The sequence below is a fragment of the Phoenix dactylifera genome, chromosome 5 (assembly GCF_051530095.1).
Source record: "Phoenix dactylifera cultivar Ajwa chromosome 5, Ajwa_hap1_PhDact_Kaust_v1.1, whole genome shotgun sequence".
Classification (NCBI taxonomy): domain Eukaryota; kingdom Viridiplantae; phylum Streptophyta; class Magnoliopsida; order Arecales; family Arecaceae; genus Phoenix; species Phoenix dactylifera.
Genome location: NC_143194.1, coordinates 3407749 through 3537846, shown reverse-complemented (window position 1 = coordinate 3537846; position 130098 = coordinate 3407749). Strand labels below are relative to the sequence as shown.

General features: G+C 38.3%; 7 protein-coding genes across 27 annotated transcripts; 4 read left to right on the top strand and 3 right to left on the bottom strand.

Moving 5' to 3' along the window:
- Positions 1-11687: 11687 nt before the first annotated feature.
- LOC103704965 (AP2-like ethylene-responsive transcription factor ANT) lies at positions 11688-16451 on the bottom strand. Its single transcript, XM_039129497.2, has 9 exons — positions 15926-16451; positions 14169-14835; positions 13903-13985; positions 13750-13758; positions 13550-13638; positions 13353-13426; positions 12909-12959; positions 12695-12771; positions 11688-12303 (listed from the first exon to the last, which is right to left on the bottom strand). The coding sequence occupies exons 1-9, from the start codon at positions 16140-16142 to the stop codon at positions 11831-11833; spliced, it is 1740 nt and encodes a 579-aa protein (XP_038985425.2). The 5' UTR covers positions 16143-16451; the 3' UTR covers positions 11688-11830.
- A 10712-nt stretch (positions 16452-27163) lies between these two features.
- Positions 27164-27959, top strand: LOC108511209 (uncharacterized). The gene has a single exon (XM_039129496.3). It carries the CDS (start codon positions 27303-27305, stop codon positions 27813-27815), a length of 513 nt encoding a protein of 170 aa, XP_038985424.2. The 5' UTR covers positions 27164-27302; the 3' UTR covers positions 27816-27959.
- A 12604-nt stretch (positions 27960-40563) lies between these two features.
- On the bottom strand, positions 40564-42249 carry LOC103704966 (growth-regulating factor 1-like). 2 transcript variants are annotated; one of them, XM_039129495.2, is made up of 4 exons: positions 41913-42249; positions 41406-41805; positions 40808-41250; positions 40564-40701 (listed from the first exon to the last, which is right to left on the bottom strand). In XM_039129495.2, exons 1-4 carry the CDS (start codon positions 42109-42111, stop codon positions 40694-40696), a joined length of 1050 nt encoding a protein of 349 aa, XP_038985423.2. In that variant the 5' UTR covers positions 42112-42249; the 3' UTR covers positions 40564-40693. The 2 variants fall into 2 exon arrangements, with proteins under 2 accessions (XP_038985423.2, XP_088577518.1); XM_088721392.1 differs by having other exon boundaries at positions 40654-41250.
- Positions 42250-47747: 5498 nt separating this feature from the next.
- On the bottom strand, positions 47748-82605 carry LOC103704902 (uncharacterized). Of its 13 annotated transcripts, none has more exons than XM_088721388.1 (20): positions 82447-82553; positions 80101-80401; positions 79228-79416; positions 78850-78933; positions 75443-75502; positions 75251-75295; positions 74248-74447; positions 68535-69002; positions 66331-66457; positions 66037-66234; positions 65805-65894; positions 64621-64683; positions 58628-58702; positions 58448-58498; positions 56505-56582; positions 54044-54178; positions 52961-53068; positions 50188-50253; positions 49442-49539; positions 47989-48376 (listed from the first exon to the last, which is right to left on the bottom strand). In XM_088721388.1, exons 2-19 carry the CDS (start codon positions 80398-80400, stop codon positions 49471-49473), a joined length of 2406 nt encoding a protein of 801 aa, XP_088577514.1. In that variant the 5' UTR covers position 80401; positions 82447-82553; the 3' UTR covers positions 47989-48376; positions 49442-49470. The 13 variants fall into 13 exon arrangements, 9 of the variants coding, with proteins under 9 accessions (XP_088577515.1, XP_088577514.1, XP_088577512.1 ...); XM_088721386.1 differs by lacking the exon at positions 47989-48376 and adding an exon at positions 48774-48821 and having other exon boundaries at positions 80101-80432; positions 82447-82571; XR_003385233.3 differs by lacking the exon at positions 47989-48376 and adding an exon at positions 48937-49310 and having other exon boundaries at positions 49409-49539; positions 80101-80432; positions 82447-82571.
- An 8785-nt stretch (positions 82606-91390) lies between these two features.
- LOC103704903 (signal peptidase complex subunit 2-like) lies at positions 91391-106565 on the top strand. Of its 8 annotated transcripts, none has more exons than XM_008788404.5 (6): positions 91393-91584; positions 91700-91851; positions 91961-92042; positions 99232-99374; positions 100113-100251; positions 106361-106565. In XM_008788404.5, exons 1-5 carry the CDS (start codon positions 91492-91494, stop codon positions 100216-100218), a joined length of 576 nt encoding a protein of 191 aa, XP_008786626.1. In that variant the 5' UTR covers positions 91393-91491; the 3' UTR covers positions 100219-100251; positions 106361-106565. The 8 variants fall into 8 exon arrangements, with proteins under 8 accessions (XP_038985420.1, XP_038985421.1, XP_008786626.1 ...); XM_088721385.2 differs by lacking the exon at positions 106361-106565 and adding an exon at positions 105614-105783; XM_008788403.5 differs by lacking the exon at positions 106361-106565 and adding an exon at positions 105437-105573.
- A 1371-nt stretch (positions 106566-107936) lies between these two features.
- Positions 107937-109520, top strand: LOC103704905 (germin-like protein 8-14). Its single transcript, XM_008788410.5, has one exon. The coding sequence runs from the start codon at positions 108724-108726 to the stop codon at positions 109339-109341; it is 618 nt and encodes a 205-aa protein (XP_008786632.3). The 5' UTR covers positions 107937-108723; the 3' UTR covers positions 109342-109520.
- Positions 109521-117435: 7915 nt separating this feature from the next.
- On the top strand, positions 117436-118638 carry LOC103704906 (germin-like protein 8-14). Its single transcript, XM_008788411.6, has one exon. It carries the CDS (start codon positions 117825-117827, stop codon positions 118440-118442), a length of 618 nt encoding a protein of 205 aa, XP_008786633.1. The 5' UTR covers positions 117436-117824; the 3' UTR covers positions 118443-118638.
- Positions 118639-130098: the final 11460 nt, after the last annotated feature.

The following is a 130098-nucleotide window of genomic DNA, read 5'->3' as shown; positions in this document are numbered from 1 at the left end:
GACAACTCCATGCCGGGGCCGGTTGGGTGAATTGTTGAAAAAAAGCTCGATTCCTTTTTTTGTGAAGAATTTCCTAACTTGCGTGATGCGATTGGTTGACGCGGACGCAAACTGCAAACTTGCAGCTCAACGGAGAGGGAGGGCTTTTTCGAACCAAAGAAAAGCAAGAGGGAGTTTTTTTTATTCTTTTGGCTTGTTGGCAGCTACTACATTTAGGTATTTAGATGGGGAGTTATGATGTAACCTTAGTGGAACTATGAATTATGATGAATATGTGAGTAATTTAGTTTAGGTTAAGAAAAGATGTTTGATGAAAATTTTGTATTTCTAGCGACAGCGATGGCAAAGGTAGCTAATTCAACGAAACCCTTCTTAAGGAGCAAGCCTACTAAACCTAGAATTAGATATGCATATCTTTGAGTAATCCATATCTTTGAGAGTGTAGTTCCCTTTTGAATACTAGACCATTGATTCTACCAAAACATAAAAGTATTACACCATAGGAATAAGGACCTACCAATGAAAAGTGTCTTTCCCATTCCTGACGTAGTGGAATCATATTATCATAGTCATAAGCATGCTTCCTTAAGATCTAACACCAAGAGAAGACTATGGATAATAGAGTGCCTTGGTATAGTACAGCGCATCTAAGAGCGGCTGGAGGGTTGGAGAGCTGTTTCATTATCCATGATGGGTAGGCTAACTCCTGTGATATCGATCCTTAGCTCCATATCAGTCTATCTCATATTCAACATAGTTGTCCCGAAAATAGTGTTGTTGAGGATTTATCAAATGCTTTGAAGCTTCTTGTAGGGCTCATATAGCGGTGAATATGGGGTGCACCTGCTGGCCTAGGATACCGTTTGCCAACCGATTCAGGGAGAGAGAGGCTGTGTGTCCACTCTCTACTTGCAAGGAGAGACACCAATCGCTAGATATGCTACAAGACTAGTCCTCGAGTCTCAGTGCCTTTGGAGTCAGATGATGGTAGCCTGATACGGCTCAAAAATCGCAAGTGGGGTAGTTCAAACCAGTCGAATATGCTCCTTCATATGGAGGAAGATTTGCAGGCATGTTTCCACTGCTTTAGCTAACATCAAATGGCTAATTAGAGATGGGCGCAGCATGGATGTTGTGGAGGACCCTTGGGTGGATACTCTTCCAATGGGGCTTTGGCCAACCATAGTCAATATTGAGGCCGTGGGTGGTTTGCGAGTTAGTGATCTCCTCCGTCTTGACAAGGGAGGATGGGATTCCAACCAGATTGGCCATCTATTTGCATAGTACCATGCAGAGAGAGTGTACTTACCAGTGGTTCCTGGGCGTGCTAGCCTAGATGTAAGGGTTTGGAGCACGTTCTATAGCCTCATAGTCAGAGTGAGGGACATGTATAACTTTCTTCAGAGTAAGCAGAGTTAGAGGCAGGACTAGGCCTGAATTTGGAGGTTTGGTCTTCATCCGAGGATTGCCTTATTTCTTTGAAAGGTGATTTGGGGTTAGTTACCAACAAGGGCTGTCATGAGTAGGCATGGAATGAGCATCCCACCGATCTGCCCTAGGTGCGAGATGAAGGAGACTATAGATCATGTTTTGTTCTAGTGTGATCGAGCTATGCCAGTGTGGAGGCTTATTGATATCCCATCGGATGTCCTGTGCAAGTCCGGCTCCTTCACCCAGGTGCTTAGGAGGTGGACCGATACACCTCAAACCCGGTATATGGCCATCAGAGCAACTTATATTGCTTCTCATATTTGGCTTGCCAGAAACGCCTAGATTTTTAGGGAGAGCAATTCTACACCAAGGTTCGTCATAGAGAGGGCCGAGTGCAAGCTACGGAGATCACCAATACAGGTCTATCGACAGGCCGTTGATAGCTTGGAGAACCTTGGACTCTACTTTTGCTCTTGTAGTGTCTCGAACGGTGTACATCACTTGGGAGCCCCCGCCCTCTATATTCCTCAAGGTCAACTTTGATATATGTTTCTTAGATTATGGTACGAGGGGTAGTGTGGATTTCGTAATCAGAGGCTTGAACACTAGAGTGGTGGCAGTCGGAAGGTGCCCAATCTTCAATATCTCAATCCTTAGGGTGGTGCTGAGGGTAACTTAGGTTGGTTTGTATCATGCTCGACGCGTGCTGTTGGCCAACGCAATCCTACTTAAAGGAGACTCACAATGATCGGTTGGATCCAGGGGCACACTGGTGATATTGGTGGCTTGCTCCGGAACATCTGAGGCATGGCAAGTGGTGACATTATCTTCTGGGCCAAAAGAGGCTAATGAAGCTGCGAATTGGGTGGTTTCTTTTATGGCTAATCACTCTAGGAGGTTCTCTGGACTAGTGAGAGGAAGCTACTTAGAGCGCTTCGTGATTTATTATATTTTAACTTTTTTGGATGTATTCATATAAGACTTGTATAAGTCGTCCAGTGTAACCAAAAAAAAAAAAAATCTAACACACTAATTTCTGTTATGGATATGAACTTTCATGCAATTCTGAGAAATTAAACTGCAAAAGTTATATTTTGGTGCCAAACATGAATAATGTTGAGGTTAGACAACTTGGATTTTAATTTTTGCATCATGTGCATATTGCTTCAAAGGTGAAAAATCTCAAAAGAGCAAAATTGAATTTTTTTTTTCCAAAGTCAATTCAATGTGAATGAGATAGGCTTCCTATATATTGTTAGTATCTATATAACATAATAATTATAAACCTCACTTCACTTTACAAGGGAGAGAATGAAACCAATTATAATATAAATGAACTTCCTTCAATTCATATGAATTTCAATAGAGAAGTGAAGGGCCTGCAATGCTCAAAAAGAGTTTTCTAGCATATTGTAAAATATAACATAGGCCATCCTGCGAAAGTCTAAAATTATTCAAAATTTAGGGTTTTGTCACCATATTCACTTTGATTTTTAAATTATATATAAATACACACATGTACGTATGTACATATGTATGTACGTACGTACGTACGTATGTATGTATGTATATGTATATCATTAATGTTAGGTTTTGAGTCTAATAATGGTTCCTTAGATTACCAATCCCACTAGGCAAAATTCAAGTCTCATATATGCACAGCACATGGAAAAAGGTGAGAGAACCAAGTAGACTCCCATGCAAGATACTAGTTGGTGGCTTACTTCCTATGGAAAGTTGAACTTATGTGGACATGGACCACTTGGATCAATTGGAAGGACGTTTTCATAAAGAAGTAATTGCAACCTATCATTTCACCTAATGCATTAAACCCACAACCGGGCTCCCCAGGAATTTGGTCACGAAAAGTCCATGAACTGTTGGCTTACAGAGTCTTCCACGCAAAAACTTTCCAGGTGAGTTGTTCAAAAGAATGGTTTGTTGGTCGTGGGAGCTAGCTAGGAAGAAGAAACGTATAGCCATAGGTTAGAGAGCATCATTTTCTTTAGGAAATCACAAGCTTGAAGGGAAACAAATCTAAGTTGCGGACCAAGGTCTCCCGTCGCCACCGTCCAAATCTCTAAAGAACCTAACTTGCTAGAGAACAACTTAAAACCCCATTTTTCCAGTACCAAAAATCAAACATTGATGGTGGCCTCTTTTGTTGCCAACCACTCCGAGAGCCACCACTGGATGGAAGACGCAAAGTTATCCTATGCATTCCTTAATGTACTGCTTTTTGATTTTCTTAGTTATATTCGTATCCATTATGTATGATACTCTTGTTTTTAGCCAAAAAAAAAAAATCGAACACTATTCTTCACCATTCGCTACCTTTTAGTTGCTTGGGGCATGCAGTGGAAGAACCCCCTTTAGGTCCCTTTATCATTTTTCTTATTTTAAAATATATTTTTTAATTACAATGATAAGAGTATTATGCTGGATTTACATGACCAAAGGCAGCGTTGGAATGGGCAACTTACATCAGAAAAATCCACAATGTCACAAGATATCAACCCTGTTGACCATTTCTAGTCAACTTTTTTTTCTTTCTTTCTTTTTTTTTCCAAAGAAATCAGTTGTTAGTCAATTGAAGGCATTCACATTGTTGTTCAAGATCATTTATATTCCATTGATGTTGATACAGTTGGAGGAATTAGTTCAACTCTATAGTTCTGAAAGGGTCGCTAGGATTCTCTATAAAGACTTTGAAAGATTTGGTGTGGGATTTTTAGTCAATTTGCATGTCATATTTAAGATGGAAAGGGCTACCCAAATGCGTGCTTGTAGAAGTAAAATGTCTACATGTGGCTACAACCAGGCACGGATCTTCCATAGTGCATGTTTGCACTGCAGTGGTGTGCAGCATTTGATGGCTGTCATCAGAAGATAAACGGTAATCAAACAAGATGATCTTACGTCTCATACACGGTGCATCGGTCGTCTATTAACGGTGCCTTTCTTGGGGGTGGAATGTGTGGCCCATACTCTATGTAGGTGGACCTCCACCTATCAATACATGTGGTCCTAGAAGTCTTTGGAAGCAATTGGGAGGCTAACGGTATTTCCTTGGTCTTCACATCATTGTGTCATCTATTTATTACAAGATCTCCTCATGATCTTATGAATTTGTTAGTATTCCTTGCGTCATCTTCCAATTACTAAAGTTCCTTGGTTTAGAGCTTTCAGTCAATTGAAGGATCACATAGAAGATTTACATGATGTTAATAAGGAAAATCCTGTCTCCCCCAAAACCTTTCCCAAAGTTATTCCGCAAAAGGTTTTTCTGGTTGTAGAATCCTACAGTCAATTAAGGATCATATCGGCAACCAATGTGAGGTTAGTCATGATCTCATTGATCTTGACATCATTGTATTATTAGCATATCTTGACATGATCAAATGTGTGAAAAAAATCCTCCTTAGATCTGCCAAGATAATGCAACATATTAGTCACATTTTGTTGGTATGCTAGAACTTGGTCAGCACTAGAGTTGCATGGAGTGAAGGCTCCAACCTAGTGACTGACTCATTAACTTCTTGGTTCTTGCTTGGAAGTTTCACCCAGAGGTTCCCATATCTCTTAATTGTCAATGCGTATCTCCATGACGAATTGCAATCCCTGACCTTCCTATTAATAACACAATGCTTGTTAAAGATGAGATTCTAAATGACGTCTGTTTGGTGTTCGAGTGGCTTAATTGTAATGGAGTGTTTGTAGCCCCATAACCCAATCTTTTGCCCGATCTATTTCTTGCCCAATTCAACTAAAAAACTAGATAATCTTGCTTATGACTTCCAATTTAATATTAATAATACATCATTATATATAAATGTAAAGCCATCAAACATTCGAAACTGATAGCAGTGCATTACCCGTGTTAGGTATTGCCACAGATCGACCCATGTATTTGTTCTTATAATTGCATAAACTTGCTTAGATTAATGTAAGATAGTCAGAATTGCACGGCGTTTACGCATATACTGGATTCGGGAAGAACATAAAATCTCGCATTAGAAGTTTTTCTTCGACACATGTTCTCTGATTTTTCTTGACCAAATCAATCTTAAATAATAAATCAAATCCTGACTTTAGACTCAGGCCGGCCGGTCAAAACTATAACTAGATTAGGACCAAATCTATTAATTAGATCCTCCTTCTTTCACTTCACTTGAAGGAAGTAAGGCATGGGTTACTTTGGCGCCGTAGCGCCTGGTTCGGGCATTAGGTCGGGGTTTTTTTTAATTTTTTTTATTTAAAAAAAGTTGGATCATCTTGCGTCCTTGAACTGATTATCATCTTTCTTTTGTTAATACTCTGGCTTAAAATATATAACCCATTTATAATGTGTCAGTTTATGCTGAGTTCAATACTGTAAACATCCACCTACGACAAAACTCAATCCCACGCCTACTCGCTGACATGTGGGAACGTATGGTATGGGGCCATGTGTTAGTAAATGGCCGTGGGTTTGGGCGTTTCGGAAAGTGAGTGCTATAAGTATTCTTGTAAATTTGAAGGGGACAAAGACATTGATCAATATCGCATAGTTTTGTCTAATTAAATTTTTGAATGCGCCAAAGAGTATAATGTATTGTATTTGCTTCAATTAAAATTCATACGATAACATCCTAACATCTATGTGGAATATTGGAAAGTTAATAATTGATTCATTAATATAGTGAGTGATTGATAAAGAATAAGTTAGTATTATATTAATATTAAATTAGTTGGACATGTTAGGCATAGATTAGTAGCGTTGTAACTGCATAGAGGTAAGAATTCTTGTACTCGGTCACTAATTATATATATATATATATATATATATATATATATATATATATATATGTTTATTGGTTTGTACAGTTGGATTTGCATCGTGAGATTTTCATCAGTAAGTTTGGCATGTAATGACATGTTTTATATGACTTTAGTACATATATATTTGTATGGTTATTATATGTATCAGATATTGAAAATATAAATATGCGAACAAAGATACCTTAATTTTGAGAGGAATTCATTGTAAAAGCTGATTTGACAAAAGTAACATATTAAATCAAATGGATAAGATATGGTTTAGACTAACCTTGTCATAGGATAGCCTCTACGAGCTTATGCATAGAATAACCTCTATGGGCTCACGCGTGGGACAACACCTACGGGCTTGATGCATGGAAATAGCCTCCACGAACTTACGCGTGAGACAATACACATGGGCTTGACGCATGGAGATAGCCTCCACAAGCTTATTCATAGGACAACATCCACAGACTGACGCGTAGAATTTTAGCAGTCTTGGACTGGGTCATGATCTTGGTTAGTCCAACGTCGGAAGTTAATTAATAAGAAATATGGAAATCAAGTTAATGAGAAACGAATGAAATGATATAAAAAATTGGATTTTTTTCATGAATACCCTTCTAAATATTGGATTTTGCGTGAATACCCTTCCAAAATTGATATTTGCATGTATATCCTTGTAAAACTCTATTATTGTATAAATGCCCTTAACATAACAGTTGTTCTAACAATGTTACAAAAATTATATTTATTTAATTAAAAATAAAATAAAAATTTGAAATTACACTACTGTCCTCCAGCTATCGGGATCGCGCGGACGTTCGCTCGCGAGCATTCACGAGATTGCGATCGCGATCCCGCGGGCGTTCGCCCGTGCACATGAAGTTAAAAAGCAATATTGCATCTCTTGATTCTCTTTACCTCTCCTTTAATTTGCCTGTCTATGACTTAATTATGCCATTTATGTTGGATTTGCACCCCCTACTATCTCTCTCTGTTCGTGCATATCGTACAAGAGTTATTAGTAATTGGCTGGTAATTATTGTGTGCAAAGCTTTACTTTTTGTTTCTTTCTCTCCCTCTCTTTTCGATCGTGGAGGAAGCTTTTTTGAACATTAATCTTACACCTCATGGTAATTAATATTGATCCGCCTATTTGGAACAGTAATGCCCCATTAACATAGGAGTCCTTTATTTGTAGTGTTAGATTCGAACTGAGTTTCTCTACATCAGAGTGCAAATAACGAGGATGGTAACATGGTTCAACATATGAGCCAAAATTGGCGTTTCAGCATTGCGAGGATTTATTTCGAAATCAAAGACAGAATACGCAGCAACTAAGTGCATTTCCCTCAGTGTTAAGAGCTCGGGCGACTAAAGAAGTGGAGGAAGGGATTATTTAATATAAAAAAGATTATTTTCATATTCCTTGAAAATGCAGCCTACCACATTAAGCTCGACATAAAATTTTGCTAATTTATATAAAAATAAAAACAAAAAAATGATGATGGTGCCAAATAGGTTTTAAATAATTATTCCTATTTCAAAGTGTTTTATGCAGAGGATGCCCATGATGAAGTTTCTTCCAAGGCCTAGAGAGAAGATATTAACTAATAAATACATAATTATGAAACCTATTACATTAATTAATGTATCTAAATTCTTTCCACCTACTAGAATTCTTTTTTGCATATATACCTTTCTAAATATAGAAAATTGCATGAATATCTTTGTAAAGTTGCTATTTGCATGTATACCCTTATAAATATTTTTATTTGCACGTCTACTCATTAAGGATATTTAGTCATTCTAATTTGAAACTGTTATTTTTTTAACGGCATTAGATGGCGTGGGTATATATGCAATAACAAGAATAAAAAAGGGTAGAATAGCAAAACAAGTGTTTTAAGAGGGTTTATATGCAAATATCAATTTGAGAAGGGTATTCATGCAAAATTTGATATTTAGGAGGGTATTCATGCAAAAAATCCTAATAAATTATTGTTGAACAACAGATTGCATTTGAGATATATATTTATACGCGCGCGTGTGTGTGTATATGCTTCTTTGAAAATATGATAACGAGAACTTATGTGTATGTTATTTGTATAAGATTTTCGAGTATTGATACGATATTCATATTATATTGCCAATTGATTATTCGTTATGAATTGAGATCATTATTGTTCACGAATATTGAGGTTGCAATAATTTTTTTTAGACCTAGCATATTTTCTATAGCTCTGCCCTAAGAAGTGTGTAGCGATGTCGCGTTCTGAATCCGGATGCAACATAACAAATTATATAATGTTACTAATTTTTAAAATATTAATTTATTAAATTCATTGTATAGAGGAATGAAGTGATTCTTGCTTATCATTCTTTTCATCTCTATCCTTGCGTGTCCTCGTAATCAGCCTAAAAGCTCCTTCCATGGATTCCATGCAACAAGGAGACTCAAACAAAGGAACAAGATCTTGTATCCCGACATGCCTAATTCCTTGTCGCTTGTTGTAAGTCTGTCAAGTGCCATCCATGAGTAAACCTTATTCTATCCGCATAGCCGATGCATATCCTCCATCTTGTTTGTACTATTCTTTTAACTAGGAAACAAAACTGGCCGAGTAGTTCCAACACCTGGGTCTTTATCATATTGTTTGTTTGGATTTTCCTTCCCTAATAAAACTTAAACACTAGCTAAGAAACTATACCCCTCCACAATGTCTTGGAAAGGGCCAAACAACACTAGATTCGGTGCCTAAATTAATGGAAAGCAATCTAGTTTTCTATAGCCAAAGCCTTGGCCTTGTAGGGCGGTCTTCCAAGGTGTTGCAGGATCCCTTGCTGGATTTCCAATAATGCATTGGCTTCTTTCTAGAAAGTAAGAAGGTTTAGAAGAATGAATGCAGAAGCCCCTTGTTTTGCAGGAATCCGGGTGCTCGGGTGCACCAAAACCAATTTCCTTCAAAGGTGGCCCTACTACTAACATCATCACCATGCTCATTTCCTTTATATATTTTCCCTTTTTTGAACCTCTACAGATTGGTACACAGAGGAAAACTAGTCTAAGATGCCGTCTTACTGTTGGGTTCTTCATTTTTGCATGCATGGTGTTCGGCAGGCTTTGGTTGCTATATATCATTGGTTCTGGGCCATTAGAGATGCATTTAGTTCTGGTTTTGGATTGATGAGAACCTCTTCTGGAAATCTATTCCATCACTATCAACTCTTCTTGGATTAGGTGACAACTTGATACTATATAGTGGGGTATTAAACTTGGAGGACTGGCCGAAGAAGACCTGATGGAAAAATATTGTAATTAAATATACGTTCTTAGCTTGGTAAGGATGGGGCTGCATTAGAGGTGATAATTTATGATTCGATCCATCAACCCGACTCATGAATGACCTGCTTTTAGCAGGTTTGGATTTGACATAAACGAATTTGGGTCATAAATGGGTAAACCTGTCTAAACCTGTTTATTAAATGGATTGGGTTTAGATTTAAACCATTGACCTGTTTAACCTATTTTAACTCTGTTTAATAATTGGGTTGGGTTATGACCTGACCCATTTAACCTATTTAAAATCTATTTAACCTGTTTAAAACTTGCCTAACCTGTTTCTAACATGTTTAACCTGATCTGCTTAACATTTTTAAATCCATTTAATCCGTTAAAAATCCATCTAACTTGTTTAACCTGTTTAATAAATGGATTATGTGGGTCGGATCGGGTTACTTATTTAATAAACAAGTCGAATTCAGATTTGAAATTTTGACTTGTTTAATAAACAGGTCAGGTTTGGGTTGATAAAATTTTGATCCAACCTGTGTCTGACCCGACCCGATTGCCACCCATAGCTTCATGGAACCAACAAATGTGGAAGGTCAAGCTTGCAAGTCTAGGTAAGGAGGAGGTCACCATCACAATCCAGTGGCACAAGTGGGTGAGGTTTGATCCATATTCTATGTGGAGAACTAGGTGCCTAATATGGTCTCCAAATGAAAACCAAACTCCAACCAGATCAGAAGTAGAACCCACCATATTAAATATGAATAAACCTGATAGACCCAGCTAAAAGTTAAAAGTTCAACACAGCCTCTTATATTAAGACAAAAATGGGAAAATGGAGCTATTACATCAGAATACTTGCTCTCTTGCTGGTGGGGAAGCAACTTATGAGACAGTGGTCAAGCTTAGTATCAACTTGGAATCAATTTAAACTTCCCAATCCGGCTAGAGAATGAAACCAACTACCTAAAGCCAAATCCAACCCTAGTAAAACTTCTCAATCTGATCACAATGTGGGCCAGGTTGAGATGGGTTGCTGACTTGGATCTTATCTTAGTTGGGTTTTGATGGTATGTTTATAAATGGGATTAGATTTGGTTTGTCTCACAAGTTTATTACAGATTTACTTTGCTCATTCATTTGAGAGATGGGTTGTCATCTTCCCCTTAGCTAATCTCTTCTTGGGCATATAGCTCAACAGTGTCTTCATTTAAGGAAATCTTCCTGATGAATATCAAAATATAGATTTTTATCATCTTGCACGTCATGATAATATTTTTTTGATTCTCTCATTTTGTACAAAACTCACATAAATCATATCTCAAGAAGTTTTAGATAAAATTTTGCTAATTCAAGCAAATATTACCCTTTTCTGATACATTTTTGAGCCCCAAAATGTCTTCCCTAAAGAAGTACTTTCACCCTACTAGAGCTTGTGATACTTCGGATCCCACGTTGTATTTATCGTCCCTTAGCCACATCCCACTTGGCTAAAAAATAAGTGCTCCTTTTAATGGTCATCTAAGCAACCTTTTTCACTTTAAAAAATAAAAAAAATATATCATATAAAGCTTGACTACACTAATAACGGTCGTTGTTTCTATGTAATGCCACATTACAAATTTTTCCTACTGGTAAGAGAATGGCAAATTACGATTCTAGTGAAATCCTCACATACATACATACATACATACATACATAGCTGTTTATCGTAAGCCTCTTTGGTTTGTGTGAGAGAAGCAAGAAAGAAAGGAGAGAGTCTGAGTCTAATTTGTTTTTTCTTCCATGTGGGACTTTGATCACAGAAGGCATGAAAATGAGCAAAGAAGGCTTGAAGTTGTATATATAGGCATATTTGTAAAAATCTTCTATATTTTTTATTGTCCTTTTTTGTTTTTGGATAAGGCTCTCTTTTCCATTGAGCTATCCAAAATATATTTTTCTTTTATGCTCTTTGAACATGATTTGTTATTTTGTAGTTATCTTTTATTAAATCCATTGGACCTGTTGTTGGAAGAGTTTTACCCCTTGCTCTGAGCCCACATACTAGCTTATGAGCTGAACCATGGAAATGTCACTGGTTCTCAGCACAAGGCCAAAGAAAATTCTTTCGATGTGGAAATTAAGTTCTACTTGAAATGAACATATTGAATCAGAAAGGTAAGAAATGAATCTTAGCACCTTAAATCCATGAACCGGAACTTGTCACTACAAAACTTTTGAGCAAAGAACTTGTCACTACAAAATCCCACTCAGCCAAGATAACATGATCATGCAAACAAAATGATCGATCCCTCTGAGAACTCATTTGTTCCACAGTGCAAACATGGGAAGCTGGTAAGCCACTTGAAACCCTGTCGGCCGAGCTTCAGCTGTCATCCAGTCCATATTCCCCCTAACTCCTCCATGCCCATTACCATTCTGATCACTGTTCTCATGTTTCAGTGCATTTAAAGGGACAGCATGCCCCCTCCCTGGCCTGCCGCTTCTTGTGGAGTCTGCATTGCTCATGGAAGAAGAAACAACAGAGTTCACGACGCTTCGAGCTGAATTGGGGGGCTCCAATGGCTCATCATGCCTCCCGGTGAGGATAGTGTGCTCTCCAAGAGAAAGGGAGTTCTTGGGGGATCGTTTCGCAAGATCACCAGCGATGAGGCTTGAGCTCGAGCAAATGCGTTTAACATCATACTTTGTGATATCAAAGTTGGTCACTGCATTCAGTCCTCTGAACTTGATGGCTGCAATGTCGTAGGCCTCTGCAGCTTCCTCCTGAGTGCCTGCACTTACAAACTATAATTACATGGTGGTTCGAAGGCCTTCGAGCAATTTGATTTTTCTTTTCTTGAGCAAACAAGTAATGACTCACCAAGTAGAGTTAATACTGTTCCATTGCCATGAAATAAGAAAGACGCAAGAAAATAAAAAATGGCACGAAGCGTTGAAAACTACTAATGGATTACAACATTGACATGGACTCTCAGATTAAATTAAATAGGACTATTAAAATATCGCAAGAATAGTGCCATGAACTTTTCTTTGTTTTTTGGGAGGTATTTAGCAGAGTAGAAGATAGAGTAATACAACCATCTTGGTATACAGAAAACTTGCAAAAATAAAACAAATAAAATGGGACTATTGGTATTGCTTGTTTGTAGAGGAGCAACTCACTGAAAGTTCCAAGGTACAAGTCCTTGTTGCCTGCAACCCTCCCAATTCTAGCTTGCCACCTCCCATGTTGGTGATGCCTATAGATACATAGACAGAAGGAGAAAGATATGAGACAGATTGAGAGTTTGTAATGGAAATTTCATGATGGAAGCTTGAATGTGGAAAGTAGTAAACAAACTGAGTTTTGATATTAATGAACTTGTTTGAAGAGAACCTTGTGACCCCTCTGTACATAGATGCACCTCGAGAAAAACCACTGCTGTTCCTGAAGTCATCCAAGAGAAAAACTTAAATTGTATAAAAATGGCAGAGGATTGTTCATATTTCTTCCATATCAGTTAAGAGACACACATATGCAGTGATGATGAAGGAATCAAAATTCACAAAGCAAAGATGTTCTTGTTCAACAACAAAAGTAAAATGATATTGAGATTAAATACCCTAGCTTCACAAGTAAGATGTGTTTGGAAGTAAAATAAAAAGGGAATTCCATCAATGCATGAATCAATCTCTTTAAACAGTGTCAGAAAGAAGCATAAAAAGGCAATTTTATCTATTTAAAAAGAAGGGTGCATTTGTATATCACCTACAAAATAAGCCACAAAAAAAGTTGAAGATTTTCGGTCATACATAAAACAAATGATAGAGGTATATAAACCTTCTTAAATAGGCTACAAACTCCTGCCTTGTCATGTTCTTCATCTCTTCTATCTCTTTCTCATAACTGCTAAGCTGAGAACAGTCATGAACAGAACAGTTAACTGGTTAAGATGGAATATACAAGCAACAATTTGTGTCCTCCACTGGATTACAAAATAAAAGAAACTGAAACAGAGGAAAAAAGCAACAACTTACTGAAAAATTTAATTGAGTGGTTGGACCCCAGTATTTGAGTGCAGCTAAATCATATGCCCTTGCTGCCTTCTCTTCCTTATCATAACCCCCTAAAGCAGACAGGGGAAAGCAAAATGTACATTACTACACTCTAAGGTTAGTGATAAGAAATGACAATGTGGTTGAAAAAAAAAATCATCAAGAGTAACCTTCGATCTTACCTAAGTAAACTGTTCGTGTGCGGTCCTCCATCAAAAGAACAAGGAGAAAAAAAGGAAACAAAAGACTCTAATGTTAGTATCTAATACCACATTCCTAAAACCACTAATCTTCAAGATTTTTTTCGTTCAACACAGATGTCTTTTATTGTCTACCTTGTCTACCCTTTCTAGTTTGACCTTCTTTCCTGCAACTGTTGTCCCACAGATGGGCTTCATATCTTCCTGTCCATCTATGCCTATAGAAGCCAAATAATAACATTAGTTATGATAAATAGTAACAAATATATATATAAATATATATATATATATATATATATATATATATATATATATATATATATATATATATATATATATATATATATATATATATATATATATATATATATATCATACAAAATGCAGTCCAACAGGCCCACCTGGTGACTCCTCTATACTGAGAGGTCCTTTGGCCAAAAGTTTCACTGGATTTACGTGGAATTGGCTCTTGGTTCATCGGCTTCGCCACCAGATAGTTTCGAGCACTGTCAGAAAAATGTGATGAGGCAGCTGGAATAATTTCATTAGCTCCAAAAGGCACACTTGGACTCATTGAAAGAGTTAGAGATTGGGAGTTGCATTCAAAGGCCTCAGCCAATTGCTTCTCCATTGGTGTAGACAAATTCTGCCTCAGCCGAGACTTGAATCCTGATATGGATGCTGCACCATCTAATCCCACACTGTATGTTGAGTTAGTAACGGGGTTGTGGTTGGGCATGAGAAATTGGGGCTTGAGGTTGTAAGTTTGATCAAATGATTGCTTAGACTGGTGGAAGGACTGAAAAAGTTTATACGAGTTTTGTATCTCTTCTTCTTTCTCCTTGTTTCCATTGCTAAATGATGGAGGCATGTTAATATTGATGCTAGGACTAGTTGGGTTATGGTAGTAGAAGTCATGGAAGGAGGAGATGGATTGATGGCTCTGGCTCTCTTTATTGATGTTCTCAGAGTACCCACCCAAAAGGTCTTCTAGCTTTGGCCCTTCTCTTTCCTCATCAGCACTCTTGTTGGTGAATGTGGCGGCCATGGAAGCCTCATAATTCCAATCTACAAACACAGTATCTTTTTGAGTTATTCAATTTTCTAATTTGGCATAAATTGATCCAATATGGAGAGAAAATAAAAATGGGATACCCCCACATGAATAGATAGATTTGGTGATAATTAAAGGCACTGGCAGAAGAGCGCAATCTAAGAATAGTGCAGAGAGAACAAATACTCTGCATCCATCATGTACTTAATAGATTAATTGGACCTTGCAATTTTTAAACCAACAAAAAGAAAAAAAGGAAAGAAGTCTACATGATCATTATGACAAGAGATAATGACATAATATTTATACAAATAACAGCACTAGGGAAAATAAGCAATAACAATGCATGGAAGAGATGAAAGACATGGAAGACACAAATCAGCAAAACAGAGAGAAGAGCTTTTAACAGTTGCATAGGTCCATCCCTTCTCATATATTACATGAATTTCTCTCTCTTGGATATTTAAGTTTGATGGATTTTGCTTGGAGTGAGAACATAATTCAGCATGGCCAATGATCTCACCATTTAAAAAAAAAAAAAAACAGTGGCCAATGAGAAAATGGGGCGAAATATAATTTTCAGAATAACTTGACCAAAACAGAGGGAGAGAGAGATCTCCAAGAGCAAAAGAATAGCTAGAAGTAGTACAAGTTCACATAAATGAAAGATGGAAGCACGCCTTCGAAGAACAACCATGAGAAATGGTGCTACGAACTTAAAAATAGATCAAAAGAAAGCAAAATGATAAAAGCCTCAGGGGCTAAAACCTACAGAAGGGATGCCAAGAGCCCAAGGAGCCAAACGATTCGACTAGGACTCATTACTCAATATATTACAGTAGGTTTTCAAACCTCCGATTGATTGCATGATATCAACGGGAGAGAAGAAAATCCAATTAAAACTTCCAGAAGTGGATCCAAAACTTGATGACCAAAGCTGGAAAAGTGAAAGAAAGATGCCAACTTAGAAGTAGAAGAGACTAGAAGACAGCTAACATAAGCACGCCATAACAAATAACAAGAGGATGGCATTCTGATCTTTTTTAAAAGAAAACAGCAGAAAGCGTAGTAGGAATTCAAGAGGATTAGGACTGAGAGTTGTACCTGGTGCACCATGAGGAGGCTTAGAGAGTGGCTCCAAGAGGCAGAGAGAACCATCAGAGCATATAGGCAAAAGAGGCAAAGGAGTACCAAGGCCCACATTCCCGCCACCCTCTCCACCACCTGCAAAGCCTTCCTCTTGGTGGTGGTGGTGGTGGTGGTGGTGGTTTTGGTGGTTGTGGGGGTGGTGATGAGGGGAGAGAGGGAGATAAATGTCCATGGTAACGGAAGAGAGCTTCGGAAGATGGCTAAAGCCCAGAAGCCTAAGTTAAAGGATCATGGACAGCTCTCTCTCTCTCTCTCTCTTCTTCCTCCTCCCTAGTTTACATATTCTTTTTGGTGCTCAAACTCCAAAAATGGACTTGCATGAGATGAGCATTGAAACCAGACTGGAGAAACTTATTTTTGGCTTTGGGTGTCGCTCTCTCCTCCTGTCTCTCTGGTGTCTACCCCTGTACGAGGGCTGTAACTCTTGCCTCCTTGGAGATCGTTCCCTGGGTCCACCCTATACGCGTCCTGCAGAGCAATTCCTTTTTACCCGCGATAAACTTGAGAAGCCATGGCAGCTTCACGACTCCAAAAGATTTCACTTCTTTATTATTATATATAAATATATATAATTCTAAAATTTATTTTATTTATATTAGTTTTAAGATCTTAGTTGTAAAGGAGAAAAAAAAAATACTGAGTAGTTTTTCTCTCTCTTCTCCTCTTGCCTATACTACTTAACACTATTCACATCCAGAATTTCTTCTATAGAAAATTTATGTATTCCTAAAAGAGAAACATCAAAAAAAATAACTCTCTTTCATTCTTTTCTTGCACCAAAAATACTTAAATAGTAATTTTATGTGTTTTTTCTATTATGATCGAACACTTGACCTTAAACATATTCCAAAAGTGGAAAAATACATAGTTCGGCCTCTTTCGAAGCAACTTATGAAACTTCAAAATTCTATTTATTATTCTTTATTTTATCAATCTATAAATAAAATTTAATTTTTTATATGTTTATTTTTTGTTTTAAGCAAATTATTCAGCCTCAAATTTTAGGATGCAAGAGCATGAGCATCACTGCATTCCTTATATATTCATGTATTGATATTCCTTCTAATCATCCGAGTTTGTTCAAATCCTTACCTAGATTTAAAATGTTATGTGCCAGCAGAAGGAAAAACACAATGCAGGTACATTCTCTTACAAATATTTAATTTCAGATCCTAAGACTTTTAATTGCAGAAGAGTCATTTGCCTCTCCTATTGGAAAAAAGTTGGTGACCATTATGAGGTGAAAACAAAGTTTCCAGGCGCTTCTGATTTTGAGATTCTAAGATTTCATAATAAGTTCTGGTTGAACACTGAGCAAACACTAGTGTGCGTGTTTTGAAGCAAAAGACTATGAAGTATAAGATTTTCTTACAAATCCAAACTCTCAATATATCTAATCTCTAGAACATTCAATTATTCTCTTTCCATAAAATTACAAGATAGATATCACATAATAAGTTAATTTAGATTCAAACCAGTATTCCTAAATAATTAGATTAGGTTATATATATCCGATGTCCTAAATCGATTTGAACTCAATAAATTCAAAGACATACTCAACATAAACAATTTTAAGGACACAATGCATTGGATCTCTACTATTGTTAGTCCTGCTAGTCACAATATCAGGCCATAGTAGGTAATCTATCTCGAGATAAGAATTACAAGTACCAAGTTCAAATCCTTGCATTCTAGAAGGTGTTAACCGGTTGAGAATTGGATGTTGGATGTCAATAACATAGGAATCCAATCTCATCCTCAGCCTCTAACATCCGGACTTTTCTTTTTTGGATGATTTAAATTAATCAAGTATAAATACATATATAGAAATCAAAAGATGAAATATAAAAAAAGCTGTTCAGAAAAATCTATCTAAAAAATCTATAATATAGATCTCATACATAAGATGCCATTCAATCAGATATACCGTAAATATGTGAAATCTTAGGAATGCATTGTTTTTGCCAATAATTTTATAAAAATAGATAAAGTTTCGAGATCTGAATTATCCATAGAATAACTCTAGTAGAGTCTCTCTCACGGCTTCCATGGTGCAACAAAGTGCATAAACGGGCGTTCCATGGTTCGGTTGCCTAATAACTTGTTCCGAGAATGAACCATACTACTACGGTAGGCTTTTGGACAAAAGCCAAAGGATTACGTTGGACAGTGGCCAAGAAAAGAGAGGAGCTCAAAGGCAGCAACTGACATACGTCACGTCGTCACCAGAGAGATAGAAGTGAGAGAGATATAAACGCCAAGGGGGCGGAAGGCAGCGATTTCCCTCGAAGGCCGTGCCTTTAACCCCCTGCCGGGGCCTAAGCCAACTGCAAATAAAAGACAGAGGCGCTGCAGACGTGAACCGGATGAGATGCAGGGCTGGGTTGGCTGCGTTCCCGAGGCGATTCCTTCGTGTCAAACGGACAAAGCCCGTGGGAATTCTCAGCTCGCGGAATCGGAAAGAGATGGGCGTGGGGCGGTGAGAACCGGATTTTTCTTCTTTTTTTTTTTTGGTTGGTAGAAAGGGCCGCTCGTGTTTCTCTGATGTAAATGCAGCAGTGGAAGCAAGAGTCAAAAAAATAACAGAGCAATGGAGGAGCAGCCTCTCTGATGAAGAATACCGAATACGTTTTGTTTTGGAGATTTTTTTTTTTACTAAAATATTTTTGTTTAAAAAAACTAATATTTAGATATATAATGGCTAAGAAAATAAATTTTATATATTTAAAAATGGCTTATATTTGATTAAGCATATATTTTTATAAAAAAATTATATAAAATACTTTTTATTTTTTAATAAAGAAAAAATATATTCTATTTTATCTACAAGTTTAAGAATATTTGTAAAAAAAATTTCTCTATTTTTTTTTATTTGCCGTACTTTTTCCCATGCTTCCTTCCAGAGAAGAGCTTCTCGCAGCGCTATTCCCGCTCTTGGTCCATCTGCACACTTGTTTAGAATTGATAGCCGTTGGAACAATTTCGAGAGTCGAGACTGCTTTGTGAAAAGTAAAAAATTAATAGTTATTTAGTAAAAATAATAGTTATTTAGAAAAAGGATTCGTTTTTTCGAGTATCAAGTCCAGCTGGGCATTGCTTTGAGCAAAATACTCATAAGCCATAATAAGGTGACACTCAACATTTATTCGCACCAAATAGTTTTTTAGCCTCAACAACCTGGAGCGTAAATAAAGATGGACCACAATTTCATATTGTCCAAGATCTCAGATTGGATCTAATTCAGCTACAGTGTATACAAAAATCTCAGTCATAGTATCTCAACCAATGTAATACATTGTATGAACTGATATTTTTAAATCATTTTTTTTACTTCTAATGCTTGGTGTGAGGAGCTGGTGTACTAAAAAAAGTTAAAAAAAAAATTAATTAGTACATCTCAATATTAAGATATGTTTTGAAACCTAAACATAGTACCAAGAAAATGCTTCAGGGCCAAAGGACGATAGAGAATTAGGCCATATTTGATATTGCTATTGGTAAGAGGGCTTTTCGAAAGTAGCTATGGCAAATATAACTTTTACAAAAAGTAATTTATTGTTTGATAACTACATTTCTAAAGTATTGTAAAACGTTAATATATACTTAGTAACCATATTGAGAAAGTATTTTTGATATGATAATAATAAAAGATATTGTATAATATTGTAAAAATACAATGTAATATTACATACTATTACGTAATATAATATATAATATGATATAATATTATAATGTAACAAAATATCATTATAATATAGTGTGATATAATATAATATAGTAATATATTGTTACAATATAATAATATGTTATTACATTTTAAAATATTATACATTGTATAATATTACTGCAATGTAATATAATATTATATTTATAGTATAATAATATGATATGATATTATATAATCAATATAACTATGAGATTTGTTCACAAATATTTTGAAATTTTATTGAAGTCAAAATAGGTTCCAACCACAAGCTATAAAGTACTTTTGAAAGCCCTTTCTTCCCACTCCCTCGCTCATGTTCCGGCCGCCGCCTTCTTCCTCTCTCTCCCTTTCTTCTTCTCTCTCTTTCTACTATGCCATGGGAGCATACTATACTATCCCACGAACTAGCCGGCACAGATGCTAGTTCCAGTACTGCTTTCCTTGCTTGTTACCCTAGTTACAACGTTGCTTTTGCAACCATACCTAGTTAAAGGCAAATTGATACATGCATTCAGGACCCATGTTCTTATTTCCCGGGGTTTCTAGTGCAACCAAGTTCCACACCATCCTTAAGCAACTGATGCGAGGAAGACCATCATCCAAAGCATACTAATGGCAATACCACCCGCCATTGGTACCTAGCTAATGCATCAACATTCAATTGATGCTTGGAGTTCATTTTCAATGCTCTTTCTGACGCCATTTGCTCACCGTGGGCATCTTTTTGATGTCATTGTTACGCTATCAGAAGCTAGTAGATCCATCCATGATCCTTGTATGTGCCTCTGGAGTGGCTGAAACATTTCATAAGCTCAGCATTAATAGCAAACCAACCTCACCAACCATGGATTCAGCCGGCGGCCATGCTAATTCCAGAATTCACCAACTTGAAACTCAGTTGAGCGAGGTCTTGGAAGCTTTGAGATAACTAAATTGCAGCCTAGCAGCGAACACAACCTATTACGCAATATACAACAGAAATCTCCCCATTCAGGCTAACATAACAAATGGTTCAGGTTGACCCGTGACCCGCCTACACCCAACCCGACCCATTTTAGAGGACCGTAGGGCCGAGTCGGATTCTAAAATTATACCCATTCTATTTTCTGGATCGAGTCTGAATTACTAGATTTAAATCCGACTCGACTCATTTGAAATTTGGATAATTTTGGATTTTCAATCCTACGACCTGACCCGATCCGATCCGATCCGAATCTATAAAATTATTTATTTGGGCCCGTGGAAATGCAAATAAGTTCTAAAGCCATAAATGGCTTGACCCGATTCGGATCCAATCCGGACCCAATATAGACTTGAATGATCCGTTGGGTCCAAAATTATAATAGTGGATTCGATCTGACCTAACTCGGTTTTCTATTGGATTGAATCTGTGTCTAAAATTAGAATCCAAATAAGAAATCAAGTTGGATCGGAGCCGATCCAACCCATTTGAACCTCTAATTCAAGCTTATGGCCAAGAGTACAGCACTGGCAACCCTCCAGGCATCCATGGCTGAATTGCCGCTATCCTACGTGAAATCTATAACCTAGTGAAGACAAATATGGCAGGCAACAAGACAAAATTGTCCTTCTCACTGTAGATGACTTCTTTGGAAAGGTGGACCCAGCGACTTTCCAGGATCGAGCTGCCTCAACTGCCAACTATTTCGTTTATCATCATTTTTCTAATTGGAAACAGGTCTAATTTTGAGAATTTTCGATGAATTGGAAAGTTAGTCAGTTTCATACCAAAATACCTTCTAAGCCATTTTTAATGAACTTTTGAAGATGTTATTCTTATGGCTCATCCTGCTACTGTAAAAATTTGTGCTCCATGGACACTCATGAGTCAAATGTCATCACATGGTCATGCTTCGCCATCAATTTAGCTTCCCTAAAAGTCGTGCATGATACGTTGGTACTAGTCCTTTGCTCTTGTCATGTCCTAGGGCATGTTCTTTGAAAGGTAAAAATTACCTAGAAACCTGTATTTTTCTGTATAAATATTTTTCAGACAACATGTAGATGAAAAATAATTTATTCATTTTTTTATGCATTAAAAAATAGTTCTAAAACCTGTTACTAATGTTCTTTTGCATTACTACTTTTATGGGTAAGTTGCTTAGATCCATCCATATTTTCCACAATACACTTTATTATATAAACATTATTATATATAATAATATTATTATATTATATATTTCATATAAATAATATATATTTTATTTTATAATGTATAATATAATAATATTATTATTATAGGGCTAGGAATAAAATAAAAAGTTATTGTTTAGATTGATAGAAAAATGGCTTATCCACCTCCTAAGTGGATAAAATTTTTCTCTCATTTCATAAGTAAGTGTTACCTAGAAGAAAATAAATTCTCTACCTAAAGAAAGATAAAAATATGAGTATATTGGTCAACAAAAAAATTAACCAATATCTTGAAAATATTTACCTATCAAAGAATAGGCCTTAAACAAGGACTTTTCTATCTTGCAGTAAAAGATTTATCATTGAAATTAAAATAAAAAATAGCAATCATAACAAACTTTACCTGAACTTTTTTTTTTTTTTGATAATAGATTGTAATCTGGGATCCTATTTTGGGCTTGCCACTAAATCGGCCTCGTCTCACCAAAAACTCAATCTAAACTTAACTTCTTTCTTTGCAGGCCTGAGTCTTGCGTTACTCTAGTTTGGTTGGACCCTTTTTTTTTTTTTTTTTTGCTGAAACGGATGTACCATACATTATGTATACAAATATATACAAAAAATAAAAAAATAAAAAGTTTCGGAATGCACGGGGTTGCTTGGACTTTTTCACCTGTAATTTTTTGCTTTTGTTTCCTTTCGTTGTTTTAGTTGTGATTTTTTTCAGATTTCGTCCTCCATTTTGACATCATCTCCTTGAGAGCTGTCCTATTACTTTGGGATCGTGATCTGAATGCAATCTCATTCTGAACTTCCTCCAATCGAAAGGCCGAGGAGGAGACCACCTTGGAGTGAGTCAACTTTAATTTCTCATGCCAATTTAAGTGCCCGTGGGCTCCATCCAATTAATCACGAAGGGCTCGTTTGGTTCGCGGGAAGCATTTTCCCTTCTAGGAATATAATTTTTGGAAAACAAATTTTCAGAAAGAGAATGCCTAGAAAAGTACTTTTGGCATGTTTGATTGACCATAGAAAAGTGACAAATTTCCAAAGTGCTTATGTTTGGTTGGCCATCCACTTTCCTTAGAAAGTTATGTATAATTCCTATTATACCCTTAATAAAAATTAGGTCTTTAATGCCTCTTTAATGCTTATTTAATGCTGAAGAGTCTTTTTGGAAAAAAGTAAAAATAGAGTGATTCCCGTCTAATGGAAAAGTAACTTTTCCATGTTTTTCGTGGGAAAGACTTTCCTATGAAATGTGGAAATCATATTCCTATGGGAATAGAACTTTTCCGTCTCTCTCCTTTGAAAACTCCAACCAAACAAGAGGCATCTCATTACTTTCCCATTGACCACACTTTTTCCCCTTCTTTTCCCGCAAACCAAACGGGCCCGAACAGTCATGATTGGAAGACAAGTCCTCTCAAATCCGAAGTCACAAAGGAAGAGAATCCCGATCCAATATTAATTAATTTTAATCTATATGGTAGGTTGTGGTATGAAACACTAATCTCTTGGGGCCATATGGTTATAGAAATTAATTTACAAAAAAAATGATTGTAGGTGTTAAGGATAATGGGTCTACCTTGGTTAAAGAGGTTAGATGTTAGGATTGTTTCATTTTATTGTCTATTGAGCTTTGAGCCTAGTTCCCCTATGTTGAGATTTAAGATTTTATAATTCTTTCTTTAGGTAATCAAAAGAATATTTGTTACAGTTAGGTACATATACTGCCATCCGGTCTGCAGCACTATTATCTTGTAATTCTTTTTCAAATGAAAATATTATTCATTTGCTTTTAAAATAACGAACCTAATCATGTACATAGCACATTGTTTTTTGGGCACAATGTTAGAAGGGAGCAGATGGATAGCTTCAAAGAACATAGGCGTGTTTTATTTTGTTTATATAGTCTATTACATCATATTGTAGGTTGGCCGCACCGAGTCAATCAATTTATGATATGCAAACAGTATATGAAAACCTATGTGGGTGCTCATGGTCTTCTAATTATCTTTCGAACAAATAGCGCTCGTTAATGAGTGGTAATCTATTTTTTTTCCAAAAAAATGTGATTGTATTTTGTCCTTGGGGAAATCTACTTGCTTTTTAGAGGTTAACACATCATTAAACAACATTGACCAACTCCGCTCCAAACATGTGTTTGTTTTTCGAAAAGAAGATGGAGAAAGTAAGCTACCTCCACCATGTTTTATTTATTACTGTTTTGAAGAGATACTTACAGAGATAATGTTCTCGTATTGGTTTGTTCGGTTGATGTGTATATTGTCAGATAGTAAAGGAACATCATTTGGGGTCACATATATATTACGGAAGGCGAAAAGTGTGGTTGACTAGGTCGCCTCCTTTGCAACACATCACACCGCGCTTCTTTATGGGATGGCGGCACCCCCATTCCACAGGGTTTAGCCCGTATTTTGCATTTTGATTCTTCGGAGCATACTCGCATATATGGTGAGACGTCGATTTACCAAAAAAAAAAAAAAAGGGGACATGATAACTGCAGTGAATGCTCTGATGGCCACATGACAAACGAAGTCTAAAACACTTAACTTTGTTTACTCAATATGCTCTAATACTAACTTTTAGCCTTGCTCAAGCTAGCCAATCCTGTGCATGTCTTCATTTATCGTTCATTCCAGTTCAGCTGTTGCAACATTGAGATGTTTGATAGGCTCATGGCCATGTCTGTTTTTAGTGTCAAATAAGGAATTGTCCAAGTGGATAGGCAACTTGGGACTTTCTTTCTCTGATAACAACTACATAGTTAATTAAGAACTTAATTATTTGAACTGCAATGTATTACAAGAAGGAAGATAGGGGTTACAGCGCCCTTCTTGAATCGCACATCCCTCACACCGTCTATCGGATTTTGGAAGGTAAACTGATATTCTTATTTTGTCAAGAGCATGTTAATGCTATATGAATACACAAGAAGTACCTGAATATTAGTTGACATTCTATAATTTTTTTATGAGGATCCGTGCGGGTATATGTTTAGTTGCTATACTTATACAAAATTAAGAAATCTAAATAATATCTTCCAGCTAGCTTTTTAGGTAAGATCTGTATTATTACAAAATAATATCAGAGCGGATCCGACCCATAACCTATGTGGACTAGAAGATACTGCAGCAAGGATCTATTGAGGCTAACCACGAGCCGATTGTAGTGCTTGTTATTAGATTTGAATCCTTAGCCTGAAGAGGACGTCAGGGCATAAACGGGAGAAGTCTGTGAAGACCGTACGAGCTTATCTTTAGTCTCTATACTTATACAAGATCAAGTAGACTAACCATTTTGGGTGAGATTCTGGATTGTTACATTTATAGTTGATGTAGCACTTGTATATGGTCAAAAAAAAAAGTGGCAAATAAAAATTATGTTAAAAAGAAATGTAGATTTAGAAGCGCACACTTCATGGGGGATTTATATTTGATGTGCACCAGTGCATGTCTCTTATCGTGTAAATCTTGTCTTATAAATCATAAAAAAAAAAAAGAAGATTCGCATTTGTCATTTATCATGCACAAATTAAATTGTAAAACATATTATGCAAGCACACTTTTTCATTAAACTTTCCGTGATTAAAAATGCTGCCAGAGGCTAGAATTAATGAGAACCTGCTCTATGTCTGCTGAGGATCTTTCAGCTAGGAGTCCACTGAATGAGAAGTTTTGTCAAGTAATTGTTGTCGAAGGATGAAGAAGCTCAAGGAGAAAAGTTGCAGGCTCCACAAAATCTACTGCAACAGAGTTCGGTAACGATGTCGAGGCCAAGACCAAAAAAAAAGAGTTGAAGGCAGCACAAAAGAAATCTACAAAGAGGAAAGACATGAGCGAGAAGCATGAGGAGAAGGTTAATGCCCAGTGCTTCATGGGGGAAGTTCAGAGAGTGCAAGGATTACTTGGCAATCTCAGCATGTATGGAAGTATATAAATCAAATGAATCAAATTTGGATTTTTTTTTTTTGGACTGGACTAGATATTGAGCATTAACCTTGACAAAAAAAATGGAATGATTAAAAATTAATGATAAATCCTATAGATTGGAGATCCATACTATTGACTCTGATCTATGCTGCAAAGATACGTAGAAACTGACATATATTTACAATATAACAAAAGGATGGAGGGAATGGCATCGTAGGAACTGGTCGGATTCAAATAGATGGATACTAGTTTTGTAAACTTCTCTCATTCATTCACCATGATTTTATTACACAACAAAATAGTATCTTCTTTCATCATGTTAGGATGATAAACATCTTATGATGATTTAAATATTTAAAATTTATGAATTTTTGATCTACATATTTTAAAATATTAGAATGTCATGCTGCGTGTATGAAAGGCTGCATGCTAAGGGCCCAAATAAAGTTAACCCTGTGAGCAGGCGAAAGGCAGCGGATTTTCAAGAATAAAATGTTATTTTTGGAATGGGAGAAAAAAAAATGAACTTGAACTTTTGGGGTTTCCATGCATCCTCCAAAGTTATTACAACATGTATTGAACAAAAAAAATGTATGAGAGAGAGGTGTGCAAGTTGAAGGCTTTGTTGGGCTATTGAGAGAGCAAGATTAAAATTTTGGAGAGGGTTGCATGCATAAGGTTACCTATTAATTAATGTGAAGTGATTTGTGTTTGAAATTGTAACATAATTAGGACTTTGAATTTGTTTTTTTTGATTAATTTTAATAGCCTATATTATCTCTAAATAGAAATTATTATTATTTTTTATATAAAATAAAAATACAGATTATAACAAATAAAGTGGATTCTCAATTTAAATATCCTATCATTTAATTTAGTATTCTAACACAATAAAGAAGACATCATCCACCCATAAATATAACTTAGGGATTTCAAAATATATACCTTTTTTTTTAATTTTAGATGATTTTCAGAATATAAATTTGTTTGATTTTAGACATTTTTAAACATATGGATCATTATCCTTAATATGAATTTTTTACTTAAGTGGCTCATCTCTTCTTTTTCTTTGTTTTGATTATAAATAGAACAAATACAAGACTAGAAAGAATTTATTTTAATGTCATTTGAAATTGAGTTGACGCAGTCCTACGGATTTGCCACGCCAATTCTAACAACCAACCAAACATGCAAAGGTGGCTGCGGTTTGACATCATACAGCTAAACGCCAGCCTCTGCGCCTCTGTTCCCAAAACTGGAATCCTTTTTTTTCCCACGCGGTTGTCTCTCTCTGTTCCATCTCAGATCTCTCTCATTCCCAGAAGACGAACCATAAAAAGGAGATCATCGAGAAAGAAAGACTTCGGAGGAGTAAAAAAAAAAAAAAAACTTGAACAAAACAACCGCCAATTCCGATCTCCTTTCCCCCTCCGTCTCTCCCTTTCTTTATGCCGTTCCGTGCTCGCCGGAACGTGGCGGCGCCGCCGGTCGACGGCAGGAAACCCTAACCCTACACATGGAACTCCGATCCTTTACCCTAACCCTCCTCCTCGCCATCTTCTTCCGCCCGATCCTCTCCGCCGGCCCTTCTCCTTCCCCCTCGCCGCCGCCCCCCGACTACCCTCCGCCTCCCCCTCCCACCCTCTCTCCTCCGCCGCCTCCCCCTCCCACCCTCTCTCCTCCGCCGCCTCCCCCTCCACCGGCCAACCCGCCGCCTCCCCCTCCCCCCGCCACCCCGCCGCCTTTTCTCGCTCCCCGCTTCACGCCACCGAATCGGATGGAGCCCCCTCGCTTCGGCTTTGGGCCGCCCCCGCCGCTGTGGAACACCAGTCCGAGGCCTCCCGGGTCCTCCTCCTCCTGCCCCTCCGGTCACCGTGACTGCCACCAGCAACGTCAGAGCGTGAACCGGGAGTCGCCCACCAGGCCGGGACTCAATTTCGGGGAGAAGCTCGGACTGATCTTTATCGGGGTCTTCGTGGCCCTGCAGGTGGTGTTCGGGGCCTTCCTGGTTTACATAGGACGCAATTGAAGAAGGTGGAGCGCCGAGAACAGTGCGAGATGGCCTCTTCCTCTGGAACCCCTACTTGATTCTTGGAATTGGGATTTGAGTCTTCCCCCAAGATGATGTTTCTTTTTCCTTTGGCGCGCCGCCGCGGTGGGAATTGGAAGCTGTTGTTGGTTTTTTTATCTTCGGTGGGGAGTGGGAGAATTGGATTCCATGATGGATGCCCAGCTAAATCTGGATAATTCTGACTCGAATTTGGCCAAATGGGAGCTGGGCGTTTGATGATCAGGTCCGTTTCTATTATACTCGGTAAAAATGGATTGATGTCTTTTTACCTCTTGTGTATCTCCTGTTTTTCTGTGATATTGCAATGTAGGCTGTAAACTACCATCTATTCTATACTATAATGAAAAAATTAATTTTTTTATGCTTTTGTTGTTTATCTCTTATTTTATTTCCTTGTATCCAGAATTATATGACAATATTGTTTGTAGCAATCCTTGAGCTGATGAAACTGTTTACTATTTATCATTCGTGTCACATTCCTAATAATTTGTTTATGAGTGGATTCGATCCCCTTGTATGAAAACTGGATCTTTTATATCAGTTAAATTGTAGTAATGAAAATACTATAGAAATATGTTGTGGATATCCCACTTTGTTGTTGAATATTGCCGATGTTAAGAGTTGTTGTGAGATTTTATGGAAATATAGATTGCAAGCTGGTTTTGGATGTCGGCAATAAATTATGAAACTGAGGTATAGTATTGTGACAGGGTGGTTTTGTTCTGATCCTACCATCAAATGATATTAAAATAAGACAATGATGTTTACATATCACATTCTTGGAATTTTATATCCCAAATTGAGATCTTTAATTTATGCCTTTTTATGTGAAATTCATACTGGAGCCACTAATAGTATTATAAACAGGAGAATATAAGTTGAATAATCACTCACTCTAGTGCTCTAATCTCTGCCACTATATTTGAAAGCCCTTGAGTCCTTTAGCCACCCACCCATGAGTCTCGTAAAGTACATGTCTTCATTTTTAAAAAATATGCACCCTCCTTAATTAACTAACCATATTCAATGGACAGATAAAAAGGAAAAATATGAAGCAAAAACAGGAGAATATTTACTAATATAACTAAATGGAGAAAAGAAAAACAATAAACTAGATGGTATTAAAGACACTAGTTTTCTCTTAAAAGAAAACATTGCCACTCAATCACTCATCCTGTCACCTGACATGACTTACATGGTATTTGCAAGCCTTAATGCTACTCACTGTGGATAGTCTTATAAATTATTTAGCAGCAGCCCAGCTACTAGATTTGCTTTTAGATCAGGATACTTTGAGTATATCTGTATGCAAAAGTTAGATCCAGTACTATTGGGTCTCAAAAGAGGAGAATAGGAATTGAACTGAAATATCCTTCCTTTTTTCTTCATCTCTACGTTACACAAATAGCAATGACCTGTAAATTGATCTTTTGGGCGTTATGTCAAACTGAAATCAGAGGAAACATAAAATAAATCCAAAACAGCTGTAGATTGCTGTATGCAGTCATGAGGGATTTATTTAAAGATCAATTCGAATCTTAGTGGATTTTAGGGGAGTATCTAGTTGACAAGTTGAAATCTTGTTTTTTTTTTTTTTCCTTCTTTTCTTTAAATCTAATTTTTGTACATATATGTTATCTTCTTTCTTCTTTTTTCCTTTTCTTGATGAGACCTAGGCAAGATACAAGAGATACTATATTGTCTTGCTATGTCTATATCTCATCTTTTTTATTTTTACAAGTCTATCCTAACTAGTAGTTTGCTCCTCTGTCCCGTATAGAGGAGAGCCTAGCTAGCATACAAATCTTAAGTCGGAATAAAAAAATATATCTCCAAAGGTTTATCTACGAGTTATTTCTCTTTTCCACCTTTCTTCTCTCTCTCTCTCTCTTCTAATATCTGTCTATCTATCTTCTTCTTCTATGCTCCTTTGTCATTATTTCCAGCAGCATCTGAGAAATCTGGCTACATAGAGATTTAGTCCCCCAACAGCGGTACAGAAACCCCATAAACTTCTCTCTTAACTCTCTGCACAAGCTCGAGTTAATTTAACCCTGAAACTTCTTTTTTCTTTAATTTCTTTTCTGCCTTTTCCTGTGATCTGATTTGCTGCAAGCTGCACTCACAGATGCTTTTTGTGCTATGTTGTGCAGCATAAGGAAAATATAAATAAGCAACACTTGCATTTGCTATTTTCTTCATTCCTCCCTTTAACCTTGTACTTGGTGAAAGCTTGATCACATTAGAGTTTTCAGTAATTGGGGATATGATATGTGATTATTCATTTATCTATCTATTTGAAAGCAAGAAATCTGAATTTTGAAATATTCCCATCTAGATCTCATATATTATTTTTTCCCCAAAATACTATTAATCTTCTGTCTTATTGACACATTTCCTTTTCTTCTGTTGAAATTTTTCTCGTACTATAAACAATAATAAATATTGTATCTCTCTCCTTCATTTGTCATATTGGTTTCCACTTCCTCAAATATTCCTTAAAAGTCTCCCCTCTACCATATTTACAATCAATTAATGCAATGAAATGCCCACTAAATATAATGCATCTCTAAGCAAAAAATTTACCATTAACGCACTTGTTATATATTAATGTGCTTAATTCTTCTTAACTTTATCAAACTTCTTTTTGAGTGAATTTTGCATGCAAGGATTAACAATAATTATGACCAATTATTTTAATTGCACAAAGTGTGAAGTAGAATAGATGACATTATCTTATTTAACTAATTTATGCAATTCTTTCATTTTCTCCATGACATGCATTGCACGTGCCTATATGTTTGTATTGTTTAAGTATGATACTCTTTCAACATCTTTTGGCATTTGTCTTTTACGTTGTTGTATTTTTTATACTTGTGGTGGAAATGCCACCATTTGAGTTTGGGACCTCTCCCTAGTGCAAACACTAAGGAGAGGGTACTGACCTGCTAAGCCAAGTCTAGTTGGCATCTTTTTGTTGTGGCTAATCTTCTATTTTGTTTTTGATGTCACCAGATTGGGTTTATTATGTCCTTTTGTATTGATGCCTTTGGTCCCAATAAGAAATCTCTTTCACTTGGTAGGAATTCCTACTTTCATCCTCTTGTGCATTTTCTAGGACCAATGTTCTAGGAAACAAGTCGAGTGGTTGTGTCTCGTATCTAAAATGGGAACAGGTTCAGGCATAGGAATAGGTAAGCATATCGTGAAGCGTCTTAGGCAGTAATTGCTAGTGTGAGATTATAAAAGATTTTGAAGCAGGCACAGTACCCAGGATAAAATTTTCAGGCTTCTAAAGGTTTGTATATCCCTATATGCGTATTATCACATTATTTATCTCCTTGACTCTTTCTCATATAACTTACGGCCTATGCCCTAAGTGTTCTCTTTGTTGGACATGAATTTGCTCATGCTTCAATACCTATATTTTGACCATAAAATTTGACTGGAAAACTTTGCTAAGTAGCTTGCTTACGTATTTTTTCTTGTATTGTACCTTTTGGTTTTTCTATGAGTTTTTGCATGTGTAGTTTTCAATTTACTCACTGTTGTGCATCTTTTTTTCAGTATTTTGTTTTCCTTCCACCTTAAGTTGGCAGAAATTTATTTCTTTTTTGGCCATTGGCATATTTCTTGTCCATGATGCTGAAAATAAAGACAGCTTGTGTATTATACAATTGCACGACAACATTATATTTGGCCTTCACCTCCCGCCCGGCCCGGAAATAGATGACCCACCCGCACACCGGTAGCAGTAAAAACATTGTATTTCCTCTTGTACTTGTATTTCTTAAAACAATATTGTTACTTTTGGCAAAACAAAGACCTAATAAAGCCATATTTCTTAAAATTTAGAAGCTAAGCCTTTGCTTTTACATGCACTCAGATGGTAGGTTGATGAATATTTTAGCCTTGATTCATGCAATTTAATAGATCCATTTAACTTTTTAATGTTGTACCTCCACTTAGAACTGACCACATCCATGGTGCTATATACTGCATGGCTTCGTGTCTTAGATTTAAGTGGCACATTGGATCTCCTTAAAATGGCAGGCCTCCAATCTGGATCTTTTGATGCTTCAATGTACAAAATGGATCTCGGTGTTTAGTAGCAGTCTGTCTTTGAAAATGGGTTAGCAAGGGGCCTCGTATGAGCGCTATTAGAGTGCCTTGATGAGAAAACTTCCAGTTATAGTGTCTGTCGGCAGAGTCATTAGCATATATGATGTGATACGTGTTCTGTACTCGTGTCAGTGATTGATGTGGGCAGAACAAACTGCTGGCAGTCAGGGGCATGGAGAAGTGATAGGGTTAATGGGCATTGTAGATGAGTATGTAATATCTCATATAGGCTAAGACAACCAGATTTTGTGAGAGGGTACGTCGTCTCGGTATTGGGCTCCGTACCTTTGCTACCTTGTCACCATGTCAGTATATTCGGTATGGGGGCTAGTTTGGCATACCGACACTTGGTACGCCCCTCATACCGTGTAGCAGAACCGAACCAGTGTGGTACGATATGCTCTGTACTGTCCGGTTCGATACGGTACATAGTGTGGGTGGAAGTGCAATTTGGACTTTGGAATCAATAGTCTATATTCATTAAATACCACAAGTTTACAAGTATTCGTACATTTATCGAGGGTTAGAAATTTTACAGAACTCGTGCAAATGAATTTCGCCAAGGAAGATACTTTTGGTAGAGCAGGGTCCTGTCCGTGCAGCATAGGGATGTAATGAAGGAATGTTAATGCAACCAAGAACTTGTAACTTAGAGATGTCTTTTTGGTTGGTCAGCCACTGTCATGTCAACAGCTATATCAAACATGTATTGATAATAAGATTGAAGAAGAGCTAGTATTATATTAATATTATAATTATTTTGAAAATTTCATTATTGTGGCAATGCCATTTTGGGCAAAATTATGCGGAAAATAAAATCTTATGCAATTTGTTTCTTTTTTTTAAGACCCAAAAAACCCTAATTTCAGTATCCACCAGGGTGTCACATTGAAAGTTTGAAACTGTAATTTCCATTAACATTTATGACTAATTTCACAAACATTATTAAAATCTGGGATAAAAACTGTATGGCATTGTTCCATATAAGTTGGGTGGAGTCATCAGCAAACTCAGTATGATATTGAGAGCTTCAAAGAAACCACCCTGCGGGGTGGGGGGTGGTGGGGGCAAATAGAATAACATTTAAAACCCTTCAGTGACTACAGTGCTTAAGACGCTTATTGTTAACACCAAAATGCATTTCTTTCTTGATATTGAAATTCCAAGATGCCTATGCTAAGCACTATCAATATGAATTTTGGAGTCCTATATATGGATAAAGGTTTCCTTCAGTTAGTGTTTGAAGCAGAAGTTGAGACAATTGTGGTGAAAACTACATGACAAGACAAATAAGCTATTTTAATTTACTAATAATGCTTGAAATATTAGATAAATTGGTTTTAAAGGCATGGATTCATAAAACAATTTTTTAAGTCAAAGGATTAATAGGGATGTAAAGAAGCTTTCTTAACATGGCTAAAGGAAAATGAACAGTCATTAGACACTAGTTGTTCATAACCCATGTATCCAAGAGATTAGGCAGATGAATTGCTCGAGCAGTCTAAATATAGCTAATCCTCATTGCCTGAATGGACAAAGAGACCTTTTGCTAGTTGATTTGATTTAATTGGCATGGTTTATCATAGCTATATATTGAGCATATTCGTGCATATTTGGATTTTCAAATGATATGTGCCAAAGTTTATATTATGGTTAACATACAGGTGGTTGTGCATATGATGCGGCCAACTATTTATTGCTGGTCTTCTCTAGTGCTACAGTCTTTCTTTTTTTTTTGGGGGGGGGTGGGGGGGGGGGGTTGCGTTGCGACTTTATATGCGCTTATCCTGGTCTGCTTAGTTACAGTCAGACCTGCATCCAAGCCTTTGCGTTTTATCAAATGCTATAAAATATGATGCCAGGGGACTTCATTATGGTTAACATAGCCCATGATCTAGTCATTCCTCATTGGAAACGTTCTCAAGATAATATTGATAAGAAAGGATGAGCTATTCCTGCATATTCTTAAGTTAATAGAAGAAAACTACTTGCTAGCCGAAATAGTTCAGGTTCGTGAGTATTCAACTATAACCAGTTTAAACATGATGTGATATTCAATTGCTGATCTTTTTTATTTCATTTTTATCTTCAAATTTATGTATCCAACATGATAAGCATCTGTACTAATTTTCAATATAGTTTTGGAAGTTCTTAAAGATTTAGATGTTGCGCTAATGTAGCATGTGAAATGCAAATTCAGTAGGATGTTTGCAGCAAGGGACAAGAGAATGCAACAACTGTATTTTGCTTCTTGATATGAATGAGTGATGGAAAGATCAGTCATGATACATATGTGGTTTACATGAGCTTGGTTAATGTTATGATGAACTAGTGGTAATTTACAGACTGAAGACCCATTCACACTTGGAACATAACTTGGGATTAGCTTCTACTCTATCAAGCATGATGTTGGGTCATGAACTGGAAAATGTATTAAAATGCAGAGACAAAGTTAAATGGCTACATGGCGTAGACTCAAAAGTGTCAGCCCGTATTGCTCAGCATGGATGATATGTAAATTGCCAGTTCCTCATCCGGCACATAGTAAATTATGGTCGCTCTGAGAAGTCATACACAAGTGCAACAATATGATATACATCATCTCAATCATATAAAGATTAACAAAAATAAATATCTCGTGCATTAAATAATAATTTTATATCACGTAGAACCATCAGCAAGCGAGTTAATGGTGTTATAGGAGTTAATTTCATATTGATTTTGTAACATCTTCACCAAGTCCTGCATAAATCTGGTAAAAATCCAGCAAGGTGCCCTTGTATGATTAGAGAACCCTCAGTGGTGGTTCTCAATGGGTGCATGCATGCACACGTGTGTGCATGCGTGGGTTAATTGTCCTCTGGACACATGCTGGTGCCCAGATATCACACCACCGAGACATGATACTCTAAATCCTTGCTTTGTAGGAGGCTAGGAAAGCCTTTCAATATAGCTTTTTCATGTGTGTGAAGTTAGAGGATGGCTCTAAGATCTGGTTTCTTGAGTTTAGTAGGCTGAGTGAACTTAGGTTTTTTCTTTTGATCAATAATGAAGTGAGATCCATTAGATCAAGCTTTAAACTATGGAATGAGTATGTCGTATTTGTCAAGGCTTACCTGAGATAGCGGCTAAAAAATACATATTTATGACCTTTTGGCATATAAGTTTCTTAGGTATATATTATGGGAATTTTTCAGTTGGACTGGTGAGGATGTACAAAAAAAACTATTCACTCTCCTAAAATTGTTTTTTGGAAATATTTTTTGCCCAAAGTGAAAAGCAGAAGAAATGCGAAAGTTGGGGAAGTGAAAGGACCATGAGCAATGGTCTTTCCAAAACACATGAAGGTGGTTAGATGGCAGGAATTTTTACCTCCTATGTCATGATCATTAGGAAGGCAAGATTGAGGAGCTCCTGTGACATAAGGCCAATGATTTATTCACATTTTAGAATGCATAATTTGAATTCTGTACTAGCAAATCAGAGTGGATATAAGGAAGGCAAATGCTGAAGGAAGAGTTCTATTAACTTCATTAGACGGGCTTACACAAAAATTATAGATGAGAATTGTAAGTTGCTATATGTATGCACTGAAAAAGTAGACTATAGGTGTTTTGCAACAACAAACCAATTCTTAGTGGCACAGGCAATAATACAATTTGTATCCTTTTTCTATATTTGTTAAAAAAAAGATAAAAAAACTTCAGCACTGAATTATGAGAGTGAAGATTAGCAAGAGGGTAGTGCAGCTTCAGCTCTTGCAGCTAAAAAGCAACCTTTCTTTGATGTTGTCTGATTTAGGAAATAAGAAGACTGTACAAAAGGAAAGCAGGACAAGTTAGGTGCTAAAAATTACATCCATCTCTAATGGCCAAAGAAGTGGATTTACTGTATAGGCACTGTGGTCTCACTGTAACGGCTCGGAAATCATTCCAATAAATCCAATCCTTTAGATTATTCAATTTCAATGACCCTTGGTATAAATTCAGGATCGAGGTCATTGAAAGGTTCATCACCACCTAGGGTTGTGGGATTATGGTGCCGGCTGGAAATCACACATCTCAAAGGGGACCAATTTCAATGGGAGTGTTTGCAGGTCCCAGTGAAGGCTAAGGTTGGAGCATGGAAGCATCTAAATATTGCTAGTTATGGCCTTTTGGAGGCAGTTCTTGAGGTGCTTCTTGGGGTGGAGACCATAAGGGACCATTGTCTCTGGTCTCTGGTTGTCTTCTTCTGGGGTGAATTCTGTTGCTGTGGGTCCATTTTCCCTACATTGCTTTCTGTAAAAAAGCCGGGGGTGGAGCCCAGCCCAGCCCAGCCCAGCTTTACTCAGATTTCAGGCAATGAGAGGGGTTCCACACGCGCGTTTCACCAGTTGAGTGCTGGTTTACCCCACCTCACTGCTGGGAAATCCCATGGCTAACTTCTACTGAAAGTTATTTTGGTGAAAAATGTCCACAGTAGTAGTGTTTTCAGATAACACCTTGTCCATCTATTTGTGCTTCACTAAGAATGTAATTTGTTGTGATGCTACTAATGGAAACATGCAATAAATATTTAAGCTGTTATTTGGTTGCTAATGATTGTAGATATATGATATTTGGCTGTTTTTGATTGCACAGTTAAATCTTGAGCTTGGTAGAGTGCATGTAAGAATATGATTTAATTCCATGACATAATTAGAGCTGTGGTGGTATGTAGCTTAATATAAGCATGAAAGTCATCGAATTAAAATTGTTCGTTATAAGTAAAATATTTATAAATTATGTTGTTTTTCTCTTCTTAGCATCTTGCATTCTTTGCATTTTTTAACCTTTTTTTAAATAGACATGCTCTCCCTAAAACTGTTTAAGCATATGAAAATGATGAGGTTATAAATTATGCATCCTTCGGAGTTTGATCTAGTTGGAGTAAATACAGTTGGACCATGAATTATGGCCAAGGTTGGATTTGGAGCACAAGTCATTGGCACCCAATCTCTTGTAGCTTTACCAATTGCACTCGGTAGCATTGTCTATCTGAATGTTTATATGCTGTCTCCATAATAGCCTTCCTTTCTGTAACTAGACCTATGGATAGCAAAATCATGGATGAGTTTGCAAGATTCAAACTACATGCTTTCTTCTAGAGCTATATGAATTTGTAATTACAAGTAATTGAACATCCATGTAAGTGTAGGTACCAACAATTGGAACTGAAGGCAGTATCGCTACATGAAATTGCAAAGACTTGCTATTTATTTAATGTTTCTTTATCAAAGATATACTATGAGCTAAGGAGCTCCTTAGATGCCTCTTAAATAGATAAATAAATAAATGGTAATCCTAATATACTCTTGAAAGGATAGCTATGATGGTCCTCTCCAAATTCAAAACCCAAATTGTTGAACATGATCTATACTAAATTACGTATTTTGGTGCTTTCCAACCTAGTCATCAAATAGGTATCAAAATGAATAGTTTAATAGCATAATTCTATGTTTAATTATGATCTGATCATCAAAATCAAGTGAGTTTAAGCCGATCAAATATTATAAGATGTGTAGATCATGATCCATAATATGAGTTTTTAATTTGTATACTCTATCATGTATACCATACTATTACAATTGATATTGTTTGTTTTTGTACTAACTTGATACATAAGTGAGGGACCACCGAAATGCATGAAGTTTAGTTTTTATATTTTTTTAATAATATAAATCATGTTCAACCATTTGGATCCTTAATTTAACCGGCCTATAATTGATTTTGAAAGTGGGAGAGCTATCTTTTCAAGAGTATATTAGCAGTACTTTATATTTGAGTGTGGTTACCATTAAAGATTAGTTCATGGGATTGAAGAGAAACTTTTATTCAAGAAAATTTAAGACCACCAAAGCCCTAAAATGTTGAAATAAAGTAAATCAATTTTTGAGTATAATCTTTCAAAGTGAGGATTGGCTAACCTTCATCTCATCCTGGTTTTTGGATGCATAAGCTATGCCTACATCGAAAGAGCTGCTGTATGAGTATAATAATTTGTTGATTCTTGTTTTAGTACGACAATAGTCGGGTAGTTGTATGTCCCATGTCTATGGACGCTAGGGTACAGGGGGAGTTTTCTGGAATATGATATTCACACAGGGGGCTGTATGAGAAAAGCACTTCCTCCTGATGATGGCATTTGCGTGAATAAGAAAAAGACGGGGGCGGGGGTCGGCGTGGGGGTTGCCGCTTTGCTTCGTTCCGTGGGCACGCTGTACGCGTGGCATCGTCTGGAGGGAGGTACCTCCTCGGGGCTGGGCTAGTGCAATGACTTCAATGCCCCTGGATTTTTGACAGATTAACCCTTAAAGTCTTCGGCCACTTACCACCGCATCAGCCAATTTTTCTGCCTTAAAATCCATGAAATAATGATTTTGAGGACCTCAGCCAAAATCTTACTAATTGAGGGAAAGTAATAGTTGACGAGTAATAAAATTTTAGAGTTTTCTCAGTGATTGCCTAGCAAGTGGAGGCTTTTGAGTCTTGAGTGGTGTATTTCTACAAATTTTACCCTAGATAATAACAATATAGGTGGATCTCTCCCCTTTTCTCTCTCCTAAAAAAATTAGTAATTCAAAGCTCTAGATTAGATATGAAAATAATAAAAAAAAAATCAGATGCTCGAAAACTAGTTTTCTAAAGAATTCTTAGGCTGAGCATCTAAGAATAAACCTAAAAAAAAATTATGCTCCATTTTATGAGTAAGCAAGTATTGCTCATACAGCGTAGTCAAATGCTTCTATCTTCCGCTTCTCATGCGCAAAAATCTCTGTGGCTCAACTAGATTAGCATATTTGCAATATCAATCATCTACCTTTCTTTTGTCCAAACACATGCTTAACTAGGTAGCTATCATGAGCTCCAATGCGCTGTTAATTTGTTATGGTCATATATGCCAAACAACCACATAATTAATAAAACACTAGAATTTTGCTCCTAGAACCACATAATTAATAAAACACTAGAATTTTGCTCCTAGAACCACATAATTCCCCCCCCCCCCCCCCCCCAACACACAAAAAAAAAATCCATAAAAAATTCACTCATAAAGTTGCTTTATAAAACAAGTGATGACAATCATGTCTTGCCAGGGGCTTGTGCATGGCTGAGAAAGATCGCTTCCCACATTTCCCACATTATTGATGAATTCTGGTCTCCCAAGCTCCAGTTGGTCAACCAGTTTCCTAGACTATATAATTAGGCATCACCCCTCTCTCTCTCTCTCTCTCTCTCTCTCTCTCTCTCTCACAGAGGAGCTGACTTGCATTATTACTGTTCACCACAGTCCCTAGATCTGATCATGTCATGGAGCTGGCCAGAAGGCCATGCTTGAAACAATGAAGTGACAAACAAGTAACTGAGGATCTTCAGTCTCTATAAACAAAAGCTAAATACATAGAATTCCTTCATTTAACTAATTCAGAAAAAAACTAGGAGGGCCACCTTAGGAATCTCCGAGTATCACAATAAGCCAAAAATTACACACCTCTGTTCAACAACTGGTATTCTGTGAACTGCTTATTATTGGGACCATTGTCAACAAGCTGTTTCTATTGTGGAAGTGGGGTTCTAAGATAACCTACAGTATGCCTTGGTTAGTTGATTTTACGTAGGGGAGTTGCTCTGTCCTCTATTCAGAATGCTCACTTGAAGAACAAAAACATTATGAGATTGGCATCTACTCGTTTTTTTTCTTCTTCTTTTTTTTTTTTAATTAAGACGGATGGACCATACAATTCTAGTATGAATACATCTAAAAAAATTAAAAAATAAAATATCACAAAATGCAGTCGAGACAGTTCTACAAAAAAAACTCTTCAGAATGGTTCGCTACATAAGAGGCGACCCAATTATCGTGTTTGCCTGGCTTCTTTTACAACAAAGGGGTCGCCAGAAAAGCAACGATTCCAGTACTAGGTTAAAGGAAGGGACCAGCAAGGAGGAAGAACATGCGGTCCCCTACCCTACACCGCCCAAACTCATGGCCACCGACCACTGTCAGGCCATGGTTAATGGCTTCCTAAAGTGAGCACTGGAAAATTTAAGCCATGGTCCCGTGATTAGACAGCCACCGGTGACAAAACCAGCACAATCCAGGCCCCATGGCTGCAACATTATTCCACAACATGCAACATTGTCTGAATTTAAGGATTCCAAGTTCCAGCAATCCTACTTAGTGAAGGAAATCTAGTCAAGTGGAGTCATTTTGTTGTGCTGAACTACTAAGTTAATTGACATTTAGAATCTCCTCTTAGTTGACATAATTAGGCTGTTAGCATTGAGTTCGATGGCTCAACTTTAAGTTGCTACTTTCTCAAAGTTTGAATGGATTGATTCTAAGCTTATAAACCATGCAAGCTATCTCATGGGTCCACAGAAAAGCCAGATAACTATTTATAAATAGATAACAGAGATAACAAAAGACATGATAAACATATTTATAGATGAAACAATCTACTGATTCCTAAAGGCTTCTCCTCAGCCATTGGAGCAAACAAAGCCAGAGGAAACAAAAAGAGGAATGTAAAGTTCTCCCAGAATCAGTTGAGAAAGAAAAAGAACAAACAAATGGGTAGCAAGCAAGGAGGGGGCATTGAAGCCCATTAGAAAACAGCTTCAGTCTGACAAGATGCCATGGAGCTTTGATGAGTTCTTTGGTCCCAACTCACACAGAAAGCCTTTCAGAACTCAGTCATCTGCAGCACAGAGAAACAATGAAGGATGGGTGATAAGAGGACTAATAAAACAATGAGGAAAACGATGTGTTGGGATGGAAGGATCATGAGGCAGTGAGGGATAAACCATTGCGATATCGGCAGCTGGTGACCGGGAAGTCGTGATGGGACATGGGAATGGAGATTGAGAGCTGGGTCTTCGAGTAGGCAGCAGCAGCAGCCTGGTTGGGGTTCTCCTGTTCCATATCCACCCATGAGTCTTTGCTCTTCTGCGGCCACTCATCGAAGAAGTGGCGCAGAGGCCTCTGGCCCTCCTGCTCCCTCTCCGCCTTCACAGGCCTCTCCAGCTTGAAGTCAGCTCCCAGAACAAAGCAGTGCTGCTGCTGCTTCTCCTCCGCATCCCTCTCGCACTGAGCGTAAGCGCTCTGCTGCAGAGCAGAGCTCCCTTTCTTGCTCTCTCCAAGTAAACTCATTCCTAGTGGCCTGAACTGCCATGAGCTCTCCCTCTCACTTCCTGAGGCCTCTGAAAAGAAGCTGTACTCATCCACATCCTTCATTCCATGACAATACCTGCCATCCCGTTTTCCAGTCATTCACAACATTAGTTTTATATATATACATATATACATACATACATACATATATATATATATATATATATATATATATATATATAGAGAGAGAGAGAGAGAGAGAGAGAGAGAGAGAGAGATGTGAATGCAAACCTGTAGTCTTTGTCAGGTTGGGTGTAGGTTGGTGCGTCCAGATTGAAGTGGGGAGTGCTGAGGCCAACACCAGGTGGCCGGGAAGAGGAGTGGTAGGGATACAGAAGGTGGTAAGAGTCGGGGGTGGAGATGGAGAGAGGAGGAGGGGGGTAGGGGGAGGGGTTGTGGGAGGTGGAGGAGGTGGAGGAAGTGGTGGAAGAGGGGAGGGTGGTGGCCAAGGACATTTCCACAGGCTTTCTTGAACGGTTCTTGCCTCTGTGCATGTGCCTCTCACAGTATTTGGAGTCTGGGTAGGCCTCTTTGGCACACCTCCATTTCTTCCCATCTGTTCTCCTGCACCTCCCTGGCTCTGGGTCATCTGCCTTCCTGCCAAACCCCACCTGGTTCCAGCCCCAGCTCACTGCACCACAGAGGCTCAGATCCCATTTTCCTCCCAATAAAACCACATAGAAGGAAAGCGGATGACAAGGACATATTTATGCAAATATATAAGAGAAGGAAGCTTACTTGAAGGCTGGGGAGGGAAGCCCAGAGTTGGGGAGGTGATGGTGGAGTCCAGCAGGTAGCTCCTCCTTAAGGGGAGGATGAGGTCGGAGGGGATGGGGATTCCTGAGGCCATATACTTGAAGATCAGAGCCTGGTGCTCCAGCTCCTGCCATTGAGATGGTGTGAAGGGATACCTACAGCTGCTTCTCCCACTCATCATCTCAAAACCAAAGCACAAGCCTAAGAACAGCAAGAGGAGAATAGCTGAGAGGAAGGAGGCAGGAGCTATGTCTTCCAATATCTATTGATATATTTGTATGGTGTTACATGCCACAACAAGGGGAGAGGAAAGGGTGGGGTGGGGGGGCCTGCTTGCATTTAATGCTGAGGAGTTTTGGAAGAGAGATTATACAAACACAAGTAGATTTGGGTGGGGATTATTTTATGATATGGGTGCATAGGATGGGTCATTCAGTCAAGAGGCAGAGTGTGGGCTGCAGAATCTTCTGTGTGGTTGCATGGATAAATCAAGGGACTCTGAGACTTGGTCTAGACTTAAAAAACTAATATCAAGGGAAAAGAAAAAGTGAGAGGGTGGTGGAGTGATGATATATAGTGCATGCCTTTCCATGTCATTTGGGTAAAAGCCACTAGTTTAATGCTAATGGCTGTCAGAATGGTTGCAGGTGGTGCTGCCACCTGGGGGCAGTAGACTCCTGCTCCTCTTATTATCATGACAGAGCGCAGGAGCAGCAGCAGCAGCAGCAGCAGAAGGGGCAGGAGCAGGTCTGTCAAACCAGAGGAGTGGAGAGAGAGCTCCTCTCCCTATCTTTAGCTCTACATTTCTCTCTCCATTTCTTCCTATCTCTGCAGCAAGCTGCTGTGCTCTGGTGACTTTTGTTGCTGTTGTCTTCTGCCAGCTTTACGGAAACTCATAAACAAAAGGGCTGTTGTGGGGGACTAACAAGGGGGGGAAAAAACAGAACAAAACAAAATGTTAAAGATGTGGAACAGTGAGAGAGAGAGAGAGAGAGGCCTTAAGACATTTGTAATTTTACTGCAGCTTCCCACTTTTTGCTGCTGTTTCATCCTTTCTTGCCTTCCCTTAGTTAATTTTTATGATTTACTCGGTTCTTTTTGCGTCCCTTTATTGGGATTCCTCTTTTCCTCACCTGAAGCCGGCTCTGTTTTAGCTTCTTCTTTGAATTTGGGAAAATAAGAGTCGTGACAGAGACTGAGTGCTGTTATGGTCACCAACTGGTAAGGAAATCGAGAGTTCAGATTTTAGAATGTCGCCTCCCATCTTTCACCAATTACGTCTTGTACTTGGATGGTTAAAAATACTTCATTGGCAGGCTTTACAAAGAAAGCAGGGAGGAGAATTATAGGGGTTAGGTTACAGGAAGGTGATTGGATCTCAAGCTGGTCACGAGAGTACTGTCTCTGTTCAGTCTCCTTTAATATACCTTTACCTAAGTCCCCAAGCGTTTGATGGAGTTTTTGGATGTGATTTGGGTGAAGACATTCATCAGATGCTTATGATGGTACACCGCACTAAAGAAGTCCATTGTTGTTCCCACAATGCGAAAGTTGGAACAAAATGAGAACATTTGGGCCTGGATTGGACTTTGCTGGCCATTGCATCCTGTTCAAATGACTGTAAAGCAACCAAAAAGCATGTAGGTTGGGAAGGAGGTAGGATTGATTTCCACAGCAGCAGTTCTCTGGCTTCTTTCTGAGCACAGGGCAGTGGGTGGAGGGGATGGCTCCATTCCTCAATAAATCCTTGTTGGCTTCATCTGGGCATGGGTTGATTTATGAGGGGCTTATATGTTACCTACCCTTCAGCCACCAACTTGTCACAAAGATCAGAAGGATGTGATATTATGTGAGTAAAATCTCTTTCCAATCCTTGCTCAGCTTTGCAATTCCTTATAAACACCAGTTGAAGCTCTATGTTGGTCATGGCCCAAAGTTCTTATCAGCATTTATGTGAGACCAGATGTGGATGGTAGTGCTAAAACTAAATTAGACAGTCTATTTTGTATGGTCTTACTTGTTTGGGATAACAGCCACTGTAATAGTAAGTCATGGCCATTTGACCAAGCAAGTGCTGAAGAATTTTATTTTATTTTTTTCATATTACAGATTGAATGAATGATTCAATCTGTAAACAACACCATAGTTGAACTAAGGTATGTTGACTGCAACCTGTCTATATAATTGTTATTAGGTACAATAATGCAATGGAGGTTCCCTTTGACTGCTATTACTATCAGTCAGTGCCATAAGCTGTTGTGCCATTGGAATGTATGGGCTGATATGCATGTGATTACTTGCGCATATGGCTTAATCAGGAATATTAGTTGTTGCTTGTGAATTAATTGTGACTTGTAATATTGTTGTTTGTTATTCAATACTCGAAAGGAAAAATACCATCAGAGCTGGTCCTGATTGAAGCATTTAGCAAAGCAAGATGTATAAAGCCAATTCCTAATACTTGGGTTAAGGTTGGATAGATGGCTGATGCTGATGGCGGTGTTATTGCTATTCTCTTCTTGATCATTCTTACTTGAAGGGGCATATATGTATACACATGTATATACATATATATGTACACACACGCGCGCGTACGTACGTGTGTACGTACGTATGTATGTGTATATGCATGTACGTATGTACGTATGTATCTAACTAATTTTATGTCTTTTTATGTTTTGGTAATGTTTATTCAGGCAAACATCAGAAGGCTATTCTCAGACAATCTTCCAGTCAATGGGTACAATAACCACTTTTACTGAAATAAAGTATTCTAGAGAGGTTGAATAATTTTGTTCAGATTATTGGAGATATTTTGTTTTTGATTTTCTAAGAAACAGAACATGTCCATTTACTACAAACAACATCTATAACAATGTCATATTTCAAATTTCCCACCAGACAATTTTTTTTGACTTATTTTTCAAGAACACTGGAAAAAAAAATACAATGTGCAAATATAAAACAATAAAACTACAGAAGCACTTAATCAAGTTTTCTTTTCACTCACCATTCACCAACCAAATAAGGCCTAGATGGTTGTTGTTTTTAATTACTCTGCATTTTCCCACCATTTGCAAGCCAAACTTGGAACATTGTTTTTTGCTCTCTCTCTCTCTCTGTGGGGTCTAAACTCTAAGAGCCTTAGGCCATGCTCTTTTTCTATGCAAAACACTATGGTTCCAAAATGACCCTACACAAGTATTGTCCCTATGGTGTCCCTGGGGAAGGGTATGGTGGAGACAGGTGCCCCTTCCCCATTCCTAGGTGACAGCAGGGCTGGTGCTGCTGCTGCTGCTTCTGCTGCTGTGTTTGGCAAACATGGCAATGTGTTTGGTGGGGTGGGTTCAGCATCCTCCAGTGTGTTTTGCACAGTGCTGCAGTGGTGTTGAGGGGGGTTGCGGGGTGGGTGGGATTGAAGGGCGTAAGAGAGAATGAATCATGATAGCAGAGAGCAGCAGAGAGCAGCAGAAGCAGCAGCACAAAAAGCAGGGGAAGGAGAGCAGAAAGGAGGGTCTTTGTTTCTTTCTGGGTCTTTGTTATGCTGCCATTGAAATGGGGGGGTTTCCACCACCCCCACCCACCCCCCACCCACCCAAATTCCTCCCACCACCACCTGGCTTCAGAGAAGATGGCAGGTTTTGGGAGCCCAAGTGCACTGCACCTCTGTCAGCCCACACATGCCCTCAATCCACTTTTACCTCCCTCTCTCTCTCTCCCTCTCTCTCTCTCTCTCTCTCTGTATGTGTGTGGGTGTTGAAACCATTTCCCAAGTTGTTTTTTTTTTTTTTTTGGTAATAAACTGTTTTTCTGGAAAGATGAATTCTTATTTCTTTGTGATAAGATATTGAGAATTCATATTAATGTTGTGTTTGTTTCTGCAATTTTTTTATGGGGGCAAAAAGGGTTTATTTTAGGTGTCAGTGGACCACTGTCTCCCTTATGCTACATACGCATTTTTACTTGTGCAGTACACTACCAATATATTAATGACTATTATAATGTATTTAGCACCTTCATTTGAGATTAGGAGTGTTTAATAAAATTGAAGTAAAATTTATCTACAAGTTAATAGTCAGTCATATGAATGTGACTTGCCGATGATATTTTTTTGCTTAGCAACCAAAGATCCTGAATTCATCGAGTGATCATCGATGCTGCATCGAACTCAGAAATTTATGGCACTGAGTCATTGGATGGCTTTGCTTTTGAATCTAAACACCGAGGTGGTATGTCAATTTAAACTATGCTCTTTTCTTGCAAGAAAAGATCAATTTTGTTTCAAAACAGGAGTCTCTAAACAATTCTTCTTATGCATTTGTTTAAAATATTGCCCATCTTTTAAACTCAGATCCATCCGTTCTTTGGGAAGAAAAAAAAAACACAACCTTTTCCTGAAAAATAATAACAAGTGGATTTTTTAAGCAAAGTCGACAAATTTCAAAGGAGGCCATGTTTTTCAAGAAAATTTATTTTTCAAATATTACATAAAAGGATTTTTCATGCAAGACTCTCCCTCAATCGCCAACAAGTGCCACAATGGATCACTGCAGGGAAACACTTGGGAAAAGGATTGTACTTGGAACGCAAAAATGGAACTCTCTTAAAATGCGACTAAATTTTTCCTCCTCTGGCTTGTACAGAATTTTTTGGGGCATACACTGGATTCCTGGCCATTATGCAACAGTCTTAAGGCAGGGACATCAGAACCTTTTTTTCTTTTTTTTGTTCAACAATTTTCCAAAACGGACCACCTTCACTGCATGGGCATCAAAGAATGAAAATTGCAGGCGAAGGTTAGAAGCCCAACAACCATTCACTCAACCTACAAGATCCCATCTCCACAGGCTATTGGATTTGGACACTGGACTCCTTACAATTGGTTGTTCTTTTCTTAGACTTGGCCTCCCATTATTGACCCAAAAAAAAAAAAAAGGTTGTATCCTCACACTTGCAAATGTTCTACCATATCTCTACGGGCATTTAGTATGGGTATTCCCCCCAAGAAGAAGAAAGGTGATATGGATGAGATGATAAAATCACCATATTTGGTTACACCATAGTGACCATGCGTGATTTCAAAGGAGCCCCAATTTTTATATATTGCTGCCCAACCTGGTGATAGAAAACCTATTCTCGAGAATGGACATCCAAGATCATCCCAGAGCAACAATCTTACGCTGAAATTTGGAGATAAATATGATTTTCAATCCACCAAAAGAATTAGTCGGTCAATATATTATTAATATATTATGCATATATATTGACATGACATATATAATATTTATAATAAATTATTAATCATATTATTGTCATATTATTAGTCCATTACATTTTAAATTATAATAGAAATAATATTATTATGCTATATATTTATACTATACAATTATTTAATATATCAATTCTATTTATCTTATTTTCCTCATTAAAATAAATATTAATATTAACATGATAATATTTATAAGTATAAATGAAAATATTAATTCTAGTAACAATTAACATACTTTTATGGCATTAATAATTTATAAAATTAATAAATATATTTTTAAAATATATCAATAATCTTAGATTTTCATAAACTCACAATGGATATCCAAAAACCTTTAATTATTAAAACACCGCAAACTAAATATGCAATGATCCCAAATCATCAAGGATCGAATCATCCTAAGATAAGAATCATCTATAATCACCTGGTAATCCCATTCACTTCAAACGAAAAGAACGAAGCCATGGCTTCGGGAATGAGGGGTATGATCCAAACAATTGGCACGAGAAAAGCCCTGAACCATTTTCCTGGGATGAGTCAGGTTCAACTTTTCTTTTTCCTTTTCTTCTATTATTTTTTTTTTAAAAAAAAAAGATTAACGGCCAAACCGGCCACCATGCACAACGCTCAGTTTCTAAACCGGAGCTGCCAGAATACAGTAGTAGTTAAAACAAAAAGGAAACTAACAACCTAGCTTTCGACCTTCAGGCTTCAGCATGTCCATCTCCCGTCCAACGTTACCTTCTCATTCCCCCTAATTATAGTATCCAAGTCTCCTGAAATGGATGCTTTCAGTAACTGCATGAGAGCAGAAGCTTTATGTTACGAAACACCTGAGAGCAGGAATTCACAGGCAGGCCCCCACCAGGAGGAACACAGCATTTTACAGTCACAACATATGTTGCAGATCCCATACAAAGAGAATGACACTTGGAGACAATCATTTTGGCATCCCATAATGACATTGAGAATTCTTTGCTGAGAAAAATTCCCCCTGTTGTTCTAATGAAGAATCCTGACCAACTATATTTCAAACAAGAAAAATGCCATAACCAAGAGAATGAGACCAACTATCCGAACCAAGAGAGATGTTTGATTGACCCTGTCTTGCCTTCTCCTCATGAAGTAGAAGCAGGTGGACCAGGTGCTACCACAGCCATTAGCATCCAAGTTGCCACTAGCACCAAAACAAAAAACAAAAAAGGCAGCACAGGTAAATTGGAACATGGCAGGTATCTCCTCCAGGGTCATGACATGAGCTACGAAAGATTAGTATTTCTTAGGGAAATGGATAATTTTTTAAATTAAGATTTCATTCACTATCTTTACTTTTTGATTAGTGGCTACCTTGAGGCTTCATGAATGGTTAACAGATTAACTTCCTTTTAAAACACTAGTGCAGTCGTTGAACTCATATATATGTACCTTTGAAATCTCCCATCAGTTTACAGTAAAATCCTATAGCAATTAGTGTAAGGCAACAATAAGCTACACCCACACAAACAATGCAATTCTTAAGGTTGATGAGAAGACAGTATTGTCACATAACTCTGCATGGTCATGCAAGCAATTCATTCCATGAACTTGTACTATATGACGCCATGGCATCGAATATATATAACCTGCATAAAATTACATCACAGTGAATGGGTACATGTAATGATGAGGTCCTGTTAACCTTTATCACCAATATAAGCACACAAAGGCTCTTGAATCTGAAGACCTAAAATCCAGTAATTTCCTCCATAATGCAAACAAAATTTTTTAATATGTAACGTCGATCTAAGCAGGGTTCATGAATTATAAATTGTTACAGCCTTCCAGAAATAGTTAAAATTAAATCAACCTCGACCATTAACTATATTTACAGACTTCAGAGAATTGCTCTTCTAGCTGGCTGTAAATTTTGGTCAGAACTTTTTAGTTGCATCACTTTCTTAAGAGCGGAAGATATAATTAGGACCAAAAAGTGGAGCATCTTTGAAGTAGTAATAGATACATGGAAAACATGAGGAGCCGCACCCAATGTGTAGCTTTATCTTTGAACCATCTCAAATCACAAATTTTCTTTCAGACTTGGTAACTTCAACTGTTTTGATTAATCTGTTATTCTACAGCAAAGTTGACAAAGATAAAAAGACCTAAATTTGATATTAAGTTGGCTGGGATATGAATTTAATGGGTGGAAGAAGATAAAGAAACAAATTACATGGGTTGCTTTCATAACTCTATTTTCTGGTACCTTTGTTACCAGCATCTCCCACAGCAGCTCTAGTCCTTTTGGTAGAAGGAGAGAACAAGGTCTGTATGTACAGAAAAAAGCTGGGTATCCACAAAAAGCTGCTCCCACATGTAAAAGAAAAGACGTACCAAAGTAAGTACGGAAAATAGCTATACCACCGTACTTGAAACAGTTGCAGCAGAAAACTATATCTTTTCCTTCATATTTTTGACTCCATTTTAACACATATACAGTAGCAAAATAATTATTGCATATTAGTCCATTCTGAAAGTTGGCTAACATGTTTTGACCTTCCAAGCTCTGACACATAATCATTAGGTTATAATATAAGAGAAACCTGATTATTAACAAACAATAGAATTAGTGAATTTGTGAATAATACTTGATAACCTTGTCTCTTCTTTTTTCAAATACCATTTACAAGTTACAACCCTAGATTCTACTGGCAAAGATTAAGTAGAATTTGGAAACAGAAGCGAATATGCCAATGGTTAGAGCAGATTTCTGAAATTTTCTACTGAGTGAAATCTTCATGCAACTTTCAAGTAGTTCAAAATTTTATCTTTTGAACATACAAACAAGACAGTGATACTGCTGTGAGGTAAAATTGATGGTTCAATAGATGGATTATACCCTGACCTGAATTGCTCATGGATTAGAGTTGGAATAAGTTATAATTGTCTAATTTTCAAAAAGAAATCCACAAATTAGCGAAAGAAAAAGGTTTGAGTGTCCAATATGCATACCTTCATAAAGGACCTGTCGCGATTTGGAAACGAATCGATAAAACTCTCTTTCAAAAGTAATGAAACCTAAACAGCAGCAAACATACAAAAGTAGTTCAGGGTCAAACCAATAGAGTAAGACTATCAGTTCCAGCAGTAGAAACTGATGAAAGTTAACTATAAACTGAATGAATACATACATAAAAAAAGAATTTTAAGTCAGATTATTTTAACAACATTTATGAAACATTTGACTGTAAATTTGCTTACTTGAATGAAGATAATATATGTTTAATCATTATTCAGACATAAGTAAATTTGCTTACTGATATAAAAGCTTGAATTAACATGGAGAAGCATGTAAAATATCCCCCACTTTTCTGGGAACTTCCCAAGGGCTGAAGAACCATGAAGTGAAGTCTACTCTAGACTTCAGAGTAATTTGAATGTTATTCATATAGACAGATATATAGACAAAGAACTTCGGAAAATATGTATTGTGTCAACATGAAAGGAAAAGCTAATGAGAAACTTAGTTGTAGAGGAGATAGATCTAGCCTATTGCCCAGGTGGTCATCCAAGCACCTATATGACCAGATTATCGCAGAGGCAACTTAGTGCAGAATCGATCAATTTTCAGTTCGACGACTTCATTTACATAACTCACGCCCAACAAACACGTGCATGTCAGACACAGATAAATGATAAAGATATTGTACAAGTATACATTAAAAATATCAAAAACCTCCAATTATAATGCAATCTATAAAATCCAGAATAAATTCATGAATGCATGATAGAAGTAATAATATATGCCATTGTTGTCTTATTAGCTGAACTGATAGAGATTCTTAAGCTTCCATGGCTATCTAACTTGTTAGAGGTAGGAGCTCAGTTTTAGGGTTTCGAATGATAGACATTTATCGATCACTTGCTTTATACCTCAACTTAAGTTTGTTCTTATTCCATAATACAATCTGATTTTCTTCAGGCTCCAATACCTTGGCATAAATATTATAAGAAAACATATTTCACACATACACACAAGCATCTATACATCTATATGTAATTTATGTATATGCATAGTTTCCAATGCCGGCTAGCATTGGTCCATGCCAGTCAGCATATATCATGCCAGGCTAGATTCAACACCAGACACTCAATCAAAACCAAGGTTGGCGGAACCGTCCTGTACCAGGTGGCTCGGAAAGTGCCAAGTCGTACAAACGGCGGACTGGGACGGTTTCAACAACCGAAACGAAAAGCATCCGACGAAAGAGGAGGAGAAGAAAAGAAAGTAAAAGAGCGAGTGGCAGAGGGAGGGAGAGGGAGAGGGAGAGAAAGAGGGCCGCGGAGGCCGGCAAGCCACGCGAAGGGACCCCTATTTCGAACGAAACAGGAGACTAGAGGCAGAGCCCCTCCGAGCAGCTTGTCGGCCTCCACCGGCCCCCCGCCGGCCTCTTTTTCTTTCCCTTCCTCCCTCCCCCTTCTCTCTCTTTTCCTCTCTCCCGTTCTCCCTCTCTCTCGCCTCCTCAAATGTGTCGGTACAGGGCCGACACAGAATAATACAGAGACGTATCGACTTGTGCCGCAGGGCAACCAGTCTGAGCCCCAATTCTGGTACAACAGACCTTGATCAGAACCAAAGTCCGCCATACCGATACCGGTCGGCGTACCGGTGGCGGTCCGGACCGGTACGTGCCGGTCCCGTATCGGTCTCGTACCGGTACGGCAGTCGTACCGACCGATTTTTCAATAAAAAGCTTCTAGTACCGAATCCCATGCTGATCCGGTACCGGTCCCTGCCCGGACCGGTTCATACCGGCTGGTACGGCATACCCTGATCAGAACATAAACTAATAAATCCTTATATAATTAGTTTGATTTAAAAATGGCTACTATTTCCATGAACTTTGTTCTAACACAGGACGTGTCAGCATGGAAACATGCATTTCTTTATCTCCTGTGTATGTATATAGATGTATGTGTAAAGATGCAATTATTCTAATATCTAATATATTATATCTAATATGTGTGTATATCTAATATAGTATTTTGTATGCTTTTGTGACAGTCTAGGGCCTAGGTTACCTATTTAATAAAATAATCGAGTTCAAGTTTGGATCTTTGACCTGCTTAATAAAAAAGTCAAGTTTCAAGTTGACGGATTTTTGAACCATCCTATATCCGACCCAATGCGAATCTGATCCGACCTGATTGCCACCCTTAGTCTAGGTAGTGTCTCCTAGTGTCCTAATGCCTATCTACTGTCTAGTCAGTTCCCTCCAATTATCCTCTATAGGTACAAGTTCTTAGCTCTCTTAAAATGTCCACATAACCTCAGTAGACTCTAATTTAAATCACATCTTACATAAAAATAATATCAATATGACAGCAAATTTTGGTTTGATGTCATCTACAACCTACGGTTGTGTTCAAGAAATTCATGCAGTCATGCAATTAAACATGCTATAGAGTATAATAACATGAAAATAAACTATAGGAATTTTTCGTGACACATATGCATACATATGCGTATGCATTTATGCACGTATGTATGTATACTTATACATGCATACATGCATGTTCGTGTGCATTTATGCATGTATGTATGTATACTTACACATGCATGCATGCATACATACATATGCGTATGCATTTATGCACGTATGTATACTTACACATGCATACATGCATGCATACATATACGTATCCATTTATCCATGTAGTTGCGTATATTTTTACATATATCATGATGCTACAAAAAAAAAAGTAATCAAGTTCAGAAAGAAACCTTGTCATTATTTGATTGCACATTTGTGATTGTATGAGATCTTAAATTGGAGCACAGAGAATCTAGGTAGGATCTAAGAACTGCTAAGAAACCTTTAGCAGCTTCAACCTGTAAATGCAGGAAAACGGGAAACAGTGCAGAGGATCAAAGAAATGACAGAAAAAATTTTAACAATTAAAATCTTTCTTTTTGCTGGATTGAGAAAATTAAGCTTGACTGAAATTAGTCCTGAAAGGAGATGGTACTGTGTCATATACTACTGTTGATATGCGCTACAGATTATAAAGGATGTCAAACATGCTTCACAATTATGCTTCTTTGTCCCCCCATTGTGCAACCCACTGCCTACAAGCCTCTTTTAACCCAGCCAACAAAAAATAAGGGGAACAGAGGATCAAGCTAAAGCTTTTTTCCCCAAAAAACACACAATAACGACAGCAAATAGCACTGCATCTGACATAATTAAGTCATTGTTTTCTTTTCCCACAAAATCCAAGACACAGCATTGATATCTGGCACAATGTATGATTGCTAATGAAAATGTTCAAATGAATATTGCCTTTTATCATAACAATCAGTTTTAGGCCATACCGCAAAGATGAGAGCAAATGTGCGCCAGTTGCCGAGTAAGACATAGGTTATAAAAATGAGCATGATAGTATAAATCCTCACACAATACCAACAGTTACGAAAGGCATATTAACCTAAATAAATAATTTTAGAACTTCACAAAACTAATTAGTCAATCTTTCACCTCCTCCAAATGAGGCTAAATTATGACCACTACTAATTGCACTGGAAGTGTTTAGGTGCTTTTTTTCACATGGTAACTAAATTATCAACACATTTCTAATGAAAGTGGCAGGAGAAGCTCTGGTTCTTATTGCATTTCATCATATGAGGCATGTGCCTAAAAAATGCATTACAAGGTACTGCCTTGCACCATGACAAATTTTCTATTGTCAATGATTTTACGCTTATTAAGTTCAATTACTTGAATAATAAAAGGTATATAAATGGATATAAGAAGTTATGAATTTAAGAAAGAAAGATTATAACTAGTTTAAGTCCTCAAGAACTTACCTGGATATCCGTGCACTCATAAATTGGTCTTTTTCTTGCTAGAAAGCTTTCACCTACAAGCGTTGCATGATATGGACTTAGAGATGCAAGCAACTCTTTTTGTCGGGGCAGTTGTGGCATTGAAGATGACCTCACCTACTTGCGCAATGAAACGGCTAATCAGAATTCTTATATTTATAGTAGCAATTAGAATCCAAACTTCAGTACGTGATAGAGAATTATTTCCACAGAAGTTGCTATAAGTAATTACAGCAATGAGGAGAAAATAATCCGCATCAAGATATGCAGAAAGAATTATTAGAGAGAGAGAGCTCCAGCACATATGGAAGGTCAGAAGAACCACTCTATAGATTACAAAGCCACAGCAACAACGAACAATCTGCATCCCAACTACATGAATTCGGCTTTCTCATAATACATCTCAGTAAGGGAGGGTTTATTTTAACTACCTTACTAACAGTTTTGGATTGTGGTATCTTAACATATTTGAGCAGCTACTATACTAGTTCAAGGAGACATTCCCAAACAGATTTACGCAACAGAACTTCGCTGATTGTTTTGGTCCATTAAACTGTCACATTTTAGACATAAAGTACAACAGAACTTCACTGATTGTTTTGGTCTCTTAAACTGTCACATTTTAGACATAAAATACAGATACAGTAGTGGGGTATCTCTAGATCTTCTCATAAAATTCTCCTCTAATCCAAATTTAAATGTCTGTTTTAGGAGGAAAAATAGGAGCAAACATTAGGACCGTAAAATTCCTACCTATAAAAGGGGGAAAGAGGAATTATACAAAGACTCATACCAGTTATCATTATAAAGTCCAGAGATATACAAGAGGTCTTGTCCCATTTTCCTGGTTCAGCATTGTGGAACCTGAACTAGTATTTCGATCAAGCATTGAACTATGTGACCATAACAATGAAACGACCTATTGATTAACTATTAAAAATAGTTTCAAATGGCTTAATTGAATAAAGAGTATTAATGACTATAAAACTTTATTATCATGTTTCAGAGTGGATCATCAACTCTTGGAAGCATAAGCCCATATCATATTCCAATATTTAACCCACAATTTCTGCATCAATTATACAGGTTTCTAAGAGTCCAATATTTAAGCTTACCAGAAAATGCAAAATTTGAATTCCTATTGAATTCCACATAAAGACACCAAAAATATTCCAACACAATCTCAATAACTCAAAAAAATTTGTAACCCAACCTACACTGAAGTAGGAGTTGCAGATACTAAACCCGCTCAATATGGGATTTCAGAAACATCTGATGTTCTAAATAATGGCTGCGTGGTCATCTGCGTTAGTGTTTTGCATCATCCGCACATGGATGGTGATCAACTATGTCATTAGTAATTCATGCTGCCACGTTGACTTACAACATCTTATTCAACATGTTATTCTTGATTATAAACATTCTTATCCTCTAATGTATTAGTTCTTCAATTTAGTTTTAGGCTGCCTTTGCTTTAACTTTTCATGCCCGCCCACCTAGCACCTAAACATTAGGCAGCCTCCTAGCTGCCCATCTCTCACCTTATTTCTTTAGTCATCTGGAGTAATTTAGCCAAATTGTTTTGATTTTATTGCCTATTTGCGTTGACATATATATATATATATATATATATATATATATATATATATATATACACTTAACAAGTTGGTCCTGATCGTTATCAAGTGAAGACAACCGGTACTAGTATTTCTTAGTAATTTGCTGGTCTCTGGATGCTACATACCTCCAAGCAGTTCCACTTGAACTGCTTAACAAATAGCAAATCTTATGTAAAACATTAACTTCGTTATGATTCTGTTTGATTTTATTAACAGAACAACAATGCCCTGGACAATGAATCTCTCTGAAACCTAAATATATGCACATCTTCAATCAGTCTTATTTAGCATGCTCCCCGCAATATGATAAGAAGAAAATTGAAACAAGAATTTTAAGCTGAGTGACGTTTTGATATAGCAAATTTCCAAAATTCAAGATATAAGGTGATTTAGTATCAATACTTATTGATGTTTATCACTGAATTAATAACAATATTCTAAGAACCTCTATCACACCTAAATATACAAATTTTAGCATGTTAATTGTAACAACTTATACGCCACACTGGTAGCAATACCAGAGGAATAAGGTCAAAACAAGAAATATGAAACGAGTAATCCTCATGCTTAGTTCCTGAACATATTATCCTTATAAGAAGAGAACTGTTAATGTTCAGTATGCGAGGCCAGACTCCTTTAACTGTGAAGCCTCCACATGCCTTATTTAATAATAATAATAATATATGCAATAGAGCCCACATGCCTTTTCTTCTCTAGTCACCCCCCCCATCCCACCATTCTCAAAAGACAAATGCATGGCACAAGTAAAATACCAGTCTGCATATAACTACAAGACACATCTAGAAGTAAAAGACACTGCTCACCTGGTTCTTGTTAGCATCAATGAGAATGACATTTGCTAACTTTGGTTGTATGTCAGCAGTCTTATTCTTTATGCCAACCTACACATACAGCAAACGCTTTTTCAGAGAGAGAGAGAGAGAGAGAGAGCAATAAGATGAAGTCAAGTTGAAGAATGGTGATTAAGAAGATACAGATGATGTTCCACCGAAAGAAAAATCTGTAAAGCCGAGAATCTTTTTTTCAGCAAGGGTTCATGCACTCGTCCAGGAGTTTCAAAATGACTTAATTGCAAACTATGATCTATTGAAAATCTTCTTTTTCTCATTCTAGTAAGCTATAAGTTACAGCCAATGGACATCTTCTTCTATGCATGTCTTCATAGTAAATGTAACCTGGATTGTGCATGCGCAACGAGTTTATGCACGTGTGCTCATGCATAATTATGATGAATAAATTACAAAGTTCTAACATAGATAAAGCACAGATTTAGCAAGATTCTATCTAATGAGAAGCAGATTGGTGTATAACAAAACTGTGCTTCCTGATGAACAAAATCTATTTTAAAGTTCTCTCTATAAATGATTGAAAAACCAAGGTACTGGATCTAGTTTCCAACTTCTTGGCAAAGCTGTCAGAATGGATACTTGACAGATCAAGTGGTTGCCTATGTCAATGACTTGTCAAGAAGCCCTCAAGGAGTATGTGCTTCGATGCTTGTTCTGTCTAAACATAATGAATTTAAACAAATGTTATGGTGCTTTTTTAAGTACCAACTTAAGACTTAATGGCTCAGAACGTATATTGAGTTAATTTAACCGTATGAACCATCAAATAAGCAACTTAGACAAACAAATATAATTATTCTTTTTTGTTAAAATAGTGTACGTACTTTTGCTCATTCATGGATCTAAATCCTAATATGACTCAACTAATTGCCTAACTCAGCTTCAGAAGCTCACCTATCATCAAGGATTGTCCAACAGTAGCTTAATTACCATGTCTGACCATCCAACAATGCTCTTCCTTAAGCAAGCAAGATTGAAACAAGACACTATAATATCAAAGCTAGGAAATTGAATTATTTGTATGTGGAATTGTTTTTCTAATCAATTTGATTATTTGAACTGACTCAGAAAACAATTCTAGCATGCTTAAACACATGAAGGAGCTCAGGCACTTGGAGGCTCCTCAAGTACTGAGGCATCCCCATCCATAGGTATAAACAGTGGCATGCTCACACAAAAAAATACAAGCCTAAACAAGGTTTTAAGTGCCATGGAGCATGATGTCCAGTGGCTGACAAAGCACATGCCATGCCAAGCATGTGCATAGCCCCAAAAAAAAATAAAGTAAAGTGACATAAAAATTAATTTTCTATCTGAAAATAGAAAAAGGGATTCAGTAGATGCTGAGTTGCCAATGCTGGATGAGTCCTGGCCTACTATGGCGTGTGCCCGCTGGCAAAGACAGCATGGGCCAGCATAAAACTGCCTAAATACCTAGTATTTTTGCAAGTTTACATTCAATATCAATGTATGCAGAGGATATGCATATTAGGTTAGTCTAGCATATAAATAAATGTTTAATTCTTTTCTTCTACGAAAGAAAAAAGTTAATAATGAGTATTGAAGTCATTAATTTCAGAGTTCTCTCTGCTCTTATCAACAATGAAATGGAACGCTTTTAATTAAATGCAAATATAGTTTCTGCCGGGTTAACGGGAAAGAAAATTGAAGGAATGCAAACATAGGCTTAAAAAATCATAAGGAGTGTTATGATTTCTAGGAAGGATATAGTCATGACTTAGCAAAGAGCTTGTTCAGTAATAGACTGCACGAAACATGACGTCAACCAATTCCTAATAACATCAATTTTATAACTTAGCCAAGATCCAAGAATTATTCTGAGATGATCCACAGTCAAAAGAAAATATGAAAGACTTGAAGTATGTAAGGAAACTCACTATGTATGGAACAGGCGCATCCAAAAAGTCCAACATGTCATTTGGCAAAATCTGGATTTTATATGTTAAAGTTACTCATTGGTGGCACTATAAACAATAAATATATAGAGCAGTTCTAAAGAAAATTCCAATATTACAAACTGTCAGTAATGCAAGAAACAGAAAAAAAGGGTTGCATACTGGCATTAGTAGGCTCTGCCACTGATAGGGACGTATTAGTGGTATGACTGATAAAACTGCAGCAGATAAGATTCCCTGCACATCATACATAATATCAGGACCTAGTAACTCATGGCTAATTTGCAACACACGTGGGATGCATGTTTACTTCCTGACAGCATGAAATCTTGGATTTAAAGTCATTTGTATAGTTTCTTGAACTCCATTAATATAATTGACACCTTATTATCAAAAATAAATAAATAAATAGTAACAGGATCAAACACATAGCAGCAGATCTCAGTAATGTGCAAGGAAATAAAATCAGAAAGAAAATATTTACTGGAGCCACTTGAAGAATAAGGGATGTACACAGCTAGAATGCAGGTAGACAGCTCTTCTTGTAAAAAATAAAGCAAGTGACCAAATTTCGTTGGCTTCACGTCATTCATACAATGAGAAAAAGAAATAAAAATTTTGGTAATGAAGACAAAACACCCTTCAAGAGCTATGCGAATGCAAGCTCAGATAATCAGCAAAACCATTCTACCTCTGTTTTTGTGCTCATTCACTATCTATCTGCATGCAGTTCAAAGCACAAGCAGCAAGATATCTTGACTAAGCAACACGACATACATCAGAATCTAGCAAATAGATGAAGAAACGAAACAATTAGCAAGGAAATTTAATTGGGTGAACAAAATGCCAATATGATAGTTTTAACACTTAGAAGGATAGTTGTATTTCTGTATCAAATAATATTGAAGGACTAAAATATACAACCAACCACAATGGCATGTGGCCTTCCTATGTAGTGTCCATATACTTACAAGAGTAATAATGACCAAGTAATGAAATTATCATTGTTACTAGTTGTTGCCTTGGTCAAGTGCCTTAAACAGGCTATAGGACCACTGCCCAGATTATTGTACATGTATATCTATATATTTAGAAAAGCATGTACGTATACATGCTTAAATAGACACATTCATGCAAAAACCCCATTTTGTTAATCGTTTATCAATGATATTGAAACTAAAACAAGCCATTTTCATGTGCATTTTATAAAAAAAGGCACTGCATACAATTCACTTATAGACAAGTTACAGTTTGTTGAATGCCAACATCAACCTTCAAGTTGATGTTAGCATAACCTTTGGCTTCTTAATGAAATGTCTCTCATTTGCAGAGAAGTATATGGTGATTCCTCCTAAAATCTATGACCAATCTATCGGCTTTGGTAGACCCTTGGTGTTCGCTTATTACAAGCTGTTAAGAAAAGATTGGGCTTTAGGCTTTTTTCATTTGGAAACTCCACATAATCATCGCAACTACATCTTAAACAAGGTTTCAAATATCGATAGCAGAACGGTACAGTATCAGGTACTGATAAATGGTATGAGCTTGCGTCCCATACCAACACAATGTGTACCGGTGTTGGAAACCTACCGAAATGATATGGTACCATTCATACCGTCCCATTCCAGCAGTATTTGAGACCTTGATCTTATAATTGTGATTGCATCCTCAAACATTTCATGCATGAACTCAGCATTTCCCACCTAAATTAACTAAAGTCTTGGTGATTAACCAATATGGCTTAAACACAGTTTGGGCTTTGGATAATGCAGAATCCCAGTGTCTGCAAAATCTATAACATGGTAAAACAATTAAGGATCCAGGCTAATCTGAAAATCTCTTAAGAATAGTAAATAAGAGTTCTAAAATTGGGTACTTGGAGACATATAAGAGAAAGAAGAGAGTGGGAGAGGGAAAAAATAGATTTGATAAAGGGAAATTGAAAAATATAGGAACTAGAAAAACCCTAATTCCTTTCAATCTACATGTCATGTTTTCTCTGCACAATTAGAGGACAACGCTAACCAACCACAAATCAAACTTCCCTAAATCAACCTCATTAAGAGTGGTTGGACCTAGGATTCTTTAAGGTAGAGGTGGGTTGATGGGGGATCATGAACATCCATCCACCCTTTCTCCCTCTTTTCTTCTTTTATGTTAGAGCCACATAGGGATCATCAACTTGAAATAAAGGGTGATGTCATTTTAAATTACTGCAACCTCATTCTCTTATTGAAACCCCTCAAATACAGAGATTAAAACTTTTAATCTCAATCATTCATTCTGCAAAAACAGAAGATAAAAGGTTTAAGTTCACTTTAAGCCTAGGGTGGCAATGAGTCGAGTCATTTTGAGTTTGGGTTGGGTCAAGATATAAGTATTACATATGAAACCTTGACACATGCCCAATCCAATCCAAGACTAAGTTGGAAATCTGACCCAAACCCACCCATGGGTCATCTCACTTGACCCGATCCTACCTAGCTAACCTGCAACATACTCCATTCACATGACCAGAACCCACCAATCTGACCTCAACCTGATGCCCCTTACGCAGCCAGAACCATGATGGTAGAAAGAAAAAGGAGTGCATTGTGTGGCCTGGTGCCTGGTGGGTTTCACAATGGTATAAAACAAAGATAGGAATTATGGGAAGGGATTTAGGAATGTGGGTAAGGAGAGTATTTTAGGAGTTTTAAATATGCATTGAAATTCCATCCAATGCTTGTCATTTTCAAGGATAATTATTTAAATCACACCAAAGAGTCCAACTCCTTGTGAACTCATCTTAACTATTAAATTGATTTGGACTGGGAAATCTGACCGGAGCAACCTGAACAGAACCAACTGTCATGACCCGAATCAAGTCAAGGAGCCAACCTCTAGCCAACCAGATTTTGTCAAGATTAGGACTTCAAACCAAGACCCAAACTAACCCAAATCCGGTCAAGTGAAGTCGAGTCTGGTCAGTTGATTAGGTAAGGACAAATTTTTCCACCCCTATTTAGGCCCATGAGAATTGGGGAGGAAAATAAGTCAAGGATGTAAGTCTTTGAAAATTCCAATTGCATCATTGGTTATTTTAAGAGCATAGCATATATTTTCCATGTCTCCTCTAGCATGCGTGTGTAGAATTCATGTTCGACTCCAAGATAAATGGTATGATTTTGGATATAATTGCCTTGTTTTGGAAAGTATATATGCATGTAAACACATTTGCCACCAATGCAAAATATCTACATAATCCTTCATTCCTTCCTTTATTATGCTCTCCAATCAAAGGCTCCAATGATTCTCTTTGCTTTGAAAACCCACTCTTGCTTTCAAATGGTTCCAAGCTTTCCATTAATTATATCATTAATTATTGTCATGAGTTTATATCACATACTAATTTTACAAACATTTTCTGTTATTACCTTATTTGTGCTTAGATTATACAACCATCTTAGAAAATATCAAACTAGCATTATGTATAACTTATCATTCATAGTTCTGTAAAGACTTCTTCAGAACACTAATTACCTATCATTTAAAAAACCCAATTTCCCAGCTACCCAAACGTGCTTGCATTTCCTCTACCACTTGGTACAACAGTAGTCCATACTTCATACCTCTACAGAGTTCCTGTGAGTATTTCCCTTATTCTCTTGCACCCTTTCCGAAGCTTCATCAATTTATATGACCTATCACTTGATGGTGCAGATGCATCGTACACAGATTTTGCAAATTTATTCTCCAGTAGAGACATCATTCAGCAACTTCCCTCTCCATCTTTCTTTGATCATGTCATAATTTCACCAAAAAATTACATCCTAACTACAAACGCACCAGAGATGAACAATATCTTTAGGTCCTCTCTTAGCACAATCAATCATAACAAAGGTGGAAAACCAGTTAATATATGTACAAGATGGAAAAAAAAAAGACATGGAAAGAGGAAAATACTAACTCCATCAAAGATTTCAAACTCATCTTAAGAGCGAGAGAGAGAGATGTTGCCTGGAAACATGATGCCATAGTCATCCATTATTGCCCTGAAAAAGAAACTCCAGTATGACATTGGTCCAGGTGCAGAAGAGTAAAATCACAGCATTCTCATATACTGTATGATTTATGAACTTACCCTGGAATAGGAAACCTTCTGGAATATATGATTGTTATTCTTTGTCCACAAACTTCTGGTACCAACACTTACCGGGGATGACCACTAAAAGATGGTTCCTCAAACCCTTTGGCACAACATAAATACCAGTAATTGATGGAAAGGGACCTCTGTTCAAGGAAAGAATACAGACTCCCAAGTTTTAAAGTTCATGGAGCAGTATGCAAGATGAAAGGGGACCAATATGTCAACTTTTCTGCATCATCACCTAATGAATAAGAATTATGTCCTGCCTCTTTATTAGATAACTCAAGCAAGCATCCATGCCCATCAAAATCAAAAGCATGAAGCAGGCAAAGAGAAGTTGTTCCAACTTCTCCACGCCCTAGAGTCTTGAACATATAGGTGAACATAAAATCCAGTCAACATTTTCAGCAGACCAGCTAGCATACCTATCCTCTCTTTCAAATTCCTGTAGTAGGGCTGAAAAGCATTCAAGACATCCAAAGGCCAGTGGTCTAGAACTAATGCCTCCAAGGACCTTTGTCAGACACAATACCAAATTCATCATAACCATTTCCCTTCACTAACTTTCGATTCATTTGACTGGCCAACAAAGAGGCAAAATCCAAAAGCATTACCTAGGATAGCAAAATCTATGATCTTAACATCTTCAGTCCTTAAAACTACAAGCTTCTTTAGGACTGACCACCAACAACCATCTTACAAAGCAGTAACCATGGATACAGATTAGGGAACCATGAAGCATCAGTCTCATTGCCACTAGTTTGTGGACAATTGTGTAAAATGCAGAGACAACAAAGAAGAAGGTAAGTAATATTTGACCTTTTTTTTTATCAAATAAATTTTTCCTATAAAATAGAGGAAACACCCTTGCTAATACCTCTTTTCAAATAATTTTGTCACTGGAGGGTTGCTTATAGAAATGTTCAATCATTTATCTAAAATTGAAAGATAAACATATGTCACAGGGAGATCTTAATTCATCAGCCAAATCTTTCTCTCTAGAGGCCACAGATCCCCCATCAAATCTTAATGTTGCTTATTCTTTGCCAATCCATGGAGAGATCCTTTTCCCATCGATTTCATGTTCCACATATTTCCTTCTAGATAAGTTGCATCGTTTAACTTGTCAATAAAATCTCAAGCTATTACTATGATAATCTCTGCCTCATGATCCCAGATCATATTTGGCATCTCCCTTATGCCTCATTCTGTAGTTTATCTACAAAGGAGCCTTGATGTTTAAAGTGCAAAGAGAAATGTCGGATCGCACATGGTCCCACTGCTTCTAGCAGATAAATCAAGTCATTCTTTAACTTCATGGTACCTCCTCCTTAAATTCCTTCTAGGATTAAAACTCTAACAAACGGTATCCCTAGAATCTGGAAGAGTATAATACAAGAAGCAGTGTGCATGATCACTTACACTGGCAAAAGAAGATCACAAACTCTGCTGCTGCCAAATGCAAGCTAATGACTACGAAAACTGAGTTCAGAAGGTACCTACATTTTAGCACTAGATAATATGTATCTCGGCACCTATAACTGGCAAAATAATGGAAGCTCTTTTCCTTATCTGAGATAGGCAAATGCATCTGATTTATTGAAGCCTATCATCATTACTATGACAAGTCCTGAAAAAAAAAGAACTAACCAAAAACTCACTCATTCATATGGGAATTAACCCCAGGAAAAATGACTGGAGCGGGGACTTTCCTCATGGATATGTTCAATGAGACCAAAAAGATAAAAAAGTTCTAAAAGTTAGCAAATGTGTTTCAATCAGTAAGTGACGAACTGACTTTATAGCTTATAAATTTTTAATGAGAAATCTTTAGATATTAGATCTATCTTGTAATCATGAAACCATCGATCATAAAGTCCAAATAAATGAAACTATGAAAAAGTTAGTAAGATGAAGAATACAATGGAATAAGCACATGATTCTGAAAGGAGCACATCTCAATCCTTTTTTTGTTTTTTGCGCACATGTGGTGAGGGGAGGTGAGGAAGGGTTGATCATGACATACCAAATTAGAGCAGACAATAACTATTTGTTTCTCCAAAAGTGCCCCGGCAAACATTGTGATTATCTGTCAAGTGCAAAACTGTCTTGTCAAATATAAGAGCTCCATATTGAGATGAAGATAAAAATAACAAGGACAATGCAAAAACAATTCTACTTATTTTTTCCATATCATGGAGAAGAGAACACATGCATACAGTCACATTGTACAGAACAATTTTATGACAAATGCTATGGTGACTAAGTGCCAAATTGCATGGTTGGTTATCCAAAATAGCATTCTTCACTGGATCTATTGTCTCCATTGTCCAAAGTGCCAGAAAGCCAAAAACCAAATGGTTGAGGACTTTCTATCTATATATGAAATAATTAAGCATGAATTTGATGAATATTTGTCAATAACTATACCAATGGTTTACTCAGACATATGGTTGGAAAGACTTCAAAGTTCCAAACTAATTGAATTTTAATCAACATATTTTTAAAATGTTTACACCATGAACCCGGTGATGAATGGGTTGCACTATGGAATCAAAGCCGAACCCATTGAAACTTTTAGGTCAGGCTTTGAGGTTTTTATACCCAACCAGACCAAAACCTGCATAACTACCAGGTTTATTACATATACAAACATGCACATACATACCTGCCTACATAGACACATATACACACACACACACACACACAAAATACATATATACATATATAATATTAGTTTTATTTATATCCTTCAATTGAAAACCAAAGTAATGACACATTAGAACATGTATAGACTTTACGTGTATCTTTTCAATTTTTAGTCCATTTATTGCTATATATTATTTATCAAGTGTTTGTTGTTCATGATTTAATTTTTGTAGCATGTATTGGATGTTTCATTAGTAAACTTCTTAAGAATGGGTTGTTTAGGTTGCTTAACTCTTCAAGGTATCAAAATATTGATCTCCGTTGGGTACCCAGAACCAACCACTAGCCAAGCAAACCCAATACACAGATGTTAGACCCGAAACCTCAATAGGTACAGGTTTGGGTTTAGCGAAATAAGGACCCAACCTCACATATGTACATACATACATTAAAACATACACACATACATTTGGTCACTTCAAAAAATGAGGAAGTCAAATATGATATTTGCAAACAATCTTCTAATAAGGGAGGGGAAGATACTCCAACATTCGTACTTACATTTTCAAGCCTCAGACATCCACATATGCATGCAACCGTCCATACAGACAAAGCAATTGCCTCCTCCTCAGCTAGCAGTGCACTGTGTGCCTGAAAAATCAAGGCCATAGAACATGTAGGACCTTTATATCAAACTTCTACATATGAAAAGATCTGACTTGTATCATATAATGCATTACTGCAGCCTTTGGAAGTCAAATTGATGGCTAATCCTAGCATAAGCAGAATGTACCTCAGCCACTTCTAAGCTTGTATTGCAAGATCTAAGATCAACGGTGGAGTCAGCTATATGAAGAACTGTTTCACCAGGCCTGTGAAACTCCAATGCATGCAAGTGCTCCAAGGGCTGGAAGATAAGCTTTGAACCCCTGGCAGGGCATTGTAACACATAATATTCACAAATTATCTGTAATGATCCATGACTGTTTGCCTGACAATTCAATTAAACATATCAAATGAAAGAGTACCTAAGAGCACACGGTTCAAAAAACCAAAACATGAAACCCTAGTTTCCGAATTATCATACCTTGGCCCATTCTAGAATATCACTGTGAACACTAGAATCTTCCTGACCAGAGGAAGATGGCTCTTCCAGCTCTACTTCATCCGTATCACTCCTAAAATTTCTGTCTTCACTAGGAGAACCTTGGAAACTGCATATGTTGATGCCAAGAATTACAATGCTAGCTCAGTCATTTAAAAATAGAAATTCGTCAAACTAGACTGCCAACACAGCTGTGCAACTGCTAATATAAAAACTAAGCCTCAGATTATCACTAACTCAAGAAAAAATATCTACTCTCTAATTTCAAGTTTTCAACAGAAAGCTGTGGTGATAGAAACATTAAATATCCATAAATTTATATACGTTCACAGGTGGAATGTTAAGAATCCACCCATTGTGCCCTTAGCCTTTATTCGTATGTCACAATGATTTTTAATGGGAACTTTTGTGGCACATAAGTTCCATATTATGTCATTCATTGAAAAAATATATTGCAGACAACAAAATTGGAAGTAAGCCCAGGATACTTTTCATAGACCACTATGAAAGATCTTATATATGCTCCATGAAACTTTAGTCAAGGTTTTAAATGACGTGTTATACCATTATGATACAAAACCGATATTGACCATCATTACAGTTACAACAGCTGTTATTTGCCTCAAATGGTAGCATTTCAAATTTTTAGGATTTTAGGTTATATACCCTTCCAAGTACGGCTTATTGCATTTTTACCCTCCAAAAATTTCTTTTTTGCATATAGACCCATCAAAATATCCTAATTTTGCATGGGTGTCTTTACCATTACATTTTGGATGACAGCATCAATAAAATTTAACATTCATTCAGTGTGTATTAAAGAGAGCTATATTTTTTAAATAAATTTTTCAAGGTTATTAATGCAAAACGAAAATAAAGTCACAGTACGCTTCAAATGGTTATTTATTAACACCATCAGAAAAAAAAAGCATCCATGCAAAAATAGGCTAATTTGAGAAGCATATTTGCAAATAGTAACTTTCGGAGGGTAGATATGCAATAAGCTATATTTGCAAGGGTACATATGAAAAAAAGAACCTAACCACTATATAACAGCTATTATAACGATTATAATTGAAAATAATGAGCAATAATGAAAAAAAATGGTGTTATCTTTCCATTCAGTTCTCATTGGATGGGAATTATTATTTTTTGAAATGTAAAATCATTTTTGAAAGGACTTTTTTTCAGAAAATTTTCCCTGAGAAATTTGATGCAAAAAAAATGAATTTTGAAAAAAAAGGAGAAAGGTACAGGTGAAAGTAATGGCCTTTACTTATAAGTTATGATCGGCCATTATAACACTAAAAAAATGGCTATAAAAGACGTATCTTTTTCTCTTATTATTAGAGAGGCACAAAACTGTTATAGCAGCCACTACAAGCTGTTATAATGGCCATTACAACAGTTATAAGGTCATTATTTGAAACCTTGGCTTTAGTTGAGAAGCGCCAATATGATTCCAGATATTTGCTGGACTTTGCTAAGAACTTTGCATATTTATTGCCAAAAAGGTTAATAAGGAAAATATTAAAAAGAATAAGAAATGCAAGAAACAAGTGAAAGTTATATATATTAATATAAATTTAAAACACAATTTTTGTCCTACTGATTTTCCATAAAACTTCTGCACACAATAAAAAAATGCTAAACAATCTGCAGTGAAGTATTCAAACTTCAAACTGAGCCGAGAATTTAATAATATTATTTAAAACCAAATACACTACAAGTAATCAAACATTTGGATAAATTTATCATTTATAATCTCAAGAACGACGAATAAATAACTTCAGTGGTAAAACACAAAAAGGTCTCTATTAAAAGACCGAAGTAAAATTCGAAAAATTAGGAAAGCCTGGCAATATTCTCTTTTGAAAATGCATAACATAATGGAATTTGTAAAAAGTAGTAGTTACAGAATACCATTCATCACAACAATTCATTTGACAATCATCTGGATTGAGATAACATCCCAGGACCACTTAAGTGGATGCATTGCACCAGTATATTTCAATTCAGAAACGAACCAGAATAATAATGCATCCACTTTAATCTTGATTATACCCAAATACATTTAGTTATTTCAATCTACTTGCCATGTCCATCGGATACCAACAAAATGTCAGAACAATTGCGCCGAAAAGGGAGACTTATCCAAAGAATGGATCAGAGAAATAAACTTCTACCTGGCAGATGATTCAGAGCTTTCGTACAGGCAGCACCGCATATGTGGCAAAACAGCTTCTGGAATACGCCTTTCAGATTGCCTGCCCCTTATGACCTCATCGACAGAGTTATCATGGCTATCTTGAATGACCAGTCCAGATTCTCCTTCAGTTACAAAATCTGTTGTTTCTTGATTGACATTCAAAGCGGTGCTATTCTGGAGGACTTCCTTAGAATTCAAGTTCACTTCATGGAACTGGTTATCCACAGGTTTCACATTATCAGATATTTTCTTAGGGGTAGAAATTTCTGTACTTGAATAAGAACATCTCATCAAATTTGTTGCATCCTCGGTGCAGTGACGTTCCTGTACAGGACTACTGGTTTTATCATAAGTGCTGTCTTCCACAGAAATTTCTTCCGATGACAGCAAATTTAGCATGTCAATGCCTTTTGTTAGCTGCTCGAACCTTTCTTCAATGAAGATGCTGCAGAAAAAAGGAAGGCATATCATGTGCGACGCCAACAAAAAAGCATATTATGGCTTTCCAGAAATTTAAAAGGAATCATATCAACCAAAACTTGGTCTGTTACAGCAGATTTTTAATGGCACAGAGAGCCAAAATGCATGTACTCATGCACAGCCATTGCAGAGGAAGGTCACAGAAGGAAGCGCATGGCAACATTTTTTTTTTATAAAGAAAGAATGACAGTATCCAGCAGAAAGCATTTTGGAACATAAAAGATAGTGATGAATTTGAGACTCCAATTTTTTTATTATACTTTACAAGAAAGTATGCAAGATAACAAGCATAACAACATAAATAACATACACAGACACATAACAAGAAACAGCAACATCACTAACTGAGTAACATGTTAAAGAGTCACTAATTGTGATAAAGCTAGTCATTCTTGAGGAAAATGATAAAGCTAGTCATTCTTGAGCACTAACTATATCCTATTAGAAGTAATATGATAGAGAGCGGAGGTTGCCTCGGAGGAGGCTCATCCAACAGTCAGATCTAGTAGAAAGGACGTGCATCCAGTGGCTGGGTGTAGTGGAAAAAGGCAATGCCCCAGGTCAATGGTTCCTTCATCATGAGTCCACTGACTGGAATGTTTAAGCCAATTATTCCCCTAATCAAAATCACCATCGCAAGTGCATCAAATTTGGAAAAAAAAACAATTTGAGATAATGGATCAAAGAAATTGCCAGTGTGGGACCACCAACCATATGGCTGATCACTACTGAAGGTTCCATCATAAAAGAATCATGCATTGGAGAGTCAAGACTGCAAAATAGCTTTTAGAGATGGCCCTTTAGAATCTATCTTACATAGGCAACAAAGGAGTCCTTTCTCCAATAAGAGCAAGAAATAAAAAAATATCTAGGCACTCATTATATTTTCATGTTGATATCCAGATCTTTTTTCTTGTGTTGGAATAGTAGTTTTATTTCAAGTATAATTCATTTGGAATATCCCCGTTTGGTACAAGTTAGATTAAAAAAGTTTGGTCATTGGGAGTGCGTTCAAGTGCAAATTTGTTAACCTCCTCCATGGATTTCCAAGGAACTTAAATTGTTTACTCTACAAATGTTTTCGACTGTTTTAAGTTAACATAAAGGCCTTTGCTAGTACAGCATTTGAAAAAAGGAATGAATCAATAAAAGAGAAGAATATAATATCTTGGTGAGCTATTGATAATCACGTGTGCATGCTACACTAAATCAAGAGTTCTAAATTTTAGAATTTTCCATGTAGATTCCGCAAAGTCACTTTACCGTCCACCAAGGTTTGAAATACCTAGCAGTTACGGTGCAGAATAAATACTACCCAAAACCACCCCTAAACTACCCAAAGCAAGGGCGAATCAAGGTAAGTCCACCCCGTAGAACTGCATTGGAATGAAGTGGTATGCTTGGGTACCTGCTTAGGAAGTGGGTTAGAGGGCAATTCTCTTTTATTTTCCACCATATGAAGGTGGAAAACTAGAGGGAAGAGAGGACAAGCTGCTAGATGGGTTTCATATCAGATTAACCAATATACGAACCCCTTTTAGATTGCAAGTTAAGCGATGTTATGCAATATTTATGCATGATAGCGACTGGTACACTGAAAAAACCTTGATTGGAGAAATTAACTCGATACTTTTTATCTTATTTCTTACAAAGATAAAGCATTTAGATGAGAAGAAACAATAGGAAATGCAAATCCAAAGTTAGAAGGACAGAGCCATACTAAAGGCATTTGGGGCATATCCATGTGTATCCATCAATGCCCTTTCGCTACAATCCTCAATAAGGCACGTGGCACACCACCCTTGGTCAATATAGCATCAATCCACGATATTTTGAACCTTGCCCGCCACTTAATGCCAGAATATCCTCCATTTAATGTATTTTAAAAAAAAAGTTTTCAATATTCATGTACAATCCCAAAATATGTGGCCCAAAGCCTTCCTTTCTTAGAAATCCCAAAAACCATTCTGAAGAATTTTCTGCCCCCTATCCCTCCCTTCTTAAGAACTTACACATTTTTACCTAAGATTCTTAAACATAAACTTGCTTCAAAGTTCAAATCCTTATCAAATTGGGAAGTTTGATCCAACAAGATTTGGATTCTAAACTTCTATTATATAAAGAAAATGGCTGGAGTTGAACAGGCAAAGCAAGATTCCTAAAGAAGTGAAAACTCATGTGGAAAAAAAATAAAAAATAAAAATCAAAGCATGCACGCTCCACTATTGAGAATTGAGAGAGTGACTTTCTTACTAAGTTCCCATGTTTTTCTCCACGTCTCATGCAAGGCATGTGACAAAACCGAGCTTAAGAGATCGTTTCTATTTTTCTTATTAATACTTAATGTGCATTGTGCATGCCTAGTGATGAAAAAATGCTATCAAATTTTTAGTTGAAGCCCACGAGGCACTGAAGTTCCATTAGTTTTTTCCTCATTCCTTCACCTTCTGCTTGCCTATACATGGTAGTGCACGTGTATATAGCAAAAATCTTTTTATAGAGGAGCGTTGCAAAAACCCATAAGATATGATCACCCTACCACGGTACCACCAATTTGGGGATCAGAACTAAGACTGGACTGCATCACTCTTACTCTTCACAACCATAATTGCCCCTTCCGTATGCCAGTGAATGTTGACTCCAACCATTGCTGACAAGACCAAGGCAGAACCCTTTGTTCCAAATGTTTGCCGGGGCCCCCACAACTATTTTTTGCTTTCTCATTCCTTCCACGCTTTCTCTTCAAACCAAGACATCCATGCCCCATCTAGCTCTACTGAAAACTAAATTAGGGGAGAGAACAGCTTAAGGTGGCATAATGCATGGTGGATCAGTTGGAAAGGTCAGCTGGTGCTGACTGAAGCCTTGCAGCCTTGCAGGTTAGGAGAACAGAGGCAACAAGTTCCACTAAATAAGAATGTATGGGCCAAAACTGACCAAAGAAGGGTAACAATGTCAAACAAGTGTATTTAGGCAAGGAGGGGTGAGATATAAGACCAACCCTTCTCGAATCATTTATGGACTTAACAATTTCTTCCTTTTGTATCTGTTTTACTTTTAACAAACCATGCTTGTTATTTTGATTTTAAAAAATATTTCTTTTCTTGTACAAGCATGGGCAATCTTATGGTGGCAATACTGTTAAGTCTTTGACCATCTCATCAGAGTTCACTTTTTTTTTTTTTTTGCTAGGACGTATGTATCATGCATAACGGGTATGAATACAACTAAGAAAATCAAAGGATAACAAGTCTCAGAGTGCACCAGGTAGGTCTCTCTCTCCCACCCACAGAGTATGCCCAAAGTGGTTGGCCACATATGAAGCCACCCAATCCGCTGCCCCATTGGCCTCTCTATACACATGCCTGCAAGGCCATCCCACCACGGACCATAGCCCAAATGTCCCTGAGTAGCGGATGGTAGTCACCCACCCCACCGGCACACTGCAGGATCCAGCCAATGACAGTCGCCGAGTCGCCCTCGAGCACCACTCTAGCCCGCAAAGCTCGACGAGCATAACTCATGCCAGCCCATGTCGCCCTCAGTTCTGCCTCCGAGACTGAGGTGTCAAAGATCTAGCAGCCACCAGCACTCTGGACGTCGGACCTCTGATGATGAAGTCGACACCCCCTACTCCCGCCATCCAGCACACAGCCGTCAAAATTGATCTTGAGAAAACTCAGGGGTGGGGGCTCTCAAATAAAAAAACACCATACGAGACGCTCCACGAGCAGAAGTGCAGCCCTAGGTATTTCGAGCTATCAAGGGTCCATCTAACAACTGTGCCGCCTGTGCCTGTGTAGCTTTTGCCGCCTGGATTCGTGCCCGCTCAGCCATGAATCTCGGTGGGGGACGGCTCTCACCAAACGTCCAGGCATTCTTGGACAGCTAGATCTGATAAGCTGTATAGGTTGCCACAACAGTCGCCTGTCGGAATCGCAGGGCGATAGCCCACCGTCCGATCATTTGCAGAAAAGACGCTGAATTACACCACACCCATGGGATCCTGGTGAGCTCCCAAGTTTTCGTACGCTGACACTAGAACAAGGCGTGGTCCACCGACTCGTCCACATGACTGGGGCAATGAGGGTAAATATCTAAATTCCTACCACTCAAGATGAGTCTTATCGAGAGCCAACCCCAGGCGACCTTCCAGAGGAATAAGGCCACTCTCGAGTGTAGGCCGAAGCGCTAGATCCAGACAACGTCCACCCTCGAGCGTTGCACACCCTGGAGGACACTGTAGACATCGCCCACCCTGGCTCTAGCACAGCAAGTCGAGCTCCACACTCACATCGGGCTGGCACAACCCGGAACCGGCACTGACCGGATCCTCTCCGCAAACTGATCTCCGAAAAACTGGGCAATCCAATCAGTGTCCCATCCCGCACCTCTGAGGCGAAGAAGGTCGCAGACTCGCAGTCCTCTCGGGACCTCGACGCTAACCATGGTCCGCCACCGCCTAACCGGAAGTGAGTCCATCCAGGGGTCGTCCACTGCATCCACAATGCCCATTGCCTCCACAATGCCCATTGCCGATGAGTCATCTGCAGTTGGACAATACCAAAGGCACATACCTACAGATCTCTCGCCACATAGGAGAGCCGCGCCGACTCCTCGCTGGAACCGAGCAGAACCGTACCAAGTAGCCATCACCTGACTTCAAAGACACTGCAGCTCCAAGACAAATCTAGCTGTGTCGGGCGATCAGTGCCTCTCGCCTCGTCAAGAGGGATTGCACCCCAGTCCACCGGCACGAGTCGGCTAGCATATAGACTCGCAAGCCACCAGGCGTACCCCACGGCCACTTTCACTACTATAATGTTAATATTCTTTGCTATTTCATCCAATTTTACTAGATGGTTTTTCTCTCTTCCTAAAAGATTTTTGCTTAAACACCAATTTTGAATGCACAAAAGTACACCAATTTTGAGCAAAATGAAAAACAATATGCTTTTGATAGAATGCCAAAGTCAAAAAAAATGGCACAACCTTTAGTTTGGCAGTGGTAAAATGAAGTTATCACTAATGTTGTGTTTTTTAGTAGCAGTATTTGATAGTAAATCTAACAAGTTATCAATAATATCATAACCTCTTAGATAGAAAAGCTGAAATACCAACCGAATAATATTGAACAAGACAAATGGAAAGCCAAAGATATCTAAGGTACCACTAAAAAAGGAAAAAAAAACATAATAATGACATTTTACCTTCTCAATATACCAAAATGCAGCTCAAAGAATGGAAGCCTTGATAGAATGCAACAGCACCGAGATGTTGTTATTATGTGACGGCTTAAGGATGGAGAGAAGCTTCGCTCTCCTGTAAACATGGAAACTAAACTTGAAGGTTTCCGTACAAATTCTTCAACTAAAACACAGCATCCATATAAGGTTGAATCATCAGCCACCTGAGGAATTATCAAGCTCTTAGTAGTGATCTTTTGACTGTACTATATTGACAAAAAGAAAACACTGGTCACACATACAGCATATGTTTTTCAAATCTACTGGCATATGAAACTAAAGTTTTTGAAATTTCAAACATTCAAAACCAATAAAACATAAAAACTAATTACAGTGATCCCAATAGTCTAACTATCCAGTTTGAGTACAAGATGGTCGGATAAAAAGTGTGGAAAATTAAAAATTAACTCAAAGGGAGACTATGAATTAACAAAAGGGCAAGAATAAAGCATAGCTTCTTGTCCAACCACCACTTTGCGGAACAAAAAGAAAGTAAACCAGAACTATAAAAATTCAAAATGTTGTTTGAACTTTTCTCACTTAAACTTTCTTGATAAAGAATTGATGCCTAAAAAAAACACTAAATAAAAGGTTTCATTTTGGAGTTAGTATATCATCAGGACAGAAGTGATCAGTTCATAAGTTTCAATTAAACATGATTAATGGAACAACAAACATCTAGAAAAAGATAAAACATTTATATACGAGGGATAGTGAAGTGAATCTGTAAACAGCATACAACACTACCCAGATGGTAACAGAAAGTTCTGGATAACATCAGGTTAAACATGTATTCTGTGCTAAGGACTACAAAATGTAAAATTGCAAAATAAAACTCAAATGAAGCAAACAATAAGCAATAATAAGAACAAAATTAACTGAACTGAAATTATAGTTAACAGAAACTCAAAACTAAGAAAAATAGATGGAATCTGTAAATTGGTACAAAATGATAATAAAAAACCACCTGTAAACGAAATACAAAAGACTGGTCGCTTTGCTTCAGCTGTTCCTGCAAAAAGGGCATTAACTCATATCAAAAGCAAATCTCATTAAGGGCTCGCACGGTTGTAAGAGTGTTTTAGTGTCCAAGTTTTGGATGTGCATGATATAAACGAGATGTTAAAAGATAAGCATCCAGTTTAAGAACAATATTCACCTGCCCAAGCAGTATTTCATTCAGCTCACTTAGTGAGGGAGTTCTTTCTACAGCATGAACCTAAAGTTGAAAGTCAAACAACGTCAAATATAGTCATTATAGACAGATAGTTTAATGATAATTATCCAGTAGATGTTTGATAGCACAAGGGAAAAGATATAACACAAAATAGATGTAAATAACCTCAAAGCAACAAAATTATCTAAATTAAGGCACAAAAAATATTACCATCTACACAGGATTCAACAGCTAAATTCTTAAATAATACCTATAGAAAGTACAACTTCGGTACAAATGTGGGATTGCTTCAAACTAGGATAAACAAATAGTTCAAGTACAAATATCAGAAACCAGTAAATGCTGAATAAAGCTAAAACATGTTTCATTGGTATCCTATTATTTAATACTTTTGATAAATAGAAACATACATATATCAGGATACTTTCAGATTTGTCCCAAAAGGGGTGGTGATATTGATCTAGACCCATTTGCCTAATACCACCCACCAACCACAGCCTGTTGGGTTTGCAGGTCTGGATACAGGTCAAAGATCTCTAACTTACCAGCAGATCAAATTGGGTGCAAGTCAGACCATCTCAATTCTTCAGGTCAAGGGCTCAAGGCAACTAGATTGAGTTAAATTATACTATTACTGCATATATACGAAAATAAGCCATTGAATCAAAATATGATTGCTTTAAACCTTGAGCGATAGACCTAATGGGAAGAGCAAGTGACCCAATCCCAAAATCCATAGTTTCTTGTCACCTCCAAGCCTTTCCATTCCTCTGATCCCTCCCATCTCACAATGCAATGGCACCTCCTCTTCTGCAACCGACAGTCCTTTCCCACCAGCAGACAACCTCATCTCCTCCCACCTACCATCATTCAAAGTCTCACCGCAACTCAAGAAAACCTAGCCTTCTCCTTCATCATGGGTTTGAGCCAAACCAACCTCAAGAGCAGGATCTCCTCGACCAGTTGGACAAATACCATTAGGTCCTTTCAAAAATTCAATCTTAACAAGGTTCTTCTCGGGTTGAAGGCACCAGCAAGCCCCGAAAGGGAGACTAGGGTCCTTCATGGCTTAAACAAGGTTGAGGAGGTTCATATGCCATGGGCGACAGCAACAGCAGAAGCCAATATGAACGAGGCCTGGAGGTATTAGGTGACCACAGCAAAGAGGGATCAGCAGGCAGCAAACCACTGCAGTAATGTTCCCAATGGTGAGGTAGATCCCGGTCATGGAGACTTGGCATATGGCAATGGCAGAGGGAAAAGGATGGGCTTCACCTTATGTTTCTTCGATGGTGCTTCCATTCATGGCAGAGTTGGGGATCGAGAATTGCATTGGGCTTCAAAAGGGAGGAAAAGGATCCTAATGGAGTGTTAAAACCTTAAACAAAACCCTAAAAGAAACAAATAACATATATCAGTTCATAATGGGTGGTGATAGCCCAGACTTGTGTCACATGTTCAATAAAAAAGCCCAAAACTTGAATAGGCTTGGGCATTTGCGAGTTAGAATTCTTGGCCGACCAGTGGGAGGGTCAAGTTTAGGTCTGCCCATAGAAGCTCGAGCTATGGCATTAACCCAACCAGGATCAGCTCGATGCATTGCCACCCTATGTCCACCCCTATTTCAAGGATAATTCCTGGATACATTGGGAAAGAGAGAGAGCACGTTCGTTTTCCTAAATGTTGACCTTTTAAATGATGGACATAATGGACAGTTAAGTTTCGAATTTATAATGTTATTACTATTTATTAAGTATGAGCAGTATTCTATGGATTTGAATGATGTCCAAATGATGGAGTTTGCATATGTTATCTTATGAGGTATAAATTATGAAACTTTGATTGCTCATTATCCTATATTTAATGTATTTTTACATAAATGTAAAAACTTCCATATTTACTTATTGTTACATCTCAGTCATATAGCATTTGTATCATGTCATATACTCATATCTTCATCCCATATCCATTTCTGTGTTCCACAGCTTACAATAATGTGAAGCGGTAGCCAAAGGAAATTTAGACGCGATACTATGAGATATTATATAAAGTTATAAACTAGTGTATGCACATACACAGATATAGATTTATGCAATTTCATTAGCAATAAGAAAATCTCAAACACCTGCTATCCCCTCTCTTTCTACTCATAAAGGATCAAAAATCAAGAGTTCACTTAGTAGATACTAAAGTGTGTTCAAGCACAAAACATTGTAATGATAGGATGTATGGAGACAATTCAGTATGTTGCCAATAGATTGGAAAGTAGTATCAATCTCCATAAGCTTTATTTGCTAGTAAAAGGTCAGATCATTTGCCATCTGGATTGCACTCTGGAGAAGATAGTGGGCAATAAGTATTTCACAGAAGTCAAGATATAAGGCACCAAGGCCAACAACATTTTTGATAGTATGAGTCTCATCCCCAAAATTAGAGCAAGATATGGCATTGCTTCTTGATCTCTAAAACATAACCAAAACTATTAGTGTATGAATAAGAAAGACATGCACAATTAAACAAATTGAAGGTACCTCTCCCGTGATAAGACCACTTAGAAGAGGGGGAGAAACATTGCGCACAAGACAAAGGTAATTGTGCAAAAATTGAAAATAAAGTTGATGAACAATCCTATACAAATAAAAATCAATTTTCTCCACTAACTAGATGCTAATCTTTTCATACAATTTAGGAGGTGCTGACTATGAATTAACTCTAGCAAACCAATAGCTAACAAGTCAGCTGTTTCAGATGATTGTGTAAAGGAGAATCCAATTCCAGTAAGTATATCTCAGTGGCAGCTTTTCAAAATAGACAACCTTCATATCCTCATATACCCAACCTATCTGCTTCTTATTCTCTAGTGTAAATCATTCGAATTTTCTGTCACATCTGAAATCATTAAGTAGTACCCAAACAGTCAAGATGCCAATCCCGCTAATGTTATACGATAGTCCAAGCCTTGACCAGTCCAGTCCTGAGGATGGTGGGTCCAGAAATGTGCGCTATGGTGTCTTTAAATTGAAGTAAATATCAAGACTCAAGTAACATATGTTTGCACAGCTTGGTCTGCTTATTTCAAGACTTTGGTTCGGGTAGTCAAAGTCTTTCACTTTTGGGCTGACTGTAACAAGGGATCATCAAATAGTGTAGGCACTGCAAATGTTGGGAAAGAGCTAGATTCTTTCTTCAATTAACTACTCTAAGTAAGAGCGAGTGGTTGCAATTTTTCCTTTTTTCTTACCTACATAACCATATAGCCAGCAAACATTGTAGTATACAATACAATAAAAATTATAAAGACAATACAGAATCTTCATAAAAAGAAAATAATGTAAAGAACTAAAAAAATTAATATATGTATAAAAAGGGGAAAATGCGAAGTGCCAAACCTCCACACCTCCAGGAAAGCAGAAAGAAAGGAGATCCTTATATTTGAGTGGTAGCTGTTTTTCTGGAGGATATACAAATAGCACCTAAAAAGTAGGAAAAAAAAAGAACTTAGCCTGCATGTGTAAAGTATAAGTTTGATTTCCAAATGGTAGAAAAACACTCGAGAATTTATATATGAAAAATAGCAATAAACAAGCACAAAGTTGCAGCAAAGTGCAAGGCAAAGAAAGGTACAGTCAACATTCTGGATATGACTACTTAGAAATTGTCGCAGAACACCATAAGTAAAATATATCATTCAAAAATAATATTAAATTATGAAGAACGGCTAACATAATAGAAAAGTTTCTGGTTGCAGCATAGTTGTGGATAAGGACCTGTGGTTCAAGATTCGGTTCAGCATGAACCTGGTGATTGTAATTCAGCAAGCTTCTTTGTTTCTTTGAAAAATCATTGTTCCTCTCATCTATCAGCTTTTGAAGTGCTTGGTCATCAACATCAGGATGGAGTCCAACAACTACCATGCTCTCAAAAACCCTAGATGGTTCTTTCATAGGTCTCTGCTCCTGTTACATATAAAAAACTTCAGATGTATGATTAACAGATGAACAATAAATAAATAGTAAGGCTCTAGAAACATGTATGGCAACATTATCCGATACATGAAAGGGAAGTCAGGTCATTTACAAAGCCAAAAAAATGCAACAAAAGATAATTTCTAGCAGAGTCGGCGGGCATGTATTTAGTCCCACATCGGTTCTTTGATACTTATACAGGATCAAGGAACCCAAATAATACCTTTCGGCTAGCCATTTTGAATGAGGTCCTACGTTGTTACCAATGGTATTAAAGCGGACCCAGCCCATAACTTATGTGGACTAGAGGACACTGTAGCATGGATCCATTGGAGCCGACCACAGGCCAATCGTGGTGCTTGTAATTAGATTTGAATGGATTTGAACCCTTAACCTGACGAGGACGTCGAAGCTTAAATAGAGAGAGTATGTGAGGACTCGTGCGGGCATGTGTTTAGTCCACATCGGTTATTCGCTAGAAAGATTTTGGATACTTGTATAGGCTACAGAAATCTAAATAATATCTTTCGGCTAACCATTTTAGGTGAAGTTCTGGGTTGTTACACAAAATGAGGGTGGAAATGAATCCAACTCTCTTCTATCAACTAGTTGTCACCCTCAAATACATTGAATGCATGGAGAAGGAGAAGAAGAAGAGAAAGAAGAAGTTTGTACCAGTGATTGCAACTGGAATCTTGCCCATTGACGCTTTTGGCTGGTAAGAACTTCTGGATTGTAAGCTCCCTTGACTTCAGGTGGAGGTGAGAAACCCTTAAACACTTTCGTAAGCTGATGTTGCAGTTTTTGAAGTCCGCTGTTACTGCTATCTCTGGATGAGAAAACTACAGATGGGCGTGTTGATCGAACAGTTGCAGCTGAAGCAGCAGCAAAAAATGCTCTTGCAACATCTTCAGTTGTTTGCTTGAAAAATGAAGAACCCCATCCAGGGCTGCCAGAGTCTTCATTCTTATCCATCCTGCTTTCAGTGTATCAATTTAATGGATTCCCTACCATTCATGTAAGGAATACAGTTAACTTAAATGCATCAACTGCATGCGATTGTCTCAGGTACATCAGATCAGACCATAGGTCATGACATTACTTCACAGGAAACTAACTCATAAAGAAAGAAAATAAAATAAAATAAAAATTTATGACTTGCGGCCAAATGAAATGACAGAAATACTGAGGATTCACGATAATGAGATAAGAAAGCATTTATTTGTCTAAAATGAGTGCTTACAATGCTTTTATTGTCTTTCAGGAGAAAAGTTTGGATTCTGGAAAGCATTGTGCAGGGCAACAAGCTCATTATTATCTATGCAATACTAAAATCTGGAGAAAATTATTAAATATAGGCAACAGAAAATGGTGCACTACCCTTTTTCGTTTTGTTAAATAAATCTGTAGTAGTTAAAGAATGAAATTTATGGAAAGCAATCTAGCTGAAGCTCACGGAGATCCCAAGCCGACAACTAATAGGTTACTTTTGAGTATTATATTATTTTGCAGCGCTGATATGAGAAATATTTGACGAGTGCAAAATCCTTATTGTGACACTGGCCTAAAATGACCACCTCAATTCATCAGTTGTTCCTTGGAAAGAAAATGTTCTCTAGCTCATAAAATATCAAAGGCACAAAAAACGAGACATTGCCTATGAGGACATAAATAAGATGGCATAAGAACTTCAACAACATTGATCATGGGCAGTTACATTTCAGATGATGATACAAATATATTACTAGTTTTGAGAGATAATGTTGTGATCATTCTTGCCACTGGCAGAAACTAAAAGAAGGTAGGCCAATAGAATTGACAGATCACATATACAGAATGCAACCATACCTCATGATTTTCACTAGAATATTCTTTTGCGAATAAAACAAATACTGGATAAAATATCATGGCAGCACTAATTGTAAAACAACTAAACAGATACTGGATAAAATTTAAAGGCTTCACCAATTATTTTAAAAAAAAAGAACAAAAAACTCCATAAAGAATATATGTTTGTGTCTGTGGAGAGAGTAAGCAGTGAAAACAATTCAAGTGTCTTTAATAATCTGTCATAGGAGGAGAAACTAAATGAGCTCACAAAATCAAATCATTCCTGACCGCAGCAATTGCTTCTCATCAATTATATCTGGAACCTCATGTTTGATTGTCTGGACCAATTGTCTCTCATCTTTGCACCACTATTTCAATCAATGAGTATCCATTGGCCCATGATAATAAAATATCAATCTTTTCCAATAATCAGATATCATCAACAACCATCTTTCAACAGAAATATGAACATTTTAAGCTTGGTTGCGACACATTCTCATATTGGCCATCTCTCTAATTCCTCGAATGTGAAAAGCCAGATAAAATTTACAAGCTATTGCAATAGTACAAAGGAGAGACTGACACTATAGAAATTTCAAGAATTTCTATCAAGCACACAAAAGATATCACTTTAGTTCTTTTCATAATCAAAGTAACAACAACAACCTTACAGGCATCAGAATCAGAAGCCTGGTTTAAATTTTTCAATGACTTTATTGAGATAAATTCAACACAACTCCTTCTTTATACATCAAATATGTCCTATACTCCTATTGGTCATGAGAAGAGTCCCCATACTACTCCATGCGGACCATTTCTTTATGCACAACTTCCCTAGCACGAAATGGGCGTCCAAGAACGTCAAAAAAGTTCCCTTTTTCCACAGATTCGTCATCACTTCAGCAATGATCAACAAGCTAAGAAACAGAATTAAGGATTCCCGTCGAGTAAACACCCCATATTTTTCCGAAGAATCCCACATCATTCAAAGAAAGAAAGCACTTAGAAAACTCGATAAAAGTGAAAATTTCCAAAAAATACGCGAGGTTTTCGATTCGACAGGAGCTGGGCCTCAGCCTCCCGATCATATTTCACCAAACATCCCAAAAATTAACCGAAAAAAGCAGAAACAAAGGGGTAAAACAGAGTCCTAGAATAGAAAACGTAAACAAAGCGATCAAAATCGATCACCTGCTTGAAATCGAGGATGGAAGAGTGCGGCAGCCGCCAATGTTTTCCCTTTTAGGACTCTCTCGATATCTCCGGCCAAGAGAAAGAGAGACAAGAAAAAAGAAACGGCAGTATATATTTATTATACCGGCGTATAAAAAATATTGATTTGTACCCCAAAAAAAAAAAAAATCGATTTATGTGAAGCAAATCCTTCCCAATTATCCATGCTACAGGGGGGGATTTAGAAAGGGATTATACGCAGCCATTTAAATGCTGACACGAGTATAATTTGCAGTGGGACCCACGTAAATTATTTTCATTTGCATTGCTTCCGTCCCTGCAATTCGATCTCCATTTTTAAGCAATTTATTGAGTAGTTAATTAATATTTTATTGTAATTAATAAAAAAATATTGTTAATGAACTACATAAAGGTGACGAGTTCGCGTACCCCGCTCGCTGTCTTCTACCACTGAAGCATCTGACCGGCACATCATACGGGCTATGTGGAACGGTTATGATTCACCCTGTGACTTGCGATGGACTTTTAAAAGTACCAGCAAGTTGTCAGATATACGACCGTAGCGAGCCGGGTTTAAATCCCAGCCTAATCTCAATTTTGACTAAATTTTCTCTTATTGTGATTTTAAAAATATTAGTAAAACTTAGGATAAACTTTGATAAATGCTCAAGAACAAATGTAATATATATATATATATATATGAAAAGTTTATCAAGCTCACACATATGATTTAATTGGTAACAAATCTATGAATTGATTCAATTCTTCGTGGTAAGAGGACTGTTCATGTGGAAAATGGGTATTATTATTCTTTTACTATTACAGATAAGTTGAGAAATATTTAAGACTAGAGTATTGTGGCAAGTTTGATTCATATTTTTAAAATATTGAGGGGGTTTATGAGAGATCGAGCATGTTTTGGATGAGGAGTAACATAAAGGGTATCATATTTTATTTGGCACTTTCATGGTGGATGCCAAATTGCCAACATGCATCATAAGATATTCATCGAGTGAATTTAAATTACTTCTTAATTTATAACCATCTTATAAAGCATGATCAATGCACGTACAGCTCATGCTTTCATTCACTTAGTTTGTGTTGGCGTAGCATATATAAAAGTGCCTTTTAACTAAAAAAATGGTTTAAAGCCTAATATTGGGATTAAAAAAATCCTTCATTATTACATGTGATGAAGAGATCGGTGCTTTTATGCTATAGCCCCGCCATAGATTACACCAAATCTCTTGTTTAGATGGAATTGAGCTTTTTAGTACCATCACCGGCCTGTAGTACTGCTCTCATAATTTACGTTGAGCAGCTTCTTTGATGTTTCTGGAGCCATGCAATCTATAACCATAAATAGGTTCCTACTTCCTAGTTGCAATAATGAGTTCTTATGGTAGTAGTCTTTAGTAGTTAATTTCTTAAAACAGCAAAGTTATATTTAGAATATATTTATGTTTTATGAACCAAGGTTTGCACGTATAATCATATCTTTCCATTTAGCATATAGTTAATTATGATGCGAGTAGGTCTTTTTTTCATTTATCTCAAAAAATATATTTAAGATATTTTTTTTAGCAATTGATGTGACCAATCAGAAATGCTAAATGTTCGAAAGAAAAATATTGGAAAAAGTATAAAACAATATTTTACTATTTTAACTTTGCTGATGTTTGAAGATATCATCCTAAAACCCCAAACATTTTTTTTTTTTTTAGGGCGAGCATTATTACTTTCTTTTCTCTAACACAATGCCTTTCAAATAAATTAACTTAAAAAACAGTATTAAATTAGAGATTTCTTGGCCTGCCCTTTGGCAGACAAATAAATTTGGCATGCCACCCCATGGCCCTGCCTGCATTAATTTGGCCACACTTAGTTTGCGATATTATTCTTTCCTACAGGGCAGCGGGATCTAAAGAGGCATTGTTGTGATACCATAACGTGGGTTGCATGCATGCAGGAAGGACCACCTAGTGGTGACGATAGCCAGGTATATTAAAATAATAAAATATTTTATGTCATTCTTTGACGACAGCCGAATGTAACGAGTTTTAGAGGGCCAACGTGGCCGTGGTCTCATAAGGAACGCTGGAAAACGGCGACAGACGGCCGTTAGGGCCGCCACACCAAACGAGGGAGAGGCAGAGGACGGAATGGGCGACGTCAGTGGAAGAATCGGCAGAATAGAAATCAGCCCACCTTTCACTCCCTGCTCCGCCCGGCGACCGTATGTTTTTTTTTTTTTTTGGTACAAAGCGACCGTATGTTCGCGCGCGATCATGGGGGAGATGGACGGGACGTGGCGGGCTCCACCATCCACCGTCCGTTCTCGAGCCCACCGCCATCGGGCTCCACGTCTGGCCGCACTCATGACCGGTTGTCGGCTTATTCCCATGTTCCGAAAAAGAACAAAAGGAGAGTAGAACAGTGTGGGTCACTGCCGGAATAAGTTTTGAAGATGAATTGATAGCAGGGGAGAATTTTGGACTTTGGCTGCTCATATAACTCATGGAGCGCCTCATAAAGGTGTTTTTTTATCTTTGAGCCTTCATCTTTGAGTTTTTTGAAAATCAGTTTTGACTATTTCATTTTGAATAAAAGCATAAGGAAAGATACTAGATTTGTCCTAAGGAACCCAAGCACTAAGGTGGTGGTTGTTAGTGACCACCAAATTTTTAGCACCTAGATTTTTAGAACTGAGGACTACTTAGACCTGCTTATGTCATGCGTAATAAGTGCTTCAGGCTAGCTTAATTATATAGAAGGATGACTCGTCCACTATGATCAACTAGATCCAAGAGGCCTATGCGGTGGTGGAGGGTACACTCCTTACTTCGAGATATTTGGATAATGATCAGAGATTGAGTGACCTTCCAGGTTAAGTATGTATGTTAAAAGGCCAACGGAATGGCAAATTGGGTAACAGCATATGCGACTAACTACTCAGAATGTATCTTATAGGTGGGAGAGGGAGAGTTGCTCTGGGCACCCTGAGGCTTGTTGTTTACTCATTTTAGGAGGTATATTCGTAGTCATGACGTACAAAACACCTACTTTGCCCAAAAATAATAATAATAATAACTAGTAATGCTTTTTGGGGGTGGCCCACTGCTGGTGCTGAATTAATATATAGTTATCCTAGCACCACCCTATTCCCGGATGAGAGCGTTATTCCTGGGGGTAGTTGGGGTTTGGTATAATACACGAGGTTTGCATGCGGAATAGGCAAGCCGCATGCAACGCTTCGCCAGTCTCGGTCTCGGGATGTGGCGTGATAAACTAATTTTTTTATTTTTATAAGAACAATGCCACAGGGAGGGGGCTTGGCTTGCTTGGGTCAGCTTTGACCGTATGCATATCCTAAATTTAGTGAAGTTCTATACTCATTCCCATTATTGGACCTCTAAGTGTTGGGTTACATGGTTGGATTTTTGGTAGAAATCAAGTTTTTCAATAAATTATTTTAGTACACTTTTGGCCTTTTTTGAAATTATTTATTGCTCTCAAAAACTATCTCACGAATAAGGGTAGAAAAATATAAAAATTATGTTTAAAAAAAGATTATCTATTCAAGAGACAAGTGTATACCTGTTTATATGTTCATGTATGCATATATGTGTGTAATTAGGTTGAGATTTTAAACACAAACTCGACCTGAGAGACTTTAGGTTTAATTTAGAGCCTAAATTTAACCGATAGTTTATTGGATCTATTTTTTATATTCAAATCTATGTTTCGAGTTAGTTTCAAATTAGGTTTGTAGGTTATCGTCCTCCATTGAAACATTAAAATAAAAATAATATTTTAAATAAAAGGTGATGTAGTACTTGATGTTATGAGTCATGATGATATACTTAGAATACAATAGCAGAGAACTTGGATGGGACATGGGCTTCATTCATGAAGAAGTGCAGAGGATGGCTTTATGGTTCACTTATCATACAAGCTAATTTTAGGTTTGCACATTAAAAGTGCCGTAGATAACTAGTTGGATCATTCATATACACAAAAAAAATAAATACGGCAGCTGATTAGATTGCCTCCTCGACATTTTCATAATGTCTTATGAGATAGCTGTGAGACTATTTTTCCTCTTTTACATCATCTTATATTTTTTTTTTTTTATTGTATTCATGCTAGAACTGTATAATCTATCTGTTTTATAATAAAAATAGAATTATATCATGAGAAAATGTACAAAAATGATTTATTATGCACTTGTAGTTATACATTTACATACATTAATTTAGATGCATACATTCTGAAAATGCAAAAAAAATGATATTTTAATAAATTGGATTACGATGGTATGTCTCATCTTCACAAAAAGGATACATAATGTTAATCTATCAGGGGTCAATTTACTTAAGCACATCCAAAACCAATTTAAATTGGTCTTGATCACTAATGCATTGCAGCAAAACATCATGCTTATTACATGTATCCAACACCATCTAAATGTAGCTTTTACTATGTGAAATTTATGTTCATCCATTAAGCACAGCAATTTGAGAGAGATATATTTTCTTTTTAAAAAAAAAAAGAGTTACAGTTACCAATCATTTGTATCACGGCTCAGTTCACTGAGAACTGAGCTGATACAGTAAGTTCGTAATCGGCATCATACACAGGAGGGTAAGGGCTGTCAGTCGGCCCCCTGCCTCTCAGCCAATCACTGAGAGACAAACTTTCACATCAGATTGGAGAATTAGAAGGTGATTTGATAATGATCTCCAATATTTTTCTGAATGTTTAATTTTCTTAGCATATAAATATAGCTTACAGCGACCCAAGACCTCACCCAAAATAGCTAGCCAAAAAAGTATTATTCAAGTTCTTGATCCTATATAAATACTTAAAATTTATTCAGAAAATAATCAATATTGAACTAAACACACGCTTGCACAAGTCCTCACATATCTTTCATTTAAGCCCTAACATCTTCACTAAGCTAAGGATCCAAATTCATTCAAATCCAATCACAAATATTACAATCAGCTCATAGTTAGTTCATATATACCCGTGCTGCAACGTCTCCTAATCCACATATATTATTGGCCGAATCTGTACCAATAACATTTATCACAATTCAGAACTACAGCTCAAAACAACCCATTTTGGGCGGGTTCTCACGCTTACATTGCATAATGTCATTTTCTTGTCAAACATCCTTTCTTACTAATTCAATGGTAAAGCAAATTCATTTATTCTATGAGGAGGGGCCTTGATGCTATAATCAGAACCATCCCTCATTTCCTGAAAAGAAAAGCCATCCTACATATGTTGCATACCCGTTTGTTGACCTGCTAAACACATTGATGGTTGATATCCGCCTATTAATCGTTTATCGGTCTCAATAGTAACAAAGATAGATAGATGATATATCTATGCGATGATATAGATATTGAAATAACAAAAAGAATAGTTGATTAATTTAGATCTCTTAAGATGGTAATTGACTATCTAGTGAAATAATGAAGAATCAAATATACAGATTATTATGAATGATATTGTTTTTAAATTTATATGTCCCATCACTTATTTTTTTATCCACTTGATGTACAAGTTAATAACCTCCAAAATAGGTATTTTTTGGATGCTAGATTTTTTTTTTATAATAAAGAACATACCTCATACCTAGTTAGCCTGCCTGAAACATCTCCCAAGCGTAATATCTGCACTCCATGCACGTGACCCGGCTGCACTCATGCACACCGTTTCTAATTAGATGCACAAACTGAGGGCTCACAAATCCAATCCTAATATACGCACGTACCAAGTGCAGGCCCCTCCTTTTCTAGAGAGGGCAGGCTTAAAGGGAGAGGGAAGGGAAGCAAATTATAAGGAGACCCCACTTTCTTCCTCCATTGGAAGCCGTGTCCATTGTTTGCAGGACCAGGCCATCACTCCATTCCATCCATCTGCACTCGCCATCACACCAATCAATTCCATGCTCCCAACCCGCCAATCCCCCTTGCTAGTTGCTCCCCACCGCTTTGCTCCTCAAAGAGATGGTAAAACACATGTTACACATCCTGTTGAGACCTGCAGGCCCAAAATAGGTAATCTAAATCCAAATCGAGCCGGATTGGATTGTTGGATAAATAAACTGAAATTAATCAAAAAAAACAACAGATCGGATCGAGTTGAGATTCAATAAATTTACACTCGAGCCGAAAAATAGAATGAGTCCAATTTGAGACATTGATCCAACCCAACAGATCTTTAAAAATGGATCGAATCAAGTCTAAACCGATCGAGTCATAGGTCGATCCGACCCATTTGCAGCCTTATACAGTATGAGATCTGACCTAGGAGCATAAATAGAATCAGGGGGCTACTGGAACTGAATTGATTCAGTAGAGACCTTTGATGCTTAAGTTAAGTAAAGCTTTGGTGCAAACGATTTCATAAAAAAAAAGAGCTGAAGGATACGCTACATGTTGTAAGCGAGGTGCAAGATTCGATACCTAAGGTCTTCTAGCATGATTTATATAAAGAGAATAGCGAGAGTTCATCACAATCTGGTTGCAAGAACTCCGGATGATCAGTTAAAACTTTTCTTATCAGCTGCTTTAAGATTGCACCGAACAGTAATCATCCACCCTATACGCTTTGAAGTTTGCCCGAGAATTGTTTGAGCACGCAATGTGTTGCTCAGCCATTGATCGGCCGAGCTAGCAGTTACGATTTTGGTGAACATCCTATCTAGGTCGTATCAATTGCCAATCTCAATCCAATGTAAAGTTGCCCTTTTCCATTATTGAAACACCGGATCAATTGACACTTTAGGATTTTATCAATTTACAATGTGATATTACATTCACAGAGTCAAGAGTTCCCGCGCGTTAGACCTTTAATATTTACCGTACTCGTGCTCAATATTGCTAAACTTATGAGCGGTTCTACCTAAAAAATCCAAACTCCGGATGTGGACCAAAACCCAACCCATCCTGTTCAATTTATAATGGGGATGTAAATCTTCTCCAAGAGCGGGCCTCATCATACCCGCACACGAATCTTCACGCGGTTTTGAGACATTGACTCGGATGCGAGAGTAGGAGACACACCTGCGCGAAATCCTAGCGGACCAAATGCGCCGTTGAACCGATTAATGCAGTACACGAGACCCTTTGAGATTCACATTTACACATGTACTCCAAGCACGAACCTTGATCTTTATGTGGACTGCCCTCTAACTTGCTCCGGACGGAATATTTCCGCCATGCAGCGGACCAAACTCGGATGGGCTACTATTCCAATGTTGAAGTCCTCCCAGTTTTTCTCCCATATTGAACCAGTTTTTCGTATCCGTAAAAATAGTAAGAAATCGTATAACGAACTAGACAACCCATTAAGTAATGAATGTCTTAACTAGACAATTTATGTAATAACATAAAATATAAATACAAATTACAATGAATTAGTATAAAGGCATAATCAATTCCGTTTCAAAAGGTAAATTTATTAAAATCCATATCTTTATAATATTTGTATACTTAATTATAAATCCAATTCGAAACAAATCACATTCAACTTAATAACCTTTAACTATTACCACACTTATACTCCATGGTTAGGCCAGAAATAGAACTGCCCTTGTACCCTATGGAGTGGGCCAGAATACCGTACTTATATCCCACAGAGTGAGCCATAATACTATATTTATACCTTATGGCACGGCTAGAAACATAATCAATAAGCTCAACAATAATCAAAGTGGCAATACATATCCTCCAATTTACAGGGTCTAAAACATAATTAGATTGAGAGTTTAAATTGATGCATGCCAAAGGTTTTTTTACAAAATAATATATATATCATAATCCAATCAATATAACAATAGTTTAGAAAATATTACTTCGAATTACATATCTATTTTTTTATTCAAAATACTATTTCATAAAATTCATAAATCACATAAGTCGATTAACAATTTATTTAATATAAAAATAATATTATATAAATAAAAAATTAAGAAAAGGTAAATTATTACTTATCTTGCATGAACAACGAGCAGACAATCCAACTAATCATGAAATCTTCCTTTAGTACCTAATATCCAAAATCACATTATTATTTTATTAAAATTTAATCATAATTAATTTAAGAATAAACATTTTAAGTCCCAATACCCTCGTAGTGCTGAATAAAGAGAAGTGCTTGACATCTCGGTCAGTCCGATCAAAGTAGAATTCATATGATCATGCTCAAACTATGGGTATGGTGGTTCAATAGAGGTCAAGGATGACCAATTGTAATAGTGTCCGAAAAAAGGCCAAGGTGAGACTAGTGCGCCACCCGATGATCATGGATTGGGATCTTTTACTAGGGTTAATCCAAAATCACCGAGAAGAGTATCTTACTAGATCATCATATCTAGAAAGAGTAGAGAGAGAAAATTCAGTAGAGAGCGAAAGAACGGAAGAGAGAGAGAGAAAGTTTTTCTCTTTCTACCTAAGGAAGAGGAAGGAAGATGGTCGCTGTGGGTGGTGTCCGGAGTCAGAGAGCCACGACCGACCAACAAGCAGTCAACGATGAGTGGCAGGCGGCAGAGCCAAAACCATCAAAAACAAAAATTTTAATATCTTAAACAATGGATCTAATGCATCCCGGTGGTTGGAGCTCCGACCATAGCTTTCAGCCACCATGAGGGATCGGTGATAAATCCCGATGATGAGCGCCGGTAGTGAGAACAGTCAAAATCAATAAGAAATAGAAGTCGATCGGTCAAAATAAGCGAAACAGGGCATCATCCTTTTCTATCAAAAACCCGGCGCCCTTTCTCAAGGGGCAGGGACATTGTTTTTAACTATGCTGCGAACCTTGCTATTCTGTTAAATACTTGCATTGTTTTTAACTAAATAGAGTTTCAAACATTAACTTTCTTTTTATTTTCAAAAAAACCCCTGAACTTAATGGAAATACGGCAGCGCGAGTGCACGGGCTACCTTGGACACAGAAAACCAAACCATAGAAGAGGAAAACCCCGGAGACCGCGAACAACCCTAAACAAGAGGTGAAGAAGAAGAAATGGCAACCGGCGGCCCTGAGAAGAACCCTAAGAAGGCGAACCTCTTGGATCCCCATTCCATCAAACACCTCCTCGACGAATCCGTCACCGAGGTAATATCCATCCCTCTTCCCTCCCCCGCTTCTCGATCGCTAGGATTCTCTTAGCTCTCTTCACCTCCGGCGATCTCTAGGGTTTCTGAGGAGGCGGTGCTGGCCCTCGTTTCAGGTCGTCAAGAGCCGTGGGTACGTGGAGAACGTGAGGCTCAGCAACTTGAGATTGCTAATCGGATTCATCATTATCGCCATCGCCCTCCTCGCCCAGTTCTACCGTAAGAAGTTCCCGGAGAATAGGGATCTCCTCGTCGCCTGTATCGGATTATATCCTTTCTTTGATGGTTTTTAATTTCAAAATCTGGAATTTCTGTTATTTTATTTGAAATAATTAGGGATTTTGTTCCGGGGATTACTTGGTCTTTGACTCGGGCAAGTATGTAGTTTTCAATGGGCTGTTGCAGTTCATCAGCTACACGAAGGAGAAGAATGCTATCCTTTTCACTTATCCCCCTCCTGTGAGTTTCTTCGATCTTGATATGTATAATGAATTTATAATATTTGTTACCTTGGATGTATGATCTCTTGCACTGTATGTGATAGATTTTAGCGTACAATTTCATCCTGTAATTATAATTGCAAAATAGTTAATATATCAAATTGTTTCTTTTTAATATGTTGTTTGATGGGACTAAACTGGATGAAGGGGTCTAATGTGCAGTCGTACTTGTATTCTTCCTGTAATTAATTTTTGTCATTGGTTGTGTTTTATCTTCATTTCAAAATGTACGTTTTTTCTGGGTGTTTTAATGAAAGTAACATAATTATTGCATCATGTCATATAATCGATCACTCATTTTGGATTCCGACGCTATTGAGTTTTAATGTCCATGCAAGATCCTTTTGCTGCCGAACTCTGCAACTTCTGCTCGATAATTAGTTTGATACAAGTTATGGAAGCTAGACCAAGTTTCCAATCACCTTAGGAGACTGTTGGGATGACTGTCATGGTCTATAGCACTGCAATTAAAATGCTGACATTGATGGGGCAAACTCTAAAAAACTTGGATTGAATAGATATTATTGAGCTGAACTTGGAATACCAGAACCTTTCTCTGAACTTGGCATACCAAAACCTTTCTCGTGCTTCTGTTTGTGGATGCAATCCTTATTCTGCATAATATTCTTGAATTGAATTGTGTTTCCTGTTGAGCTATTTGTGTCTATAAATTTGCTAATAATGTAAACTTGCATGTGCAACTGAGAAATTTTGTAGACATCTTGTAGATAATTGAGTGCCTTTTATTGTTTATTACAGTAGTGTTCTTTTGAAAGAAAGCCATGTGGTTAATCTAAAACTGATGTTAGAAATATTCTGTTATATAAGTCTGCTCATCCATTTGGTTCAATTTATACATAACTTATGAACACTTCTAAGTGAAAATCTTTTATTGTTGCACTTGCATCCATAGTAACTCTGCTCTCATTCCCACTATTTATGTGCAAACAAAAGTAGATGTTGCTATGAGCAATGGATATTGGTGACTTAAACATCTTAAGAACATCAAGGCCCTGATTGGATGAATGAAGTTTCTGTCCTTGGATAACTTGTGATGGGTAGGAGCTCCCTCTCCAGAGACTTAGGGAAAAAGAGAGGGAGTGAGCTAGCTCGCTTATCTTCATTCCTGATTTTTCAGGATCCTGAGGTCCACTTCCAGTGTGATTTCCTCTATCCCAAAGGAACTTGTGAATTGTGATTCGGGGTTGTGGTTTCCTCTATCCTCCTCCCTTCTTTTGTTTCTCTAGAGGGCATCTCCCATTGATCAGTAGAAGCCCATGGATAGAGGATTCTTCCGCCATCAAACTAGGGCCTAAGTCAGCAAAAATATTTTGATGCTCTCAACATATCCCAAATTTATAAGGATGAACTAAGTCTCTCATTTGACATCATGTTTCCTTTCCTTTCTGAGCATTTGCCTTAATTTCCTCTTTTTGGGATAATGGTTCTTCACGTTGTCTTCTTTAATTCATTGTCTTGTAAAACATGCTGAATAGCATTCCGTGATAAAGAAATATCTTCTACTTCGTATACTATATCCTTTACTGTATATAATGGAAAATGTTGGAGGCTAGCCTTACGCATAGTGCTCTAGAGTCTGAAGCCAACAAGGAGAGGGGGAAAACATGTGTCTAGTGAGAGTTAAAAATACCACTCTCCTAAGATAAAAATGCTGAAAATTAGTCTCTCTTTGGAAACTAGAACCTCAACCAACTCTAGCTCCTCTCTTAAACATTTGAAACATCTAACACAACTCACGAATTCTCTTTCCTCTCGTTAATCACAACTGTGCATGCTTTCTCTCATGTACATTACATGATTTCTTCTCTCTTTTATTGAACCTGTCCATCCCATTGCAAATTATTTCTTTGTCTTTGATGGCAGCCGTTTATGCGTGTCAATATCTAGTAATGGAGAATTAAAAGAAATGGAAATGCTTCATCTTACAAAGGGATGCTTTATGAAATTTTCTACGTGACTAGTTAGGCATGTTCACTAAGAGGTGTATTAAATCCTAACTAAGAATATTTCAAAACATAATAAATGAGTTAGCTAGTATCTAGTTTTCAAGTACTATTAAGTTCTTCTCCATGAGATTGAGAGTATCTATTGTCATTATTGGTTATAAGCTTCTTTTCTATTTGTGAGTAAAGGAATCGTTGATCTGTAGGGCACATTTTTATTTACTTTGGTTGGAGCTACTTCCAAGATGCTTTATGTTTGCAGTGCAGTGTTGTTAGGTGACTTCTTTGTCTACAATAGAACAAATAGGTTCAGAGTAAGGTAATTTGTTGGAAAGAGAAAGCACTGCTGGATACCCATTTCAATAATTTTTTCTTTATGGTTGTTGTCGTTGTTTTATTATTATTACTATTGCTATTCTTATTATTTAATTTTAGGATTTATTGATGCAATATCCTGTTACATATGAGGCTTAGGAGAAGATAAATTTATTTGGCCATATAAATTAGTTTTATTGAAACTCTGCAACCAACCACATTTTCAGATAATTTGTGACTGAAGCTGTTATGTTTTTATTTCAAGGAAATAGATGAAACTTCAAACCATGTTCTTCTCTTACTAATCTCCTTATCTGTTACCAATCTCTGCAATTACTACCCTATAAATGTGGAATCCATTTTATCCCTAGTTCAGTCCCTGCTTTCTCTGCCTTTATTCAGACCTTTTCCAGTCCTTGGTCTTATGCTTGTGTGAGTGCAGTTTGTGACCGCTGCGATAACTTCCCTACCTGCCCTCTGCTGACCAACATTCATGCTTACTCGAGGACTTTTTTTGTAACGATGACCTGATGCTGACAAGGCTTGCGATATGTTCACTGGAATTTATTTGGAAAAAATTGGTTAACTTTAACTGTAAATGGTCTAAACAATTCATGGTCACATTATGTGGTAATCTTTTGAAAAATTCATGAATTATACATAGATCACAGACCACACGAACTATTCTGCAAAAAACTTGTTGGCTCATAATTTACTTGCAAGCATATTTGAACTTCATGGCTGTCTAAATAAATTGCTATGGAGGAATTTATGGCAGCTCATTTTAGTGAGGGAAGTACGTATTAACTCATGGTTATTGTGCCTCCTGTGTTGTGCGATCGGAAGTCATAGTTGTATGCGCTCGCAACTTGAGAGTCTGAGAGTTGGAATGAGTTGGAGTCTGGGGCTCTGCAAAAACATTGATGAGAAGAATTCAAGAAACTGCACTCTGCAAAGCCTCTCCCTTCTCTGTTCGTTCTCTCCCATGCTTTAGCTTACACCTGTTTTGTGGCTGTCCAGCGGCCATATTGCAGCCAACTGCCCTAGGGTAGATTGACAGAGGGCCGCAGAACATCTCCTTAAGCTTCAGACTCGAAATTTTCAATTTATATTTTGTCTGATCTAAGTAAGAAAAGTTATGTTCTTCGAATTGTTTCATTGTTTTCCAGTCTAGCATTTGCTCATGTTCTTTTTCTTTTGTTGCTTCTTGTTTGGAGATTGACGAAAGGGATACCATTTGCTTGTCCCCAAAATATTTGATGGAGAAACTTTATCTTTCCTCTGGTCATAATATATGTATATATTTTCTACGAATAAGAAACTGCTAACACCTTATGATTTAATTTCCATAATGGTAACCTCTTATTTACTTGATGCTGTGAGAGCGCAAGCTAACAAAGCACAACAATATGTAGCCAACTAGTTGACTTGCACTTTGGTTTCTAGTTGAATTCAAACTAAAGATAGGGATTTAGCTTCATTCGTGCCAACCAATACAAGTCTGTTGGTAATAGACTGTTGGGTTTGGACTTGTGCCTAGATGGCCTAAACTCAACCTTGTCAAGCCTGAGCAGGATTTGGACTTTCTTTTGGACAGGTTGGCATATTAGAAGGGTGCCCAAACACCTTAGTTATCTACCAGTATAAGTTTCACAAATTCTTGATTAGTTGTTTCTTCCTAACTTACATTGACCACACATTATTTGGCAGTGCATCTTGCATCGTGTTTCACAAACTTGAATTGTTGTGTATGTTTTTATTGGATAATCGATATTTATCATATAACTTTTAGCAGATTATCTAGTTTTACTAGCTAACATATCTTGCACATTTCAATAAGTTCTCAAATAAATATAGAAATCTTTTCTTTAATTTGCTTATCATCACCTTGATTTCTTTGCTTATTTTTAACTAGTGTTCAGCATGTGTTCAAATAGGGAATTGTAATAGTGACTCTGCATACTGAAGTATCCGGACTCTGATATAGCAATAAAATTCTAGAACCTAATAAAGTAATAAAATCTAAAAGATCACTGAAAGGCCTTAGAGTCCAGAATATAAGCTTGATTCTTTGGCTTTCTCATTATGTATAGAGGATTTTCAAGCTTAACTTTTGATATCTTAGAAACTTTTTATTTGCCTAGGCATTTGTATTTTGTCCAATGCTACGTGGTTGCATGACCACTAGCATACTACAACTGCCTTTGAAAACATCGAATCATCATGATTAGAGGTTGCAAGGCCTGCAATTCTAGCAAGTGTGCCTTTGTTCATCAGTTCTCTCTTCTCTTCTTCTCTGTCTTTCTCTTTCCTCTCCTCATCCTGTCTACACATCTTTGATATATACATGTGTCCCTGTGATATACTATATACTATTCTCTAACTCCTCTCCCAATTTTCTCTAAGGAAAAAATTAACATATAAATATTTTTTTTTATTCCATTAGAACTTATGAAAATGAATTTTAAACCACTAGGACCTCGAGTAGCTTGATAATTAACAATTCTTTTAACATGCCTTAAACTGCTAACCTGGTTTACTCAACCAAATTTGCTGTGTGGGTCAGGCTGGACCTAAATTTCATTTAAGAGCCTTACAAATAGCTCTAAGCAGTTTGAAGCACTCATATCATAATAACCCATGTGATACAAAGGAAGATTCTTAGAAGTTGGAATCTGCCAGAAAGCAATAGATGACTTCTACAATCACGTGTACTGATCATCATCAGTCTTTAAGGAACTTCAAGGATTTTTGATCTGAATAATAGATAAAGTAAATAGAAAGATGTTTATATTATGGAATCAGTTGTTCCCATATTGGAAAAACCTATTGATATTTTTCCTTCCAAGTTTGAGTCTAGATAGATTTGCAATGCTCTAGGATCACCTCCAACATTTTTAATTAATATTTCAGTTCCATCTGTAAAGACTGCAACATTATCTGTGCGAGATTTCTTATTCAGTTTATTCTTTGTTATCTTGATGTCTCTTAGAAAACTGGTTGCATTTTTATTGAAAACTCACAATAATTAAAGCTGATAAAAATAGCTTTATGAGACATCCTTGCTAGAGGTCTGTATTTTATTTGATAAAATTAATTGGGGTAAATGAAGAACTAAGGGGTCTCGATGTTTTCTTTGATCCAAAACCTTGTCCAAATGCATTGAGACTGAACCTTTTCAGTTTAGAATTTTGCATTATCTATTAGTGACTTGTAGGGTTTTATATATCTATGACAAAACAAGCCTTATTTTCTGAAACCCTTCTGCGTTCTACAGAGGTTGACCATTTTCAGTATCGAGCAGCATGCTGTTAGCCTACTATTTTTGAAATAATCTTCTTGGTAAATTGCAAGAATAAGTAGCACTGTATTTTGGAACAGTTTCAGCAATGGTACCTCTTGGTATAAAGCTTGGAAAGGTATGACTAATCTCTTGTAGGATACTCCCTAAAGTGAAGAAAGTGTATAGTGGCATGCACATCCTTAACTAAGAAAAATTTTGAAAGGGCAGCAGTAAATTGTTTGTCTTTGAGAATTGCCAATGGAAGATCCTTCTTCATGTATTTAATAGTCTCTCCCCCAAGTCTTGCTAGCCATCGATTAAATACAGCAGAAACAACTTCAGGATTAGCAACAAAGTTACTTTTAGCAAGGTTAATAATCTCATGTGGAGTATCTTCTTATTTTTTAGTTGATATTAGTCAATGAATTTAGTTCTAGAATATTTTTATCAGTCAAAATTTTTCCTGCTCAACTTGATATCACTTATTTCAACTTTTTCTGGGGACAAACTGCAAGAATACTTTTGGTTTCTATCACTGTTATCCAACCATCTTTTGATTTCAACCTTGTTAGGTATCGTTTTCCAAAGTTGTGGACTCCAGAATACTTAATCCTGCACAATCTCCCTTTTGTGTAAACTTCATTACTTCACAAAATTATTTCTAGGTAGCATTGAGCTTGTTTTAATGTTGTTTTGCTTACAAGTTTGTTCTTTTCTTTTGTTGCATAGATCTCAGCTGCCTTTTCTTTTGTCTAATCAGGAGAAGAAATTGTATGATGTTTTTTGTTTGAGCATCTGTTGCCTTTGGACACTCTTGAGTTCCTCCCTCTCGAGCTATCTTGTCATTACAATCTCTCATTTGAGCAAACATCATTACATATTTATTTTGTGTATTTCATTTGAGCAAACATCATTAATTAATAATGTTTGCTGCTTTATGAAAAGAGATCATAAACTCTTTTATTATTAGATTTTTCAAAATGAACTTCAAGACTATTTGCCTTGTGTTTCTCGCACTGTATATGAGCTCGATTTGTTTATTGAGTTTCAAAAACACCTAAATCATGTTATATTTGCTACTACTTTGTTCATGGTCATCAGATCTGACTTATCCATCTTTATACTCATGTAACCTATTCTTGACTGATGTTAGTACTTCGACCTGCCAGCATCCCCCATACTCTTTTTTACCCAAAAAGGCATGCTTAGGCAACCTTGAATACTATGGTATAACATGTTTTCCCATCAGTTAATGAGCACATAAAAAATATTTGTGGCACTTGCGTGCTTGTTAGTATACCAAGCTTTTTTGATTTGAATTTCTATTAAAGATTTATTATCAGGTTATCCTGGAAATATGAGCTAGGATTATTTTTTATGAGTGTCTTTATGGGTTTTGTGTGCATTCATGATTATTGTATTAGATGATCCAGAACCAAAATCCCATTTTCTTGTATGTGGGTGCTTGTTAACAAATTCTGTCACTGATAATATTTATTGATTTTTGAGCTTGTCCTTTAATTTCCAGGCTATTTGCTGCTTTTTAGGTAATTTCTGAAATCTGGCCATGTTTTTGTGGCACACAGGGATCCTTCAATAGCACTGGGCTGATTGTGTCTTCCAAGCTGCCAAGGTTCTCTGACTTGTATACTCTTACAATTGCTAGCGCAGACCCAAAGTCCATTTCTGCTAATAAAACAGTCCACCTGACTAAGAGTGTGACAAAATGGTTTGTTCTTGCTATTGTTTTGCTTTTCAGCAAAGGTTTTGCTGCTTCTCTTGCAATGTATTGAATTCTGATGTTTTTCATTGCCCATGGCTGAAAAAAAAGGATTAGTAGAACATTTATCTGAACCACAAGAAAATGAGGAACAACAACCATGTTGGAATTCATTTTTCATGAGGAAGTGTTTAATAAATGATCCTTCAAGAGGTTTATAGTGGCTTTTGTATATTTCTCATAAACATGAAAAGGAGTGATGAGATTTCCATTATGTGATAATTAGGACTAATATTGGCGAGTCGTTCCTATTGGATTGCCTGCATTGTTGGTCTTCTTCACCTTTTAGTGTTAATAAGAAAATCTTACGGATGGCAAGCCTCTATTGCCTTACTTGTTTAGCCTCCACTTACTTAAATGTTCTCTTTCTTTGAATTATACTTAGAATGATTCTATGAATTTGCATTGATATGCTGCATCATTGATATCTTAACCATGACCAACAAGTTTCTGGCTAGTTATATTGGTTTGGATTTGCAGATATTTCTACTATCATTGATTGTTTTGTTCTTACTTCAGCCCTTACATCCATTGCGATTCCTAGTTTTCAAGAGTAGTTGTATGTACCCAACAATTGAGTGTGTCCATTTAATAGTGGCTAAGCATTCTTCCTCAAAAGGATTCATATTATTGCTTTCTATTGCAACTTTCTCTGCCACTGTTATCTCTGATGCTTTCACTCACTAGTTTTCTTGTCAGGTTCACCAAAGATGGGGTCCTTGTGGAAGGTTTGTTCTGGAAGGACGTTGAGAGACTGATCGATGATTATAATGGAGAACGAAAGAACAAATGACTGTGGATTTCCTGCCTTGATGGAAAGATGGAGGTTGGTCTCAGAAAAGTACTCTCTCTGCTGTCAGTTTCATAAAAATATCCATTCCTGATCTGAAAAAAATATTATATTTAAAAAGAACATGATGTAGCCTAATCATCATTTTATTGGCACATGAAAATTATGGATTTTTTTGGTGATCCTTTTTGATATCTAATCATTTAGGCTTCGTTTGGTAGAGTTGTTGGCAGTAGAGCTCTCGAAAGTAGAGCTTTTTGAAGTAGAGCTTTTATAAAATGCTATTTGTTGCTTGGTGAAACTTTAATATGCATTTGGTAAACAAACTAAGAAAGTATTTAGAGAAGCTAACGGTACTGCGGATTGGGTGGCCAGCCATGCCAGTAGCACCTTATGGGCTGAGGATGGGGAGCTGCCTCGGAAGCTCCACGATATTCTGTTTTCTAATTTTATTGGGTGTATTCGTACACGTATTATATGAATTACCTGCTTTAACAAAAAAAAAAACAAACTAAGAAAGTACTTTTGGTATGATAAAATGACCATAAAGGATATTACATAGTATTATACAATAGTTTATAATAAAATATAATATATATTAATACATAAATATATAATATCGTATAATATTATTGTAATGTAATATAATATAATATTATTATAATATAGTAATATAATATTGTATATTATAGCATAATAATATAACATAATTTGATATTACATAACATAACATATCAATGTATTATAATATAATGTAATATAGTATTATAGTTATAGCATAATACAATAATAAAAGTATAAAATATTATAATTATGATCATTATATATTAATATTTTATCAATATAATATTTTTAGGAACTAATTTTTAGGTTTTTTATTTTTTTGTTGGGATTCTTGCATATTTCTGTAATATGAAGGGATATTTTTTGTAATTATAATATTTTATCATGGGTATTTTGGTCTAAAAAGAAAAAAATTATAAATCAAAACAGTTTTCTGACGTATGTTAAAAGTGCTTTTCCGAAAAAACTTTATTTTGGAGCTTCTCTGAAGAAGAAGTATTAGCTTTCTAGCAAAGCTAAAATAATTTTTTGATTTTTTTACCAAACACCTCTATTTCATTCAAAAGTATTTTTGGAGGGTTAGAAAGCCTTTTTGATCCACCAAAAGTTCTACCAAACGGGGTCTTAGACTAGCATTATGGACTTGTTTGATTCATAGGGAGCGAAAGGGGAAAGTGTGGTCAATAAAAAAATAAAAAAATGCCACGTATTTGGTTGGAAGTTTTAAAGGAGAAAGATGGGAAAGTAGTTTTCCCATAAAAATAAGTTTTCCATATTTCATAGAAAAGAAAAATATATATGGAATATAGAAAAGCCACTTTTCCACATGTTGGAAATTGTGGTAATTTTTTTACCAAAAAATGCCCTTAAATCATTGTGATATTCTTAATAGCTATTTTTACTAGTTAATTATGGACTATTAAAAATATACTATTAAGAATTACCATGGTATAAAAAAGTTATGGTAATTTTAATATAAAAATATATTATAACTATTAAAAATTATCACAATATAAAGAAGTTTGTAACTATTAAAAATTGGTAGAACTTTAAAAACTCAACTCAATAAATATTTGTAATATATATTTTTAAATTATATATACGCAACTAAACTCAACTCATATGAATATATTATATATACGTAAAACTTAAGTAAAGAGTGATGATACTATAATAGCATCTTCCTACATATGGTTCTTAAACATTAGTCTTCTCTAATTTTTTGAATTTTTAAACAATCCTTGCAAGCTTATCTGTTATGCTTTAATAATTTGAAACCTATTGACCCTAATCTTTCTACTTTTTGTATTAGTCATTATGTGATTGTAAATTCAAATACAAATCAAACTCGATTGAAGTTACCAAAACAAAACCATCTAAGGCCATTCATATATCGACTTTTAAACTGAGTACATTACTTTTGGGCTCCAATTAGCCAAGTCAAAAGCTGAAAGAAGTCATATGCCATTGAAGCGAGTATACTTATTTTCATTGGAAGTAATAACAAACCAGTTCCATATATACAATCAAGAATACTCCTAAAATTCGCAAAAACATTTAAGAATAGAAGCAACTAATCAAACATCTCCTTTCTTAGTTTTCTTTGAGCTCGAATCCTTCAGCTTTCTTAGTAGAATCTGAGTTATTATAAAATTAACATTTGAATGATTGTCTTGTGAAGGTTGCATATCCATATTCTCGACGAATATCCTTTACGATATCAGTTGGCCTATATAACGGCATATCTTGAAGTTTATCTTTAACAATATTTGACACCCAACATTTTGAAGCTTTAGGATGCGACCGGACTTGCAACCCTCCGCCACATGTATGCTGATTGTTCATTTTTTTAGCTGCGAATCTTTTTTGATTCTCAAGTTGGGAAGCATGGATACGCCATTCACATTCTTCGTATGCACATTTTACGGTCACTCGTTGACGATCGTTCTTCATAAACACAAAATCTCTATAATTTGCAAAGAGTTTTCACATCATTGAACTCTTGACCAATGCCCTCTATAGAGGGTTTCCAAGCATCCAAAGAATTTTTTTGACTAGGTTGCTCTTCGATCGCAGCTCTTGTTTCTTCAACAACTCGACCCAAATTACTTGAGCTACCCTTTGAAAAATTTCTGGATCTGCAACTAAACTCAACATTTTGGGATGGGCCACTTTCCCTACAATAAGTTAAACAAAAATTCAGCATACTAACTAGTAAATTTGTGCTTAACATGCACAAACTAACAATTGAAATATGCAATACAATAAAGATTTAAACTAAGGATGCCAAAATAGAAACAGATGCAATTATCTTGTGCATTACCTCATATCAATTACCACATCAGCTGCTTCGGTCAAGCATGGAATATGACTAACAACCATCTCAATCACCGGCACATTTAAGTTGACGTGTATTTGATGCATATTCCGAACATCTTTATTGCCTAGGAGCGTAATAAACATCTAGACTTGTTTGAAATATAATATTTAACTTCTACCATGGTATCAGATAGATGTCTCCACCTTTTCACTATTTTCTTGTAACTTTGATCGAGATTTGTGTCTTCGGAGATGGAAATAATAAGAGCTCCGCTACCATAAGAACAAATAGCCATGAAAACAGGGCTACTTTTGTTCTTTGAAGCCATGACAATGGAAAAAGGAGAGAGGGATGAACTGATCGAAATTTTGATGCTATTTCAACAATGAAGCGAAGGAAATGCTGCCACATGAACTATTTTCCGTATAGGATATCAGCAATGAAAGACACAGAAGAAGTTTTCCAAATAGGATATGAGCAATGGCAGACACACAAGAAGATAATCCAACTAAAATTGGATTTTTGTTTAATCACAATAGGGAAACAGAGAAGAACAGAGGGATATCTCAGTGGATTATGGAAAATCTGAATAGAATTTCAACCTCTTTTACTCTTCTGCAATCAAACCATTGCCACTAAAGATCGAAAGGGACTCTCTGCAAATAAATAAGGAGCAATCTGAATTTTCGGTAACTCATGGAGAAGAAATTCTCAGCAATCTGAATTTTCAGCAACTCACAGAGAAGAAACTCTCTGTTTCTTCTTTGGTTCACCTATAACATCTAACTCTCTTTGGCCTCGTTCTCAATAGAGAAACTCTCACCGGCTCTCTGCCAACATATAAGGTATCAAAAGGGACTCTCTAGAAAAAAAACCAAGCAATCTGAATTTTCTGCAACAGGAAACAAAAAGTTTCTTCTCTGTTTCTTCTTTGGTTCACTTATAACAGTCTAACTCTTTTTGGCCACACTATCAATGGAGAAACTCTCCCCAACTCTCTGCCAATAGATAAGGTTCTATTTCTATTTTTTCAGCTACATGAAACAGAAAAGAGGGAGCGGAACCAAAAGCCCTGTTTGCAGAACATTTCCCAACCGTTTTCACAAGTTTTGAACCTTAACGGCAACGAAAGGGCATCTTTGGAATTAAAAAAAAAACCTCTGTTAAGGACCGGTAATTAAGATTCTCTCTCATCTTGGACCGGAAAGCTCTGTTTGGGTCAACAGGGATTTTTTATTACACTGTAGTCATTGGGAGGGTCGGGAATTAATTTCACCTTTTTTTTCTTCTCTTGGGCCTATTTCATTGATGGGCCCGGCCAATAGGCTATATCTATGACAAAACAAGCCTTATTTTCTGAAACCCTTTCATTATCTAGCAGTGTGCTGTTAGCCTACTATTTTTGAAATAATCTTCTTGATAAATTGCAAGAATAAGTAGCACTATATTTTCGAACGGTTTCAGCAATGGTACTTCTTGGTATCAAGCTTGGAAAGGTATGACTAATCTCTTGTAGGATACTCCCTAAAGCAATGAAAGTGTATAGTAGCACACACATCCTTAACTAAGAAAATTTTGAAAGGGCAGCAGTAAATTGTTTGTCTTTGAGAATTGCCAATTGAAGATCCTTCTTCATGTATTTAATATGCTCTCTGCCAACTTCTCTTGCTAGCCATCAATTAGCTACAGCAGAAACAACTTTAGGATTAGCAACAAAGTTAATTTTAGCAAGGTTAATAATCTCATGTGGAGTATCTTCTTATTTTTTTAGTTGATATTAGTCAATGAATTTAGTTCTAGAATATCCTTATCAGTCAAAATCCTTCCTGCTCAACTTGATATCACTTATTTCAACTTTTTTTGGGGACAAACTGCAAGGATACTTTTGGTTTCTATCTCTGTTATCCAACCTTCTTTTGATTTCAACCTTGTTAGGTATCGTTTTCCAAAATTGTGGACTCCAGAATACTCAATCCTGCACAATCTCCCTTTTGTGCGAACTTCATAACTTTACAAAATTATTTCTAGGTAGCCTTGACCTTGTTTTAATGTTGTTTTGCTTACAAGTTTGTTCTTTTCTTTTGTTGCATAGTTCTCAGCTGCCTTTTCTTTTGTCTAATCAGGAGAAGAAATAATATGATGTTTTTTGTTTGAGCATCTGTTGCCTTTGGACACTCTTTGAGTTCCTACCTCTAGAACTATCTTGTCATTACAATCTCTCATTTGAGCAAACATCATTACGCATTTGTTTTGTGTATTTCAAATTCTCTTGCTTGCCAGCAAGTTGCCTTCATAGCCTACATGAGCTTAACTATTTATCTGGAAAAAGAACTGCAGGGATGTGAATTTCAAAACTGTTGTGAATTGCAAAACTGTTGTGATGATTCTGGCCGGCCTACCGACCGACAGCCACAATCTCAAAGCAAAGAGGACATGAGCTAGGAGTTTAAGATGCAGCCAATTTCTTTTCTTTAAATTTATTGTAGTTATAATTCTTCCTCTTGAACTTGTCAGGTTACTGATGATTCAACTCCTACCCTCTGTTTGGTGCTAAGGATGAATTGGAGGAGAGGATGGATAGGTCTTCTATCCATTCTCCTATGTGCTTGTGAAACAAAGAAAGTTGGATGGAAATGATTCTCTAAAAAAAAAGAATAAATAATATTTATATAATATTTTTACTAGACTATCTTTTGATAAACGATATTATTATTATCAATTTATAACAATTTTTATGCTAAAGAAGTAGGACAATATTTAAATATATAATCTTTATAATTTGTGATTATATAAATTAATATAAAATTAAATAAATAATTTTATAAATCAATTATATATAAATTAATATATATATATATATATTATAATTATATAAATAACTTATTAATTTATAGTTTAATAACTGATATTATGATTCTTCCTATTATGGGCAAGAACATGATACTGTGCATTATCTCGTATGAGCTAGAGCATGGCGTCATTTATTATCCCATCTTGGGTAGGAAACGTGATCGTGCCTAGTCAAATGTTGAAAAATAACTTAAATTGCTTATTATACCCTCAGTATGTTTGTTGAACTCAATACCTGTTAAAATATTGTCAAATGGTATTAATTATTTATTTCGAATGACTATCGCATGGAATTATTAGTTTGGTTGTTAAATATTATCATGGCTTGTTAAATAGTGAAAATAAAAATTCAAGTACTGATTTTTTACTGAGTTGTTAACTCATGCTATACTTTTTTATCTTTCTTTTCAGAGCCATAGAATGCTTAGTACTCAACTATGGTTTGAAATTATTGGTGCAAGATGGAATCGTTAGAGCATCTCCGATACTAATTAAATATTTGAAATTTGTAGTTGAACAACTTTTATATCTATTGATTGTGGGATTATTTTACTTTGTCTCTAAATGATTATTATATTTTTATTTTTTCAATAATGGGAGTTTTAGTTTAAATCTACTGACCTTGCATATCCATTGGAGTCGTATCATATGTAATATGCAAAATCGAAGATATTGAACAACAAAGAGAATAACATTGAGTTACAATTTAGGAAATAATGACAAAAGAAAGAAAAGAAAAATGGAGAGAAACATGGAAGTACAATGACAAAATACATAATTCATTTTATTTCCCCCAAATAAAGATGTATTCTAAATTTAGGATGCATTTGGTTCGCGACCGGAATCAGAATCAAAATTAGAATGGATTGAAATCAGAATCGAAATGGTCATGTGTTTGGTTTGTGACTAAAATTAGAATTGAAATTGAAATAGAATTTGAATACTAAAAGAGAGAGAAGAGAAAGTAGAGAGAGAGAGAGAGAGAAGGGAGAAGAGAGAGAGAGCTCTCTTCTTCTTTTCCAAAATATGAGAGAGCCCGCTGTCCCTTTCTTCTCATATCAAGTGTGACAACGGCTAAGAATGCCCAGCTCCAGGGATGGCGGCCATGGGCGGCCTTCAGATATGGCACTGGAAAACATAAGGAAGAATGACCATGAGGGGCAAGGGATGATCCACACCAATCTCGGCCTAGATTCTAGCCGACCCACTGACCGACAGCCACACAATTTCATAGTCCTCTTAAATGGGGAAGGTGGAGAATCTTAAATAGAGGGAATCCTAGAGTTCTAGATAAACTTGGATTGTCCTAAGAGCCCTGGATTCCGATGAAATTAGAGATCGAAGTCCTCTTACGTACAAAGGCCCAGCCCTCTTCGGGCCAGCCAACCAGCCCAAGAAACACAGGTTATCACAACATCCTCTTTTACATTATTTACTTTTATTGTCTTTTTTTTTCTTTCTAAGTTTAATCAGGTGAGTTCTTTCTGAACTTCTTGTGCATGCTCTGCATCTTTTCCAAAGTTTGGATCCTTTGGTATCTAACTTGCGCAAACTCTCGTTGTCATATCTATCGGTCCTCCACCATAGAAGAAAGGGAATTGCTGAGGTCCACTGAATCTTATGGTTAATCCTACGTCCAAAGTAGGAACAAGTCTTGCAGAAAGATGCAGCCATAGGGTACGCCAAGCTTTTAGCTGTCATATGTCCTGTTATGCTGCTTCCAGTCCTTTGTAATGGACCAGATGTTGATAGATCTTTTAACATCAATGCAAGCCTCTTAATTTCACCATATATAGATGACAACAGATGCTTTCCTGTCTATATTTTGTGCTAGTAGGCATATTCTCTAGCCAATCCTATATGTTCTTTCTATGGTTAAAATGAACTTAAAATTAATAACGAGGAAAAGACGTAAAAAAATAAACAAGGAAAAGAAGTTTATATAACAATATATATAAAAATTAATAACAAAGAACTTTAGAACCTTCAGTGGCTTAGTGTCCTCCAATACATAACCATATTTCGTTATCGTTGAAACATCGTAGCTCTAAACTTGCAACCATGAAAACGTGTAACTATATTTCTCCCACCATTAAAACCATGCATCACACCTCAATCCCTCGACCTCAAATTCAGAACCATCAACCAGTAGAAGTATTCTTTTGTCATTGCATGTTAAGATGTTATGGAGAACCAAATTATTCGAGTTCGAACACATCCAATAAAAATCAGAAAACAGAATGTCACGAAATGTCCTAGGCAAATCCTCTCTTCAGGTCCACAGGTTGCTATCGAAGTGATTGGCCGCATAAGCGGCCACTTGCTCTGCAGCACTGTTGGCCTCTTGAAAGATGTGCTTCGTTCGAAAGGCCATCCCGTCTTCACTCATCGACCAATTGTCCCAAGTAGAAGGTAGTTCCCATCCTGGCCACTTGGACCCTTTTGGATCCAATCTACTACTGTAATTGAGTCATCTTCTAAACTCTCTCTCTCTCTCCCTCTTTTTCTCACACGCGCACACAACAGAAACGTCTTTATTTTAGAGGGTTTCTTCGGACTCGCTGCTATTCAGTGCTGAACAGCTCAGCAGCCCGTCGGTTTCTTCGGACCAATTCCCACCGCATGCATGCAGGTGAAACGCTGCATGCCGTCCACTTCCCTATCCCATAGAACAACTCTTCTATATATATATAAATTACCTCACACTGAATGGCAGCAACTCATGCAGTCAGCTAAAAGAAAGAACTAGTAAGTCAGCTCAAGATAAGGCAACCATGCTTCCTATCCTCCTCCTTTGCTTCCTCCTCCCCTCCTCCCATGCCGCGGACTTCTGCGTCGCGGACCTCATGGGCTCCCTGACCCCCTTGGGCTACCAGTGCAAGGTGGAATCTGCCGTCACCACCGACGACTTTGTCTTCACGGGCCTCGGCGTCGTCGGCAACACCTCCAACATCATCAAGGCTGCAGTGACCCCGGCCTTTGCCGCCCAGTTCCCCGGCGTCAACGGGCTGGGCATCTCCGCCGCTCGCCTCGACCTTGCTGCAGGGGGTGTCATTCCCCTCCACACCCACCCTGCTGCCTCCGAGCTTCTCGTGGTCACCAAGGGCATCATCGTTGCTGGCTTCATCTCCTCAGCCAATACTGTGTACTATATGACCCTCCACAAGGGTGACACCATGGTCTTCCCCCAAGGGCTGCTGCACTTCCAAGTAAATGGTGGCGGGACGCCGGCGGTTGCCATCGTGAGCTTCAGCAGCCCAAGCCCAGGGCTTCAGATAACATCATTCGCGCTCTTTGCCAACAATTTACCATCAGCATTGGTGGAGAAGGTTACCTTCCTCGATGATGCTGAAGTGAAGAAGCTCAAGAAGGTGCTTGGAGGGACCGGGTAAGGGAGCAAGCTTTTCAACCAGAGAGTTGATTTGATGGGAGTTGTCTAGCTGAGGTTTTTCTGTGTATTGAGTGCTAGGTGTGCTTCTTTTGTTGTGGGCAACTGGTGGCGTATGGACTCTTTTGTTTTGGGTGAGGTGTTGTGAGGTGATCAAATCTAATTACGTACGCTTGGCCTGGACGTCGGAATTGTTAAAATTCATGGAAAAAAATTTCTTTTTCTTCTTCCCCTCCCCTAAACAAGTCTAATTAAATAGTTTAACGGATAAAATAGAGATAATCTTGGATTGCATGGAAAAGGGAACCTTTTAGCATGATCCACATCATTCTTCAGAACAGCCAAAAGTTTCCACGGATGTAATACCAAAGCTGATGAAGGCCAAGAAGTGTGCTAATTAATCACCAATCCATTAAACATCTGCTACATAGAAAAACTGTAGAGATATTTTTTAGGCAAAACTATGGAGTATTCGAGCTTCCTGAGAAGCATGCCTCATGTGGCAGGCATGTCACATATGTGATATGACATGCTTCAGAATTAATTCGTAAGTAGGAAAATCATAATGAAGTCTGTTACAGCAATATATAGCAACTTAATAACTAATAGCACTATTGTTTTGAAAATCCATATATATTTTGATATTATTTTTTAAAAAAAGCATGAATATTTCTTCAAATTCAGAACTATAAACTAATATAATTGGAGGATTACAAATTAAATATGTTACGACCTCAACAGTAATTAATTACAGTATTAATTAAGTCAGCATCTCTTCTTTTTTTCTTTTTTTGAGGGAAAGGTCAGTTATTTCAAACATTGATTAAACAAGCTTGAAGTACTTGGCATGTCATTGCATTTGAATCCTCCCGTAGGCTATGATAGCTTTACAAGTAGGTAGGTCAAATTAATTACAGTCAAGTTGCAGCAATTATAGCACCAACTTATTGGGTGACTTGAGAGGGTGCTTAATGTACATATGGAGTATGCTTGTGGCGGTTTTCTTTCTGGTAGCCTGTCCATCTCATGCACCTGAGAAATCATTTTCTTGGGCTATTGGCATGGCCAAGTGGTCCATCCATTTCGGCCACTTGATATTTAACCAATCCTGTGGCCTTTCTTTTCTTGCTTTGATCTTTTCTAAACCCCCGTTTCTTGGAAACACTTTGATGCTTGTCTACGTTTCGAGACGAAAGAAAAGGCGCACGGACTGCCAGTTCGCAGGTGAGAAGTTTAAACTGGGAAACAAATCCTATTTTGATGTTGTTTTCCCTTCTCCGTTTGAGAGAAAGGTACTGATTCACTTGTAAAGCATGTTTAATGGAGACAAATAGGTGCCGAGGCACCTAAAGAATTTTTTGCCAAAGAAGCGAATGTTGCAAAATAGAGGGAGGAAAAAAAAAGTGGGGGGGGGGGGGGGGGGGGGGGGTGGGAATAGAAGAGAAAGTGAACAGAGAAGAAGCAAAGAAAGCATGAGACAAGCTCGAAGTCCAAGCTTTCCCTTAACTTTGATCACTCTGAAAAACCCTCTTAGTAGCGGCTAACAAACGCTAATATATCAGTGATACAGAACAAGTGATTTTGGGGTTGGGTGTGCTATGATATATATGCCTCATATATATATACGTATACAAATACACAGACACACACACACACAACCGTGCATTAGCCAATCAGCATATTTTACCTTTGCAAGATGAATTACGGCCCAATACAATACCCATCATTGGATCGAGCTCACGGCTTTTGCGCTCACAGTTCAGGCCAGTGGGCATTGGCATGAACGTCCAAGTTCAACCCTAAACTTGATTTGATCTGAGGCCCAACCCAGTCCAACCTGAGCCATTGACACTCCTGATACGTTTTCTTGGGGACAATGCAGAGTTCGTACTTACAAAGTTTTTCAAGAAAAAAAAAAGAAAGCATCTTAACTTTCTTCTATTATCATTCACTAATCTTCACCTTGGAGTACTGCATTCCATAAATACTAGACTTTTCTCTTGAGTACCTATGCGGACTACGAGATACTGCAGCACGGATTCATTGGGATTGACCGTGGGCCGATCATGGTGCTTGTGATTAGAATTGAATGAATTTGAATCCTTAGCCTGATGAGGACATCAGGGCTTAAACAGATGAGTATGTAAGGACTTGTACATGCATATATTTAGTTTCATATCGGTTATTCGCTGGATAGATTTTGGGTACTTATATAGGATCAAGAAATTCAAATAATACTTTCTAGTTAGCTATTTTGGATGAGGTTCTGAATTGCTATGGTAAGCTGCTACAAATATAATCTTGAAAGTGTGACAGGCTCCAAAATTTGAAGAATTGCTTCGATTCTTGAAAGGACGAAAGCCTTTAAAGTTTAATGTGCTGCTTTTGTTTTGTCCTACTCCAACAAGAGGCTATTGTTGAGTTAATCTTCACTGCTCTTCCTTACAGCTCATCAAATAAAGAGGCAAATGGAATAACACTGGTCCATGCATCCTTCCAAAATCTGATGGTAACACCATCGCATAGGTTAAAGTTTGATGTTCTTAAAACTTCTTTCAAACATAATAGGAATTTTTAATTTGCCTGCTCCAGGATGCTTCAGGTCTTCAAAGTAGTTTTCGTGCCCACTTTGCTAATACGGACACATTGAGATTGCTAATATTCTTAATATCCAGTCCCTCATCCTTCTTATCTCAGCCTACACCGTCGAGATGAAAAAGCATCATAGCTCATGTGGGTTAGAGGCCTACTTTGACAAACAAATTAAGGTGGTCCCATCAAATCTCGTCCCACCCTAGCTCGGGTTTTATCTTTTGTGCAACCAATGCAACGAATAATTCACCCTTTATCGCAATATGCGCTGTTGGATCGCATAACAGCTGCCATGAGATCTGTGTAGACAAACAAAAGAAAGTTATTATTTGGACGAGGTGTGTAGGCTTTTGCTCCTCCGTCACTATGTAGTCTTTTTTTTAGTGATTCAACTGACTGTGCTCATGCGAGATTAGTATAAGCATCTGATGTATTAAAAAAAATAAAAAAAATTTGAAATGTTTGAGATCTGTGCAAGATATGATCTAACGATTGATATTGTGAAAGGAGAACAAAAGATACAAACCGCACCCGCACCCGCACCCGCAACTCCCATATTTAGCTTGCTGAAGTGGGTGGGAGGGGGAAGCCATCCTCGGATTCCCATGGGCCACAAAATTCCTTTTGTCAGGGGGACCGAATTCCATCAAAAAGGAGGCGATTGCCAGCCTTTCACAAATTCCAAAAAAAAAAAAAAAAGGGTAAGTAGAGTACTCATGCCCCAGACTGGCTCCGTGTGACCCTCTCAGAACCCGAGCTGTAGCCACCAGTGCGGGTGAAATAGGCCGGGTTGGTTTATGACTCGACCTGATGGGATTAAATCCAATGCAACCCTATTTAAATAACTCATTAGACCGGGTTGAGCTCTAAAATAGGATCCATTCCATTTTTTGGGCTGAGTTAGAGTTTTTTGAATTCTGGCCCTACCCAATCCGATCAAATCCATTTGAAATTTGGATAATTTTAGATTTCCAACCCTACAACCTACCCCGACTCGACTGACCCGAACCTGCTAAACTATTTGGACTCGCGGGCCGCAGGGGTGCAAGCCTAACAGATCAGCTGGGTGCTTAAGGCTCGGCCCATTTGTGACTCTTATGAGTTAAGACTTAAGAGTTAAGTCTTAACTCTTAAGTCTTAAGAGTTAAGTCTTAACTCTTAAGACTTAAGAGTTAAGTCTTAACTCTTAAGACTTCGATCTCCACTCTCTAGTCTCCACTATTTCGATTTTCCACTAAGCTCCATCTCTTTGACTCTTCCCCTCTTCCGTGTAGCCATCTCGAGTCTCGACCCATCCAACTGTCCCAGTTCGGCAAATCCCTATCGGCCATCGCTCTCTCACCCAGATGGTAGACCCCATATGCAGTAGATTCGTTAGTTCTTCTTGCCCATCGCAAATTGCAATTGATCTCACCCTTTGGTCGTGCAAAACCCTCTGATGACTTCGGTGCCTGGCGACTTTGGTGTACTTCGGTCCGACTATCAGGGTACCCCCTCCTCTGAAACCCTAGAATTGTATATTTACTATTTAGGGAGAGTTGGGAGAGAGAGAAAGATCAGGAAGCGATGGCGAATTACGGTAATTATCTATCATATCTCAAGGTGGCTTCGGTAAATCTCCAATCTTTCTCGCTTTCTTCTTTGTTTTCTCAATTTCTATTAATGTGCGCGAATCGTCGGATCAGACGACGAATTAGGGTTGCAAGAATCAAATGCTTTGAGGCTTTCTTTAGAGCAACATTGTTGTCTTTCTTGCTTCCGGAGCTAATATAGGCTATAGACGGAGGGGTTGCATTAAAAGGCATGCGCCATGTGTCTTTCTTGACAAATCCAAGTCTCTCATTTCAAAAACATTTATCTAGCAGTGGCATCTTAAGTTCACCCTTTCTAGCTCTTTTTACCTATCATAATCATGACATCCTCTTGATGTTAATGATCTAGCATGCTCCTCTTTTCAGTCCTAATGATATAATTAATAATGATAGTTGAGGTCTTTGACCATAGCTTGTGACTGATCTTCAAGTTTCTTGCTTAGGGTCTCGAAAAAAAAAAGGAAGAAAAAGCAAGATATACCACAAAAAAAGCTTTGAAAACAGTTGGTAAATATAAGGTACATATAGACTAAGTAAGGAGAAAACCCTATTTTGGAGATGAATGAATTTATTTCTATTCAATTTTTTTTTATAATTATGGAATGACATAATTTTTACTTATTGTGATGTAACTACCAAAAGCACTGGACGTGTTTATTGATAGCTTTCTACAATATGTTTCTTGTATTCCCTCCTGCTCCGATAAAATAGGATTTTTGTTTAATAATTATTCTGAAATACTTTGAAAATTTTCAAAATGCAATTGTTGAACAAACATGCCCAACTCAGACCTGAACCAAACCCAAATTTTTTGGATTGGGTCCGGGTTATATATAGATCAGACCTAACTTGAATCACCTGTTGGATCAAAAATTGTAGCCATAGACCGGACTCAACCCGATCCGATCCGGTCTTTTATTGGGTTGGGTATTGGTCTAAATTAGAATCTGAATAAGAAACTAAGATGAGTCTGGGTCCAACCCAACCCATTTGCACCCTAAGCCAACCAGCATCTCGTGCAAGCACTAAATCTGGGGGTACCCAACCCATGCAGTCCAAGATTTGATTCAAAGTATCTATGGCCAGGGGAAAAAAGAAAAAAAAGGGAGAAAAAAAAACAAGTGATTGGCATCCTCATTAACCAACCCACACGCAGGACATTAGAAGCAAGACGGAGAGATTGAAGCCATAATTTAGTTGGCAGAGGACCCCACACAAGCTTCCATATAAATAAATCTAAACTCTTGCAGCTACTTATAAGCTTCCAAATGGCTTGCCACTCCTGATCTGCACCTTGAACATAGTTAAGGGCAAGATGTTGATCCAAGCTCGTCAACCACAGTGCTGGGTAGCTGTAATAGGTTTGTTTCGTACTAACTGAACCATATCTCCACAAAAAGGCTACTAAAGTAACGGTATCTTCCATGCCTCTCCACAGTGTCAAAAATCATTGCGCAAAGTATTAGCAAAAGTAGGCAAACGGGACATTACTTCAAAAATTTAAGTCTATAATAGACATTGGCCACAGTAATACTACAATGGTAAATCTTGGATATTTGCTGGGTAGATCTTGAATACTTATATAGGATCAAGAAATCCAAATAATACCTTCCGACTAGCCATTTTAGATGAGGTCTTGGATTGTTACAAAGCTTCTGCCCATTTCTATGGGTCAAAGAAGCCATATGGTGTGATGTATTGCCGTTGCCCCCTTTGTTCATGTATTATGAGTTGTGTCACATAACGAAGCACCATGAATGGTGGGAGGTGGTTGAGTGACTTTCTTTCTTTTTTTTTATTATTTTTTTGTATTTTTTATTTTTAACTAGTTTGGTTCATGCAAAGAATTTTTTTTACTAAAATATCTTTTTTATAAGATAATTTCTAAAAATATGATGCTTAAAAAATAATTTTAAAATATTTGGTTGATATGAAAAAATGGTACATTCTAAAGTGGTTTATAATTTATATATGGTTGAACATCTACTTTTGTAAAAAGATTGTATAAAATATATAATATATTTTTAATAAAAAAATTTATCAATAAATTTTGATGGCTTAAAAATATTTTTTTGAAAAAAGAGACCTTAATTTTTAACTGACGAGAAAAAAGTTTTTTCATATACATGGTTGTTGTAAGCTACCTACCTCAACCACTGACTTGGTGGGCCAGGCGGCGCATGTATTCCAATAACCACTCCCTTCACAGAGATGATACACTGCTGGGACCCATGGAAAAGCTTAGCTAAGCAATGCGATGGTAGCTCGCAAAAAATAACAAAAGACTCCTCTGGTTCGGGGGAAAAAAAAAGTCAACAAAAAATTAAAAAAATGCTTCTTATTTAATTAGAGTTTTTTTTAGAAAATAAATTTTTATATTTTATAAAAATAAAAAATTTCTGAACATGCCCGCATTTATTCCGGTCATCAACAAAAAGAAAGACAACATGGCATGTGGACCCGCAATTTGACGAGGTCAATCAATACTAGATCTCGGAATTAAGAGGAACCCGTGGTATAGGCAACAAGGAATCTAGGATCAAAATTTTGAAAGGTGAATTTTTGAGTTATTAAACATTTGCATGCTAGTTGTAGATTTTGTTTCTGAAAATTTGTCTTTAAATTAGTTTCTATTACAGTTTACTATGATATTTGGTACTTATTTGAACATTCCTTTTTTTATTAATATATACATATATACCTTGATCCAATCCAACCAAAAATTTAGAGGCAATTTACTGGATATACTGTTAGCTTATTCTTCTTTTTCTTGTCTTTTTATCAGATTGCAAAGTGTTGATCGGATGGGCTTATGGGCGAGCACTAAGGGATTAAGATTTAGTTAGTTTCCATCATTTCAGTAAATTTGTGTTGAAAAATATTGCATAATTTGGAAATAATGACTCTTTCTAATTGAAGTTAACTTGATTTATGAAGTCAATAATGATTCAATTTTCTAGACGCTCTATCTTATATAACTTCTTGCTTTGATGCATATATGTTTGTAAAGCGAGAAATTCAGGCAAGTTTTACATATTCTATGGATCAATCCTACGAGATGTTGAATCGTGTATTATGTGCTCAACTCACGCTCGTAGGATAGGTCTTGATGTTATCCCAAAGATTTTTTTTTTTTGATTATTCAAGAAATATTGGGATAGATTTTTTCAATACAAGCGAGGCATTTAAACTTGCTCATAGCTGGCCGTTTACTTTCATTCTATCACATTATCCTCTTGTGAAAAATAAAACAAGTACTTGATGATATGTCTGGCCGTTGCGACCAACCTCCTTCTTCTTCCTCTTCTTCGGTGGGAATGAGGATTGACACCTCTCCATCATGGGGGTGGAGGCATCTTCGACACTTTTTTTTTAAAAAAAAACATCTTAGGAGCCGGGAATTAAAATTAGTGAAGTCGTTGGACGGGACATTTCAATTTTGGTCAATAGAGATTTTTTGTTATACTGAGGTCCATGGTAGGGTGGGAAAATAATTACCCGTATTTATAAATGGGTGAACATGTAGAGGAGCCGGGGACTTCCTAGTTGTTAGGGTACACTGACTTCTTCGACTTCTCTCCATGTCTCTCTAAGGAGAGGCAACATGCCAAAATAATGGTGGGTTGGCGAATCCAAACAGGTCCACAATTGGGTTGGCGAATACAAATTAGGATAAACTACGGCAAGATGATCACGTTAGTTTCACTCGACGTGGGTTTCACTTAAAGTTTATGTAGGACCTGGGATATAAAACCGGGTCAGGTTTATGCTGTGCTCATAGATGCCGTTTAGCTTTCGTCAGATAAAAACATCATGGATTCTTTCAAAACAATTTAAACAAGATTACCACACAAAGAAATCGTTCAATCAAATGATAAGGTCTTGCAAAGTTGGGACACATACATCCGGAAGTCGTGGGGGATGCATCTCTTCGTTCACCATGGCCACCAACCAACAACCACACCGTAAGCGTCCTCTCTCTCTCTCTCACTCACCAACTCAGCCTGTGTCTCACTCATACATAATAAAAAAAGAAAAGACAAACAGACAGCAGAAACTTCTTGGTTTCAGGTTTCTTTACAGCTCAATATCACGTTGGATTCTCTCGACCAAAAACCCTAGCCGTACGTTCACCAAACACTGCATGGCTTCAAGGATTTGCAGCTCTCGATCTCCTCCAACTCCGGACTGACTCCCCATCCCAAAGACCCCTCTATTTAAACCCCACACACCATATATTAACTCATAGGGTGATCCGGAGGAGGACAGAAGCAAATAAGTCAGCGAAAGAGAGACGGCAACCATGCTTCCCATCCTCCTCCTTTGTCTCCTCGTTTCCTCCTCTCACGCCGCAGACTTCTGCGTGGCGGATCTAACCGGCCCAGAGACCCCCTCGGGCTACCAGTGCAAGAAAGAATCTGCTGTCACCGCCGACGACTTCGTCATCACCGGCCTCGGCGTGCCCGGCAACTTTTCCACCATGTTTAAGGCAGCGCCGAAGACGGCCTTTGTCGCCCAGTTTCCTGGCCTCAATGGGCTTGGCATCTCAGCTGCCTACGTCTATTATGCCCCTGGGGGTTTTATCCCCGTCCACAGCCACCCGGCCGGCACTGAACTCCTTGTGGTTACCGAGGGCACCCTCTTGGCAGGCTTTATCTCCTCCGCCAATAACCCCTACTATAAAACCCTCAACAAGGGCGACGCCATGGTCTTCCCCCAGGGGCTGCTGCACTTCCAAGTGAATGTTGGTGAGACGACAGCGGTAGGCGTCGTGGGATTCAGCAGCCCGAGCCCTGGGATCCAAGTAACATCGCCCGCGCTCTTTTCGAACAATTTGCCATCGGCAGTGGTCGAGAAGGTTACCTACCTTGATGATGCCGAAGTGAAGAAGCTCAAGAAGATGCTCGGAGGGACCGGATAAATGAGAGAGCTCGCTGGCCGAGAGTCGATTTAATGGGTGCCGGGTTTCTTAATTTGAGGGTGTTGTCTGTGTTAAGTGTTTGATTTAGTCCTTAATTTTGTTGTGGGCATATTGGTGGTGTATGAAGTCCTGTTTCAGGTGTGGTCTTCTGTGGGCACCAAATCTAATTTTGATGTAATAAACACTAATTGTTCAATTTTTTCTCTCTTTTTTTTTTTTTAAACTTTAACATGATACCTAAATACCTCATATAAATCCCGTGCCATAGATAAAAAAAAAGGAATATGCATTTAAAAGGTGGAGATTACAGTTGGGTGTGGAACAAAAATGGAACCGTTCAGCAATATCATCAACATTCCCATTCTTCAAAATGGAAAAATAATTCTTATCGGCGAATGCTAATTAGGATTGTCCTAAAGACTTATCAATTTAACATTTATTACTTATCAAATTTGTAGAAATATCACTTAGAAAAAATTGTACACTATTCAGGCTCTTCTAGAGGAATGTCTCGTACAATTAATATGTCATATGGCATGGTTTACAATTGGTAATTAGGAAAAAACGTGTGAAGGTTATATCATGGACACAATATTGAAGGTTCTTATAAAAATAGTAAGAGATCAATAGGACCAGTTGTTTGACATTTCATATATACTTTTTGAAATGATTTAGAAATAATGCATGAATATTTCTTAAAATTCAAGAATTATATACAAACTTAATTCAAGAACTTGTCAGTTATCATCATGTTACACTTAAGGATATCAAACATTCGCTGGACATATGCATAAAATCCTCCGAATGCCATTGATTCTTTATCGAAATCCTCATGTAGGTTATGATAGATCTACAAGTGGGTAGGTCCAACTAAAGTTATAGCAATTATAATACCCACTAGGTGGGTAACTTAAGAGGGTGCCGTAATAATGAATGAATATATGCATGGAGTATTCTAGTTCGTCTTGTGCCAATGGCCCCATTCTTCTTGGTATAATGTCCATCTCATGCAGTTGCGGAGTCTTTTTCTTGGGTAAGCTATATGGCCAAGTGGTTCATCCATCATGCTCACTTGATACTTGACCCGTCTTCTTTTGATCTTTTTTGTTTTTTCTCTTTGTTGGAAATCATACTTTTATGCAGGATGAAAAAGAAAGGTTGATCATCTTTTGTCAAACTAGTCTGCTTTGTAGCCCTCTCCATTATTTTATTCAAGATCTGCACTTATTCATAGAAAAAAATTTCTTGTGGAGGTGGTTTGTCAACCTTTTAGAAACGGAGGGCTAGGAATTCACTCCTTGCTTGTGAGGTGAGAGCTCTTTGTTGCTGGATACCTTCTTGAGACTAAGAATTTCTAGAGTACCTTGATGAGGGCCAAACACGACACGCGGACCTCAGCACTTGGTTTTCAGACTGGACAATATAGTTCATTCATCTGGAGAGAGATCTATGCCCACGCCCTGGTGGTGCTCCCTAGGATCAGATGGTCTATGGGAGATGGTCATTCTATTGATATGATGGATGATAGATGGCTGACGGAGCAGCTGCTTGGTCTGTGGCCTACCATGATCAATCTAGAGAACTCGGCCGGCCGCAGAGTTTGTGACTTATTCATCTCGGGGGCGAGGAGATGGGATGAGGACGCCATATGGCGAGCCTTTAGAGTGTAGTTGGTAGAGAGATTTCTGGCTCTATCAATTTCCACTAGAGGGGAGCGTAGACAGGAGGGTCTAGAGAGTGACCGGCAAGTCGAACGTCAGTACTCAAGACCTCTATGACTTGGTTAGTGTCAAGGTGACTCGGCGGATTGAGTGAGGCTGGATTTGGAGGCTTCACATTCACCCTTACATTGCTTTATTCATTTGAAAGCTAGCATGGGGTTGCTTACCGACCATGAGTGTGCTAGCCAAACAAAGGTTGAGAATAAGTACTGTTACTGGTGGTCCAAACCGAGAACGATTGGCACAGCGGTGTGAACGGGATTCCGTCTGAGTTGCCTTGGTTGGTGTTGATTGTGCTCCACCTTCCACCGGAAAACCTGCAAGCAAGCCTCGCACCACCACTGGGGTAGTGGGGGCCCTCCGACGATCAAGTCAGAGGAGATTGGAGGAGAAGGAGAGATAATAGTAGCAAGTAGGAGAATGCTCTGGAAGTTCTTGCTTACCTCCCCCCTTCTCCCCCCCAGCAGCATATATACCAGGCTGGGGGGTCCTTCTGGGGGGTTGGTCATCGTGTGGCACGATGGAGTTGCCACTGACATGGCCGTTACAGGGCGTCGTGGGGCAGCGCTGGGTACGGCCATGACAGGGCGTAGTGGAGCTCCGCTTTGTACGGCTGTTACAGGAGATCGTGGAGCAGCGCCGGATACGACCGTTGCAGGGAGTAGTGGAGCAGAGGGTCGCGGCGTGCTTCAGGAGAACAGCCTGTCGTTGTCGAGAGATTGCCGACTCGGGGTCGGATTGCTGGATCAAGGGGCAGCCGACTCGGGGTCGGGCTGCGAAGCTGAAGATATCCGACTCGGGGTCGGACTGCTGGATCAAGGGGCAGCCGACTCGAGGTCGGGCTGCGAAGCCGAAGATATCCGACTCGGGGTCGGACTGCTGGATCAAGGGGCAACTGTAGTCTTCTAGGGCGCGCGTGCCGGTCACGTGGGGCATGGTGGCTGAGTTCCCCCGTAACAGTAGCCCCCCACTTCCGAGCCTGGAGCCAGAAGGGGAACGGGTGAAGGAAGTGATGCTTCGAGATTGTCGCCATCCCTCGGAGAGGCGCGCGCGCTTCGAGCTCCCCGCCTTCTTTATGGCGTATGGCGGTTGTTGCTGACCTGGCAGTCTGAGGATTTCGGCGGACATCCTTCCTTAATGGCGTCGATTCGCCTTTGGGGCGCGAGCGACCCTTCGGCAGCCAGGCGTCCTCTGGCGTCACCGAGGCGTCACCCACCTTTCCGCCTATTTAACCGGGGGTCCTCCTCCGTCCGCCTTTCTCTTTACAGACATCTTCGAGTTTCTCCTTTGCGCTGCCGTCATCGCCGTCGGACTGTTCGCTTGCTCCTCCTTTGACGCTCTCGGAGCCGTTCTTCCTTCTCTTCCAGTGAGTTGCTCCATTCTTTAATTTAGGGCTCTCCATACTCTCCTTTTGTATTAGTGTACTCCAGTCGTTCCGGTCTTTTTCCCCTTCTCGACCCTGTCCTGACCGTAGATTCACTGGCCATTAGGGATGGGCGAAGTGAGAGCAGACCGCATTAAGTCGGAGTTGGCCGCCGAAGACCTAGATAGGTTCGTGGCTCGATACCACCTTCCCGAGGCCTGCAATGTTACGCTCTCGGGGCCTGAGGAGAGGATGTCCCACCCTCCTCCAGGGAAGGTTGCCATCAATGAGGGCATTCTTCAGGCCGGGTTCCGCTTTCCCCCCTCGGACTTAGTCGTTCAGGTGCTTCGGGGTTTAAGAGTGGCGCCGACGCAGCTGGTGCCGAACTCATGGCGCACCCTGACAGCCTTTCAGGTTCTCTGCCGCATGCACGAGGTTCCCGCCACCCTGAATGTCTTTTGGGAATGCTACGGCCTGAGTGGCCACCTCCAGGATAAAGGGTGGTGGTGCTTTGCGGCGCGGCGAGGGTGCGGCCTCGTCAAGGAGGCTCCCACCTCCATTCACGGCTGGAAGGGGCGCTTCTTTTTCGTTGACGCAGATCCCTCTTGGGGAATCAGGGCAACCTGGGAGACGCCGATGAAGTCCCCGATTGGCCTATCGAGGTTGTCGAGGGAGGAATCCGACGGCGTCGCCGTCTTGAAGGAGTTGGTTGCCGAGGGTCGGCTCCCCCCGGTGTCTCGCCTTATTTCCTAGGATACCTTGGTGAACGTCGGTCTGAGCTCGGTCCCCACTGACCGTGAGCCCGCCACCATTTCTTTTTTAGCTCTTTTTTCCTCTTTCGTTTCGTTCTTTCCTTCAGTTTCTCAACCTCCGACCACCTCGTCCTTTTTGCAGAGATCGACGACGTCATGCGGTCGGACAAGGCAACGGCTGTTGGTAGGACGTCCCTACTGGAAGCAGTCCGGAGGAAGAAACGAGCTCCTCCGAGCGGGGCTCCACCGGCGAAGAAGTCCCGCCGGCAGGCGACTCCGACGCCGACAGACGGGTCCGGACCCACCGATCAGGGGGACGCCGCGGGCGCGGACCGGGAGTTGACGCTGTATCAGCCCTCCGATGCCGAGACTACCGTTTCTCCGGAGGCATCACCCGGGCGCGCCCAAGATGGACGGGTCGGACGTGATCGGTCCCCAGCCCAGCCTTCGACTCGGTCGGCTCCGGATGATACGAGGAGGGACGCGCCGAGGCCCCGGCCGAGCGGGACCCTGTCAATTTCAGGGGCGGTCCCCGCCCCGAGCGTGGTCAGCATGACTCTTCCCCAAGCGATGGGTAAGGGTAAGGCTGCGGAACCGCCGTCCGACTCCGGGGAGAAGTCGGGGTCGGCCTTCACTTTCGCCGGCGCCCGAAACCTCATCGAGACGGTACTGCTGGAGAAGGACCGCAGGCAGGTCCGGGAGATGAGGGTCCCTGACGTTGGGGCTGCCAGCTGCGTCTGTCTCATGTCGGTGAGTGTTCTTTCGATCGCTTTCATCATTTATAGGCTCTGTTGATCCCCGCCTGACGCCCTCGTTTTTCCTATCTCTTAGCTCGCCCAGTACATGATCCGCCTGGAGGAGTGCTACGAGGAACAGGCGAGGCTTCTGGCGAGGGCCGAGAGCCAACTGAAGGCAATAGAGGAGGGAGGTCAGGCTGCGGCGGGGAGGACGACCAGGGACCTCGAGACGAGGCTCCAGGTGGCCGAAGAGCGGGCACTCGGCTTCGCCACCCTCGAGAAGCAACTGTTGGAGGCTCGGGAGCAACTCAAGGTTGCCTCAGGTCTCGAGGGCGAGATCAAGAAGGCGGAGGAGCGGGCCGAGAAGCAGTCCCGGAAGGCTGCCGACTACCGGGAGAGGTGGGAGAAGGCCCAGCGGTCAGCCGAGAACGCCCGCAACCGGACCCGGTCTCTTGAAGCCAAGCTGGGCGAATTGGAGTCGGCCTTGGAGAAGTCCTGCGCGAGCGACCAGGAGCTTCATTCGCGCCTGGAGGAGGCTGAGGCTGCTCGCATCGCTGCCGAGGCGAAGCACAAGGAGGCCCAGGCTGATCTGCTGAGGATCTCCTCCGAGGCGGATGACTGGATTGTGGCGAAGGTCTTGGAGGCAAAAGCTCAGATTATGGAGCGAGCAGAGGCGGCGCTGGCCGAGAAGAGTGCGGAGATCGGGCGTCAGGCGGTACAGGCTTATCGTCAGTCCGCCGAGTTCACCCGTGACATGTCGGGGGCGGTACAGGCCTATCGTCAGTCTGACGAGTTCGTCCGTGACATGTCGGACGCGGGGTCCGACTCCTTTGTCTTAGGATTCGAGGAAGGCCTGGCAAGGGTGTCGGCTAAGTACCCCGAAATTGACCTGAGTGGGATCTCCCTTCTCGACTCCCCTCCGGCGCCATTGCCTGCTGATTCTCCAACCGTCTCTCTACCCCTTGCAGACGTGCCGGGCGTTCCCGACCCGGGGGTTCCTCCAAGCTGACCCTCTGTACTTTTCTTTGTGTGTTGGCGTTTTGCCAAGTTGTATGAGTCTCGGCCCTGAAACAATGAAAGTTAATGCAAATAGAGTTTCTTCATTTCGCTTTCGTCCTTCTTTTTAACTCTTGGTAGTGTCTCGCTGACTCCCGACTCTTGAAATTTTTCTGGCGCTAGGCCGGGTATCTGAGGGTTAGGCCTCAGAAAATTCTTCCGGCGCTAAGCCAGGCATCCGAGGGTTAGGCCTCAGGAAATCCTTCCGGCGCTAAGCCAGGCATCCGAGGGTTAGGCCTCAGGAAATCCTTCCGGCGCTAAGCCAGGCATCCGAGGGTTAGGCCTCAGGAAATCCTTCCGGCGCTAAGCCAGGCATCCGAGGGTTAGGCCTCAGGAAATCCTTCCGGCGCTAAGCCAGGCATCCGAGGGTTAGGCCTCAGGAAATTCTTCCGGCCCTAAGCCAGGCATCCGAGGGTTAGGCCTCAGGAAATCCTTCCGGCGCTAAGCCAGGCATCCGAGGGTTAGGCCTCAGGAAATTCTTCCGGCGCTAAGCCAGGCATCCGAGGGTTAGGCCTCAGGAAATTCTTCCGGCGCTAAGCCAGGCATCCGAGGGTTAGGCCTCAGGAAATTCTTCCGGCGCTAAGCCAGGCATCCGAGGGCTAGGCCTCAGGAAATTCCGCTCGTTGGTCGGCCAAGGCTGGCGCAAGCCGAGGCGACCGGTCGGGGCTTCAGGCTAGTCTGCTCCCGGGATGATCATCGGGTTAGCCTGGCATCTGAGGGCCGAGCCTCGGGAGATTCCGCTCGTTGGTCGGCCAAGGCTGGCGCAAGCCGAGGCGACCGGTCGGGGCTTCAGGCTAGTCTGCTCTTGGGATGATCATCGGGTTAGCCTGGCATCCGAGGGCCGAGCCTCGGGAGATTCCGCTCGTTGGTCGGCCAAGGCTGGCGCAAGCCGAGGCGACCGGTCGGGGCTTCAGGCTAGTCTGCTCCCGGGATGACCATCGGGTTAGCCTGGCATCCGAGGGCCGAGCCTCGGGAAATTTCGCTCGTTGGTCGGCCAAGGCTGGCGCAAGCCGAGGCGACCGGTCGGGGCTTCAGGCTAGTCTGCTCCCGGGATGATCATCGGGTTAGCCTGGCATCCGAGGGCCGAGCCTCGGGAAATTCCGCTCGTTGGTCGGCCAAGGCTGGCGCAAGCCGAGGCGACCGGTCGGGGCTTCAGGCTAGTCTGCTCCCGGGATGATCATCAGGTTAGCCTGGCATCCGAGGGCCGAGCCTCGGGAAATTCCGCTCGCTGGTCGGCCAAGGCTGGCGCAAGCCGAGGCGACCGGTCGGGGCTTCAGGCTAGTCTGCCCCCGGGATGATCATCGGGTTAGCCTGGCATCCGAGGGCCGAGCCTCGGGAAATTCCGCTCGTTGGTCGGCCAAGGCTGGCGCAAGCCGAGGCGACCGGTCGGGGCTTCAGGCTAGTCTGCTCCCGGGATGATCATCGGGTTAGCCTGGCATCCGAGGGCCGAGCCTCGGGAAATTCCGCTCGCTGGTCGTGCGCCTGTCGCTTGCCGCCCGACGGGATCTCTCCGTGGCCAGCTGCGACCGTGTTTCTCCTCCTCTTCAAGCGTCGCCTGGGGAACACCAGATGGGCATTAAATGCTAATTAAGGGGTTACCTGGAAAATCGGATCGCCAGTTGCTGCTTGCGAGGAGTGTCAGTTAAGCGGCCGTGATACGCGCGTTCTTCGAGGCGGACGCGGCCTGGGGCGCGAGCGGAGATACGTGGACCTAAGGGTACAGGCCACCCGGAGTGTCCTGCACAAAGAATGCGATTAAGGAGAATGACGCTTAGAAAATCGCGGGAGGATACGCCTCGAGAGCCGGATCAGCTCCGGATTCAATGCGCCCGTATTTATTGGAGCCACCCGCATCGGAACGACCGGGGGGCCGCAGTTTGGCTATAAATATAGGTGCAGGTGCGATGGAGGCTGCCAAGCCGGAGCTGTTCAGGTTGCCATGGATCGTGGGCCTCCTCTCCGGCGCATGGTTGAGAGACCCCTACCGAAGGAACGGGAGGCGCGCCCTTCGCGACTTCCGCCAACTAGCCGTTTCATCTGGGATCAACAAGGAGGTTCTCCCCGGCGGAACTCCGCTCTAGGCGTTTCATCCGGGATCACGTCTCCCCTCCTTGAAGTTCGGCCTCCCGATTGAGCTCCGCACCAGGCGCCTGATCCGGGACCGCGCCTCCATATGCTCTTCTCCCTTGTATTCCTTCTCTCCCCTAGCACTGGGGAGGACTGGAATATCCCTTGGAGGTGGCGTTCCCCTGGAGGCAGCGGGAGCTTCGTCTGCGGCGGCTCCTCGTCCTTTTCGTGGGGCGTGGATGGCGCCTCCGGTTGGAGGCAGTGTGGATGAGGATGATAGTGTTATTTTGATGATTAACAAGCAATTCTCTAGAGTATGCTATAAGTTAAAATTGATACTTCATTTATAAGTTCATTGCTCTCAGTACATTTGCTTAATTGGAAATATATATATGGTCTTGTTCATTTGGATGAAACTAACCTTGAGAATGCAGCAAAGTGTGGATTGAGTCGACCCATAGGTTGATTGGGTCGACCCCGGCACATCGAGGAATCATCTGGCACACTCCTGCAAAAACAGCACAAATGAACAGTGAGTTGGGTCGACCCAAGGTAAGCAAGAGTCGACCCAACCTCCAAAGAACCTCAAAATGCAAAGGAAGAATGCTCTCTGGATTTACTGAGAGGGTCGACCCAAGAAGAAGTTGAGTCGACCCAAGTAAACCTTGAGTCGACCCAAGAAAAGGTTGAGTCGACCCAAGTGAAAAAAGGCTGAAATTCAAGGCTCTGAATTTTCTGAAGTTGACCTTGGGTCGACCCAAAGAAAGGTTGGGTCGACCCAAGGCAACAGAAGGCTGAATTTCAAGTTTCTGTGTTTTCTGAGAGGGTCGACCCAAGAAATGGTTGAGTCGACCCAAGTAAAGGTTGGGTCGACCCAAGGACAGGTTGAGCCGACCCAAACACGGGCTGAACATAACGGCTAGTTGTGCAGAAATGCTTTTTGGACTCCCAACGGCTATAAACGGCTAGTTTCTTCAATCCAACGGTCAGAAAGGACTATTTGGAGGTTGGAGAAGTATTTAAGAGGGAGTATTCATCAGAAGAAGCAAGCTTTGGGGAAAATACATCAAGTGCATTCAAGAGAGAACCCTAGCAAGACAAGCTTCATCAAGAGCTTCATTCAAGAATCAAAGAAAGGGATTGAGCAGATTCAAAGAGGCATTAAGAGCTCCTTCCCCCATTGAAGAGTGAAGCTTCCTTGACCAAGAAGAGCAAAGCGACTTCAAAGCGATAATTTCTTTCTAACTCTTCTTGTTGTTCATATTGCTTTATATGCTCATCTAGGAGTTTAAATCTTTTCTTTTCATTTGTTTAAACACTTTGTAAAGGTTCGTTGGTAAGCCCGCAAAACCAACAAAGGTTCGTTGGTAAGCCCGCAAAACCAACAAAGGTTTTTGGTGAACCCGGAAAACCAAAGTTGTATAGGTTCGTTGGTGAGCCCGCAAAACCAACAAGGTTCTTGGTGAGCCCGGAAAACCAAGTGTATAGGTTCGTTGGTGAGCCCGTAAAACCAACAAGGTTTTTGGATTGTGAGCCCGGAAAACAATCCAACTGTAATCCGCAAGATTATAGTGAATTCTCAAGGGTACGCTTGGGGAGTGGACGTAGGTGCTAAGGAGAGCACCGAACCACTATATATTGGTGTGTTTGCATTGTGTTTGTGCTTTCATTTTCTCTTGCTTTATCTTCTCTTCTTGCATTAGATTAACTCACTTAAATAACCTAAGAGAGCATCCATCGCACTTAATTAAGAAAGTTATAAAAGTACCAAAAATTTAGAAGAAACCAATTCACCCCCCCTCTTGGATTGTCACCTTGGGCAACAAGTGGTATCAGAGCAAGGTGCTCTAATAGTACCCATTGATCTCACAATCAAGAGTTAAAGATCATGACAACCCAAGTAGGATGTTCTATAGGAGAGGGACAATTAATTGATAGACCACCTCTATTTAATGGCACAAACTACACTTATTGGAAAGCTAGAATGAGGATATTCATTCAAGCTTCAAACTATGAATTATGGTACATCATTACTAGAGGCCCTCACTCACTCTCTCACACTATTAATGAAAAAGACTTAGCACAATTGAATGCTAATGCTATGAACATACTATATTGTGCTATCCATGAAACTGAATTTAATAAAATCTCTGCATGTTTATCTGCTAAGAAAATCTGGGATACTTTAGAAAATATTTATGACAATATTCTGTTTAGCTCACATATGCTTCAATTACATACTAACAGTGAGCCTGCAGAAAACGATGTTGAATCTCCCAATCCGGAAGAAAGAACAACAAATGAAGAATTCGGTGATGAAAACAAGGATCCATACCCAAACACCGAAAAATTCAAAAGCTTCCTAAAGACAAAGAAGAAGAGGAAGCAAGAAGAAAGTAAGAAAGAGATAAAAAGGAAGAAAGCCTTGACCAAGGAAGAGTCAAGCAAGAAAATAAAAGTTAGGAGCAACAATGATGATACTAGCTCCAAAGAAATACAAGGGGTAACTAACTTGTGCTTTATGGCACAAGAAGATAAGGTACAATCTGAATCTACTCTTACATCAAATGATTTTCAAGAAGAATTTTCTTATGATGAATTATTAAATGCTTTTCATGAATTGTATTGTGAATGTAGAAAACTAGCTATGAAGAATAAAAATTCTAAGAAACTAAATCTAAAAATTTCAAAAGAAAGAAATTCTTTTGGTGAAATACAAGACAAACTAAATTCTGAAAATGAAAGCTTAAGGTTAAATTCAGAACAATTGATTCAAAAAAATCAGAATTTAATTAAAGAAAATCAAAACCTAAATGAAGAAATCAACCAATTAAAATCTTTTATTAACAAATCCACTGTAAGTTCAGAAAAATTAAAAACGATGTTTGAAAGCCAACATGCTGTTTTTGATAAATCAAGACTTGGCTGGATTCCTTTGCTCAATAATAAAACCCTAAAGAAAAAGGTTATCAATTTGCCAAGCAAACCATCAAATAAGATAACTTATTTCAAATATAAAAAGATTGGGCATAAAAACTTTACTTATGGTTCTAATTCGAATAAATCAAATGGTAAAGTTATTACGATTAAACAAATTTGGATTCCAAAAGGAACCATATGCACTAACCCTCAAGGACCCAAGCAAGCTTGGGTACCCAAAATGAAAAATATGAGGGTATAGATGTAGGTGTGCCAAGCTACCCATGGAACAAATGAAATTTTCATACAAATGGGTGCATTGACACATAATTAAAGATAAGTCTCATTTTATTCATTAAATTTAGTATAAGGTTTAACATTCTACTTCGTGTATTGAAATTATCTTTTTTATGAAATTACGATACTCTCTGCATCAAAGTTTTTAAATGCCTCATATGTTAAATTTTATCTCAACGAGTTTAGCATGAAACTTTCTAGTGCTTGCATCATGATAAGAAAACAATGAATGGATATATATATAACCTTCTTCTTCAAGTTTACAAAAATCTAAATTTCCTCTCTAGTATAAACACTTGATGCTGATTTCATACCTTCATGTTAAAACTTTATTGAGCATAATACTTATGAAATCTTATTTCATTATTTGTGAAGGTATGAGTATAATTTATCATAATATCACTCATTCCTTATGTGATTATTTGAAATATATTATGATTTACTCTATAAGTCGCATGTATGCATCATATGTTTCAATCATAAATGATTAATGTGTCGTGATCATAATGAAAATTCTACTAAAAAGTTTTATAACAATGATTTTTTTTGTAATTCTCAAGACTATTCAAAAAAATCTAAGATTAATAAATCTGATCTTTAAAGTGTCTCATTTAGTATAATCACTGTATCTTTGATTGAATGATTAATATCCTTACATAAAATTATCTCGAATTCTATTGATTAATGTTAACACGTCATGTTTAATCTGAGCATAAAAATATTCTAAAAGTATGAATATTAATT

Excerpts from the sequence above, each read along its gene's own strand:
- LOC103704905 (XM_008788410.5), top strand. The coding sequence starts at position 108,724 with ATGCTTCCTATCCTCCTCCTTTGCTTCCTCCTCCCCTCCTCCCATGCC.
- LOC108511209 (XM_039129496.3), top strand. The coding sequence starts at position 27,303 with ATGGAACTCCGATCCTTTACCCTAACCCTCCTCCTCGCCATCTTCTTC.
- LOC103704965 (XM_039129497.2), bottom strand. The coding sequence starts at position 16,142 with ATGGACATTTATCTCCCTCTCTCCCCTCATCACCACCCCCACAACCAC. Across the intron at positions 12,960-13,352 it reads TTTGTAGCCTATTTAAGAAG|GAACAGCAGTGGTTTTTCTC; the intron begins GTTTATATACCT and ends GGATGACTTCAG. Across the intron at positions 12,772-12,908 it reads ATGTACAGAGGGGTCACAAG|GCATCACCAACATGGGAGGT; the intron begins GTTCTCTTCAAA and ends ATGTATCTATAG.
- LOC103704903 (XM_008788404.5), top strand. The coding sequence starts at position 91,492 with ATGGCAACCGGCGGCCCTGAGAAGAACCCTAAGAAGGCGAACCTCTTG. Across the intron at positions 91,585-91,699 it reads TCGACGAATCCGTCACCGAG|GTCGTCAAGAGCCGTGGGTA; the intron begins GTAATATCCATC and ends CCCTCGTTTCAG. Across the intron at positions 91,852-91,960 it reads CTCGTCGCCTGTATCGGATT|GTATGTAGTTTTCAATGGGC; the intron begins ATATCCTTTCTT and ends TGACTCGGGCAA.
- LOC103704966 (XM_088721392.1), bottom strand. The coding sequence starts at position 42,111 with ATGATGAGTGGGAGAAGCAGCTGTAGGTATCCCTTCACACCATCTCAA. Across the intron at positions 41,806-41,912 it reads CTTCCCTCCCCAGCCTTCAA|TGAGCTGGGGCTGGAACCAG; the intron begins GTAAGCTTCCTT and ends TCTGTGGTGCAG. Across the intron at positions 41,251-41,405 it reads CAACCTGACAAAGACTACAG|GTATTGTCATGGAATGAAGG; the intron begins GTTTGCATTCAC and ends ACGGGATGGCAG.
- LOC103704906 (XM_008788411.6), top strand. The coding sequence starts at position 117,825 with ATGCTTCCCATCCTCCTCCTTTGTCTCCTCGTTTCCTCCTCTCACGCC.
- LOC103704902 (XM_008788393.5), bottom strand. The coding sequence starts at position 80,400 with ATGGATAAGAATGAAGACTCTGGCAGCCCTGGATGGGGTTCTTCATTT. Across the intron at positions 79,417-80,100 it reads GATTCCAGTTGCAATCACTG|GAGCAGAGACCTATGAAAGA; the intron begins GTACAAACTTCT and ends TATATGTAACAG. Across the intron at positions 50,254-52,960 it reads TGCAATCAAATAATGACAAG|GTTTCATTACTTTTGAAAGA; the intron begins GTTTCTTTCTGA and ends GCTGCTGTTTAG.